Source organism: Aethalodelphis obliquidens, unplaced genomic scaffold, assembly GCF_003676395.1.
Source record: "Aethalodelphis obliquidens isolate GAN/ISIS:26980383/991018 unplaced genomic scaffold, ASM367639v1 scaffold61, whole genome shotgun sequence".
In the NCBI taxonomy this organism is placed as follows: Eukaryota; Metazoa; Chordata; class Mammalia; order Artiodactyla; family Delphinidae; genus Aethalodelphis; species Aethalodelphis obliquidens.
In genome coordinates this window covers 6423611-6567789 of record NW_020838005.1, presented here as the reverse complement: position 1 = coordinate 6567789, position 144179 = coordinate 6423611, and the positions used below count along the sequence as shown (strand labels likewise).

The 144179-nt window shown below is 44.5% G+C and overlaps 2 protein-coding genes across 7 annotated transcripts in view; both read left to right on the top strand.

Annotated features, from left to right (window-relative positions):
• The first annotated feature begins 38017 nt into the window (after positions 1 to 38017).
• Positions 38018 to 117943, top strand: PINX1 (PIN2 (TERF1) interacting telomerase inhibitor 1). Of its 2 annotated transcripts, none has more exons than XM_027088032.1 (7): positions 38018 to 38160; positions 42429 to 42538; positions 44108 to 44200; positions 45931 to 46009; positions 56701 to 56793; positions 60999 to 61075; positions 117082 to 117943. In XM_027088032.1, exons 1-7 carry the CDS (start codon positions 38142 to 38144, stop codon positions 117553 to 117555), a joined length of 945 nt encoding a protein of 314 aa, XP_026943833.1. In that variant the 5' UTR covers positions 38018 to 38141; the 3' UTR covers positions 117556 to 117943. The 2 variants fall into 2 exon arrangements, with proteins under 2 accessions (XP_026943833.1, XP_026943835.1); XM_027088034.1 differs by lacking the exon at positions 38018 to 38160 and adding an exon at positions 38355 to 38373 and having other exon boundaries at positions 117082 to 117777.
• Positions 117944 to 140892: 22949 nt separating this feature from the next.
• SOX7 (SRY-box transcription factor 7) overlaps positions 140893 to 144179 on the top strand; it is an 8799-nt gene continuing 5512 nt past the window's right edge. The window contains exons 1-3 of one of the 5 annotated variants that reach the window (XM_027088028.1): positions 140926 to 140997; positions 141778 to 142194; positions 142742 to 143476. In XM_027088028.1, coding sequence (XP_026943829.1) covers positions 141939 to 142194; positions 142742 to 143476 — 991 coding nt within the window. In that variant the 5' untranslated portion in view covers positions 140926 to 140997; positions 141778 to 141938. Of the gene's footprint in view, positions 140998 to 141777; positions 142195 to 142434; positions 143477 to 144179 lie in introns of those variants that run through there. The other 4 variants (XM_027088029.1, XM_027088031.1, XM_027088030.1 and 1 more) reach the window with 4 other exon arrangements.

Below are 144179 nucleotides of genomic sequence, written 5' to 3'. Positions count from 1 at the left end.
AGGACAGAATTAACAGAGTTTTCTCAATATGGGTCAGGAAAGATGTTCTCTGTCTTTCTACCCCAAAAAGGCTACTCTCCTTTTTTTCCCAAGTATTTGGGCAAGAAGGGAGAGCTATAAATCTTCCATCAGAGAATGCTCTTCTGAGAAGCAAACAAATGTTGGTTACCCTTCTCCCTTTGGGGGTCAGTGAGCGTGTCCTGTGACCAGCAGATGAGGTTCCATTGTTTCCGTCATACCTCCGGGCTCAGCGTCAGTTTACCATAGCCTCCATCTTCTCTCTCCAGACCCAGAAGACGGTTGCTTATGCTGTGCTGGAATAGCTGGGTGCTTTTTGGTCGGTTTGTGTCCTTGGAGAGTCTGGTACACTGTTGTTTGCTGGAAAGTCTTGGCTTCCAAAGACAAGGGTCTTCTCTAGAAAACAAATCAAAACATGTGACTGCCTTTTTTTCTTTGGTGGTGGCAGCAGGGTGGGGGAATTTGGAGTTCCTTAGCTGCCTCACATAAGATGAAACCTTTTTAAATTTCACATTTGTTTTTCCACGTGCGAAGTTCTTCCCTTCCAAAACACACTCAAGGAATCAAGTCTGGATTCTGAAATAATCTAAAATATAGCACATCTCAATTTATTTCTCCAGTGCTGTGCCCAAGGTTCACTCGTTTCTAAAAGAGCCAAAACCACCGACTGAGCTAAGCAGGTTGGAAATCTAGCCCCAAATCAAAGCTTCTGGAAGTGCCCGCAGTCCCCTATAGTTTTAGGAATGCTCTTTCAATACCACTAGGGCTGTCTCCCAGAATCCTCAGAAATCTTCGTGCCCCAGAAAGCCATCCTCAGAGTTCAGCGGGGCTTCCTCTGTGTCTTAGAACCAGAGTGAAACCACCTGTTACTCTGAAAAGTATGATATGATGCCAGTCTTCAGGGAAAGAAGAGAATTACTTTCTCTGCCTTTCAGAGGGAAGAGGGAACAAAGAGAAAGGGAAGGTTATTAGGTTTGAAACGTGGCTCTTCTGTGGCTGAGAAAAGATGTGGGACTCAGTGGTCCACAGTGGTCCCCTCTACCTTGGATGCGGGGTTGGGGGATCCCCGTGTGAGTTCCTTCAGGAACCCAAGGTAGTACAGGGGCTCTGGGTCCTTTCCTTCCGACCCAGGACCTGAGGAAAGGATGTCTTCAGCTTTGGCGCTGCCTGGCCCCAGAGCATCTTGTGCTCCGCGGCCGTCTCTCTGCCCTTGTCTAGCCTGTGCTCTCCTGACAGCTCCCAAAGCCCGGCGTTGATTCCAAAGGGCCTTCTTTCCACGAGGCCAGTCCTTACGCGCACACAGCTTCCGGGTGGGGCCGCTTGTCCAGACTCAGCCCCTTCAGCCTCTCCCGGGCCTGGATGCCTCCACCGATGCGTGCTTCCGCTAACTGCGCAGGACTCCGAGCTGTGGCCCCAGCCTCTCCGCGGGCCAGCCTGCCCGAGGTCAAGGACAGGCTCCCTCTCTTCCTTCAGTTAAATACATACGCCTTTAAAAGGCACGGCCCTGGGTCCCAGCAGAGACGCGCGAGCTGGAGGGTGGGAGAGAGGGGCTGATTATGTTACTTAAACGGCCCGGGACACTCTCCAATAACTTAGGAGGCCAACTTGGGCCTCCAAGTGAAAATACAAGTTTTCTCAGTCCCTGGGCTATCTAGGGCATCCTCTCATCAAAATAACAAAAAGCCTTTGTGGAAGTGATTGCTCACAGCTCGGTAGGGGCCCCTCCCACCTCACAGGGGACGCTGTCTTCCTCCTTACCGAGGGCTTCATTTTTATTTGTTTGGAATTATAGTGATTATGAAATGCTTGAGAGAGAGAGTGGACACATAAGCTGTGAGGTGATCTGAGATTTTGAGATTATGGTGAATTGTGCAGAAGTGAGGGTCCTGATTGAAGTCCATGATCATATAGCTGCATTGTAAGCTTCTTAATCCCATCGAGATACATAAATATGCCAATCTTGGGCATGTATACGTACATATATACACAGACACGTGTGTCTGTGTATATATATGCGCACACACACGCACACACACACATATTTGTATATGTCATTTTCTTAAAGGGCTTAAAAAGTTTCTCTAACAGAGTATTTTGATGTTAGGGCTCTTGCCGGACTTGAAATAGACCCAGCCTAGATGGGCTTTTCTTTCTCCCTGGCCGGGGCCATGAAGGCTCCCCTGGGCTGGGATGTGCCTGTTTCTGCTACACCTGGGACGGGTAGCAGGTCTCCAGAGCAACCCGGAGACTCCGGGCTGCAGCTCACTGAGGAGCTCCCCACTTTTGAGAATTCAGATCACACCTAGGAACTCTGATCGTTAGCACGGTGGTCCTCAGAGCGGAAGGAGAGGGAGGCACAGGTGGACAAGGAAGGTGGGAAGTTAATGCTTGGAGCCCAGGCAGCATTAGATGTCCTTCGGCCACCAGCATCTCCGGCCACTGAAACTCACGCCTGATGGGTGTGGTCGTGCAGTATGAGTATCTGCAGATGGCGTGAGGCTGCCTCGTGAAGCCCCCAGCGACTCGGGGAATGTGACCCCCTTCCTGGCGACTCTAACAGAGACATTTCAGAGCAATCGCCCTTAGGAGGCAGAACTGACTTCAGAACCGGGCCACATCCCTCCCCAATGCAGTGACAGTCACAAGTCTGGGGACAGACCTGGGAAGAAACAGGTGTACATGGAGTGGAAAAGTCATTCGAATTCCCTCCCTCTCAGGTGACAGGATGCACGTGACCCAAAGTGCCAGGGGATGTGGCGATGCTGGAAGGGTCCTTCCACAGAGGGGAAAAGAGCTTCGGGAGTTACCAGGAGGGAAAAGGTGCTGAACTTGTGCTTTGCGTCACAAGCCTCTCTTGACCTGCATCCTATTCTGAGGTTTCTCCTCTGACCGGAAGAGTGAGGGAAGCCAGGGGCGGAGCCATGTCCTAATGTTTGGGATCCAGACAAAAGCTGCCACCCAAAACACCTGTGTCAGGTGGGAGAAAAACCACAGGGTCTGAACAAGACCCCTGGAAACCTTTTCAAGCCCACTCCAGAGGAGCAGCTTTTGGGGTCCCCTCCCCTGACCTGTCACATGTGCACGTCTGTGCCTCCCAACCCCCGGTGGTGTGGCACGCTGCCAGCTGCTGCAGACCACCACGCCAGGAGCATGCGTGACACCTCCTCCCCCAGTTTTTTGTCCCTTTATCCCCAGCACCAGTCCCCAGTGTATAGTAGTTCCATTATCTTTTTCCCTGCATGGACTCTCGTGACAAGACGTGTTTCCAAGAAGGCTCTTTTCTATTGGTGTTACAGGGAGGGAGATGCGGAGGTGGGACCCAGGAATGTGGGAGTACCATCCTGGAGGGACGAATGTGGCTTTTTTCTTTTACTTAAAAAAAAAAATGTGCACATTCGAAGAAAATACATGAGCAGGAAAGGAAAGGGAGGGAGGGAGCAAAGGAAGGAGGGAGGGAAGAGAAGGAAGGAGGGAGGGAGGGAGAGAAGAGGAGAGAGGGCAAAGACAGAAAGAGAAATAGACTCTCATCAAGTCCCTGCCATCTCTCAGCATCTGCAGGTCGTCACTGTGGTTTGGCAGCTGCTGGAGCTTCTCAGCGTTCCGATTCCGTGTACGCCTGGCAGACAGGCCACAGAATCGTGGCTCTGGCCTTGCTGAGCTCACCCTGCAGGGATGCTTGGGCGCCTCTGGGCTCACCTGGTCACTGGCTCTCCCAACCCATCTGCCTGGTGAGGGGAGGCTGCCTGCAGGGTCAAAAGGCTGGGATCCAATCTCTCTTCCCCAGATAATGGTTAATTTTTAGGACGTTTCCTGACAGTTGCTTAGTTTTTCTGGGATACTTTTCTACCAATCATTCTTCCAATTTTAACCCCAATGAAGCTGATGACTTGCTAACTGACTCTTTATAGAGCAAAGCTATTTGAAATTCTCAGGTAATTCAAAGCTTTGAGTGCATAATATTTGTAATTTTCCCTAAAGGGCTAACACAATATTCTCTTCACTACTCTTGAGTGTGAGCTGGGTCTGAGAAACTGGTTTGGATGTGTATTTGAGGGTTTGAAGGAAGCAGAGTCATAAACACCGTTCATTTTGAGATTCCACCTATTGCTGCCCCCATCCCCCCACTGAACAAATGATCAGACACGCACCTATAAAAGGAACGTTCTAGAACTTGGCAATTCCAATCGGATGATAAGTGCCCTAGTCTCTCTTGTTTTGCCGAGGTGGGAGTTTGCTGCGGGAGCTTTAGTCATCCTTCTGAGACTCGCCCTTGCATCCCGCTGGGAATCTTTTCTTCCTCCCTTCTCCTGTATCTCATCTTCATCATCAGTTCCTCCGTTTCATGAAGCAGCTGGGTGACTAAATACAGCTTCCACCGCTCAGACCATGCCTTCCTTTACTCTTGAGTTTGCTGGTGTTAAAGATAACTTACAGTGAACTCTAGGCTGAAGGTTAAGCCTATCAGCTGAACCTCCCACATACAGCAGGTTTATGGCCACCTTGCTGTTGACAAAATTCTCAACCTAAGGGAATGTAAATGAGCCTATTTGTAGCCCCTTCTCTCCTGAGCAGCTCTATGTGGAAGTGCCTTAGCCAGAGGTGCGGGACGGCTAAGGAGGTACCCTTGCCCTTTATCACACCTGACCTGCACAGGTACTGCTTATGGGAAGCCTGTGTTACAGGCCAAGGAGAATCCTTATGTCTTTGGCTGATAACCTAGGCTGCCTAATTAATGGACCCCTTTGGATGGAAAAGGAAGCTCTTAAAACTTGATTTAATTTCATTGAACTGAGCACCTGTTGTATGCACAACACAGTCCTGGCCCATGGGTGATTCAGCAAGAGAGGAAAAACAGTGCCTGGAACTGTGGAAGGTGTAAAGGCTAAGAATGACATTCCACCTGTCTTAACGGGGCAGTGTAAAGACTCCCAGTAGGAAATCAGTGTGATCTTAGACCAACGATTTAGCCTCTCCAGTCATCAATTTCTTTGTTTCCAAAAAGTTCCTTTTGGCTCTAACACACTCTGGCCACTATGACTCAGCTGGAAACTCAAAGCACTCCACCAGAAGGCGGGCTGATAAATACATAGAGATGCAGAGCGAACGCTGAGCCCCTCCAGCCGAGGCAGCACTTGACTCTGAGAGTAAGAGGAGACCTCTGAGCTGGGCCCATCAGTATTTCCCTTCTCCAGAGCTACAGACCAACGGATCGCCTGGCCCTTGGTCTCGTTTAGGGACACATGTGGGTTTCCCTTCTCTCTGCCGTCTCTGCTGGCCGGCAGCGGCAGGAGAAGCTGGGGAGGCTGGGGGCGGGGCCAGTCCTCCCTGTCCTGGCAGCTCAGCACTGCACGTTCCTGTCCAGACTCTACCTGCTGTGGTTGCTGGGACTGTGGTCAGGACGCCAGTGACCTTGAGTCAATGGAGAGGCAGGGGCTTGGAGGGCAGCAGTGCATTTCTTGTCTAGAAGGAAGTTTGAGGAACCCCTGGAAGGAACAGATGGGCAGAGACCGTTCTCCTGAAGCCATGGGCAGACTGACTCCCAAACAGCCAAGTCTGTTACTGCAGGAGGCATGTGGGTGGAAAAGAGCTTGAAAGGAGACGTGGGGGCAGGGGCAGGTGGTGTGTCCAGGTGGCTTCTCTCTGTCCCAGGAAGGTGCTAGAAGAGGCCCTTTACAAACAGAGGTTTCTTCTGTCAAAAGCCTTTTGGTTGTCCCTTGTTGTCCATGCCCCCAAAGTAGGTTTGGATAAATAATTCAAATTGCTGGAAGGTGGTAGGAATAATTCATTTTTCCTCATACTGAAATGGGAGTATCAATTTCAGTATAGACAAGCATCAGAATTTGAACACCAACTTAGGCAAAACAACAACAAAAAACCAACCCCAATTCAAGAAACCAGAAGGAAAAGCAATAGTTCAATTTAAATACGCATGCCACTGAGACTGCTGTGTCAGACTCCCTCTGAGCAGGATCCTGTGTTGTCACATTGACTAGGGTTTGGGAAGAAGGGTCCCTGCAAGCCTTTTCTTTTTTCTTTTTTCTTTTTTCTTTTTTTTTTTTTTTTGCGGTACGCGAGCCTCTCACTGTTGTGGCTTCTCCTGTTGCGGAGCACAGGCTCCGGACGCGCAAACTCAGCGGTCATGGCTCACGGGCCCAGCCGCTCCGCGGCACGTGGGATCTTCCCGGACCGGGGCACGAACCCGTGTCCCCTGCATCGGCAGGCGGACTGTCAACCACTGCGCCACCAGGGAAGCCCCCTGCAAGCCTTTTGATCCTGGTCTCAGGCGCCCCCATCCTGTCACCGTGGGCTTAGACAGCAAATCCCGGGAGCCTTGCAGGTCACACCAGCATGCCCAGTCGGCTTTCCTTCTTCCAACCCAGACCAGGTGCGAGGGAAGGAAAGTGGCTGGTGAGGAAGGCTCTGCCCCCCTCACCCCACGTCCAGACCTTTCTGCAGCAACCCCGTGTGGAGTGTGGCCCTCGCCTGGAACGAGAAACATACGAAGGGCTATTTCAAGGCCGGCAAGTCACTAATAAAAATTAAGATGCCATTTACCATGCACTCTGCAGTCCGCCCCCTCTTCTTTTCTGGTTCGTCAGTGGCACACGTCATTCTCGGTGCTCCGAATGGCCAACGACTTCCCGTTTTCTTGGCCAGACTATAAGGATGGAGTAGTTCTAATGTTGATCTTAAGCCAACACTCATGGTTCTCAGCGATGTGGACAGGTGTCGACATCTCTCTGTCCTCATTAATCTAGAGCCGGTGCTATTTGTGGCTAACAGTGCCTACGGATGTAATTCCTTCATTTTCTCTCTTTTTCTTCCTAATGCATTATACCACCAAGGAATCATATTAGAAAGACAGATGTCTGTGGAGGACTTTCCTTAGCACAAGATTTTGGTTCTTATTCTCACTTTTTTAGGAGGTATTGGTTTCTAGTGTCTCAATAACCGCCCCCCACCCCAACCCCGGCTTCTTTTAAAAAATGGAAACGTTTTCCTTTTCTATTAGCCAAAAAAATTTCACTAAAAAGAACCACATCAGGCTCTTTCTTCCCTCTCTCCCTGGTGAGTTGAAATGGACAGGTGTACCTGAGTTGGGGTCATTTTTGAATCACTTGTCCCAGGGTTCTTCTAAAGATGAAAGATTTTTCTTTTCACCTACCACGGCGAGGTCAGGGCGGTGACGACAAACAATTTAACTTCTCGAAACCTTGTGGTGCCTTTTCTCGTGGTGCTTCTCTCATGTAACTCCAGACAAGGCAGCCACCTGCAGCAAACAGCAATGCCAGTGCTTTTCCTTGGTATCGTGTGCCCGTGCAGTAAAAGACTTAATGTATACATGTATAAATAGATATATAGAGATATCACTATAGTTATATAATTATATAATTGAGGTTCTGATGCAGCTTTGATGGGAGTTGATCATTCCTCTGCAAAAAAAAATCGACACTACTCAACTGGAACTCACAGCTCTGGGGAGAGAGTTTTGACTTCCGGGAAGGACACCAACAAATGAGATGGGTTACTCCTGTGATGAGTTTTCTTCTCCTTTCTTGTGAAAGTTGCTGTCTCCATAACATGGAATGTTTGCTAAGGGAGCAAAGAGCAGCTTCTTTTGAACTTCCTTTGGTGCTGATATTTTTAAAATTGTTTGTTTGTTTTGCTTCCTCATCAGTGGCCAAAAAGCTGCTTTTCCAAAATCTCAACTCACCAATCAGAGGTGACAGGGGACAGTCTGGGAATAAGAGGCTAGATGTTGGGGATCCCCGACTCTGTGACTTAATCCAGACGGTTTCCTCTGTGACCTGCATACGTCTCCCAGACTCAGTTCCTTCATCTAAAATAGACATCATATTTCCTTACCTCATGGGGAAGGGTAACTTCAAAGGATGCATCTGTGGCACTCAAACGTGAAAGCATTATTAATTTGGAGACGGCAACTTGACATGTTTTTAAGATTTTGTTTGTATGTTGCTAAGATTTTGATCCTGGGGTTTTGCTTTGTCCCCCTCCTGCTTCTCCATCTCCACCGCATTGTATGCCCTCCCTTTGGCAATACCTATGAAAATCGTGTAACTGATAGACCTCACCTAAAGGGGTGGGTAGTGCTAATTTCTCCCAAGGAAACAACGTTACTAACACTGTATAAGGTGCTAGAATCAAACCTCATTTTATAGACTTTGGTTCTTAGAGAAAAACAAAACATGCAGAATTCTTTCTGTGAAGCCTTACTATAGATTGTTATAGCCAATTGTTTATCCAAAAAGAGAGAGAGAATAGAAGATAAAGATAAGATGCAGTGATTCTGTATAAAATGTAACTAAAAGACCTTTGCTATTTCCTATATTGATGTAAACTATCATATATATGTGTGTGTGTGTGTATATATATATATATATATATATATATATATATACTTGAGGCAGATAGAAAGAATGAAAAAGTGTAACGTGTGTTCATCTTTATTCTAATTTTCAGTTGGTTCACAACTTTTAGGACATGAGCAAGAGAGGTTTATGGTAGGATGAGATAAGGGATGCCCAGTATGATATAGGAAATTACTCTTATTTCTGTTCTGTTCTATATGCTATTAGAAGGAGTTTGGCTGAATGAGAGGACAGGAAAATCAATTAAAACAGAGACGTGCTTTCTAAATGTTCTGAGCATCGACGTTAGACTTCGGTGTTGTTTCCTCCTTATTCTAAGGTTTCTGATAGCACTGTAAAACACGTCTGCCGCCTAAGGTGTTAACAAATAATGTTTACCTCAAGAAAGCTTAAAAAAAGAGGCAGTTGTCTCCCCCCATCTCTTAGAAAGCAGTGAACCCCTAGGCAAAATGTGAGGCCTTTCCACAGAAGTTCAATAAGAGAATAGAACCATTTCTGGTGCTTTCCTCAGTGCCCCCATTCTCACCCGCCCCTTCCTTTGCTAAAGAGAGAAATAACCCAAAAGATGAGTTTTGACAGGAAATGGGGTTAGGCTGTAGCAAAAGTGTATCGATGAATACAGACTTCGCCCGGAACAAGTGTTGTGGGGTCCTTTTAAGTACGGCTGTGTAATTCAGGTGTTTAGTGCTAGCATGTGTGTGTGTGTGTACTGTATATATGCTTCAATGGATGAAATGTTTGATGGACAGAGAAAAATACCATAAACAGACATGAACAGAAAAAAAAAATTATCAAATGCTATTTTATCAGACGACGCACTTGTTCACCTTGATGAGAAGCCACTGTTTCACAACTATGCAATCCCTCCCGCCTTCACCTCCACTCTCCACCTCCCACACAGATTTTCCTTTGTACCAGAACCACAGTATCCACCCCCTGGTTCAAGGTGAGCGTGCTACAGTGATTCTTTTCCTAAATTTAAGAGCTCCCGAGAAAAATTTTCCTTTTCTTTCATTTTCAATGATTCAATGTAACCCTGTTTGGTTCTATAAGTGAACTGATGTGTATTTTTATGTTTCGGTTACATGTTTACAAACTGGTTTCCATCCTCTTCTTGATTCAAAATAATTATTTTCTTTATAAAGTGTAACTTTTATAGGAAGTTTGGGGGATGTGTTGACTTAACGCAAGAAAAAAAATTTGGCTTAAGTGGAACAATGAGCGTGTGACCTCGGGTGTTGGGGGTGGGGCGGGGAAATTTTGTGGACCTGCAGCTAAATTAGCACCTACACCTTGGTCCTGAATAGAGACCCTGGCAGGGGAGCCGGCTACTCTGTGCAGGATTTGACCTGGGGGTTTTTATTTCCTTATGTGTGGTCCTCTATATGGAGTAACCTATCCCAGAGGGTGAACTCATATGTCCTACCCAGCTTTATGCCAGCCTCATCCTTCCCACCTACCATCCCTCCGCACTCTACCCAGTGCCAAAACCCAGTTCCCTGCCTTTGCGCTGCTTCCTGCTGATCCTTCTCCTCCCCTGGCAGCCACTGACTGGGGTTATTGCATCTGCTTTCAAAGTAAAAGATAGACATAAAGAAAGTCTCCAAGAACCTGACGTCTAAAGCACTGAGGAAGTCAGTCCTCAGTTGGCATGTCATTTGAGGGTATTTGCAACACACTCTTAGCTACAGAGAAGAGCGGGTCCAGGTTCATTTACAAACTACCCAGCTTGGCCAAGCCCATCTTCACGAGGTGTTAAAAAGGAGTCGCTGGGAAGAAGAGAGTTCCCGAGGTTAGACAAAGCACAACTTAGGCAGGGGCAGCCCTGCACACAGAAGTCAGGTCCTCTACTTCTCTGGTTGTCTGCACAAGTCTGAGTTTTGCACACGGTTTACAAATCTTGCACAAGGTGGCCGAGCCATCCGAGACAGTTTTCAAAAGATAAATTCAGACACTGCCTAACTGCTCCGGCACAACCTGCTTCCGCTCCACGGCTGGTGGGAGCTCGGATGGAGTTCCTCTGGAATGAAAAAGGTCGGTTCTTTGACAAGAGTGCATTTTCTCTGTCAGCCTCATTCCTTGCCTGCTCATCCGACACATATTCTTAGTGACTCAGGGGATCTTACTTAAGTGCTGTGCATTTGCTTTCTGTCCTGTTCCATAGGTCACACCTGCTAAGACCCATCCCAGGAAGTTATCACTCACTCTTTCTCGTCTCCTCCTGAAAAGGAGTTCTCTTACCCTTGGAGGTACCATTCGAGACACTTTTAGGTCTATCAGACACAGACCCAGCAGCCTCTACCAGAAGCCAGCTTGTCTTTACAGCTCAGAAAACATCAAGGGAATCAGCTCCAGGATACTAGGAGATTTCTCAACTCCTGTCCTTGCTTAAAAAGTGGCTGGGGGGGCTTCCCTGGTGGCGCAGTGGTTGGGAGTCCGCCTGCCGATGCAGGGGACACGGGTTCGTGCCCCGGTCCGGGAATATCCCACATGCCGCGGAGTGGCTGGGCCCGTGAGCCATGGTCACTGGGCCTGTGCATCCGGAGCCTGTGCTCCGCAACGAGAGAGGCCACAACAGTGAGAGGCCCGTGTACCGCAAAAAAAAAAACTGGCTGGGGGCTGGCGGGGCCCTGTCGACGTTGTGACCCCACTCTTCTCCTGCCTGCCCAACCGAGCTCAGTCCCTGGTACCAGCCTAGAGGACCCGGAGGCTCTGGGTCTTCCAAGAAGTTCAGAGTTCAGGGCCAACAACAAAGGTAAAGGGTGGAAGTGGTCTCCATCCCCACTCCTCAACCAGGGCCGAGTCAGAGCGTCCAGCACCTCTTTTGGAGCTGTGACAACCTGCCTCTTTGGGAAGGGACATGCCCACCTCTGGGGGCTGTGGCATCCTTGAGTTTCCGCCAGAAATCTAGACCCGGGGATTGTGCCTGTCTGGAGGTGGCAATTCACCTGCAGCACGAACAGAACGTTTGCCGAGGAGAGCCCTCCCCCTCAGAGGGGATGAATCCTGCTGTGGGGTGGGGGCTGAGCCTCTGTCAGGTGGGCTCTGGCCGTCGACTGGCACCTGAGACCCTGAGGGGCCCAGAGGTATAGAGTTCCAGATGCCACGACGCCAGAGAAGTCAGGCGCAGCCCAGAGCCCACCTGGCAGTGGAGGAGGAGTCCCGTCAGAGATGTTGTGTGTCCTTCTCTGGGGGAGGGGACAGTTGCTTTAGAGGAAAGGAGTATTTAGGACTCCTGGAGTCTCAGGAACATTGAGGGTGTCAGAGCAAGACCAGCGTGACCTGCACAGGTGACCTCAGCCCTTTGGGAGGTTGGGAGAAGTCAGATGCAGCTAACATTAACTGAGGCCAATGATGACGAAGGCTTTGTCCCAGTGCCTTCATACAATGATCTCACCTAAATCCTTCTGATACTCTGGCAAGGTGAGAAACCCCACCCATTTTACAAATGAGGAAACTGAGGCTTGGGGAGCTTCTGTGATTGCACAGGGTCCTGTGGTCATCCAGGGGTCCAGCTGGGGGTCAGACCTGGATCTTTGGTCCCACTGGTCTTCCAGGCTCCCCCTCGTGCCATTTCCCAACAGTTCACAAAGGCCAGGTAGCTCAGAGTGCCTGGTAGGTACAGCTTGGGGCTAGGGCTGTCTTGACATTTTTGTTTTCTTGCAGATGGCCATAGAAGCTGGAGAAGTGTGAGGTTTTAGGGGACTAAAAGCTTAGTGACGTTTTATGAAATAGGGTATCCCCATGGAAAAGGAAGCCTGTTTTCCATGTGAGTTCTTGGAGAGCTCCTCCTGCAAATGCTGTGAGATGTCTATTTTGGTGTCCTGAGAACTTTTGTGTCTCCTTCTTTAGGGTTTTGTAGTGGTGGGTTTTGTGCGTCTGATCTTGAAAGGTGAGGTGACTTCCGGACAAGTGGATTATTTCTCTAAGGATCCCGTAGAAGAGTTGAACAGTTGGAATTAGGACAGAATCAGAAATTTAAGCTTCATGGATAAATTTTGAGAAGGTTTTTAAAGATACTGGCTATGACATGACAGAGGGAAGGAGAATTCTAGACAGGAAACTCCCCATGCAAGGCTGGAGCAGGGAGCAGCCTGGGAACCTACATCGTCTTCCTGTGCCCACTTCCTGGGCCAGTCAGTTGCCTTCTGTGAGCCTCGGTTTCCTCATCTCTGAAACACGGGTGAGCTTGATGACCTCCGTGATGGGTCCCAACCAGAAAGGTAAGAAAATAGCGAGACAGGCAAATGCATTTGTGAACGTCTTGACAACTGAACTGATCCATTGGGATTTGGGATGATAGCTGTTGGGACCTACTGTAAGTTCTTAAGCCAGGGGATGAAATGACCAACATGAAACTACTCAGCTTAAGAAAGTGATTTTCACTGTCATGTGAACTGATTAAGGGAGAAAAACAAGATAAATGAGAGAGGAGGGGAACCCGGGAGAGGAAAGGGGCAGGAAAGGGCAGAATAGAGAGTTGGAGGAGGGGAGAGAAGAACCCTACGTGCTGTTTCCCCACAAACATAGGTCAGCCTCCTGCTTCATACGTTTGATTACAGTTATGTCAGCTTGATGCCAACTGGGTGTGCGCACACGTGCACACACACACACACAGACACACACACACACACACACGCTTAATCCTGCTATAGTCACAGCAGTTACCCACGAGAAAAATCCCTCAGTCCTTGGGCAGAGCTCGGGCTTCTTCAGAGCACAAAGGAGCAATGGAATCTCAGGGTTTGAAGGAGACTCAGACACCACCTAATTTTTGCTTGTCCGCACAGTCATAGACAAAATGATATCAATTTTTTTCTCAAGGCCTCCGAGGTAAAAACTCTTTGCCTTCGCTCCCTAGTGAATGCCTGTGGTCAGACAGTCCGCCCTTGTAATGACTCCAATGCTGTCTGTTGCTCACCAGACTGATTCCTTTTGCTTTGGGTCTCCGAGGGGACAGGGAATCTAGTCTCTGGATTACTGAGCCCTCGGCCTCCCCTTCCCAGGGAACTCCTGGAGGGCAAGACTGGGAATCAATTGAGAAGGATGGTCATAAGCTCACCTTGTCTTTGCCTCGTGAAATTATGTGAAATTCAGATAGATTGCACCACTCCCTCACAACCTACTGGCCCAGCCGTGCTGGAGACAGCGGTCCACTTTGCTGTGACTCAGTTTTCACACATCCTCAGACAGATTGTTTTTAGTTCCTCTCCCGCTGGGTCCTGCCACTGTATTATTCCTTCTCAGGATAATGTTTTATGTTCAAAATTCACATGTGACTCTTGCCTTGAGATGTACCTAGGAAGACAGGAGGAGGCTCCTGGGTATGGTCTGGGGGGAAAATGTAGGGTCTTCAAAGCTCTTACAACACCGTGGACACCTTCCCTTCTTCCCCAAACCGTTCTCTTGGTGCATTTTCTAAAAACGCAATCCAGCCTGGGTGATGCTCTCCACGTGCCAGGCACTGTGCCAGGCGCTGGGGAGGTAGAGGGGAAAGAGGGTCTCTTAGGGTATCCACAGTCCAGCAGGGGAGAAAGAAGACCCACAGGCAAACGGGACAGTGCAGTCAGCACTCTGATTCTGGAGAACAGGGCCTGGCCGGGCCTGGCGTGGGTTGACTTCAAGCTTCCCTGGTGTGCACTTGCTCGGGTACCAGGCTTCCCACCCCGTCCCCTCTCCCATCCTGCCATTCTCCCAAACTCACCAGGCATTCTTCTTGGACCCCTCTGTCTTCCCTCTTGCTCGAGCTGACCTGTTCCCAGCTATCTCCCGGTAGAGCAAATCCCAACCAAAGCAGGATCACATCCAGAGTCAAAATAACTATTGAATAGTCTGAGGAAGCTTGATTCAATTCCACTCTTAGGCCCATCGGTGTCTCTGAGCCTCACTTCCTCTGCACTTTCTCTAGGGTCTCTGGGGCATTTGAGTCACTGGCAACAAACTCAAGTTTCTCCTTGGCTTGCTGGTTGGAGCCCCTTAGATCTCCATCTGCACTTTTCTGAGCTGACCCTTCCTTGGCATTTCATGGTTCCGTCCTCCTATCGGTTGCCTCAATCAGCCAGGTGTCCTCTCCTGGTCCCTTTCCCTCACTCCATCCTCCTCCCATTCAAGACATCAGACAAGGACGGAGTTGGTTTTTTCATCAGCTACCACTGCCTGACAGTGCATTTTACAGTGAAAATGCATTTATAGTAAAAACTGAGGCTGAAGATGGCCTTCTTCGTGGCCTTTTAGGCTCTCCATCGGAAAGACTGTAAATGGAAATGACAAAGGGAAAGGGACAATCCCAGCAACCCAAACCAGTAGGTGCTTCTGACCTCACCCACTAGGAGAGCAGGTGATCCTAGGAAGGTAAAGTCATGCCAGAGACTTCAGGGCTAGATTGATGTCCAGCTGTTCCCAGGCACGTGTCAAGGGCCCTCAGAGGCTAGCGGTCCCTGGCACAGTGGCTGCAGAGGTGAGGATGCATCTACAGACCCTTACTGTCATCCCCCAAGCGCTGAGCTCCCAAGGCTGCCGCAACCCCACCCGCAGGGATACAAAGGAGAGCCCTGTGGGACAGGTTACTCCAATTACATAGGTGAAAATTATATATATATAAATTTATATATATATATATAAATATATAATTATATATATTTTCCTGGGCACAAAAGCAAAAACAAAAACTTTATTACACCAGGGCTTTTAATTGAACACGTCTGATTCCCTGACTTAAAAATATTTTTCTTTTCATCTTGAAGCAGGTGTTTTTTCAATGGGGCTTATTTTTGGGTTTGGGATCACTGGGCTTCTCGCCCTGTGAATCCGTGCTTGCTGCTGTGTTGAAAATGCGTACATTGGTGACTGCAGTATTAAGCCAGATTGGAACTCTTTAGTCTCCTCCATCTGTAAGTGTTATGTATCTACCTCATTATGAGTTTTTTGGTTTCCTGTGCTTTCGTGTTGTGTACGACGTCAGAGGTGAAATGTAGATAAAAATATATATATATAAAAATATATATTTTTTGCTTTGCAATAAAGTTCAAAGCTATAACACAGACTCTTCATGACATGTCATAGCCTTTTATTGTGCTCTATCCTCTTAGTTGTGAACTGTCCTGGGAGCCCTTTCGCCTATTCACTAGAGTCAATATTATTGTTTGTGATCTGATGAATTATTCTGATTATTTTAACGGTACTTTTTTGACACATTGAATAAGACACTAGGATTCTTGAACAACTCTTGGTTCCAAAGGTGCTTTATTTCTGTGGACTCATGTGATAAAATGGAAGGCAAGCGTCTCTGCAGACTTGAATCTTCCAGATAGAAGTATCGATCTCGATGCCGTTGGGTTTAGAACAAAAGGTTTGTGCGTAGGGGGAAAAAGGAAACATTGGTTTGGCTTAGACTTCTTGAAGCTTTCAATGTTGATTTATGTCCAACTTCGTTTTTTTCATTTCGATCTCTCGGCATGGAACATGGTACCCACTGACTCCCTAGCATCCTCACCTGAGTTGGCAGCTTTCAACTTCTTGACTTCGCCGTTTTCTCTCGGTCGATTTTATGTGTTGTGCTGTTTGGTGGTCAAGTGCCCTGTGCCCAGCCCTTACATATTCTCCAAACCTTGTGAAACCCTCTTCCATACCATGTGTTCAGAGGGATGGCGATCTGGAAACATCTGTAGTCTGCAAGCCAGCGATGCCATAAAGACCCAAGTTCTTCAGAAGAATCCTGACCAATTACAGGACAGGGCGAAGGGATCTTGAATAGAAATCGCAAGGTGGACCGTCTGCAATTGATTCCCTTTTTCTGTAATTTGAACAGAATGACTTTCCTTTAACTAAGCAACTTAGGTCGTGAGCCCTAGATACTCTGTATGGTTCAGTTACCCTTGTTTTTCTGCATCTTTTGCCAAAATCTGGAAGACATTTCTCAACTTCAACGGGATAAAGAAAGGTCTACACGTTAAAGATCCTTTAAAATGTTACTTGAGTGAACATGTGTTTTTATCCCCCAGCTCCAGAGAGCTAGGGAAGAGTTGTAATCGAAGCGGGGGAGAATCATTTCTACATGTGCAGTGTTTTCCCTTAAAGTACTTACAATGACTACAAAAAAGAAAAATGCTTACAATTCAATTTCATAGTATGTTCCATTTTCCTCCTGTTTTGTTTTCTTCTGAAGATCATAAAGAATTGCTTGTGTGTATTAAGAAGAGACATTTTCATTTGTATTTGGGGAGGTTTGCTTTTCTCCTTAACAATGCTGAACCGGCATTTAAACAACTCTGGCTAGGTTATACTTTGCCTGTTCTCAGCTGTTTCTCTCTTTTAATAGTATAATGGTCTGTGTATCAGTCGAAATGCAGATAAAATATGTACTGAAGTTGGAACACACTGGTGTTGACCTGAAGGGGGAAAAAATCTAATGATAAATATATATTTATCTATCTATCTATATCTATATGTAGGTGAGTGGAAATATATGATATATTCGCACACCCACACACAAAACACACACGTAGGCACAATGACAGTATACTTCCAAAGTTGGTTTTTGGTTCTGAGGAATTTGCCACCTCACTGAGCTTTCCAAGATTCCCAAATTTCTTTTGAAATAATTGTTTAAGAAAGGTTTTGCTTTGTGTTTTAGGTACTAGAAAGCACAATCCTAATTATTCCCTGTTCTTTTGGGGACATAACTATTGTAGATTCAGAGGAGCCCGTTTTTAGGTGAGTTTCTATGGGATCCTTTCTTGTACCACCACCTTCCAGCCCACCCAATGCCAGAAGAAAGTTACCTACAGAGCCATCCATACCGCCTTATCTTTGCTCTGTCTTTCCGCTCATCTCAGGTCCCCAGTTTTCCCACAGGGGAGGCCTTGTTTGCTGGAGACCCTTCTGAAGTTTGGATACTGGGCTGACTTCTCTCTCCATGTAGGTTCTGGGCATTTCCACACTTGGTGTCACCTTTCCTGGATGACCAGACCCGTTGTGCCTCCAGATCTCTACAGGACACAGCTAACTAGGAGGTTCCGGGGTGAACAGAAGGAACTTCTTGCTGCAGCTGGGGTAGGTGTGTTTGTAGTCCTGAGCACCAGGTTTCGTCTGTTTCTTACAGAGGAAGGATCCAAATGGACCAGACGCTATAGGTGAGGGCGTGACGCGACTTCTGATCCAGACCAGCCAGTTTTGTCCATGTAGTGTCCCACTGCTGGCTCCCAAGCCAAGCTCCCTTGGTGGAGAGGGGATTCCCAACATGACAGAGCGAGCCTGGGAACAGGGGAAAGGGCACTGAGCTTCACCTCATTGTGAAAAGGTATTTTCTTCTCTGCCCTTCGTTTTCTGTCCAGAGACCTTGTGTCTGCGTGGCGGGTTGGTCTTTGGTCTTGACGTCGTTGTCGGGTCGTTGTGGGAAGTTTCTGTACTGCCGTGAGGATGCTGTCCATTTTCTTTCATTGTGACTAGTCTGGGTGTTTCTCCATCCCTGTGAAGGGAGAGGGCGCTGTCCTGGGATGTGATGGTTCTAGATAGAGAAACTTGCAGCCCTGCTTACCGTTGTTCGTTGCTCCTGAACCTCCGGGGTAATCTCCAACTTGGAATCCACTTCTGACTCTTTGGCTGCTTTCTAGGTGGGCTGTTGTGAGACAAGGGCAGCTTCTGTGCCTGAGATACTTTGAAATTGCTTTGAAATTCGAGGTGGGAAGTGTATTTCAGTGGGATGTGGCAGATGATTTAAGGATTTCTCTTACCTTGAATTTGAAGTATGGTACAGCAGTGGTAGAGACTTGTTGACCTTGGACCACTGGGTCTGCCACACACTGACGCTCCTTGCGAGGACAAGGTGGTGGACGATGAGCTGATTTCATCGCACTGGAGCTTTCCTGCCAGACAGTATTCCCACTTCAAATTCAGTCAGTCACCTGGCTCTCAAATATTTCTTGAACACCTACTATGCCAAGTGCCGGGCTAGGGCAGAAGGGGCTCCAAAGAGAAAACAAACCTCAAAGAATTAAATATGAGAGGGAAGAAACGTGCATAAATAAGTATAATACAGTGAAGAACAGAGCCCTAAGAGAGTGCACGGTGCTAGGGGCACCTCAGATGGGAAGCAAGGTTTCCAAGTAGCGATATAAGAGGAGACTTTAAAAAGACTGGGATTTGAGTTGGGTTTTGGAGGCTCCGTAGGATGCCTGAAGATGGGTGAGTTGAGTTGACTGTGCCTACAGTCATGTGACGTCATTCATTCGAGACGTTGCCTGCCTTCTGATGAGAAAGCAAGACAATTTCCAGCAATGTCACCGTCTGTTCACATTCACCCAATCTCGTTGAAAGAATAGTCCTTCAAGCTGCAACCGGTTTCTCTGCAGTTGGTAATGTGATTCAGAGAATGGCTTTCCCTTGTCGCTAAACCCTCTCCCTCCTCGAAGGCTTCACGGAGCTCCCAGAGCCGGGCTTGTGGGTGCTCATGTGTGTTCACGTGCACATCTTGGCTCAAAGTTTAGTTCCCTGCAGCTTTGGTCTGTTTAAAACCCATTCCTCTGGTCCACCCAGTGCGGTGGAAGCCAGAGGAATGAGGCCTTCAAGTGGTGGTGATGTGCGTATCTCCGCAGGTGAGGGCGAATCAGGGGATTGGAGGGTGTCCGTTGACCATTCCAGGTTTGAATTAGGGCCAAAGGGGAGGAAGGCTTGAATGATGAATGGGATTTCTGAAAGCCCAAAGCTGCCCACGAGACACAGAAGAGCCCAGTCTCTGTTTCTTAATGAGGTTTCAGTTCAATCCTGCTCAGGCCAACCTTCCAGAATATTTGAGACCACTGCAGCCTCCCAGAGGGACTCAGGCCTGCAGACCTCAGCCAGCTCTGGATGCTCCCTGTAGCAGCTGGTCACTATGGGCACAGCATATCCTAAGGGGGTCTGAGTCTTTGGGATCTGGGGAAGGGCCCAGTTTCTTCTATAATTAATGCGGTGGTTCTGGGCCTTTCCAGATACCACGAAAATAGTATCGATGAAAAGGAGGCCAAGAAAAATTGGGGTTTGTCCGACCCTTTCCCCAGTGGCGCCCAGTTCCTTCAGCCTTACACACAGATTACCCCACAGTTTCTTCAGCTTAATTTCATGTTCTGAGAGTAAATAACAAAAGACATTCAGACACTGGATGAGAGATGCAAGGCACAAAGAAGCAGGGCAAGCGTGAGACCCTACCCACTGATGGGTCCCTTCCTGGAATTCATGTTTCCCATTCGGAGTGGCCTGGCCTTTGGTACAGACCTCAGATTCTCAGCATGTCTAAGTGGACATGCAGGGGTGGATGTTCTGAACATTAGACCCTGTTAATAGAATACATGGGCTTGGCCCTCTAATTGGAATCCCCTGATTTCCTTGGTCTGGTTCATTATAGTCATTCCCTCTTTAACCCCCATAAAATAAGCCTTTGCTGCCAATCCATGGCCTGGACTCTTTCCAGAATGAGAGGGATGATGACCCCCTGCATCCCTGAGGCTGACAGACTAAACGTATCCGCCTAGCATCCATCCAGAAAAGGTGGGCTGCTACTTTGCACAAGTTATTTTTAAAGAATCAGTTAATAGTGACCTTATTATCTGCGGGAACCTAATGTAGGGCTTTATTTTACAGAGGAGGAAAGAGACATAGGGGTTTGAATGATTTGCCCAACTTCCCTTGATTAATAAAAGACAAACCATGACGTGGGCTCAGGTGTCTTGATTGAAAAGGCGTGCACCCCTACTTAAACTGCTGGGGTCATCTTACCTTTCTTTCCTTCTTGCTGCCTAATGGAACTCTGAGGGTCCACCCTACAGCGAGACGTTTATCTAAGCCTGTAACAACCCAAATGGCTTGACTTGGGTATAAACAACTCCTACTGAAATGGGCAAAGAGTAAGGCCCCTGCTACTCTATCAGGGTACGAGGCCCCTGATACTCAAGGTATCAGCTTGAGTCGACATATGGGAAAGAAACCCTTTCCCTGATTTCCAGTGGTGCTCTGGAAAAAAAAAAAAGGGCCTAAACAACATATTTTTAAGTCAATCGGTGTTCCTCTGATTTCTCCCGAGGGCCTTTTTGATCAGGATCCACCCGTGTTGTAGAGAAGAAATCAGGGCATTGAGTGTCACCATTATCTTTCGGAGCCCAAGCTGCTAAAAAAAAATAAAACAAAACAAAACCAAAAATGCAGACAGCAAAGCTCTGCCTTCGACAAGAGCTCCTGCCTCCAGAAGGACTGCCCCACAGACCCGGGACAACCCTGGCTCTAACTCTGCTTCAGGAAGCTTGTGAAGACCTGGCTTGGCCTCACCCCAGCTGTCAAAGCTGCAGCAATCTGTCCTGATGTGAAGGAGAGCCCCTTCTTTGAGAACCAAGGGCCCAGGACTCTTGACTCACGGCCAGTCTGTTCATTCTCTTCATAATTTAGTCTCCTTATGTACTCACTCACCCTTCAACCAGAAAGTATCCCAGGCATTGGACTAGGCCCCGTCCTCAAGTAATTCAGTCTGGGCGGGGAACTAAAACCTGTACATCGAGGGCTGAAGGGTAAGCCTGAAAGTGATGAGTCCAGATACAGCTCTCTGAGCTCTAATGGGGAGGAGATGACATGGGTGTTGTCAGCTCTTTGCCTCCACCTGTCTTTCTGAAAGACTGCTGAGCCTTCCTCGTGGGTGGCACACTTTGGATTTAGGACCTTAACACAATGTGTCCCCTACTCTTCCTCTACTTTCCCTAAAAGTAACCCCCAGTGTGCACCAATATATTGGTTCCCTTGACCACCATTTTTAGCAGATACCTCTTGTAAGATCACCAGGAGACCTGCTCAAAAGCAATGCTCTCTTGGGGAAAATGGCTTGACCAGAAAGAAGAGACAGAGACAGGAGAGTAATGAGAAGATTCCCCTTTCCCGAAGATAGATTGCTCTAGAAAGAAGACAGGTTGCTTCATCTATAATCATGTTAGCCTTGACCTGGAGCTTTAAAAGGGATGCAGATGAGGAATTCAGGAAAGGATTCTGTCTTAGTTTGGGTTTCTATAATAAAATAACATAGACTGGGGGTGGGGGGTTGCTTAAACAACAAACGTTTATTTCTCACCGTTCAGGGGGCTGGAAAGTCCGAGATGAAGGTGTCGTAGGTCTGGTGTCCGGTGAGAGGTCTCTTCCTAGTTTGCAGATGGCTGCCTTCTTGCTGTGTCCTCACGTGTCAGAAAGAGAGAGCTCTGGTCTCTTCCTCCTCTTATAAGGGCACTAATCTCATCATGGAGGCTCTACCCTCATGACCTCATCTAAACCCAATGATCTCTCAAGGACTCCACCTCCAAATACCATCACATTAAGAATTAGGACTTCAACATTCAGTCCAGGAGACCTCTTTACTGCCTTGCCTCCGGGAGATGTGAAACTCAACATTCCTACCCCATTCTAGCTATTGTTCTTAGCCATCATTTCTTCATGTCCACGAACACATACCTCCATCCTGAGTTTATGGGCTTACAAGGTGTAGGTTCTGCAATATGCTATGAATGTGTACATGGGTTACAGAGAACAAGAGAGAAGGCTATTCCCTTAGGAAGAGCCACGAGAGAAACAAGGCGCAATCGCGTGACTGTATCAGTCAGCTAACCTTCTAAGGTTCCCTGTGAAATATGAAGCCCTGGGCTGGTCCCCACAAAACACTCACGATGCCCCTTTAGGCCAACGAAGAATTGTCATTAATTCCTCTTAAGAATGATCCTTTTGGATCAGAACTGTTTGGATCCTTTGGATCAGAACTGTTCTGTTCTCATGGTGAATGCTGAGGTATGTCTTGAGGTCAAGACATATAATGATAATGAGGTCTGCACTATCAAAAGAGTTTTTGAAGTCAAGACATATCACACTTATTGCATCCATCACTAACCAGGCACCCATCTCTAAAATATTACATATTAATCTCCAAGTAAGTTCATTTTAAAGCTACAGATTATTCAATAGGTGGTGGGTTTTTTTTTTTTTTTAAGTCCTCGATGTTTAACAGTGATGAGAAATAGTGGACTTTTAAAAGTTATTGTTAATTCCTTAATCTCCTAGTTCAGTTCAGCCAACTGGACCACTATAAGCCTATCAGTAGTTTATCCAGTTGCTCTAAGCATGGCTGGGTGAGAGCAGGGTAGAAGGACTTCTGTGGCAGAAACACAGATTGTTTAGGAAGATGTGCTGTTACATCACAGGGCCAAGGAGAGCTGTGCTCCGGCCCCATCTCCCCTCCAAGCAGGGTCCCGCTTCCCTGCAATCCATATGCAGAAGCAGGGCCACTGGAGTCACCACCAACCCACTGAATCAGCTCAAGGACAGTTTCTCTCCTGCCAAATGAAGACGACACTCCCTTAGGTCCCTTCCCAGCCTAAAATTCTGTTATCAATACACCCACTCACTCAACAAATGTCTGTGAAGCTCTTAATTGTCTCCAGACTGTGAACTAAAATACCCCAGGGGAAAAAAGGTAGCTTTTCCTTTTAAACTCATCCTCATGTTTATAAGAACCTAGGAGATCTTCCTTAAATGGAACGTAAACATCTCCGAAATCGATTCAACTATATTTCTCTTGCTTTAAAAGAAAAGATGAAGCCAACTTCTCACCGTCTTAATAAACATACTCAAAATATGTATCTTGAAGGTAAAAAACATTTTGTTTCCCTCAATCCCTCTTCTGTTGTGGTTGTCAAACAGTTTAAGTGTATTGGGCTAACGACCAGAGCATCTGCTCGTCACGAGAGGAGAATCAGCCGTATTGGAGGTGCAGAGATTACTGACCACCCCACTTCCCCCACCATTGTCCCCGGGATGATGGTACCTATGCTCTGCAACACCACTCCTGGAAATCTCTTTCAGCCAGGGCAGCTCCACAATTAATGGTAAATAGTCCCAGGAACCCAAAACAGGGCATCACAGCCCAGTTTTGTACATTTTCACCAGGCTTCACGTTTGCCTGGGGATAGCAGTAGGAACTCAGCACAGAGGGATCTTGGAGCATTTCTTTCGCCTTCAAGCCACACTACATATCATTTCATTCCCTAACTTCATCCTGTCCCTTCGCTCGTGTAAATACACCTGTGATCACAAATCCTCAAATGATATTTCAGTGGCCAACTGCCAGATTAGAAACACACCACTTGGAGAGAGCAGATCTAGCCGGGCAGAGCTTCTGGAATTTAGCTCAGGAAGAACGCAGGCGTTTGCTGAGGCCATTCGGGCAAAGCAGCTTGTACCTTTGAAAAGTCCTCCACTGGAGGGGAGACCCATGGTCAGCGGTCCCTGTAGACCGCAGCTGGCTTGGAGGTAACCAGCCCCTTAGTGGTACCCAGAGCTGTGAGCAGAGGGCTTGTTTGGAGTCCCACCACCTCTGTACGCCAGAGGACCAGGCTGTGGGCTGTATTTCGGAGCACAGAGAATGTTTCTAGAGCAACTGCGTTGCTAGAACAGGTCGGGTTGGGTAGTGAACTCTGGGTAGGCTGGGTAAGAAACGGGATCGGGGAGCCTAGGAAGGCGCAGGGTCTCTTATGGCCAAAGGGATAAGGATGCGTGAGCATCTTATGCTAAAAACGATGGACACACACACACAGGGTCTGCCTGATTCCACAACCCCTAGGGTCAGAACAAGCCAGGGAGGTGTGCTGGGGGAAGCCTCGTGCTTCAGCTGCGCATGGCGGTCCACTTCCCCGCTGGGGAGCAGAGCCAGAGCCGTGCGGAGGCACTGGGCCTGCAGGGTCTGGTGGAGCTCTCTTTTCTTGAGGAACGTAGCAAAATGTTTAGAGCAAGCCCAGATTTCCTCCAGTGACCAGATCACAACCAAACAGTTGAGTGCAGCACCTCACACTCTATTTCGAAGGTAGAGGACGGAGGAATGTGTGCTTCTTCTCTTTCTCGGGGATGTGGGTGTGAGTAAAGGGGTCGCTCACCTACGCAGGTCACTCGTGTGAGGCAGGTAGATTCCGCCACCCGCGCCACATCCCAGGGGGATGGGAGACTGGGCTGCCCACCCCTTATGCAGGACTGGCGGATCCCAGGCCCTGAGTGACAGCCTTGGCTGTCGAAAACTGTCCCTTTTAATTTCAACAAACCTGGGAAGAGTTTGCCCCACTGAGTTAGGAAGAATTCAGAGCGAGTTCTGCGTGGGTCTGGGCTCGAGGATGAGGCTCGAGACGGGCTGGGAGGAACGGGGGCTCTGCGTGGCCCCCGCAGGCTTCTGGCTTGATGTCCGTGCCCACGGCTGCCAACATCCGCCCGCTCCCCTTGGAACGGAGACAAGGGCTCTTTGAAGCTTTCCAGGGTGTCTTGCATCTCCTGACCCAGGCCGACTGTTGGTTCTAGAGTGGAAAAGCATGATTCCTCACTACCCTTCCTTCTTCTCCTCTCCCACAGCATGAACGTGAAGGCTGTCGCCTTGTCACGTCATTTAGCCAGCGGCCCTCTTTGGGCCACTTGCCCACCTCCCAAAGGCAGGCTCTGGGGCAACGGTGGCTCTTCCTCTGAGATATGATTTGCGGTTCTTGACTCCTTCCTCTGCATCCTTTCCAGAACTGGCTCTGAGAGTGGCCTTGACGAGGGCCGTCCTTTTGCCAGACGAAGGCTCCTCAGTCCCTGCCCCCCCCGGCCCCCCGGCCCTTCTCAGCAGTTCTGTTGTCCTTTCCTGGGGGGCGATTCTTGATGGTACAAGGCCGTGACCTCCATCACGGTTTCCTTTGACCCCGTGAGGTGGTGCTGCTTCCTTTCCCAGCAGCCTGGGATGGGGGGTGTGGAGCGGGACTGAAGCACAAAGCAGCATTGCCCGAGGAGGCTCATGCTGAAACAATTCTTTTTATTTTTAAGTACAATGGGAAAGCTCAGTGACGCGGGGAACTCCCTTCAGATGCTCTGCCCTTCAGCCCCAGATTTCCAGTCCTTTTCTTGTTGGAATTTTAATACCATCCGTTTCTTTTTCTTTTTTTCAACGGAGGAAGAAACTCACGCTAATGAGTTGCGCAAAGGACACCATCTTTCGTTACAATTCGAAGGGGTGAAAGCCCTGGTGAACTGTGTTTCTGTTGAGACATCCTTTTCTTGTGCTGGGTTGATTTCAGACTGGTGCATCCTCACTTATCAGGGACCTCTGATTCCAGCAGAGCAAAATCAGCTACTTACTCTAGTTACTGTAAGCAGACACATAACTTTTACTGTAATTTGAAAACACCTTGCACTGTAATGGTTTAAAAACAAACAGACACACGAAAAGCAAATCTTATCGAAACTGATTTTGTATTTTTGATTACATCTGAATTTTCACATTTTTGTATCTAACCGTGACCATGGTAGTACTTCCATAGCTTGTGTTCAAGGTCTTGTTTCTTTCCAGGTTGAATTCTTAGGATCGTGTTGACGCCAAATGTTTCAGGGGCAGGACTGGGGCCTGGCTAGCAGGCCTGTCAGTGGGTTGTGCGCTCCCTCCACCAGATCACCAGCTGGCACGGGGAGCTTGGGGACCCAGTGAGCCGACGTCGCATTCCACTGCGTGAATTCCCACAGACAGCTCATATCTCCAACTAATCTAAGGCCAACGGTTTTGGCCAAACCTTTGCCAAGGACTCTCGAAACTCAGCTGCCCCGACCCCTGCACTACCCAGCTTCTTGGGTAAGGGAGGACATTTTTAAAACAAAACTTGTGAAATTAATTTGTGATTATGGTTTTTTTTTTTTTTCTTCTCGCTGGAAACGTGCTGGGAACCAGACAGCATGATGTCAATCGCTCTTTCTGCTTTTCCAAACCAATACACCTGTTGTGCACTTTTGCTTCTTAGTGAAGAAAATTCTAGACACAGACCTAACTATGAACTCTCTTCCTCCTGTACTTCTGATTAGCAATTCTCCCTATGTATTCCTAACTTGTTGAAGTGTTTTCCTTCTTAGCATTGCTTCTCATATTTTTACTTTATTTTTTTTTTTACTGAACAGCAACAAACCCACCAAGGAACAAATAATCTCTTTCTCTTTTCCTCTCTTTCTCTCTCTGATGTGTAATGTTGTGTTGTCCAGATTCTGTATAAAAATATGTATATGATATATCTGATACCTGGCAGCCACTGGCTGTTACTTTAACCAATATAATTAACAACAAAAAAAAAATGCATATTGTTGGTGTTTGATTTTTTTACAAAAAAAAAAAAAACAACCTAGTTAAGATGTCTGTGTATTTTTGCATGGTTAAAATGTACTTAGTGCATTGAGAAATGTCGTGGAGGTACTCAGTGAAAAGGCCGGTTTACTTTTTTGATTCTAACGATGATTGGTTGTTGACCAGACTATTCCCTATGATGTCCGTCTTTAATTTAGCATAATTCTATTTACAACTTGTTTTATGACTCGAGATTCAGCATAGTGTATCTATCTATCTCTATTGTATTTACTGTTCCTTAAAACCAGGTGGTGGAAGTTCACGTCATTTGGCACAGATGTCTCCATTGCTGATTTCTGATGAGTTGTGTTCCCTTTCATTTGCTGTACAGTCCAGATCTGAAGCACCCCCAGCCCAACAGACAAAGGCTGTCATCTCTCCTTCCAGAGGTCTGTTCCTCTGAGCAGTACTGTGGTTTTCCCTCGCCATGGAACATCTATTTTTGTTTCCAAACCAAGTTATGTAAAGGAAGAGAAAAGGACAGGGAGTTAAGCAGAAATCTACAAATTATTTATATTTTATACATAAGAGAACATATATTATAGATGAATAGACAGGTAGACAGACTTTAAATGTGAATGAAGCAGAAAGGCAATGGAAGATATCAAAAGAGAGAGAGAGAGAGAGAGAGAGAGAATGAGAGAGGGAGAGAGAGGGGGGCCCTGGGTTCTCCTGCCAGGTGTGTCACTAGATCAGTATGAGAGCTGCAGAAAAACTGTTTGTCCTTGCTGTGCCTCAGTTTCCCCAGATGTAAGATGAGGAAGGGCAGTGTTTGGGGTGGGACGAGGGGAGGCAACTACAGTTGCCTGAAACTTCAGTGCACTTACAGCAAGAGTGGTCTTTACCTAAGAGATGTGACTGCCGTGTGTCTGGAGACCGTGCTGGTAGCATCCTCTCTCCTCCTCAGGACATCTAGGCCTGTTCAGGGGAAAGACGTGTCTTAAAAGGCACGAGCCACCCTGGTTTGGCACTACCCTGGCTTCTGAAGTCTTCTCTTCTGTGAGGTGGCTCCTGCCCAGCTTGGAAGGAGGTGGGATTGGTAGGCAATATCTCTGGTGAATGGAATTGACTTTCTGTCCCCTGGAATCCTATCTTTTCTCTAATCGAGTCAAAATCACAGGCTTGCTTTTCCCCGAGCACACAAGGAGATTGCTGCTCTATTTTTTCCCACCAAAAACTGAAGACTCTCCCTACCCTGCTAGGAAACAACATGCACAGTTGGTATTAGAAGCACCTGTATTTCCAGCATTTGTGGTTTTGCAGACGTTGGTCTTTTGGCAGAAAAATTCAACTGTCTCCAAATGGGCCTTTCCTTCCACCTCAGATCTAGAGACACAGCCAGTTCTCTGAGGTCTTCAGGCTTCTTGGCTTTGCAGTGAAATATCAGTCCTGACAGGCAACCAGGTGGAAACAAGCGCTTACTGCTCTTTTCACTCTTCTGAGTGGAGACCTCAGAGCTCAGTTGCTTGTCATGGGCACTTCATCCTGTTGGGACGTACGTGACTGTGAGCACCGAGCCCATTACTGACCATTGCCGGGGACATCTTTCAGGATATATTGACATTTTCATTAGGTTGAGTAGCACTTGCTACACTCCCTCAGAGTCAAGGATGACCGCATAGTGGCAAGATGAGGAAACTCCAGTCCAGAGAGAGGAAGTAATTTTCTCAAAGGAACACAGTTAGAAATTTACATCAGATCCCCAAGGCGATGCTCGTTTGTCCCTCTCCTGACTTATAAGCGGTAGCTCAGAGACCTTCTTTTAATTTGTGAAATTCAGATGATATTTCCCAAACCGTCATGTTTTATATAAGTTTCTGGGGAAGAAATGCATCTATTTTCTCAGTTACTGTGGGCAATGTGAACACACACATAGACACACGCCCTCTCCAAACCCAGCTCCCTGTAAACCAGGTTAAGAAGCTTAGGGTATTGAATAAAAAATGAGCTGATATCTTATTTAACCTATATTTTGAGGGACAAGGAAGAACAATGAGAGTAAGAAATAGCAGAGTTGAAATCTATAACTTACTAAGTCTCTTGCCAGAACAGATTTTTCTAGATAATCGGAGGGGTCTGTCCATCCACCCAGGCACCCCATCTCTCCTTCAGCCATTACAACTTTCCTGGACATCTTCCATGCCCAAGGCATGTCATCTCTCTATGAGAACATTCCACAGTTTCTTTTAGCTGTTTCGGGAAGCCCACACGTTTAAAATCCAGGCTCATGTTCATAATTCTTACTATAAATTCCTTCTGTTTTTTGGTTTTTTTTTTTTTCAATCTCACCTCTCTCTGCTAACTTTCATCTCAGCTGAGCCACCAGAACCCAAAGCGTGGTTTCCTTGTGCAGAATGATGGACCCGGAACTTTCCTGGGTGTTATTCTTCTAAAATTGGTGCAGGTCTTCTGACCTCACCTTCTCCCTGTTGGGAACATGGAACTGCCTGGCTTTTATGGCCTGATTTCCTTTGGGAATACACCCTTTGAGGTGTGTCCTCATAAGCTTACAAGGATGTATCTAGAACATTTTTAATTTTCAAACTAAAGTCTACAACTTGCTACCGAGGCCCCTTGGTTCCCTACCCGTGTCATCACTGTGAGAAGAGCCCCGTCTCCTGTCTCCCTTTCCCAAGCCTCCACTTCTTAAAAGTCTTTTTCTTATTAAATGGATGAATGTCTTTGATTCCAATTAGATTACAGTGCTCTTTCTCTAAAGAGATCGAGTAACCTGGGTTGAAGATTTTTAAAGGGATTTATTCCCTTCAATGGCTGCCATACCAGCCCTTTACACCTCTACCCCCCCCCACCCCCCCCACCCCCCCAACCCCCGTCGTAAGTGTGACACTCCCCTCCCCCTACCGGGCCCTCAGCCAGGCTCCAGAGAAAACTGCACACGGCCAGGAGCTCAGGAAGGACATTCAGTGCCCTTCCTGGTGGTGGTTCCCTTGAGAAGCAGCTACAGTGACTGCTTTGTCCCAGGAAACCTTAGGGGACAGTGTTTCCCTTTGAAATGCTGGGACCAAAGAGAGCCTTCACAGAAAGCGCCACTGGTGGCTTTATGGGAGAAGGGTACTTGCCATTATTATTATGTTCTTAGGGCTAATTGGCAGGATTTAAACCCAAAAAACAAAAAAAAACCCTGCTTCTCAGCGTGGTAAGAGCAGAGCTCAAGAACCTGACATTGATTTAAGTATGTCAATCCAGCCCATGTATCTTAATCCCTGCAGAAAGAACGCTGGGTTCTAGTACCGGTACTGCCTGAACTCCCCATGTGATTTTGGGTGCTTAACCACTGGGTTCTGTCTGGAAAATGAGGGATTAAGTTAGAGAGCGTCCAAGGGGCCTTGTTTTGTATTGTGGATAATTTCAAAACATATATTTAAACACAAATGAAAACAGAATTGTGCAGTGAATTCCCACAGAACTCCCCATGGGTTTCAACAATGATCAACTCCCGACCAGTCTTGTTTCATCTGTACCCTCACAGCTCGATGATCACATTGACTTTATTATAGATTTGTTATTATAATCCTGGGATTCCTGGAAGAAATGTTACCCATTTTGCTTAGGACCAAAATCATACGGCTTCCACAAGAGAAAAGTCAGGCAGGGCACTGGTTCCCAGACGGCATTTCTCGTTCTGCACATCGGGTCCCCATGAATGCCCCCTTTTGAGGGGGTGCTGAGTAATCAGATCACAGCTGCCACCGCGTCCAAGTCATTGCATCCTCGGGCCCAGGCATCTCACGGAGAGCTCTGGCGTTAGGCTGTAACCTAGTGCTACAGGAGAGAGGGGATATTGCCTTGTTTACTGACCTCACATTTGCTGGAGTGAGTAGCTGTATCTTTTAGCAACTGCCTGAGAGTCAGTTCTTCAATTCTAGGCCTCAGCAGTCAAATCACCCTGCGGTTTGCCAGCAGCCTGCCCAGAATGGAGGCAACTGTTAAGGTTCATCCTTCCCGTAGCATGTCAAGGTCTATTTCCTTCACTCCAGAACAAGGGCAAAGGAAAAGATTCTTCCGTCTGTTCTGTTCAGTCTTCTGTACGTTTCCCTGTGAGTGGATTCAGGTCAAAGGAGCTTCTTTCACTCCCCTGAGGACCCAGACATGAGCTCACAAACCTTCCCAGGACCTCACATTCCCATGGACTTCGTAGCCGTCATTCCATCTGATGTAGGGGGAACATTTCTGAACCCTGAAGGGCTAGTCCTGTTCTCCAGCTGAGCATAGGTCTCACTGGGGCATTCGAACATCAGGCCTTGCTTTCCAGGACGCACGGTGTTCAAGGCCACTGGGATGGGCCAGATGGTCTGCGGCCAAGGACTTGCCCTAACTCTGCGTGAACCTTGGTGCTTCCACTTTTCACTCAACAGCTGGGTGACCATAGCTTGCCCTCCTGAGAGGACCTCAGGAAAGAGAGTCTGGAGAAACGAAACTTGGGTCAAGTTGCCCAAAGCCAGGGATGAGCCTTCTTTTCCATGGAGCTTCCAAAGGGCAAGCCCTCCGCTACCGCGTACTATAGATTCAGAGCTTTGTGAGCTGAGACCTCCCGTGCTTGGGGCGGGAAGGTAGCCGAGGAGAAAGGGACTCTTTCTCACCTTTTGTTTGCCTTCAATCTGGCTGAATTTAGCTGCCCTTAACTTCTAGTTTGCTGAAGTCCTTATTGCCTTAACAGCCACCTAAGACGGGAACCAGAGGAGGAAGCCCCTTCCGTGGCATTCATTGAAGCCCCACACCCGTCCCCGTCTCCCCCATGCTGCTGTGCCTGAAAAGAGTCCCAGCCCTGTCCCCAAAGCGCTGGGTTAGCCTCTTGCTGAGACAGAAACGTTCCCAGGTTGAGGGCAAACCCAGAACTGCTCAGGTGGGGAGACCACCCTGCCCCACAGCAGCCACTGTTTCCATCCTGCCCACTTGCTTTGCTTCAGGTCTGGACTCATGCTCTCAGCGCCAACCCTTGCTCCAGAGACCCTCCACACCCCCATTCTCAGAGGCGTTCCTGAAGACCGTCCAGACTTTCTGTTCTCCTGTACATCCTGCCCACCTCCACCTCAGCATACTCCTTCAGCCTCTCCACCAAGCTCTTTAAAACGAAAGGCAGCTGCTGTCTTCCCGTGGACAATACTGAATGTATCTACTGTTAAGTGCAGACCATGTAGAGAAGTGGCCGGGTTCATCAAAAAGAGGGTTTTTGTAAAGCCTGTTTATTTTTTTAAGTCGGTTTTGAGCATTTCTATTTTATCACCCTTCACATGGTTTTGGGGAACCCAAATTGTATCAAGGTCTCATGCCAAAACAAGCCAAAAGTTGTTTTCTTTACCTTTTTCCTCCATGCACCATGATTTAAATGATTGTTTCAGTGTCATTTTAAATGTTTTCTTGTGACATGTACTGACGATAAAAGTCATCTTGACAAAAAAAAAAAAAAAGATTTATACATGAATCAGAAAGTATTTATTTCAATTTTGTACCTTTCCATTTTAATACATTATAATGTATTGACTCAACTGAGATATATAAACAGTTCATTTTAATAACATGTGTGTACGTGTGCCTTTTCCTTTGTTCATGGAGGGGGAGGGACAGATGAGTGTGGAGTGGAAAACTCTGGGTGCTTACTGGCAGCAGTGTAAGCTGAGGTGGCCTCTGACTGGACCAAAGGCTTCTCAGAAGCAGCTGGCAACCCCCAGGAGAGGAAGAGACCTTACAGGGGGCGGGGGGAGGTCAGTGGGTGGGCCCTTCAGGCCCTGGCCGCCTCCTGATACGCTGATACCACCCCCCCTCTCCAGGTAGGAAAAACCCCAGACCCCAGGCTACTGGCTCTTGGAGTCCGAATGCAGGCTGGCAATCAAAAGTTAGGATACGGGGCCATGTAGGGGACAAAAATCCTCCCTAAAATTGTGTTTACCTGCTTTGCTAAATGGTTTCATCAAAGGCAATGTAGAAGACCCTTTCCAGCTACATGGAGAACATGAGTCTAGAATGTCAGGGTCTTCCCTGTGCCGTATGGATTTGCCCTTGGGGGTCTGTGATTCTGGGCCCTCCTTTCTGTGTTACTCGTAAAGACAAGTTCGGCTGTCTTGGTCCCTAGCAGTGGAGTTGGGTGAGGGGCTAACTGGGTGAACCACTGTCAAGTTCCTACTTGCTGACCACACACACACACACACACACACACACACACACACACACACACACGACACTCTACTCCCAACACACCACCCATCAGCCCCAGGCCCCCGAGCAAGTGCTGCTGAGGCCGGTTAGACTCACTTCTTCTGTGCCCTGCCCCGTCCCTCAGCTTTTCCACCTCGCTTTCTTCCTTCCAGCTCCTTCTTTAGCTTCCTGTGTGGTCTGGGCCTGGTCTGATCGCCTCTGTCCCCAGATTTCAGTCCATGCATTTGACTTGTGGTCCCATGAAGACCTTGAGTGCCACAGGAAGGGAGCGCTCAACCCAGGACTGGGAGTGCCTTGCACACGATATCACTATACAACGAAAATAGTGACCACACCAAATGCTGGAGAGGCTGCAGAGAAACCAGATCACTCATACACCGTGGATGGGAAAGTGAAATGGGGCAGCAGCTCTGGAAAACATTCTGTCAGTTTCTGGGAATTCCCCGGTGTCCAGTGGTTAGGACTCAGAACTTTCATGGCCGGGGCCCCGGGTTCAATCCCTGATCGGGGAGCTAAGATTCTGCAAGCCACGTGGCTGCGTGGCCAAAAAAAAAAAAGTTTTGTCAGTTTCTTACAAATTTAAACATGAATTACCCGATGACTCAGCAATTGCACTCTTGCGCATTTATTGCAAAGCAATGGGTATTTATGTTCACACACGGGAATGTTTACAATAATAGTTCAGAACTGGAAACAGCCCTGATATCCTACAACAGGTGGATGATGAAACAGTGATACATCCATACCTGGGAATGCTGCTCAGCAATAAAGAAGGTACAGACTGTTACACATGCGACAACTTGGATGAATCTACAGAGACCGAGACCATAGATGGCTGGCCTGCCTGCAAATACTGCAGATGTCACTTTAATCAGAAGAGAGTTGCAAAGCCATATGACTGACGTCTTCGCATTTGAAGCTTCCCTCTCAGATATCTAGACATTTCCACAGAGTTGTGTCACAGGCCAATGCCAGGCAGGGCTGCCCGAATGGAGCCAGACAGGTGGTCGTGGTGTCTGAGCACCTGGGGCAGGAGAGGTCCTCAAGAAATCAGGGACCAGAAAACCAAAGAAAGTCGAGCCAGGATCAAGAAGTGGGAGCCTGGAGGTCAAAGATCCCCCAAAGGGAGAAATTCAGAAGTAGGAGCTGGAAAGCCACAGAGAATCAAGGTTGAGGGGAGTCTGAAGTAACATGGACTCGTGGCAGAGCCCACAGGTCCGCAGGGTCCGCTGCTGTACCGCTGGGCATCATTCCCAACGCTTCCCTCTTCGTCTGTCTCTGCCTCAGGAACATGCTAAAAGTGTCCAGTGGTTTCCAAAATGTTGACAGATTACTGTCACCTGTGCCCGTGACAGGTTTCTAGTGTGTCTTGGATTGAGTGGATAAGATGGGATTAAATTTCCAGGCAAGATATTTATGTCTGTTCCACCAGACAACACTTCTATAGGGAGCATGCATATTAATACATAGGATATATATATATGTAAACTATTGTGATATAATAAAGAAGTAACGTGTTATTATGATTTAAAAGTTCTGATGATATACAAATATGTATTGCAGAAAATGAAAAGTCTTCCATAATTCCTTTCCCCACTCCCCTGAAAATGCCAGTATTAAGAGTTTGGAATATAGTCTCCCCCAGTTTTTCCATGCATATGCTAACTGTATATGTAGACTATTATATATACTTTTTATTTTTTAAAGTGGAATTTTAAAAAATGGGGCTCCTACAGCTTTGTGAATGGTATTATTTACTTAATGGTATCTCTCATAACAAAGTTTTTTAAAAGAGATCAAATGTGAATGAACTCTGTGTAAGTAAAAGATGACCCTAAAACACTTATAGAGATTTCCCTAAAGTAAGATGGTGGCCTTGGTGTGCAGTTAAAAAACAAAACTGTGTGCACTCAAATACAGACAGAGCCATTTCTCGAGTTCCTTCTCCATGCCAGACACTGTCCTCCAGTACTTCAGAACTTCGTTTAAGACATTCATTAAATCACTTCATTTAATCAGCACCACAACTCTTTGAGGCAGGTACCAGCATTATCCTTATCAGCTAGATGTGGAAAATGATGCACAGGACATTTAGGGAGCTGCCCAAGGTCAACAACTGGTACTCGGTAGGAGATGAGAGAGGACCATGAAGAATAAGGATGGGGCAGATTCGACCCAAGACCTGCCCGTAATTCTCAGGGTAAACAGCCATGGCTGCCTACAGTGTTATAGTGCTGTAGCCCACAAGGTGTCCTCATGTGTTTTCTACCTAATCCTCCCAGCAACCCCATGGGATAGCAGATGAGGAATCAGAGAGCAGACATAACTTGCAGGTGTCAGAGCCAGATCTGAACTCTGTAACTTTGGAGCCCATTCTGTTAATTACTGCACCAAGGAAAATCATGGTGGGGGGGACAGACCACGTGGACATAGCTCCCTGGGCTGTGCACTGCTTACCCAGAGAGCAGCAGAAGCCGGAAGGAAGATGCCAGAGGGGTCAGGGAGAGCCACAGTGAGGCTCGGGGAACCTCCTAGGGGATCCCAGGGTGTCCATCATCACTGCCACAGTGCAGTCCCTGCCTGATATGATGCTTTCCCACCCTCAGGACAGGGGTCCTCGGCCAGCAGCTCAGGTCTGGAAACCCTCTCACGTGGTGACCAAGTCAGCCCATCCTCCTTCATCATCCAACTCCAACCCTGTGTCTACGCATTCCCTTTGCAGGCATCTCCCTGCCCCCATCCCCCATCCCCCTCCCCACTACCACCTACAGTCCTAAAACTATCTCAAGACAAGGAGACTGAAGTGTCACCACCTTGCTCCAAAACTAGAGAAGGCTAACCTGAGACAATAAAGAAAACGATCATAAGGCAGTCAGGAAATCAGATTTTTTTCCCTTTGATGTCATTAGGTGATTTGATCTCTGGACACGATGTTCCATTGTTGAGCTTTACAGATTTTGTGGAGGCTAAAGCTTGAAGTCATAACATTTTTGTTTCCTTCGGTACGCGGGCCTCTCACTGTTGTGGCCTCTCCCGTTGCGGAGCACAGGCTCCGGACGCGCAGGCTCAGCAGCCATGGCGGGCCCAGCCGCTCTGCGGCATGTGGGATCTTCCCGGACTGGGGCACGAACCCGTGTCCCCTGCATCGGCAGGTGGACTCTCAACCACTGCGCCACCAGGGAAGCCCTGAAGTCATAACATTTTGATAGGGAGGATCAACAGAGGAGGAATTGCAGGCCAGAACTGCTGCCGGGGAGCCGGGAGGTGTTCCTGGACTAGGGTCAAGAGAGAGTCTTCCCTGCACAAAGCAGTTGGCTAGGGTTTGTCTTCCTATTTGAGCTTTGACAACAGACAAAGACTGCAAGAGAGGACAAGATAAACTACTCGGGAGGCCTGGAGGATGAGAGTCCTGAGTTGGCATTCACTGGCTTGTCGACTTAAGAGAAACAGTATCAGCGACACATTCCCCTACTCAGAGGCATAAGCAACAGAAATGGGGTGGAGTTTAAAGCGGATCGCAGGGGGAACAACCTGGCAAAACCAGACACCCCCCGCCCCCTCCCCCAGGATGGGCAAATAAATCTCAGCAAGACATCAAGCATCCATTTCTAGGGTACTGGATCTCAGGGTGGGTAGGTGCTTCTCAACTTGTGTTCCTTGTGGGGCCTGAGGAAGATTCGGTGAGGACCGCAGGAGAAATCCTCCAGGGAGAGATGAGCCTTCCACTCTCTGGGTAACAGCAACCGGATTGGATTAAAGTAATTCTCTGAAAGTCTTTTAGATTTGGAAATAATCTGAGATCATCGTTTTTTTCATAGATTGAAACAGTGATATCAAAAGAGGTGAAATGACTTGCCCAAGGACTCACCCCAAGCCGGTAGCAGAATTTAGGCTCTGTCATGTTCTCTGACTGCTCCCCTCCCCTCCCCCACCCCACCCCAGCCCTGCATTGTGTCACACTGGTGCCTCTTTAGGAATGAGCTAAATTCAACTGGCAAGATTCAGCTTTATTTCTTTTATAGATAAACTGTTAGTGATATATCTGGAATAGAATATAAAGATGTAATGCAACACATTAAGTATTCCTTTCTGTGACTGTACAGAATGTGTAGCTAGCTTTTACAATTCTACGCATGTGAACGGTGTGGGGATGGGAGGGATGGACGTGAGACTTACCAGAGCTATAGAAAAGAAGGAGGGCTTTCCCAGTGGCCCAGTGGTTAAGAATCCGCCTGCCAATGTAGGGGACACGGGTTCGAGCCCTGGTCCGGGAAGATCCCACGTGCCGCGGAGCAACTAAGCCCGTGCGCCACAACTACTGTGCCTGTGCTCTAGAGCCTGCAAGCCACAACTACTGAAGTCCATGTGCCTAGAGCCCGTGCTCCGCAACAGGAGAAGCCACCGCAATGAGACGCCCGCGCACCGCAACGAAGAGCAGACCCCGCTCGCCGCAACTAGAGAAAGCCGGCCTGCAGCAACGAAGACCCAACGCAGCCAAAAGTAAACAAATTTAGTAAAAAAAAAAAAAAAAAAAAAAAGAAGGAGTAATCATCGGTCCCTGATATTGGTCTTTACTTGCCTGAAGGCAGGGGAATAGCATAGATGACTTACCTAAATACCTTCTTGGTTCAGTTCTTTGAAATATTTTGAAAGCGTTTATCACCATCACTTTATAAAGTGTTCTTCATAAAGCACTCTTCTTGAACAGGAAAAAAGAAAAGAGTATATTTTAACCCTGAGTTCACGCATACCTTTGGTTGTTTAATGGCCTGCTACACAAAGTAAGCCCATCATCTTCCACGTCCTTGGAAGCTTGTTAGAAATGCAGAATCTCTGGCCCCATCCCAGACCTGCTGAACCAGAAACTGCATTTTTAACAAGATCCCCAGGTGATTCACCCAAACATTAAAGTTTGAGAAGTCCTGCTCTATGCGGGTCTGCCATGAGACTGAAGAATAAGATGGAATATCTTACACTGAATCACCTTATTTTTAAAAGTGCAATATCTACTCCCAGCTGACAATTTAAAAATATCAAGATTCTGTAATAAAAAAAACCTCCAAACTTAATAACAGCTCTTTTTAGTGGATGATCCTTATAGATATTTCATAGACACACGGAATGCTGGAGTTGGAACAAACCTTGGAAACCGCTGGTCTACCCAGCATCCACCCAAATGCAGTCCCAGGCTTCCCGCGCCCCGCCCACTCGCCGCCGCGCGGTCCGGGAGCGAGTCGCGCCTCACTGACGTCAGCAGCGCGCGCCGTCGCCGCTGCAATTTGCCGGGCTTGCGAGGCTCGTGGTTCTAGCTTCTCCGCGAGACCGCCGAGCGGTATCCACCGTCGCTCAGGTCCCGAGGCCCGCGGTGTCACAGGGTCGGCGACATGTCGATGCTGGCTGAGCGTGAGTGTTGGGCTCGGAGGCCCGACCGGGCGCGAGGGTGAAGGTTCCGGGTGACGCGGCGGCCGGACCGAGTGGCGGTGGGCACCGGTCTCCGGCGCACGGTGGGCCGGGGGATGCGGGGGGCCGGAGTCCCGGACGCCCTGCTCGGCTTGCCCTGGCTGCCGCGGAGATTTCCCAGCCCAGCCGTCCCCGAAAGTTAGCTGCGGTCTGCTGGTGAGAGACTGCGAGTGCCCACTTGGGACGCTTGTTCTCACGTTCAGACCTGAGCACGCGAGTGGTGGGTTCGAATGGGGGTCCGGACACCGGTTGTGGGAACCCGGACTGGCTCTTTCACTTCTCCGGGCCTCAGCTTCCTCTGGTTAAAAAGAGGCGGTTGGGCCAGCAGAATCTCTTCAGGCAGTGAAATCCCGTTCTTGAAAGTGTATTGAATCAAGAAAAAGAAAAGCAAAGGGGTTAGAAGCATCAAACACAAGAAGTTAGCGTTTTTTAGGGGAGGCGGGGCTAATGAGTGATTATAAGTAAGACAGTGGCGGTTTTGACTTTAGTAGTTGGAATTACTAACACTCTACTATGGAAGGAATGTTGGCCTCAACGCCCCACCCTGCCACAGTTTGCCTTTGACATTTCCCATCACTTTGTGAAGTTCGTTAATTCCCTCCCTTTGGAGAGGCTGTTTAACTTCTGAACGATACCTGTAGCTAAGGCTGCCGGCCACCAGATGGCAGTCGTGCCTTGGTCCTGAAAAGCCGGCCGGTATCTTTGAAAGTGTCTGGTGAGCGAGGAGCAGAAACAACTGCTAAATTTTAACAGACCCAACAGACGCTACACAGGGATTCCATGAAATAAATGCTGTCGGCATCCTCTAAGGGGGTGGAGGAATGGGAACACAAAACGGAGTGGGTAAGGCACCATTCACATTTTACAGGGGCAGAAATTGAGGTTCAGAGGAAAATAATTCACCCCAAGGTCATTGAGGTAGAAAGTGACAAAATTGATCTAGTTATCGCTATATCTTTACGTTCTTGTCACCAGGGTCAGCAGATTTCTATTGTTTTTTAAACAGGGACTTAAAGAAAGGAGTGTGTTTTAGAGTGTGACCCTGTGGGCTCTATTTCTTCGTCTGTGTAACCAGTGTGGCTAAGATTTCTTGTGGTTTTAATATTCTTTGATGTATGCTTAGTTCAGCGTGCACTTGGGAACATTAGCCCTGGCTCTGCTATTCATTTCTGTTTCTTTCCCTGATCAGTTTCTCTGGGGCTATTAAAAACTTCTTTGATTATGTTCATTACTAGGTTGGCTTAAGTCAATGAGATGGTGAACGTGAAAATAGTTCAAAGTATGAAATGATATACAGATGTGAAGTGCCATCTGTGGACATCAGCAACTCAAGCTGCATAATTTCATGAGAATATTTTCCGTTCTCTTCCCACCATGACCCCAAAATTTCAAATCTTTGACATTAATAGTATATAATATTTTGTGTTTTTTTTAAACAATTTACTAAATTAATGTCAGTGGCATCCCTTATGATTAGATATTTGGGACTGGTGTTCTTATTTTAGAAATGAGAAAATAGAAGCATAGAAAAGTCCCAGTCTGCCATTTCACTACCTAGCAGTTATTTCCTCTGATAGTTTATAAAATTGGGATAATTCTGTAGGTACAGTTTTATAACCTACTTTTTTCCCCTAATTAATCTTAGTGAACATTTTCACTTCAGTAAGTATGCTAATTTCCTTTGTTTTCTCTTGCCATATGGACTATATTTTGTTTTCTTTCATCTTCTCCACAGTCACTTATCCCATTTTTAAAATCTAGTAGTTTGCTTTGTTTCTCAAAAACATTTTTTTATCCTGCATTTCTCTAGTTATCAAATATTATTTTATTGGTTCTCCCCTATGTAAGGTAAGAAATCTCGCTTATATAAACGTAAGAGAAGAATTTCATTTATCACTGTCACTTTTCAGTCCTTATTTAATTCAGAGTCTTAGACCCATATTTTATCAAGATACTACTTTTTTTCATAGACTCTTTTCAAGACCAGTTTTTGACACTTGCAGTTATTACATTTTCTAATCAAATGACAACACGATAGTTAATGGATTTCATTGCATTAAGATTTTATGCTGCAGTTTCTGTAACCTTGAATATGTCTTGAATAATATTTTAATAAGAATATATGAATGATATATTTTTTGAGGTCTTGAATATCTGAAAGTGTCTTGGGGCAAAGAAAAAAAAAATTCTGTCCCTGGCTCTTGGAACTCAGCACATTTTTCAGAGTAAGCTGAATCCTGGCATAAACCTTGTGGTATTAGGCCTGGCAGCTGTTGTGTGCAGGGCTGTTTATTGGGGTTACCCTGGAAGTATCCTATTAGATCTCCATGTAGGAGGAGTCCCTGCTAGAGGATGGTTACCCCCGCCCCCCGCCGTCATCCCAAGGAGTGATTGTGCAGATTCAGGGCACTCTACCCTGAGCGGAGTAGCTGCCCTACTCCGCTGGGTGAGGCTACCTGCCATTTCCCTGGGGAAGAGGAGCTGACCTCGCTGCCTCTCCAGTCTTGTGCCAGCATTAGAGTCTGCTGTATAGACGTTTGTGACATAAACTGTATGCCGTCTTTGTTGCAGAGCGTGGGTGCAGTCATTCTCAAAAATGTCTCCTTCATACAAGCCCCAGTCGGAGACCCTTGGCAGACACTACAGTAGAGACATGAACTCTGACACACACCAGGAAGCAGCCTTACAGAGAGAGAGCCTTGGTTAACAAGGCCCATCTTGTATGCTGTTCATTAGCTGAGTATTTACTAGATAAGTGGTAACGTAGTCACATGTAGCATTTTGGGGTCACCTTTTTTCTGCAAAGCACTCTAAATTGGAGCCCAGCTCATTTTTCTTTGTGAGTAGTCTTTTTCTGCCTGCATGCTTAGTAAAGGTTTACTTATTTTTGCTAGGGTGTGGATAGTTACAGGTCTCTATTGATTTTACATGCAGTACACTGAGCCTCTCTGACTGGAGGCTGTTATTTTTATACTCGTTAGGAGACTGCCACGGCGTGAGCAGCTGTTGACAGTGAGATACTCTGCTTCCATTGGTGCAGTAGGTGAATGATGATGACACCTGACCTCCAAATTCCCCGCTTGGCCAGAGTTTACTTTTGGGTTTCATATGCTTGTTTAATAAACTTTTGGAGTTCTTTCTCTCTGCCATAATTGTCCTTAAAACTATAGCGATAAACTTGAGTTTCTAATGGTCAGTTATTTATATATATTAAAAAAAAACTTGTAGGGACTCAAAGCAGTTCCTCAATTCAGTTATCTTCCTTCCTCTTTTTTTTATCTTTCCCCTTTTCTTGTCTCCTTTCTTCAGCCTCCCCTCCTTTTTCCTTTCTCAGTCATTCATACATTCATTCATGTTTTTCCTGAATGCTTGCTGTGGGCAAAGTGTTTTTCACTTCTTGCAGTGAAGCATAGGAAAGAATAAGACATGAATGTGAGCCTTAAGGAGATTATGGCATAATAGCAAACATAAGAGATGGATAGAAACAGCCATAATACAGAAGAATGTTAATTAAATGACAAAAAAAAGCAGCAGGTAATTTACTGTGTGAGTTCAGAAAAGGGGTCATATGGCTTTAGGGCGTTTCTGTGAGAAGGGATGATTAGTATCTGTAGGTTGCACGGAGGGTGACTCTCGTATGCTGTGAATTAAAAATAAAAGCTTTGGAGTTGGTAGGACCTTGGTTTGTATAGACTCTGTTTTTTGCTTGGGGGCATTAGGAACATTCTTTCTGTAGGCCTCAGATTTTCTCATCTGAAAAGTGCAGATCTCTCCTCATTGGGTTACTGTGAAAATTGAACCTGAGAATGTATGGATAGCATTTGGCACTTAACGTATGTCTGTGATGACTGCTGCTGGTGATAGTGACACTGGTGTCACAGGTGCCTTAGGTTGCTGCCAGTTGCTGAATTGGAAGGCCCAGCTGATGGTACCTCATGTGTTTCGATTTGTCACATTTGGGGGAATATTTTTATTTTAATCTTATAAGGTCAGTTTGTATGTTCAGAATATACAGTTATTGGGGAAACCAGGATAAATGATCCAAGCTGATACTCTCCATTGGATGCCAAATCTGCATCTGTATCTAATAAAACATAATGTTTGTTGTATTTATGCAAGTATCGTGTGTATGCATTAGGTATGTGTGTACTTGTGAGGTATTCTCCAGGTTTGAAAGATAAGTTGCTAATGAGATAATTTGTCATTTACAGGTCGGCGGAAGCAGAAGTGGGCTGTGGATCCAAGAAACACTGCGTGGAGTAATGATGACTCCAAGTTTGGCCAGAGGATGCTAGAGAAGATGGGGTGGTCTAAAGGAAAGGTATCTTGGGGAAGAGCAAAGAAATTGGAGCCAGGCAGAGAGATTTCAGATCAGGAGAATACATCTTCCTTAGGAGACTGGGAGAAATTTATTTTGGATCAATAAGTGATTTTGGAGAAATAATTAAATTATAATGACCTTGTGATGATAGAGTTAGAACTGAACATAAACGTCAGCTGTCTTTGTCTATTGTTTAACCTGCTGTGATTTTCATAAATGGTGCCTTTTAATTAGTTGCGTTTGGAATCATACTTAACCATCAGAGTTTTATGTTACTTAGAGTAAGATTTTATTCACCCTTAAAGCTAGACTACGCATTTTCTCCTTTTTCTCACATTCCCTTTATTCCTGACTCACGTAGGACTTCTGCTGATATCTCTGCACTTAAACGGTTCTTGTCAAGGTCTTTAAAGATCTTGCTAAATCCAATGGATCCTTTTTTGTTCTCACATTACTTTATCCCTTAGCAGCACTGGACATAATTGACTTGAAATACCACTGTCTTGGCTTCCACAATACTGCCCTCTCTCCCGGTTTTTCGTTCTCCGTTACCAGCCACTGCTAAATTTTTGTTGCTGGCTCTTCCTCCTCTAGACTTTTGAGCTTTGGAATTCCTTGGGGTTCAGCCCTAGTCCCTTCTCTGTCCTCATCTCAAGTAGATCATTTTTATTATAAAACTCTTGATTCCCCCCCGCCCCCCACAAATCTTTTTCTTCCCAAGTTTTCCCCATTTTTGCAAATAGCACCCTATCACCTTACTCAAACCAGAAACCTGGGAGTCGTGCTTGATTCCTTGACCTCTCTCACTTCCCGAATCCCCAGCCATTATTCCTCTCTATCCGGGGCCCCATCCTGGACCAACCACCGCCATTGCTTGCCCTGATCAACGCAGCAGCCTCTCAGCTGCCTCCCTGACTCCCTTCTTTTCCTCCTCTGGGCCATTTGCCATACAGCAGCCTTAATGAGCTTTTAAAATACAGAAATTAGATCATGTCATTCCTTTGCTTAAAAGTTTGGTGGTTTCCCATTGTTTTAAAAAATAATATCCAAATTCTCCCCATAGCTTCCAAGGTCCTTAAGGTCTGGCCCCTTTATATCACCTTATTTTCTCCATCCACTGTGCTGGAGCCACTTGGGTGCCATTTAGTACACCAGGCGCTCTGGGACTCTTTACAAATGAGGGTTAACGATGCGGGGGACTTGGGGTCCCCTTCCTCAGTGTTGTTTTGTAAAATTATTTAATGGAAAGCACCATAGACTTTAATGCCTCTGATGGGCTTCTGTTAGTTTGGCAGTAGCACTCTGCTTTTGAGCATCAGAGAAAGGATGTTCTCCTTAGTGTTTCCATGGTCCTTGAAGTGGGTCACAGGTTGCAGGCTTGGCATTCATTATTGTAAGTGCATCCTTGATATTACAGAATCTTGTAAGAATCCATTAGACTGTGTCCTCTTTGAGAACAAGGATAATGCCTCCTAGATGTTTAGTGATTAATCAAACAGTTGATGAAGGAAGAGAGGTATTTTTATACCTGATAAAAATGCTAACTCTCTTTGTGTTTAATCTCCACAGGGTTTAGGGGCTCAGGAGCAAGGAGCCACAGATCATATTAAAGTTCAAGTTAAAAATAACCACCTGGGACTAGGAGCTACGATCAATAATGAAGTGAGCAACAGCGTCTGCTGGGGGTTTTCCTTGCATAATTGATATTTTTGTCAGTGTAAAAAATTTAATCCAGTCAAATTGATTGATCAGTTTTAAGCTGTTCAAGCGTGTATCATACATGTTTTCGATAACTGAGGAGCCCATAACTAAGCTGCTGGGCATCTGTAACGTGTCATCGTTTTGCCTCATGGCCCTATGGGATTCTTTACTTGCTTATGCATAAGAGATCCAAAGTAGCTTTATTGCTGAACTTTGCAAAAAGTGTTCTTTTTAAAGAAATATTCATTTCAGGACAGAGAGGAATTTTCATCTTTACCTGCGTTGTAATATTAGCTTATATTGTTAAAATTGGTGGCATTTCATTTTGGAAATACTGAAAGAAAGTGTCTGTCCCGTTGTCTGACTGTTGGTGTATAGCACTTGAATTTATTCACATTTCCCCTTAAAACACTGACACTTTGAAAATATGACCCTGTAATTAAAAGTTCATGGCTTACCCTGCCTTTCATTTTCAGTATCATTGCTCACTGTAGAAAGGATCTAAACTGAAAGCTTTGTTCTTACATTTCTGCAGCCAACAGAATCTGGTAGGAAATCTGGGGAATTACTTTAGGTAAACTGGGTTACATTGCTTAGTTCAATAGCTCAGAGTAGTGGACTGGAGCAGCTAAAATTGTTTGGGCTAACAGCTAAAATCTTCAACCACTAAAGGAAGAGTTTAACATATACATGTTGTCAAATCATCATGTTGTACACCTAAAACTAATATAACGTTATATGTCAACTATATCTCAATACACTTGAAAAAAGGGGCAGGGGAATGTTCTATTTCTGAGGACAAAATCCAAGACCAGTACTTCAAAATGTTTGGAATGTCACACACTTACTAGATGGAATGTTTAGCAATATTGTCTATTTTCATCAATTAATAAACACACCTTGGACAATTTAAAAAAAAAGAGTTTATGTAAGGTTGATTTTGAAGGTAATTTTGAAGAGGTGGATATACAGATACACTTAACTTTTTAGGAGAAGCATTGCCCGGTAAACCTATTCAATATACCTTAACCTTAAGCATTCTTTAAAAAGTACGCATGAGGCAAGTTCCCGAATTGAAACCCTGCTCCCCACAGGTTGATATTGTTTTGGAGATGTTCATTCTCTTTTAAAGCTAGGTCGTCTTTGTTACGATGAGCTTATTAACTGAGCCCCTTATAAATGGGTGCTGATTGATTCAGGGAAGCTGGAGTCCTTCTTCCTCCCGTCCCCACTGCTGTTTTCTGAAATTGGGCTGGATGCAAGCAAGCAGAATTGGGCAAGATATTTTCAGCTCAAATGAGCAAAGAAGAGAGCCCTCAAGTCTGTCACTGCTTTTTTCCTTTGACCTACATAATTTTCCCATAGTGAGGAAAAAGATATTTTATTTTGCTTTATTTTAACATTTAGCACACAGGTTGCCTGTTGTTTCTTTGACTATAAGTTGACTTGATAAGTCACCTACATTTGAAGTCAGGGCTTAAGCTTCCAAGCTCCTCATTTTTAATAATGATATAGATAAATTACATTTCAAATTATACTATTTCTTTTTCATTCAAATTTATAAAATAATATTTTGGTGAAACATTTAAAAATTCACATTAACTACCAGATTTCCCTGATTCCAATATATATCTTATCGCAGCTTAGGTAGACTACAGGCTTGTCTCTGATTGAGTTTTTGGCATTTTCAGGACAGCTGGATTGCTCATCAGGATGATTTTAACCAGCTTCTGGCCGAACTGAACACTTGCCATGGGCAGGAAACAGCAGGTAAGGAAACTTTGCTTTTTATCCATTGGCTTGTAGAAGACGTAATCTTGATCTAAGATACTTTTATCAACTCTTTTTTACTGTAAGCATCCTATATCTGAAAGTTAATCGATTGTAGCTCTCACAAATAGTCATTTCTGTTTATGTTTTAGGGGTATTCTCATTGAATTAACCTTAGTCATAAGCAAACACTTTTTTCCCCATTACGAGTTTGAGAATGATAAGGTAAAGCTTTTATTCAGTTTACATTTCTCTGTTGCCTTTCCCTTATCCCAGCCTGACGATGTCCGGGGTCCCGCAGTTCCGGCCTTGGCCCTCTCTCATCTTTCCTTGGCCCTGGCTCTCTTCTTACGCCCTCCAGTCTCACGGGGCGATGTGTGGTGACCGCTGCCACACTTCCCTCTACTCCTTCACCCTCTCTCCTGAACGCCCTGCTCAGTGTCTGCATTCAGGGTGTCGTCGACTCCTGGCACCTAGCAGGTCCAGACTCCAGTTCTGTACCTCCCCCACCTGCACCCTGCAAACTGTTTGACACCCGTAGCCCACAGCCTGTTTTCTCCACCATCTTCCCCATTTCAGTTGATGTCAACTTCATCCTTCCAGCTGTTCCAGCCAAAGAACTTTTTCCACTAGGAAATTTTGTTGGTTCTACCTTTACAATATATTCAGACCTTGACTGCTCCATGTCACCTGCACGGTAAGCAGCATGGTCTGAGCAGCTGCTATCTCTTGTCTGGATTATTGCAGGAGCCTCTGAAGCCGGTCTTCTCAGCCATGGCACTGCTGATGTTTTGGGCTAGATAATTCTTTGCTGTGAGGCATGTCGTGCGCATTTTAGAATGATTGGCAGCATCCCTGACCTCTACCCGCAAGGTGCCACTAGCACCCCCTCCCCCTAGTTGTCGCCACCGAAAATATCTCCAGATAGTGCCAAGTGTCCCCTGGGCAGAATGCCCTGACAGGGAGCTGCTGCTCTGAATTGATCTTTCTCCGTCCACGCGCAGACTCCTCCAGCGTGTCTCAGCCCAACAGCCAGAGTGATTCTTTTAAAATGTAAGTCCGTTTGTGCTGCTCAGGATAAAAGCCGAAGCCCCTGCAGCGGACTCGCAGCCTTACACAATATGGACCCTCTCCCTTTCTGACTGTCTCCTACCCTCCCCCTTCTTACCAGTTCCATCCTGACCACACCGACTCCTGTACTGGTTTTTGAATACACCAAGCGTGCTCCTGCCTTGGGGTTTCGCACTGGCTCCTCCCTCTCTCTAGAACACTCTTCCCCCAGATAGCTTCTGTGCACCTTCTCAACAAGGTCCATACTCAGTTGCCAACTTAAAACTGCATCCTGTTCCTTAGTTCCGTTTTTGGAAGTCAATTGAAAATTGGTAAGAAATAGCAGCATGAGAATATTATTGAGAAACATGTAGTAAGGAAAATGAGAAGAACCAGCTAAGAGTGCGGGGTCAGGGGACAGGGCAGGGAGTCGCTGCACTTTTTGTTAACAGCTTTGTTGAGGTGTAATTCACATGCCTACCATTCACCCATTTACAGTGTGCAATTCAGCAGCTTTTAGTATATTCAGAGTTGTCACCAGAACCAATTATGAAACATTTCATCACCCCCCAAAGAAACTCTGTACCCAGTAGTATTCATTCCCCACTTCCCCCAGCCACCCTAGGCAACCATTGATTTACTTTCTGACTCTAAAGATTTGCCTATTCTGAAATCAAAACTGCAATGAGGTATCACCTCACACCGGTCAGAATGGCCATCATCAGAAACTCTACAAACAGTAAATGCTAGAGAGGGTGTGGAGAAAAGGCAACCCTCTTGCACTGTTGGTGGGAATGTAAATGGATACAGCCACTATGGAGAAGAGTATGGAGGTTCCTTAACAAACTAAAAATAGAACTACCATATGACCCAGCAATCCCACTACTGGGTATATATCTGAGAAAACCATAATTCAAAAAGAGTCATGTACCACAATGTTCATTGCAGCTCTATTTACAATAGCCAGGACATGGAAGCAACCTAAGTGTCCATCGACTGGTGAATGGATAAAGAAGCTGTGGTACTTATATACAATGGAATATTACTCAGCCATAAAAGGAACGAAATTGAGTTATTTGTAGTGAGGTGGATGGACCTAGAGTCTCATACAGAGTGAAGTAAGTCAGAAAGAGAAAAACAAATACCGTATGCTAACACACGTATATGGAATCTAAAAAAAAAAAAGTTTCTGAAGAAACTAGGGGCAGGACAGGAATAAAGACGCAGATGTAGAGAATGGACTTGACACGGGGAGGGGGAAGGGGAAGCTGGGACGAAGTGAGAGAGTGGCATGGACATATATACACTACCAAATGTAAAATAGATAGCTGGTGGGAAGCAGCCACATAGCACAGGGAGATCAGCTCGGTGCTTAGTGACCACCTAGAGGGGTGGGATAGGGAGACGCAAAAGGGAGGGGATATGGGGATATATGTATACGTATAGCTGATTCACTTTGTTATAAAGCAGAAAGTAACACACCATTGTAAAGCAATTATACCCCAATAAAGATGTTAAAAAAAAAAGATTTGCCTATTCTGGACATTTCATATAAATGGAATCTTGCAACATGGGTCTTTTGTGACTGGTTTCTTTCACTTAGCGTAATATTTTCAAGGTTCATCCTTGTTATAGCATGTATCAGTACTTCACTCCTTTTTATTGCCACATAATAGTCCACTGTATGGATATTCTACAGTTTGTCTGTTCATCAGTTGAAGGACATTGGGTTGTTGTCACTTTTTGTCTATCTTGAATAATGCAGCTTTGAACATTAACTTACAAGTTTTTGTGTGGACATATATTTTAATTTCTCTTGGGTTTATACTTAGAATGGAATTGCTGGGTGATACCAGCAGTGTATGAGGGTTTTAATTTTTCTGCATCTCAGCCAATACTTTCTATTATCTGTCTTTTTGATTATGGCCATGCTAGTTGGTGGGAGTGGTGTATCTAATTGTGGTTTTGATTGGCATTTCTATAATGGCTAATGATGCTCAACATCTTTTCACATGATTATTGACCATTTGTGTGTCTTCTTTGAAGAAGTATCTATTCAGATTTTTTGTGCATTTTTAAACTGTGCTATGTGTCTTTATGGTTGATGTGTAAGGATTTTTAATATATACCAGGTACAAGTCTTTTATCAGACATATGATTTGCAAATATTTTCTCCAGTTCTGTGGGTTGTCTTTTCACTTTCTTGAGGGCATTATTTGAAGACTAAGGATACAGAAATAGATAAAAAGACTCATCCCCCCTCTGAAGAAACTTCAAATCTAGTGTGAGAGAAAGAAATGAAGTAAATACCAAAATAACTAAATCTCCCAATTTTATTCAGTTCCTGAATAGTTGAGAGAGAGTAGCAAAGATAGGAGGGATTTATTTGAAAATTTATCCAAATCTCTTTGTTTCCTAAGCTTTTTCTTTCCCGTCAGGTATTCATAAGTTTGCATTATTGATGACTTTAGGTGGCTTCTAACACACAGGTTTGGATACTGAATGTGCTGTTGGGTTTAATAAAGTAGACACAGCTGAAGAAAGTGTAGACCATAGATTAGAAGGTAGTATCCGTAATGCAGGTGTGAAAGGCGAAAAGATGGAAATATGGACTAGAAGTTTAGATGGAGGATAAAGTGAGAAAATCTAATATCTAATAAAAGTTCAGCAGCACAAGAAGAGAGAGAATGGAACAGAGGCAAAATTTGAGGAGATAGGGGCTTCCCTGGTGGCGCAGTGGTTGAGAATCTGCCTGCCAATGCAGGGGACACAGGTTCAATCCCTGGTCTGGGGAGATCCCACATGCCGCGGAGCAACTAAGCCCGTGTGCCACAACTACTGAGCCTGCGTACTGCAATTACTGAAGCCCGTGGGCCTAGAGCCCGTGCTCCACAACAAGAGAAGCCACCACAGTAAGGAGCTGCTCACCGCAACTAAGTGTAGCCCCCGCTCACTGCAACTAGAGAAAGCCCATGTGCAGCAGTGAAGACCCAACACAGCCAAAAATAAATAACTAAAATAAAGTTTAAAAAAAAAGAGTTCTGACTGAATGGTACTTTGAAAAAAAAATTTAAGGAGATAAGGGCTGAAGACTGTCTAGAACTGGTGATAAAGCAAATCCACAGATTAAGAAAATTGAGAGAATCCATGCAGATTACATTAAAAGTCTCTACTCGCAAATGTAATAACAGATGTGACAACATAGCATCATGGCAGAACAGCATACACACACAAAAGAGTGAGAAGATTCTTAATGCAGCCAGAGACAATATACTTATTATCTTCAAAGAAGCAACAGTTATATATGAAAGCAGAGTTCTTAACAATGGGAGCCAAAGACATTGGAGTAATATATTGAGGGAAATATAACTGGCAACCTAGACTTTTACATTCAGCAAATATATCTTTCAAGAATAAATTTTCAGACAAAAAGTTTACCATCAGTAGGCCATAAATAAAGGCAATTTCCAAGGATGCACATCCTTCAGTCAGAAGGAAAGAATACTTAAAACACTATCTGTAGTATCCCCAAACTGGCCATAACCCAGATGTCCGCCAACAATAGAACAGAAAAGTAGACTGCCACATTTGTAAATACAAAGAAATGAAGAATAAAGTACAGTTACATGTGAGAGTATAGGGCAGGGTTTGGCAGACTTTCCACAAAGGGCCAGATAGCGATATTCTGCAGACCGAAGCGTCTCTGTCACAACTGCTTGGCTGTTGGAGTATGAAAGCAGCAAGAGATGATGTATAAACAAATGGATGTGGCCATGTTCCCATAGAACTTTATTTACAAAAGTAGGTGGTGGGCCGGATTTGGTCCACAGGCTGTAGTTTGCTTCTGGTGTCGAAGACTCTCATTAACTCAATGTTGACTGAAAGAAGTGGGACACGTAACATGCAGTGTGATTCCACTTACATAGAACTTCAAATGGAATGCAGAAATATGATAGTTAGGTACTAGACTTGGGTGGTAAAGTTATTTTGTTACTTTGTTAAAACAAAGTTATTTTGTTATAACTTTTGTTATAAAGTTACTCGTAGTAGAAATGAGTACTCTACTGTGAAGTCACAACAGTGATTACCTTTGGGGAGGGGGAGGGGTTGGGATTGAGCAGGGGCTCATGGGGAACTCCTGGGCTGTTATTCTTGTTCTGTTTCTTGACCCAGTTGGTAGTTACACAGGTATGTGAGTACATTGTGCTTCAGGCACTTTCTATGGCTATTACCCCCTCTCCCCCCAGAATGGTTAAAAGCAGAACGAAAAGTAAGGGGCGGGTGGTTATCCCCAAAATCATGGTAATGGTTACTGTTAGGACAATGGTTCTCAACTGGGGATGATTTTGCCTCTCATGGGATATTTCACAATATCTGTGGACATTTTTGGTGATCACAACTGGGGGGATGTTACTGACATTGATCGGGAGAGGCCGGAGATGCAGCACAGCTGTGTCTCTCCTCCTTGCCCTGAACAAATTATTCAGCCCAAAATGCAGTAGCTCCGAGGCTGAGAACCCCTGTTACAGAAGGAAGAGGCACAGGGGTGCAGGATGCTTCTAGATGCAGGTAGTGTTCTGTTTCTAACCCTAGAGGTGGTAACGAGGGGTTTGCTTTATAACTAATTGTACAGACTTCAAGTACTCCTACGTGTGGTGATGTTTGTGGTGATAAAAGATTCCTGAGAATTGCATGGGCCCTTTTCTGGAGGTAAAACATGGCAAGTGTAATTTATGTCATGTTAAGCCTGTAATGAAGGTTAACTGAAGAGTACGGCTGCAACAATTTGAGTATCAGGAATCAATGTCTACCTTAATGAAAATCTGGTGTTGTATAATGGCCATCACTTTTCGTAAACAGGTTCAATGACATGATTAAGGTGTCAGACTTGAGGTGGCCTTTACTGTGACCATCGTCATGGAGGCAGAAGCTCTTGAGTTTGGGTTCTTTTACCTAGAGGCATTCACAGGTTCATTTTTTTTTAAATAAATTTATTTTATTTTTATTTATTTATTATTTTTGGCTGCATTGGGTCTTCGTTGCTGCACACGGGCTTTCTCTAGTTGCGGCGAGTGGGGTCTCTTTGTTGTGGTGCGCGGGCTTCTCAATGTGGTGGCTTCGCTTGTTGCGGAGCATGGGTTCTAAGCGCGTGGGCTTCAGTAGATGCAGCACGTGAGCTCAGTAGTTGTGGCTCACGGGCTCTAGAGCACAGGCTCAGTAGTTGTGGCACACGGGCTTAGTTGCTCTGTGGCATGTGGGATCTTCCCGGAGCAGGGCTCGAACCCGTGTCCCCTGCATTGGCAGGCGGATTCTTAACCACCGCGCCACCAGGGAAGCCCCACACGTTCATTCTTGAACAGGGAAAATTCTCACCTTGTTTGGTATCATAACTTTCTCCTTTGATGTACTGAGTTAGAGAATACTTTGTAACTTTTCAAGTGATAGGGTTGCCCAGAAATTATCACACCAGGATTCCATAGAGGAAGGAGCTATGAGATTCATTTTTGGAGCTGTGGAAAAGAGAAAGCAGATTTTTGAGCAGTTTGCTTTTGAGATTTGACAGTGATAGCTGGAAAGTTACTTTTTTCCAATTTGATGGTATCTTGATTACTGTTTGCTAACTGAGAAATGCCATTGTAATAGGCATGAAAACCCTGGTTCGGGACAGGTCCCTTTGTGCTGATTGCCCAGGCTGAGCACAATCACTGCAGCTGGGCCTTCCTGATGGATTCCCGCAAGGGCAGTCAGGGAAGTGTTGAAAGTGACTCGGGGAAGCCTGTGTTATTTGTCAGGAAGGTGGCGAGGGCATAACAGACTCCAGGTGGTGGTGCCTGTCCGTGTGCAACCCCATCCACTGGTTCACCTGTGCAGGCTGAGTCTTTTTCTGCGTGAGCCATAGAAGTGTAGTAAATCATTAACTGAGTTACTGATCTATAGGTTAACTTCCACCTCAAGACCACTAGAGGGTGCTGCACCCCTGCGGTAGGGACAGGGCTGTTAGCTCTGCCTCCGTCTCATTCAGTACCGTCCAGCCTTTAGAATAGTCCTTTAACAGATAAAGCTGGCCCGGAAATGGATCAGGAGAGCTGAGATTATTTTTCTGCCAAGTCATCTTTGGTAAATACAGTATCTTCATCCAAATGAATTTTTGGTTTTATTACTTGAATTAAAGCTGACAAGCAGATGACACGATAACCTAGTCACATATTTTTCTGGTATAATAATATTTTTAGCTCCTTAAGATTGCTTACCGAATCAACACAGTTTGCCTTTCAACTAAACAGAAATTCTATACTATTCTCTTCGTAGAATCTTGCAAAGATTCTAGAAATAACCCTTATTCCTTTGTGGGACACAAAAATCTCTATATTCTTTAAAATTTCATTTTTAAAAATTATCCTGTCTCAATTAGTTACTCCCAGACTCAATCCAGCTTTTTGATAGACTTATCTCATGGTTTAAGAAGTGCTTTTTACTTCTGTCAGGTATCTTGTCCCTTGTGGTTTTAAATATTTTGGAAATAAACGGGGATGCTGATAACCTGTCATCCACAGAGGTGTGGTTTAGGACAGGCATCTTCAAATTGTTTTGCTCCCAGGGCTCCTGAGGGAATTTCGAAGAACAGTATACCCTATCTCACAGTTTTAGATCGACATCTATAATGTTTTTAATCACAGCTTTAAATAGTTACAAAGAATATAATACCTGCCTACTGGGAAAATTAGCATTTTAAAATAAAAGCATTCCGTCAGTCCCAGATGTATCCAGTGGATGTTAAATCCCAGAGCAACTTGATATCCATGGTCATCTCTTTAGAAATAGAAAAGTAAGTCCTTTAATATTCAGAGATATTATGTTTCCTAGTATCTTTTCCTCTGAAATATTTCCTTTGTATATATCCCATAATATGTTAATATATTTTTTTTGCTTGAACTTTGAAAAATTCATTACCCTGTCATGTTTCTCCACTACAAAACAAATACATATAAATTTTGGGTTTATTTCTCATAGCCCCAAGGCCTAAGGGTAAATACTTTTACTTTGGATTAGGTTGTCTTTATTAATTAGTAGATTGTAATGCACAAAACCAGGAAATAATAAATTTTGATAAATAATTATTAGAACAGTAAAACCTTTTTGGAAGTGCTGGGTTTGCGGCTTTGAATAAAGGACGCCTCCATGACACCAGTACTGTGGCTTGTTCCTTATTGATCCTGGTGAGAGGAGAGCTGTGCTCCCCTTGTGTAAAGTGGGAGGAGGATGCAGGGGAGAAGCAAAGAAGGAGGACCAGATTGATGCATCCACACAGAACAGAGCAGCTTTAGGAAAGCGTGTGTGTGGACAGCCAGGTAGAAACTGCTCCCCTAGGACGTGTCCGGGCTCGGGTTTGCTCTGGAAAGGCTGTGTGCTCGGAAGGTGGCGAAGCTCCCAGGAGGTTCTCAACGTCCCCAGAAGTGTGAGCGCAGCTCCGCTGGCACACAGTGTGGAGGTTAAGGATGTGTGCTCTCATGTAGATCTTCCTGGGTTCCAGTTCCATCATAGCCACCGCCTTGATGGACCTTATTTTAGCCCTCTTGCTTCAGTGCCCTGTGAAGTCGGTTTATTAGTCCTAGCAGCTACCTTCCAGGGCGGTTGCCGAGATGGAATGCAGGATGGCACAGAAAGCTTACAGCCCAGCACCTGGGTAAAAGCCACTTCAAGCTGGTACTGTGCTTGGTAGTTTGTGTTTGGAACATCAAAATTGAGACTGTTGGGCTTCCCTGGTGGCGCAGTGGTTGAGAGTCCGCCTGCCGATGCAGGGGACACGGGTTCGTGCCCCGATCCGGGAAGATCCCACGTGCCGTGGAGCGGCTGGGCCCGTGAGCCATGGCCGCTGAGCCTGCGCGTCCGGAGCCTGTGCTCCGCAACGGGAGAGGCTGCGGCAGTGAGAGGCCCGCGTACCGCTAAAAAAAAAAAAAAAAAAAATTGAGACTGTTATGTGCTATGTAAAGTGTTTGGCCACAGAAAAGAGCAGAAAGTTTCCTGGTGGGATGTTTTTGAAAAAGTCCCAAGCTGATCTTGGGAAGTGACCGCGGAGGAGAATGTTTCAGGTTGTTGATGTGATTAAGCTGTGCTAGGCATTGTCTGAAAGCTTGAAACATCTACCTTAACATTGTTCAGAGCCTTGCTATGTAATTTACACTTTGCTTTTGAAATGACTAATTTCCTGGGAGGGATTACCCTTAGCTAATGTGTTTAACGGACATGTGCTTGTTTTGCTTCACTACTAAGGTGAAAATTTCCTTTTTTCTCCTTTCTCTAACCTCGTATTTATATTTCCTTATGACATAACCATAGGAAAATTCAGTCTCTTTTCTACCTATGATGTGCTCTTTCTGCTACCTAAACTTGACAAATAGATAAAGATGAGGGAACACAGGCAGCTACTGAGATTCCTGTCACTGACTCTCACCCCGGATCTACGTGCTCTGATATTTCAGGCAAAGGACTAAGACTGCTTTCTGGCTCACGTTTTCCTGTTTTGTCAAAGGAGTAACCACATGAGTTTATTCCTCAATGATTTGTTTTTGTTGTTGCTTTTGTCCTGAAAGGCGAGCCTCCAGTGAAATCTGGTGTTTGAGGCGGTGGCTCAGTGCCAGCTCTGCGCCTTCACGCTCTACCTAATTAGCATCTCTGATCTGTTTTTGATTATCATTAATCTATCTTACCTTTATTCACTTTTTAAAAGAACTTTTTATTTGGAAACAATTATAGACTTACAGGAAATTGCAAAAATAGTAGTAGAAAGCGTCCTGAATACCATTCACCCAGTTTCCCCCAACGGTGACATCTAAGGTAGCCGTAGCATAACATCAAAACTAGGAAATTGACACTCATGTTGACTATTAACTAGAACGCAGACCTTATTCAGTTTTCACTATTTTTTTTTTAGCCTTCATTCGTGTGTGTGTAGTTCTGTACAATTTTATCACATGTATAGATTCATGTAGCCACCACCACAATCAAGATACAGAATTGCTTCATCACCACAAAAGAGCTGCCTCATAATGCCTTTTTGTGTTTACACCCACCTTGTACCCCTCCAACCTCCAAACTCCACTTTCATCTTTGTCCCTAGAAACCTTTCATCTGTTCTCCATCTCTGTAGTTTCGTCATTTCAAGCATGTTATAGTCTCAGTGGATCATATAGTATGTAGAGTGACCTCTTCATTTAAGCATAATGCCCTTGAAGGCCATCTAGGTTGTTGCACAGTATCAACAGCTCCTTCCTCTTTATTGCGGAGTCGTGTTCCCGTATAAGGGAGTACCAGAATTTGCTCAGCCATTCACCCATTGAAGGAATTTTGGGTTAATTCCAGTATTTTACTATCACAGAGAAAGCTGTCATGAACATTCATGTGGAGGTTTTTTGTGTGAACAGAAGTTTTCATTTCTCTTCTTCCAGGATGTTATAAACATATGGAGAATAGCCCTGCCGGATCCATGGTACACAGTTTAAGAATATTTCTGATCATTTTTAGAGTTCAGTAATAAATAATGGGTCTCATAGGATTTTATTTAAATAAGACTGTGTCACTGTAAGAGAATGAGAATGGAATGCAGAGAGTTTAATGTAATGCTTTTCATGCTTTTTTAAAAGACTCCTCAGACAACAAGGAAAAGAAATCTTTCAGCCTTGAAGAGAAGTCCAAAATCTCCAAAAACCGTGTTCATTATGTGAAATTCACAAAAGGTAAAATGAAGCATTTCTTTCCTTGTTTGAAATCTCTGTGTTCACACTGGATTTCTTAAAGCATTTTTAGCTCTTCACTAGCATCACTTGTTTTACTTACAAAATGGGGAAGGAGGGCCGCGCTGACTGGATTGATCTGAAGCAGCGCTGACGTTTCAGCTCTTGCTGTGAGTCACCGGAGGTCTTGTTAGGATGCAGATGCAGACTCATTCGTTCTGAGGTGGGCCCCAGGTTCGGCTTTAGACTATGTACGAGTCCTTTGGTAAAAAGCTGAGTGTGGAAGCTAACTTGCTGTTTAGAAGAGAAAAGGGACTTTATGTGGCTAGATCAGAAAATTTTAATTTATCGCTCAACATTTTTATTTACATTTTCCTGTTTTTCAGAGCTTAATGTTGGTGTTGAACAGCTCCTAAAATGTGCCAATTTAGAGAATTATGCGCCATGTTGAGATCTCCAGTATGAGAAATCTCACTCCCGAGTTGACTCTTCTGTTATTCCACACCGTTTCTGTGTTTCATGCAGTGTTAACTTAGGTGTTCCATGGTCACTGCAAAAATAGTGTTAGAAAGCATGTCTTCCTTCATCACCACCTCCCCACTCCCCAGTGCTGTACCTACACGGTCAGTCGTGGGTGCAGGTGTCCTATTTAACCACTAGGTGGCAGTCTTGTATTGGAAAGAAACCATTTAACTTGAACTCATCAACTCCCCAGATGTTTTCCCATGGAACAGTGTTGTGTACTAAGTGTACTTTTCAGGCACAAAACGTTATTTATTACATTAATATACTTAAAGTGTAAGTATGATAACTATGTTATCTAGTCACCATTTGATGGTTCGTCTATGGGAGAGTGGCTGTATGTTTCTACCTCTGTATGCCAGGAAAAGCACGGGTCTTTGCTTTAGTCTCGTTGGCATGATTGGGAATTCCCTGACATCTAGAACCCTGCTGAATAGCAATGGGCACTGGAATTCTCACTACTCTAAACTGTTAATGGTGGCTCTCATTTGGAGCCAGGACCCCAAAAGGTAGACTGGGTTTGGTTTGAGGGAGGGCTCATGGCAGAGCTGAAGGGAGGAGAGAGCCGATTGGGTTCGGGGACACGTGCAGGGAGAGACTGGGGTTCCCCTTCCCTGTCCCGGCAGGTATGGCTTGTCTGGCTCGTCGTGTTAGCCTCTCTTCTTTCAGTCAGGGTAGAAGCTTCTTTGTCGTTCTCCCGTATGGCTTCTGAGCAGGGTTCCTCTCCACCCCTGACCTGCTGCAGGACAGAAAGCAATCCTTGTTGGCCCCTCTGTCCTTGTCGGGAGAGGCTAAATGGTCACTTAATACCCATCCCCTTAGGGGAAAAAAAAATAGTTACAGCAGGAGGGGTGCTGAGCACAAATGAAATTAAAAGTGCGCTGTGACTTTTGGGTAGTACAGCAGTCTTTGAAGCTCTGACTTTTGAGAATAGAATCTTCTCATTTTCCTTTTGTACCTGACTACATGCATGATTTCATCTGAAGCATTTGCCGAAGCTGGGATAAAACTCTTTAATCTAATGGATGCCGGGAGTATCTCCTTTCTGTTTCTAGTTAAGCCACCCCCTTGCCCCTTTACTCTGAGTAGAAGAACTCAGTTTTTTGAGTCTTGGATATAATACAGTGCTATAATACAGTTTTCGCCTTAGCACTTGTTGGGCTCTATGTGACTTTTGTCCTTAAACTAAGAGGTTCCAAATTTCCATGATTATCAAGTTCTTACGTTTATTTTTTATCGTTTTATTTGCTTCCCATATGGACTTCTTGGTGTTGTAAGGGTGTCTGGCTGCGGTCATGTTCCTCTCTTCCCATTTGCTGCGCTGATAGACAGGAACACCTGATAATCCTCATGATTAGAAAAACAGCTAAAATGATCCTAAATAAACTGCTGTTCTCTGAAAGGATCAGATCATCCCTTATGGACTTTGTTACATCAGCTTGGCTACTAGAACCTTTTTTCCTCGGTTCTTGAAATGATATGGACGGTTGAAGACTGGTAGATAGATTAACCAAATCCAGGCAGGTAACACATGCTTCCTATTCTGGTCAGTTTTTTGACTGTCATTTTCTCTGAGACAAGTTTATCAACAGTATTTGCTATGATTTGACCGTCATTCAGAACTGAGGCCAATAACTTTCAAACTCATTTTTAATATGTATATTTTATTCAAAACTGGCCATAATTTTATAACATTTGTAAACTATTCAGCCAGGACCATTAACTAATAACTATTTCAACATCACTTCCATCTTCACAGTTTTATCTACCTTTAAGTTCCTTTCCATTGGTCTCTGTTAATTCTTCTCTGTGTTTTGTTTTCCAGATCAAATCCAGAGCAAGGCCTGTAACAATCCTGGTTTCTACATTTACTTAAGTGAACTTTGCTAAAGGGTAGACATTTCTACCCTTTAGAACCCATCACCAAAACTTTAGAAACACTTGCGCCTTCATTGGTACATTCTTTACTAGCTTGACAGCTTTCCCTTCATCACTGCGTGTTCATGTTTTGACATCCTGTTTTAGAATTGTCATCTTGCATGTACCCTCCCTTCCTTAACCCCTGCAGCATTCCTTTTGGTTCAGTTGCTGTAAAAGAGATTGTCATTTGCGTTTCCTTTAGGGTATCTGTTCCATTTCAGGAGCTAGCTTAGGGATGGGTGGCTGCCACGTATTTTGAACTCAGTACAACTCCTTTTTCTGAACTAGAAACTGCCACCCGAATGTGCTCTGCCGTGCAGAATGGGTTCTGCTGAGGGCAAAGCTTGGAATAGATCTCAGACCTCATGAACGTTGTCCACTTCTCCCCACCAGTTTTATTCCCTACTTTTCTGGTTCATTTTCTGAGTTCCCATCTGGGATAGGCTTCATTTTGCTCTTGAGTAGCTTTCCTTTGGGGTCTTCTGTCTGGGTTCTACGTAATAGCCAGGTAGAACCAGGAAGCTTCATTTATTTCCAGCTCAGGAAGAGAGGCGAGAGCAGCACAGAGCCACGCACGAGCCTGTCCTGGCAGGAACAGGTTGCACTGACTGGACCCATGAGTCTGGTACTGCAGCCTAGGAAACTGGTTTTGGCGCCTGGTTTTGCATTAAATCGAAGGGTGTTTGTTTTTTTAATTTCATGGAGTCACTAAGCAATATCATATTTGAATGCCCCAGTGATAGTCAGTGAACTAGAACCCTTCTGGGTCATGACGGTACTTTGCCAAGTCAGTTTGCTGCAGGAAACCAAGAAGATAAGTGGGTCTGTGACAGTGGAGCTCAGGCTTCCAACGCAGAACAAAGACTCTGGTGTCTAACCCAGAGCCTCACTCCCCCGGAGCCTCAAGACTTTATATGTAGTAGTTACATTTTAGAATACATTTACCGTGAAGTTGACAAATGGGACTAGATTTGGTCCACTGCTCACAGGGTGTTATTGGTAGAAGTGGAAATTCCGTAGAAGTGAGTTCTAAATTAGTTGGTTTGTGGGTTTGAAATTAAGTTAAAGAGTTTAGGGTTTTTAATAAGAATCAAGGATCCTTTGGACACTGTTTTTGCCAGAAGCCATTTAATTTCCGACTCTTATTATGTATCCCTTTATTTAAAAAAGATATAGCTATTACAGTAAAAAAAATTTAAAGAGAAAAATCTGAAACCCTTTCACCCTAATGCAATGAATTTTATTTGCATTTATTAAAAAAATTCATTCATTCAATTAATTATTGAGCTTCTATGTGTCAAATGCAGTATGTTCTCATTCCTGTGCTCATTTGGGGTTTTGGAGCTACGTTTCTTAGCAGCGTTTTTTTTATCCTGCATTTCATAATCCTAAGTAAGTAGCTCATGTCTCCTTGAAGTAAACAGGATCTGTTTTCTAAGTGGGGAGCCCAGAGGCCCAGAAATCATACCTTGAAGGCATACCAGTAGTAGAGCTGCTGTAGAATTGAGCTTTCCTCTCCATCTCCATGCTCAGGGCTGTTTCTAACATTAAGAGAAAGTCAAGGGTTCTGGTTCACTTATTTGATTTTTAAGTGATTTTTAAATTTATTTAATTGCAGTAATCTGAAGGGGAAACAGAAGGTCAGTAGTTTACAAAATTGTTTATTTCTTTTCCAAAACCCATCTTGCTTTCAGGAGTTTCATGGTTTATATTTGTATTCCTTATTTTAGAAAGAATATATTACTGAAGGTGTCATGTTTTTCTAGGGAAGGATCTCTCATCTCGGAGCCAAACAGATCTTGACTGCATTTTTGGGAAAAGACAGAATAAGAAGACCCCCGAGGTATTAAGCCACATACGATTGATTTTTCAGCTGTGTATAGAACTATGTATATTTATTACTCATAGCACTTTCCAGGCAAAGTTACCAAAAAAACCTTCTAGAGGCTTCATACAAAGGCTGAATGGTATCCTCTGAATAGTAATACTTGATAGATGATATGTATTATAAGGAGCTTTAAAAAGAATGTGTGTTCTCTGGGCTTTTTTCCCTCCTGGTGTGAGGACTAGACTAACCTCCGGGAAGAACGCCTGTTGCTGATGGATTCAAAGGGGCCAGCGTCTCCCGGCTGCACGAGGGAGGGAGGCGCTCGCTGCAGGCAGCCATTTTGCTCGCTTTGCTCAGAGCGCGTAGCTCTCTCTGGAGCATGGCTGTGGGGGAGACCGTCAGACTCACGCTCAGTCCTGGGCTCTTCCACCTGAAAGGCATTTTGAGACAGTGTTGGATCGGCATGGAGAATCTGGAAGGGATTTAGATGTGGTATTTCCTCCATTGTACAATATTGTTTGTTTCAAAACTAGAAGAATCGAGTGACTAAACTGCACCCTGAATGGGGTGCATCCGTAATTCATGATCCTAACTATTAAACTGGGCTCTGTAATACAGCACAGAGTTCTTTGTGCCATTTCCAACTGGAAGAGACAGCCCTGAATGTCGTTTGCATATCAAAATAGTAGGATTCTTAGAATATGCATTTCTGGAGATAATGGGAGAAAAATATTTAAAATTGATCTTATTGATATCTATGAAAATCTGAAATATACGGTTGCTCTCACTAGCTATGGTAACTATCACTCAGCTAATCTGATGTGTCATACTCACGTTCCTTTATTGGTTCCTAGTCAAGGTCCTGATGACTACAGAGCAAAAAAGACGTGTTTCATTTATTTCTGACATTTCTCCAGACTGTCAGAAAATTTTCCAGGATGGTAGCTATTTGTTACTTAATATAATTTTCAAAGACTTCAGAATTACCAGTTATTGGAAATTTTGTTTGGTGACTTCCTTTGTAGGTTAGGACCAAACTCCTAGTCTTTCAGCACTTTTCTGCCCCCGCATGTGTAGTCATGAGGACAGAGGAGGGAGGCCTGGGCCCTGGGGCCTGCTGAGCGGCACTTCCTGCAGCTCTGCTGAGTTACGTCTGGGTAGGTGGATCATTAGGGAGGGAGCGTCCCGAGTTCAGGCTGCACTGGATGCTTCATTCACAGGAGGCTGTTGAAAAGAGCCGGGGTCATCAGACAACCCAGCTTCTGGTCACACCTCTGCTCCGCCTCTCCCTGGTTCCTGTGGGATGTGGATTAGGCTCTCTGCCTGGTTCACCAAGGACTTCCGCCCCTGGCTTATCTCAGTTTTCCCCTCCTTCCAGTGTCCTCAGTACCCTCAGGGATGCTCTCTGAGCCTCTGCTCTGCCCTAACAACCCCGCCTGGCCACACCCTGCGCCTTGACCTCAGTGCCTCGCCCCTCCCTGGGTCCCCGGGGACTGTCTTTCTGTCCCAGCTCTCCCAGTCGTGCATTCCCACTGCACCGGCTTTTCTGAATCTTTGCCTTGGATTACTTGATTCTCCCTGCTGCCAGCCTTCATTGCCCCCAGCCTGCGTCCTCTCTCTCCAGCATCCTCTTTGAAATTGTACAGTTGAACAGATCGGGGAAGGAAACATTACTTATGGGCTTCTGGTAGAATTTTAAAAGAATTTATGTGGTAAGCACAGGAAAGCTTTTTGTTATAGGAGATGAGAGGTTTCTCATCCTCTGATCGCCATCTATTTGAGGGCTTACTGGTGTGGGATGCCATAAGGTTTTTCAGCACTGTGCGGTACTTGACTTTTTGGCGGTATAGTCATTTATGATCTGGTTAAAGCGAGCCGTTCCCCTGTATTTGAGGAGTTCCAGAAACAGTTCCCTAGTACTAGCCCAGGGAAAATCTATTTTGGTACACTTGGTGTGGAGAAGACCAACCTTGATATAATTCTGTGTTTTGTGCAAGAATGATATCCAGGCACATCTTAATCTCTCATTCTGCTGATGCAGTTAAGGTCCTGCTTGGTGGAGAGGCTGTGTTCTATCAAGGTGCAGCTCCTGCTCTAGAGCTGTGCTTCTCCACCACAGTTGCCCAAGAATGGGCTGAGGAGCTTTAAAAAAACTGCTCTTGTCAGGGTCCCACCCCAGATCAATGAAATCCAAAGTCTGGGTTAGGGTTTGGGCATCAGCACGTAAGAAAAAGAGAGAGCCCTTTTGTGTTTTTTTTTTTTAATTAAAAGAAAAGATATCCTACCCAGGTGATTCAGGTGTTTATTCTGCCGTGTAATGAGGAGTAAGGCTTGAGAACCACTAGTAGAGGCCCTGACGGGTAACTCTGCAGGTGGAGCCTTGGCTGTAGTGTCAGGACTATTGCCTAGAGCAGGGCTTCTCAATCCTCATGTGTACACAAATCCTCTGGGACTTTTGTTAAGCTGTGGGTTCTGTTTCACAAGGGCTGGGTGGGACCTGAATTCTGCATTTCTGAGGAGCTCCCGGGCGATGCCGCTGCCGCTGGTGGCACTGCCGCATGTGCCGCAGGGAGCGCATGGGGCCTCTGCAGTGTTTTGTTTTGTTTTTAACATCTCTATTGGAGTATAATTGCCTTACAGTGGTGTGTTAGTTTCTGCTGTATAACGAAGTGAGTCAGCTATACGTATACATATATCCCCATATCTTCTCCCTCTTGCGTCTCCCTCCCTCCCACCCTCCCTATCCCACCCCTCTAGGTGGTCACAAAGCACGGAGCTGATCTCCCTGTGTGATGCAGCTGCTTCCCACTAGCTATCTATTTTACGTTTGGTAGTGTATATATGTCCATGCCACTCTCTCGCTTCGTCCCAGCTTACCCTTCCCCCTCCCCATATCCTCAAGTCCATTCTCTAGTAGGTCTGTGTCTTTATTCCCGTCCTGCCCCTAGGTTCTTCGTGACCTTCTTTTTTTTAGATTCCATATATATGTGTTAGCATACAGTATTTGTTTTTTCTTTCTGACTTCACTCTGTATGATAGACTCTAGGTCCATCCACCTCACTACAAATAACTCAGTTTCGTTTCTTTTATCTCTGCAGTATTTTACATTTGACACACACCTGCATGTGTATATGTACTTAAATCTAATCACGTTTTTTAGGCACCAAACACCTGTCTGTAAAGTGGTCACTTTTAAATTTGTCTTTTACACACATATGGATTTTCATATATTGAGTTCGCTTTTATTGAGGCATACCTGTACCTTCGTTGTTGCTAAGTAAACCGTTGCTAAGAAACCTTACCATGTTAATTACAACAGCCCTTCTAGCTGAGGGCTGGAGTCCTTTGATCAGATCTGTTTGAAAACACCACCTCTTTTGGCTCCAGTGTTCAGCTGGAAGGAATATTGCTTTGTTTTACTCCCTTGACCCCCATAGCAACATTGGCCTCAAGTCAATCTTTGGCATTACCGAGGCCAAGGCGCTGCTGGAGGTCAGATTCTGGAGTCTCAGAAACCGTGGTGGTATGAAATGTTAAAGCGGTAGTACCTCTCTGGGTGCATTGGATAAGGTGCTGATGCTGATCCTGTCTTTGCATCTAGGTGTAAAGAACCTTGGGCGTTGTCCACATCAGGCTTGGGGAGCATCGTGCCTCTCACATGAAGCCCAACCCGCTGATTTCTACACCCCCTGGCTGTTAGGATAATAGAAATTACAGCTTTATTAAGCATTTGTGTGCCAGACGCTGTGCTAGACACTATTTAATCCTCATAACTATCTTATGAAGTAGGCATCATTATCGACCTTCTTGCAGAGAGGCTCAGAAAGGTTTGTTACCAAGCTCCGAAGTGGCACAGATGGGATTGAAATCCAGGTCCCTCTGACTCCAAAGCCAGTGCCTTTTCCCCTATACCACACTACTACCAATGTTAATTAACTTTCGTTGTGTTAAAAAAAAAAAATCTGCATTTTAATGATCTAGTTATGATGTAGAAATTTTATTTGAGATTTTGCCAGAGACATAAATAGTTAATATTTTAACAGAACTTTGTGGAAAAATGATTCTCATTTTGCTGAAAATAATAGTTTAAGTTCAAAACATCACTACCTTGCCTTCAATCAGAGTTGAACTGTTAGGGGTTTGGAAGCATATTACCAAATGCCTGGGCCAGCTTTGGGAACATTTTACTTTGTCATTGGAGCTGTAGGCAGGCTGAATTAAGAACAAGCTAGCTTGAGTTCCTGGAGCATAGGTACCATGTTACTTGTGTATTTTCTGGTCTCTCAAATGAACTGAATGATCTAAATACACATACACATACACACACATATATCCCCAAAATATTAGCAGCCCTTAATTAATACGTCGTGAAGTTTTTTTGCTTTTTGTTTTTTTGAAACTTTTAATTTTGAAATAATTATAGATTCACAGGAAGTTGCAAAGATAGTACAGAGGGGTTACCTCTTATTAACTATCATACAAGATGAAAACTAGGAAACTGATGTTGGTGCGATCTGTGTGTAGTTCTGTGCCACGTCATCACGTTTGTGGATCCTGTAACCACTGTCGAATTCAGATGCAGAACTGTTCCCTCACCACGAACGTCTCCCTCATGCTGGCCCCATTTATAGTCACACTCCCTCCACCACAGTTCCTCCCCCCAGCAATCACTGTTGCTAATTGAATTGTCTGATCTGAAATAGAGTATCATGTATATGGCTCATTGGATCTCTCACGGTCTGATGCTGAGTCTGCTCATATCAGTAGTGATCAATACCCAGGTTTTTAAGGGCTGATTGTAGTTTCAGTGACCTGCCTCCTGCACTCTTCCATGCTAGATTTTATGTCTTCTGTCTTATGGGTCTTTCGAGAACGCCTTGTAGAATCAGATCATTTGATGTCTCTAAAGCCCAAGGTTATCGGTTAAGTCATTTACTTTAGTAATTCTGGAAGTATATCAAACCGTAAAGTGATATATAAATATAGGGTGTATCATAATGTGACAGGTTTGCCATCTGTAACGTGTCAGCATGGGAGAGCTCCTTGGGCAGTGTCTTGGGGTACACATTATGGGGAGGTTGGTGAACTCTTAAATTGCATAAAGAATTTGTGTGTGGGTCTGTCTGCATGTGTGTTTGGATATATAAAGTCCAGTGCTTTCATTTGATTTTCACAGGAGTCCTTGAACCCTAAAGAAACTTTAAATCCAGGACTATGCATAAAAACAAAACAAAACAAACTCTTCCCAATCCAAAAAAGAAATCACTTAAAATGAAAATTTTCTTTGTGAGGGTAGTACAAGTTGCTTATAATATGTAGAAATAAAAAGAGATTCACATCAAAACAAAACAACCACCCAAGCTAAACTCAAGATGTCCAGGACACGTTTATGAAGTTTAAATTAGGCCTTCTATTCTGTCTCTGACCTTTATACATTTAATGAAGAAATCGATCCACTGTATTTTTTTTTTTTTTTTTGCGGTACGCGGGCCTCCCACTGCCACAGCCCCTCCCGTTGCGGAGCACAGGCTCCAGACGCACAGGCCCAGCAGCCATGGCTCACAGGCCCAGCCGCTCCGCGACATGTGGGATCCTCCCGGACCAGGGCACGAACCTGTGACCCCTGCATCGGCAGGCGGACTCCCAACCACTGCGCCACCAGGGAAGCCTGATCCACTGTATTTTTACATGTGGACTTTCTCATCTGTCACATACACTGGACAATGACCTACTTAAAGAGAGAGGACTTATGCTGTGCTTGTTCCTGGGTCCCCAGTGTGTGATCTGTTCAGTGCTTGGCACACGGTAGGGATTCAGTAAATTGAAATTTCATTGTACTTCTGTTTTTAAAAAAATAGACTTGTTACCCATCTTAAAAATTATGGCTTGTATAGCTTTATGGTTGATATTTGGAGTATTTTTTTCTTTTTGAAATGTTTTGATCAGTAAATAACTCCCTCTTCTCTGAGAACAGGAAAATTCCATCAACTAATTTCAATCCAATGCCAAGCGTAATCCACTAGTGTCCTTAGTAGATTTTTGAGGAAGGATTATTGAATGAATGTCTGCTTATGCCATTTTATGTTTTTAAAAATCAATCCTGTTTGCCAGAAATTGGTTTTCCAACATTGCATTTCACTCTGGAATAGTTTTTCACAGGCTTGACTGTTTTTCATTGCGGTAGAAGTTAAAGCCTTCCTGTCTCTTCAGGGACTACACTCTGACTATATTCATGGGAAGACGGTAACTCTGGATTGGAGTATGCCTAAACTGGAGATGTATGCACTTCCTACGGAGACAAGGAAGTGATTGAATATGTTGAATTGAAATTACTAGGGCCCCATGAGACCTGCAGCGGGTACTTGTGCTGGCCAGTGCCTGCTGGGAGTTAGAGGCAGAAGTGTGTGTGTGTGTGTGTGTCTTTTCTCACTTGGTTGCAAGTTGAAGTTGGAGATACTGAAAAACAAATTCTGTTAGTTCCTATCTTGTTGAACTTCCTGATACTCCTTTTTTTTTTCCCTTCTCTCATTTTTTCCCTCCCCCACCTTCCCAGTTTCCTTCCTCTATCCAGCTTGTTTCCTGATTCAGCCTTATCACTAGAGAAAATACTCCTAAACCATAGCGAGGACTGAGAGTGTGTTACCAGCATTTCTACTTTGTTTCTCTAAACAACACGCTTCTGGCATAGGCTTTGGGCCAAATAATTGTTAATTTCTTCACCTTTATAACCTGATTGAATTAGAAACCATGTATTTCTTATGTTCTCTCAGGATACCCAGCTAATGATCACTTGCCGTGCATTCCTCTGATAGCTTTCGCTTTTTGAACCAAAGCATGACTTCATTGTGGTTTGTGTCCCTTTCTCATTAATCATCACCAATCCCCTTTCCCATATCTTGCTCACTGTCAAATCTGAAAACTAACTTCCAAGCAGACTCTTCTCTTTTGGGTGGTTGAATTCATGGGGTATTTTAGGTCAGTCTTTCTTCTAGTTCTATAGACTACCCTAAATAACTCAGAGGGGAAGATCACTGGGAAAAGAAGTCTCTCTCTCTCTCTCTTTTTTTTTTTTTTTTGCACTACGTGGGCCTCTCACTGTTGTGGCCTCTCCCATTGCAGAGCATAGGCTCAGCGAGCCGGCTCCGCGGCATGTGGGATCTTCCCGGACCCGGGCACGAACCCATGTCCCCTGCATCGGCAGGCAGACTCTCAACCACTGCGCCACCAGGGAAGCCCTCTCTCTCTTTTTTTTTAATTTTTTACTTGAAACACCTTTGAAATGAAGGCTGTTTCTCACTGGTTCTGAATTTTCATGTTCGTAACCCGTATTTGTGAACTGGGTTGAGTTTTGTAAATGGCTTACCAGATGTGGGCTCTTACATTTGAATGTCCCCACTTCCTGCAAACCTCTGTCACTCTGCCTCCTGCCTCACCCAGATCTGCATCACCATTCAAAAGGTGAGCAGCCTTCTAGCCTAGTGCTTGCTTAAGGTAATCTTATGAAGAAGAACCTTTTAGTCAGAGGTAAATTTAAACTAAGCCCACAAACAAGCTAAATAATACATTTATATATAATACTATATAAATAATACTAATAAATACATTATTTTTAATAATGTAACTGTTATAATAACATAATGTATTTATTAATACTAATAAATAACACTATATAAGTAATACATTTATATAGTTTGTTTTTTGCCAGCAATGATGATGTCAGTAATTCTTGTCAGCATGTGTATTTTTTTTTTTTGGGGCTGCGCCACATGACATGCAGGATCTTAGTTCCCGGACCAGGGATCGAACCCATGCCCCCTGCAGTGGGAGCACGGAGTCTTAACCACTGGGAAGTCCCAAGTGTTTTGACCATTGATAACAGAATCAAGATTCAAAATAATCTCTCTAAGCTGGGACATTTGGCCAAAACTAAATAGATGAAATTTTGTGAAGTTATGTAAAGTCTCATTTAATCCTTGGAAAGAACTAATCTGGTAGCAGTTGAATGAGAATTACCTTAGAGCCTGGGACGGGTAACCTGACCACAAGTTTAACCTAAGCCAAAATATGCAGTGTGGCAACTGTCCTGAATGCAGGCTTGGGCTGCTGCTTTAGAAGCAGCTGAAAGCAGCAGGTGTTTGGGGTGTTTTCTGCACTGGTGACTGTATTTGAACTGTTCTGTTCAGGCCTGGGTCCCATATTTTATAAGAATGTGTTCAGAGCATGGCATTAGGGACAGAGGTATCTGGAAAGCATGGTATACACAGGAACAATTAGATGAGCAGTTAGGAAATTCTGCCTGGACTACAGAGAGATCCTGACTTCGAACTTTTGAATGGTTTCAGGGGTCCTCTAGGAAAGGAACAGATTTGTTTGGTAAACTTCAGAGGAGGAACTAGTACTGATGGATGAAATTCACAGAAAGATTTCTACTCAGAGAAGGGAGGCAGCATGGGCCGGCAGAGCTGGCCAGCTGGATAGGATGTACCTCGTGGTTAATTTCCTGGAGGGATTCCTGTAATAGGTGAGAGTCTGAACTACGTGCACGTGAGCTCTTCCAAGTCTAAGGTTCTCTGATTCTGGAGGAAGGAGAACACATGAAATACTCACATTTGAAAAGGTACTTGACTTGAAGTTTTACATTTTCCTAGACTACAAAGGAAAGAACATTACCTGATTCCTCTCCCTTATTCTCACGTACTTGGGCAGTTTTGACTTTATCTACTTATGGTCTTTATCCAGGAGATGAATGTGAAAAGTGTTTGATGTGTTCAAATACGAAATTAACTAATAGTGAGGTAAAATAGCAAGTTGTCCTAGAGATTCAAGACTTAAAAGAGTTACTAGAAATGGTGAGTGTCAAGGTGAAGGTATCCTGTCGAGACAGTTGTTGTGGGTATCCCCATTTTATCTGTCAACTTCATGTTCTTGTTTATAAAATGAGAGTGTTGAATTATATGTTCTTGTAGTAGATTCTGTTTTCCAAAGGCGGCCTCAGTGATGCCTCACATTCCACATACTCTTCTAGATTGACCCCTGCTGGTTTCTCATCAGGAGATGGAGCCCGGTCCCCTCTGCTTCCATGTGGGCAGGCTTGTGACTTGCGTGTAGCGGTGGGGATTTGTGCGACCTTTGAGGCTTCGTCAGCTAAAATTCTTGCTCTCGAAGCCTTCAGCCTTCATGTAAGCAGCCCAGCTGCCATGAGCCCCCAGATTGTCAGAAAGCCCAGAGCCCAAAGTAGCCTGCATGGAGAGGCCGTGACGTGGAGAGTGATGCGGGTACCCAAGTCTACACAAAGAGCAAGAAGTGCCTGGCCAGCCCCCTGCTATGCCAGCTCTAATCCCTTTTTGACAGTAGCCACGTTAGAGACCCCGGGCAGACCCAGCCAGCCAGGCCTTTCCTCGAATTGCTGGCCCAAAGAAATAGTGTGCTAATGAAATGGTTTTTCTTGTTTTAAGCTGTTCCTTTGGCGGGGGCGGGGGGCGGGTGGGGGTTATCTAGATAACTGAAATGGCTCTTCTAGGACCCGTCATTCTATGGTTCTGTGATTATCCATTGATGGTGAGCCTGGTAGAATTATCTTAACCAAGAGACGGAGGAAATGATGTCATCTAATGAAATGTTCTCTTTCTCTGGTTTCTTCTAAAGGGAGGCTCATTAAGTGGAATATAGTATTGAGAATAGACACTTCAGAGTTTCATAAACCTATATTTGAGCCCATGAGTAGTTTGAAGACTGTGTGATTTGGGGTAAGCTATTTAACCTCTCTGAGTCTCAGCTTCTTCCTTCGTAAAATGGGGATGATAACATATCTAGCAAAGATGAAATAACAAGCCATGTAAAGCTCTTAGCAAAGTCCTTAGCATATAGTAAGTGCCCAATGCATCTGAGTTGCTGCTGCTAAGAGCACTGTCATCACTGGAATTAACACACACAAAGTTATGATGGTGAGTAATAACTTCCACTGAACGCTTAGAAATGTGAACATTTTAATCCAGTGTACATAGTCACATGCCGACTGACATTTACTATAAATGTACCGACTAAACCCACTCATTGCCAATGAGTCCTTCCTTAAATTTCTCTAGCAGAGAGGCTTTTGTTGTCATTTTGCCATTACAGCCATTAGAGAGGACTTCTTAGCACATCAATTCTGTTTCAATTAACATTTAAGATAGGTAATGACTAAGGTGGTAATCTTCCTTCTAATATGATGTCCTGTACAATTTGGGGGAGAGGTATAGGCATTTGTTTAGAGTGTAAAGAACTCATTGCTTTTAAAAAATGAAAGAAAACTGAAATGGAAGCTTTTTATTGTCATCGTTTATTGAGTATCCATGGAGATGATGGGAGTGGAGTTAACAAAACGTTCAAAATGGATTTCGTGCCGTCGCTAGTCCCAGAAGGTTTATGGTGTTTTAGTACCTTTGGAGTCTGTTTGTTTATATAAGGATAATGGATCCCAAGGACAGAAAGACCCTTAGGATCATCTAGTTTATGCCCCTGTACCCAGCAGGACTGTTTCTGTCATCATCCTGCAAATCGGTCTGTTTGCATTAGCAGTAGAAAGGGAAAACATTTTTAATGTGAATTTCAGAGATTAAGTGAGATAGAAAAAATGTTCCCGTTTAAAGAGGGTGTGGACAGTACAGATTATCTAGAGAGGTCCTAGAAAATTTCACTTTTGCAGACATTTACCAGTAGAATCAAATGCCTAACAGAATTGAGGGACAGTCTGTTTAAGAGGTATCAGGACGCCATTATCCTATCCTTTCTTTTCACTGAAATCCATCTAAGCAACATAAACATCCTTGGAGATATGAAAGCTAAGACAAAATAGTAAATAGTTTACCAAGGATATTAAGTTTTGAACCAACATGATTCTTTGTACCTAGTATGACCTTTACTTACTGAGACACAAAAGGTATTCTCCTACAGGTTATGTATAGTTCTGTTTTCTTCTCTTCCACAGAAAGTATAGTTTCTTGGTACTTATTAATGGAAAAGCAGGAAAAACTTCAAAGTTATAAACATTTAACCATTCTGTAATTATTTATTGAGTACCTAGTGTGTCCCAGTCATTACTCTAATTGCTGAAGCTACAGGACAATAGGACTCGGCTCCTTCGCAGAATTCATGGTCCTCTGCTAGAGGAGATGGCCATATAAACACCTTGACCATGATGTAAAAAGTTACCTGTGAGAATCTAATACATAGAATCTTTTCTACAGAGTATTTTTCCCAGAGCAGCTTGAGTGATCTTTTGAAAATGGGATTGAGATCATGTCACTACTTTGTTCAGAACCCTCCCAAGTTTCCCTGTCACACTCAGAGTAAAAGTCCAGTCCTTACAGTGGCCTGAAGTCCCGCGTGACCACACCCACGCCTGGCGGCTCTCACACGCGCTCTCACAGTTGCTGCCATGCTCACCTCTGGTTCTCCCTGCCTGCTCTGCTCTTGTCACTCTGGCTTCCTTGCTGTTCCTCCAGTGGTTCAGGAGTGTTCCTGCCTTAAGTTTCAGTACTTGGCGGCTCCTCTGCATGGAATGTTTGCCCCCTACCTACTTCACGTTTTTGTGCAAATGTCACCTCACTTGGCGTTCCTTGATTTACCCTGTTTATAGCTGGAAACACAAACAATAACAACAAAAAACCCTGACACTCCTGTACCATCTCCTTTGCTTTATTTTTCTCCATAGCAGGAATCCGAGATTCACAGAATAGTAACAGTGATGGCGGAGGTGGTAAATCCTCTTCAGGACAAATGAGACGCGTTTGTGATCTCATCTGACACAGACTGCTAGTTTGTAATCAAGTGCTCTTTGCACAGCAGAGACTGGCTGCTTAGACCCGTCTTGTTGAGTGTGCTCAGCAGTGTACTAAGCATGGTTAAGATGTGCTTCCTGTCTCCTGGATATGTGAATACTCACATCTGTCCTCTGTAGGAACTCATATTCCGCTGATATTTGAACGTCTACTTCTCCGTGCTTTGGTGCCTGTCAGGGGCGTGGAGAAGGGTAAGAAGCTTAGAGAACTTGGAGCACAGTGGGCAGCTGCCTGACTGCGGTGAGGTCGGTGTATAAATAGTGCCTTCAATCAGGTTCCTCGCTAGCCTCGTCTAATTCAGAGTGCAGGTGAAATCGTTCCAAGTGAGGAAGAAGCATTGCAGAGCTAAGTTTTCTATTGAGCACAGCTTTTGATAAAAGCAAGAAGAGCTAGATATTGACTTTTTGGTGCCTGTTCTATCAGTGGTCTGTTAATCAACAGAGAATAAATTATTGCTCTTCAGAAACAGGAAAGGATCCCCCTTGGCTTGAACGGGTTTCCACCTTTCTTTTCTTTGTTTTTTTCTCTTTATTGGTAGAGGATCTTTCCTCCAGCCATTTGCTCCTTGGGGGTTTTGTTAAGGACTGAAGGGAAACTGAAGTGAGCTCTTTTGATTTATCTTCTATCCTTTCCTTTTGGTCACTCCACAGGGTAAAATAGCCGAGTTGGCTTTAATGTGTCGCCATTAGAGACCAAACATTAGCTGGAATAAACCATCATGCCTCACAATGAAAAATGTCCCCTGATTGGCTAATTAATCAGTCAAAGGGGAATGACATGGCTCTTGGCTTGAGGGACTCTGCTGGAGAGAAACAGGCTGTTGATAAATGGTTTTCCAACAAATTCATATATCAAGGAAACTTAGTCATTTTTTAACTATAGTTTGTGTGACTGCAATTTTTTCCAACTTTCCCTTTTCTGCTGCTCTTGCTGTTTAGGCTGCGTTTTTTGTTGTTGTTGATAGAAAAATATAGGATTTTAGGTATGAGAAAATAAATGCCTTCTCCTTACTCATGTCTGTTAGTCTGATAGGTTTTGATTGTCTAGGTTTATCAGTAGGTGAAAGAAAATCAGATAGCTTTTTCCAAAATTATGGATTGTAAATTTTCCTGGCTTACTTCAAAGTTAAGGTCTTCAGATTTTAGTCCACACTGTCTAAATTTGAATCCCGGTTCCATCAGTTGCTAGCAGTGAGACACTGGGCAGATTACGTAACCTCTCTGTGCTTTAATTTCCTCATCTTTAAAACGGAGATAATAATAGTTTCACCTAATAGAATTGTGAAAATTAAGTGATGTCATCTATAAAGCATTTGGAACAGTTCCAGCACAGCGTGATTACTCATTAAATATTCATTGTTATTTTTTAATCAAAGTAATGTATGTACATAGATTTAAAAAATTAAGCTGCCCTAAACATCACGAAAAGCAGCATTCATCTTTTGTACCCCTTGCCTCCTTACCTCCTAAGCCTGCTTCCTACAGCACCTTCATTTCTTACATGGTATCTTGTGTGGTATCTATAGGGCAATTATCTTATGGTATTTATCTTCATATTTAAAGCACATATCTTGCATTGACTTTCTTGATGTGTTAGTCTAACCTGGACTTTTATTTTGGTAGGTTAGGATTTAGGCCTTTTACCATTCAAAATACTGATGTATTATACTTATTAGTTACTTTAGTGTTTGGTGTTTATATTTTTATGACTATGTAAATATTGTTCACTGCTAAGCCAAGTAGTGTACCATAACTATATTCCCTTTTACAATTTTGTGTTGTTTTCTGGTGGGGAACGAAAGGCGTAACCGTGTAATTTCCCCCGTGCCCTCTACTAGCCACGTCATATAAAACTTTCTGCAGTGTCACACGTGTCTGATAATCTGTCAGCTCAGTCTTTTCCCCAGAAGTCCGCCCTCCTCGGACCCTTTCTGCCCGCTCACTCTGGACTGCTTGTTGGGTTTGCTCTGCGCTGTCATCCTAGACATTCCCCTCCACTTTGCTCCTGTTACCTCCTCTGTCCTGCATCCTGTGTCTGTCTCCTCACTCACCTTCCAGCAGCTTTCTGGGAAGGCATGCAGTTCTGAAGATCTCTGTCATAATGCCATGGCAGATTGTGTGGGGATACAATTCTGGACTAAAAATCATTTTCTTTCAGAATTTTGAAGGCATTGCTCTAGTGTCTTCTGATATCCGTTGGTGCTGTTCTTATTTCTATCCATGACATATATCTGTTTTCTGTTTTCTCTTATTTCCATCCATGACATATATCTGTTTTCTCACGGTTCTTATTTCCATCCATGACATATATCTGTTTCCATATATATGATATATGGATCTCATATATCCAGAGAAAACAGGATCTTCTTATCCTGGGATTTATAAAATCTTGTGGAAATGTGAGTTGTTGGATATTTTTATTCACCAGACACACTTGATAGGCCTCCCAATGTGAAGTTTCATGTTCTATCAGTTCTAGAAAGTTACCTTTTATTGATTCTTTGAGCGTGAAGCACGTAAGAGCGTGAAGCATCTTTTTCATCATTGTGCATCTTATTTACCCTGCATAGTTGAATAGTGGACTTGAGTATGATATTTGATTTCTTTCTTTCCTTTTACCTTCATATCCCTTGAGACCATCACCAGCTCCTGCTGATTTTGTATGTGTAACATACCTACCGCATTCATCCTGCTTTTCCATGTTTACCGATGTCCTGATCGTTATTACCCCTGAATTTCTCTCGGAACTGGTCTCCCTGACCCCAATTTTTCCTTTTTTCAGCGTGTCCTATTATCATCAGTTTCCTCAGAATCTCTCTCTTGTAGTGTTACTGTCCTGCTCAGTCATCGCCAACATCACACACACACACACACACACACACACACACACGCCCTTAAACACCCGCACCCCAGACCCTCCACCTCGTCGCCCTGCTCTGTCTTCCCAGTGCTAACGCCTGTTGCCCCACGCTGCAGATCTCCCCCAGGACGGTTCCAGCCAGCCCCAGGCAGCCTTTGTCCTACATCTTTGTTTCCCCACATCACTGCCTCTTCTTCCATTGCCCTCGCCTGGTCCACTCTGCCTGTCCGAGTCCTTCCAGTGCAGTTCAAGTCCTGCTTCCCACCACTGAGGAAGGAAGAGGAGGCACACATAGTTGTTCTGCTGAGCAGCCACTGGAATTAAAGTCCTGGCTCGTTGACAGCTTCAGCAGATTTTTACTAAATGCCTCTGTGCCAGGCACTGTTCTTGGCTCTAGGGATGCAGCAGTAACGAAGCAGACGGGAGTCCCTGCCCTCGGGGGGCCTGCGTCATAGTTATACCTTCATGAAGGGGTTCCTCTCCGCAGCCTCTTGCTTCACCCACCTCTGCATCCGTCTGAATTTGCTCTCCATGTGTGCTGCCTCAGTGTGCTACCTCTTCATTACGCTTCTAATAGTGTCTGTCTGACTTTTCTACCTTAGATGGCGGCCGTGACTTGTGTCCATTCACAGGCCCTGGCCCAGTGTCTTTAATAGTTGCTCACTAAGAAACTAGGTAACTGTGAGTTAGACAGATTGAACTTTTTTAATACTCACGGGAATCCAAATGTATTGTTTTAATTGCAGGTTAATTTTCCTGCTTCTTAATTGAAAAGTACATATAAGCATTGTTAAGTTTCTGGTTACTGCTTTAAAATTACATTAGCAAAGAACAAAGGAATGATGTAATGATGTGGCAGAACCTCGTTAACTGTTGATAGGAATATTGAGAGTTCACCAATTTTTGTATAGATCTGAAAGTCTTCATAATACAAAATTTGTTGAGGAACCTACTAATTATAATATTCTTTAACATTTATTTAGCTCTGCTCAAAGAATGGTTCAGTTATTTCATGTGGTGCATTCACAGTGTCATGGTCATTCTTCAAGTGCAAAGTTGTTAGTTCCCAGTTTTTGTCATAATGTGTCCTAGTTTGCTCCTCCCTTAAATCCTTTCAATAAGTCTTCTTGTCATCTATGTTAATATTAATAGAAATCAAGGATGGAAGCTGGAGGTGAGAGGGAATAAAGGTGGATGAAAGATGCCTGCCACAAGAGAATAGATATTTTGATTCTTTTGCAGAATGTAATTCCCCTGTTCTGTGAGCACTTCCTCCCCCCCATACCTAGAGGTCTGCTATGTTCCTTACTTATGGTTCATCTTCTTGATTGTGTGGGACAGAGTTGAGGCGTGGAAACAGTAGAGTTCTTGGTTCCTCCTGGGCCCACTGTCCTCTGTCTACTCGTGCCTGCTTGGGAAATCTAGATCTGGGAGTAGCAAGCAGGAAGGAAGATTTAGGAATGTAGGGTAACTCATAGGTTTTTGTCATCATTTGGGACAGAATGTCCCAGTTTCTGTCATCATTTGGCAAAGGGACTGCAGTCCCAGAATGGGAACAAGTTCAAAAAATGGTGGTTTTATCATTGGACTTAGGAATGGAATGCAAAGCTCTTCCAAGCCTGGAATATCCAAATTAGATTGGTGTTCCACGAGTGAAAGTTGTTTTCATAGTGAAGTTTACCTTTGTACGTGGAGCAAGAAGTTCTGAGGGAATTGTCTTTGGTGCGTGAGGAACACACTGCGTAAAGTCTCAGAGGTTTGTTTCAGCAGTCCAGGTGACCCAGGCATTGTCCACTCCCTGAGCTTATTCCTGAAGTTGTTCCGTGTGCTCCTGGGGAGGGAGTTCCTTGGACTGTATGTGATGGGATTTCTGACTTGTATGTCCTTTACTTCCCTTTCACGCTGGAGGGACAGTGCCATAAGTTGGCTACATTTCAGTGGCTCCCTTGCATGATACGATGTTTTCTTTACCACTTTCAGTCTGTGACCAGCAGAGTCTCTCATGGGGCAATGATGAAATCCATGGTCAGTGATAGAAATGCTTTTGTCTGGCTAGTAGTTAGGATTCTTGAGACACTGATCACAAGCTCAAAGCATCCAGGATTGGGTTGGAATCATAACAGTTGTTCTATTTATTAGAAGGGGGCTTGGCACAGTTCAGTGAGTATTGATTGTTTTAAAAGCCGGAAGTCTTAGGTGCAAGTCCCAGTTCTGTCATTTAACTCTCAGTGCGACTTTGAGCAAGTTGTAGGGTTTTAGAACTGAAAGGGACCGTCTAGGTCCTCCCTTGACTTGAGGTCCATAGAGGTTGAGTGCAGCCACAGGCGGGGTGAAAGGGTTCCATTCTTCACTTCTGGTCGAGGGACCACCCTGCTATCTGGCCACTTACCTGCTCTGTGCTTCTGCTTCCTCACCTGGACAGTATGGATGAAAGAGTGTGCGTGTGAATGCATTTTGGAGACTCATTAAGACGTAAAGCAAACGCAAAGAGTGTCATTATCTTTGAAATGGTAGGAAGTAAGTACAGGCAAATAACCTGGATCGTATTTATTTTCTCCTACTTTAGTATATGAGAAATTGAGTTTGAGGTGCAGCTTTGTTAAGTCTTCAGTGGAAATCCATCCCGTTTCTTTATTTATCCCCACCTTCTCTCTCTGCAGGATGAGGCAGGATTAATCTGTGATATTAGGAAGAATTCACCTAAGTTTTTATATGTTCTAGCATTCTATTTTTAGTAGCAGTGTACACATGAAACGTATTTGTCTCTGTCTTGCTGAGCTCGTGATAATAAAATGTAGAGCTGAAAAGACCTATGACAAGGATCCAGCAAGGTGGCGACTACCTAAACTTAGGGTCTGCTGTGCAGAAAGGAGAGTTGGGTGGGTTTATTGTCCCTGCTAAGCGAGCGCCTCAGTAAGTGCTGTGACTGGAGGCCGTGGGGAGGCGAGGCGAGAGAGTGGTGTAACCTTAGGCATTTGTACTTTCTTCTCAACCAGCTCAATGTAGATAAACTCCATTCTATTGTTTTAGTTAACCGTGACTGAGAGAAACCCAGTTTCCTCATAACAGCACTTGCAGTAAAAGAACCACAAAATAATTATCGTTGACATTGTGTAGAACCCTGTGGTGGCATCCAAATGCATCAAGGTAGTTTAGCAACAGGGTCACCCTTAAACCGGCTGCTTCGTTCACACATTTGCCGTGTCAAAGCAGTCATGGAACCTCAAGGCTCACCCAATAACAGACTCTTCCTAGGTAATGTCCCTGTGCCCAAGGTCTCACTTTGTGGGTGACCAGTGTAGATAGAAAAATGTAATTTAAACTAAGAAGAACAGAAGTCTTAAAGAACAGAAGTAACGAATGGTAAACGGTGTAGGAGAGTGGGCAGAGTGCGGGCCTGCTGCAGACCTGGTCTCAGTCTTGACTCGGCCCTGTGAGTTCTACCACCTTAGACAGGAATTTTACTAGCTTTCCAGGAGTCAGGTAGTGACAGATAGCCCAGCAACCTTTTCCTAGACCCTAGTTTGGAGCAAGTTCCCTGTTCAGCTTTTTGGAGGTCACCCTAACTTGGAAAAAAACCTGTTTTTCCCGATAAAATTTCTAAGATCCATGTTCAAGTCCGTAGGCCTTAAACATTGTACTCTGACTCCCTGTCAGCTGAGTTCTTATCCCATGGACCCTGGCTGCTTGCTCGGATGCCAGGCCCCTTCACTCAGACGCATGCAGACACGCATGTTTTGTCCAGTGCGCCCAAACTGAGAGTGGCAGTGGGTGATACTAGACAGCTGTGGGCTTGTTGCCCACTTGGCTTTGGCCCAAGTATCTGTGCTGTTCCCTGCATACTTCCTCTAGGTTAGGCCACTTACCTGTGCATTTCAGACTCTATCAAGGACGGACTTTCATAAGCCAGGCAGATGCAGTGGGAATGAACTGGAATCTTTTATGGCAGCTACAGAACACAGAGTAAGGTGAATAGCAGAGCCAGACTGGAGAAAAATGAAAAAGAGCAGACAGGTCCGTTCGTCTCCCCAGCAACTGTCAGGCCTCTGGGCCCTGAAGGGGACTGTTCATCCTGTAATGTAAAAGCAACAACAACGAAGTGCTTCAGGCGTGAACACACATTTTGAAGTCTTGTCAGTTTTACTGAAACTGTCTTACATTGATAACATATTCAAGTATAGTTAATAGTATAAAACATAAGTGCAGGTCTGTCAGACATGTAACTGGGCCTACCATTTTCTGTTGTTTTTTTCTTCTGTCCAAATAGAATAGATTACGACTGCACTGAAATTAAAAAGTGGACAAAAGTAGAAAACCTTTCTCTAAATATTGAAGTTTATTCAAATACATTTTAAATATCATGCTGCACTTAATCATTTTTCTAAGAAAATAGGAAGAGCCCTCATCTCTTATTTTCTGTAGTAGTGTGTTCAGGTGTGAGCTCTCACTTTCCTGCAATTCATATGACGGAAGGAGCAAGTTTTCTCACAAAGAGAGAGCAGAAAGTGATGTGCTGGCAAAACATGTACCTCAGGCATCATAGATAATCCCTAACCAATTAACAGGCAAGGAGAGGGGAGGGATTCTCCCCATTAGGGCAAGCCTTTTTTCTGACCACTGGTACTGAAGATTTGGGGGATGATTGTTGTTCTAATGTCAAATAATTGCTTCTTGTGCACAATTTGGGAAAACCGAGTATTTTCTGAAAAGCTGACACTAGGAGGCGCTACTAAGCAGTGATTTAGTCAGTGCTTCCCATCCTCAATTCCAGGTCTTAACAGGCAGAAGAGTCACCTGGTGAGCTTGTTAAAAATGCATATTGTAAATTGGCTGGCCTCTAGAAATAATTATTTTTTAACAGGCCCCTAGATAACTGCAGTTTCAGAAACACTGGCTAGGTCATTAGACTTGAAAGAATTTACCTTTCTGAAATTAGGGTGGTCTTCCCCCTTTGAGAGAGTTGCAAAAGCAATTGATGAGGCTGTGGAAGGATTTCAGTTTCCAGCAGCTTGCTGCCAAAGGAATTTTCCTAAGTACGCACCAGTATACAGCTTTTGAATCTCCTGGTTGACTTCATAGTCAGGAGTCCTAGCTGTAAGCTTGAGTGATACCAAGAAGTTGTATTTTTTCTCCTTTTTAGTAATTTCCGTTTTATGTTTTCTTTTATGTATATATTAGTTGAAAGTATACCTTCATATTGACTTTTCCTTTTTTAACCATGTGCTAGTTAAAAACTGGTAAAAATAGTATGTAGCCACAATACCTCGTTCACCAGTTATGTTTAGGGCAAATGGATGTGGAGGGTATGGAAGTCAACTTTCAGTAACTCCTTGGGGCTGACCATCGTACTTCTCTCAGTATTTGAGCCGCACACATATGCACATACTTTAGTGGGCATTAAAACCTTTACCCAGATCACATGTGCTCTGGGAGAAGTTAAGTTTTCCAAAAATTTGGCTGACCAATTTATTCAAAAAAAGCCTACCTACCTTTGTCTTATAGTCATCTCAGAAGCACATCCATTGCTAGGGTAAATCCAGAGTGGACTCTGTCTCACCATCTATTCTTCATTTTTAGTATAGCTTTTACTCATGAGAAATCAAGGCAACTACTTCATATTTTCTCAGCTTAAAAATACTTGCTTTGGGTTCTGAATCAGGATGGCAAGTAGGAAGATCCTGAGCTCACCTCCTCCCGTGGACAGACCAATACTACAACTACATATAGAACAACTATCTCTGAGAACGACCTGAAGACTAGCAGAGCAGATTTCCTGCAACTAAGGATATAAAGAAAAGGCCACATTGAGATGGGTAGGAGGGACAGAGATGTGGTCTAGTTAGAATCCACCCGCCTGGCTTATGGGTGTGATGACCCGTAAGCTGAAGGGATATCACAACCGTGCAGGTCCCCCGTGAGGAGCAACTGGTCCGAGCCCCACATAGGGCTCCCCAGCCTGGGGAACCTGAAGTTGGGAAGACGAACCCCCATAACATGGCTTTGAAAATCAATGGGTCTAATGTCCAGGAGAGCTGGAGGACTGTAGGAAACCGAGACTCAGCTCTTACAGGGCTCATGTATGATTCACTCACTCTGAATCCCAGCACAGAGGCAATAGATTGAAAAGCGCCTGGCTCATTGAAAAGTGCTCATACAAGAGGGAGATTCATTGATAATTTTAGGGCTCTGCTGGGGGGACAGGGATCTGGTTGAATTTCCTCCAGGGACAGAAGTGCTAGTGCCTTTTTTTTGTTTTTTTTTTTAATTCTTCTTCCACCCATCGGGGCTAGCACTGATGGGTGCCATTTCTGTCACTATCCATCAACCTAGCTAACACAGTATGCTCCACCCCAGCATTCCCTTGAATGCTGCCTGCCCCACCCCAGCCAGCCCCTCCAAAGCAGTTCCCACCCTGCCTCACTTGGCAGGTCACCTCGGCTAGCGCTGGCACCCCTCCAAAGCAGCTCCCACTTTGCAGGGCCAGCCTTGCACACCAGTACACCCACAGCAGTCCGCAGCCAGGCTTCGCAGACAGCCAGGCTGGAGGCCAGCCCCACCAATCGGTATGCCCATAGCAGTCGTGGCCCAACTGTAGCAGGAAGATTGCAGCCCACGTGGGATATACCCCTGGAGCACCTAGCTTTAGTGACCAGGATGATTGCGCCACTGGGCCCCACAGGACACCTACACAAAGCCACTCTTTCAAGACCAGGAGACATGGCTGATATACCTAATACATAGAAACAGCACAGACAGGTAAAATGAGGAGACTAAACGAAACAACAGGGCAAAACCCCACAAAAAGAACAAAACGCAACAGAGATACAAAATTTACCAGATAGAGTTTACGGTAATCGTCATAAAGATGCACTCTGAACTCAGGAGAAGAATGGATGAACTCAGTGAGAACTGCAACAAGGAGATAAAAAATATAAAAAAGAACCAATTGGACCTGAAGACTATAATAACTGAAATGAAAAACACACTGGCAGGAATCAACAGCAGATTAGAGGATGCAGACGAATGGATCAGCAATCTGGAAGACAGGGTAATAGAAGTCACCTAATAGGAACAGCAAAAAGAAAAGAGAATTTAAAAAACTGAGGATAGTTTAAGGGAACCCTGGGACAACATCAAGCATACTAGCATTTGCTCTATAGGAGTCCCAGAAAGAGAAGAGAGAGAGGAAGGGACAGAAAACCTGTATGAAGAGATAATGGTTGAAAACTTTCCTAACCTGGCTAAGGAAATAGACATCCAAGTCCAGGAAGCACAGAGTTCCCAAAATTAGGTGAGCTCAAAGAGACCCACTGTCAGACACATTGTAATTAAAATGTCAAAAGTTAATGACAAAGAGAGACTCTTAAAAGCAGCAAGAGAAAAACAACTAGATACATACAAGGGAACCCATATAAGACTGTCATCTGGTTTTACAGCCAAAACTTGACAGGCCAGAAGGGACTGGCATGATGTATTCAAAGTGCTGAAGGAAAAATACTTGCAACCAAGAATACTCTACCCAGCAAGGGTATCATTCAGAATTGAAGGGGAGATAATAAAGCTTCCCAGACAAGCAAAAGCTGAACTTTAACTCCTTTAGTTCATCACCAATAAACTGGTCTTGCAAGAAATGTTAGAAGGATTTCTTTAAATGAAAAAGAAAAAGTCATAACTAGAAACAAGAAAATTGTGAAAGAAAAAAATCTCACTAGTAAAGGCAAACATATAGTAAAGGTAGCAGATCAACCACCTATAAGGCTAGTATGAAGGTTAAAAGACAGCAAAATCATCTATATCTAAAGTAAATGGTTAAGTTTTACACAAAATAAAAAGATGTAAAATATGACATGAAAAACATAAAATGTGGGGCAAGGGGAGTAAAAATATAGTGCTTTTAGAATGTGCTCAAAATTAAGCAACCAGCAACTTAAAATAGACTGCTGTATACATAGGTTGTTATATATGAACATCATGGTAACCCCAAATCAAAAACCTGTAACACATACACAAAAAAATAAAGAGAAAGGAATACAAACATAACACTAAAAATAGTCGTCAAAGCACAAGGAAAGAAGAGAAGAAAGGAATAAAAACTCCAAAAACAGAAAACAATGAACAAAATAGCAATGACTACATACCTATCCATAACTACTTTAAATGTAAATGCACTAAATGCTCCAATCAAAAGACATAGAGTGGCTGAATGGGTAAAACAAACAAACAAAAAAAACCACCAGGACCCATATATATGCTGCCTACAACAGACTCACTTTAGATCTAAAGACACACACAGGCTGAAAGTGAGGGGATGGAAAAAAGATACACCATGCAAATGGAATATGTCACACAAAATAGATTTTAAAACAAAGACTGTAATGAGAGACAAAAGCATTACATAATGATAAAAGGATCAATCCAACCAGAGGATATAACACTTTTAAATATATGCACACACCCAACATAGGAGCAGTTAAATACATAAAGCAGATACTTACAGACATAAAGGGAGAAATTGACAATAACACAATAATAGTACGGATTTTAAACACTCTACTTACATCAGTGGATAGATCATCCAGACAGAAAATTAATGGAACACTGGCCTTAAACAAAACATTAGACCAGATGGACTTAATACATATATAATAATATATATACATACATATATATGTATGTGTGTGTGTGTGTATATATATATGTGTGTGTGTGTGTGTGTGTGTATATATATATATATATATGAGAGGGAGAGAGAGAGAGAGAACATTCCATCTGAAAGCAGCAGAATACACATTCTTTTCAAGTGTATATGGAATATTCTCCAGAATAGATCACATGTTAGGTCACAAAACAAATCTCAGTTAATATAAGAAGATTAAAATAATATCAGGTATCTTTTTCAACCACAATGATATGAAACTAGAAACCAATTACAGGGGAAAAAGAAAACTGGAAAAAACACAAACACATGTAGTCTAAACAGCATGCTTCTGAACAACCAATGAGTCAATGAAGACATTAAAGAGCAGATTAAAAAAATACCTTGAGACAAATAAAAATGGAAACACAACATTCCAAAATCTATGGGGTGCAGCAAAAGCAGTCCTAAGTGGGACGTTTCAAGTGATACAGGCGTACCTGAGGGAAGAAGAAAAATCTCAAACCACCTAACCTTGCACCTAAAGGAACTAGAAATAGAAAAACAAACAAAGCCCAAAGTTAGTAGAAGGAAGGAAATAATAAAGATCAGAGTGGACATAAATGAAATAGAGACTTAAAAAACAATAGAGGGCTTCCCTGGTGGTGCAGTGGTTGAGAATCCGCCTGCCATTGCAGGGGACATGGGTTCGAGCCCTGGTCAGGGAAGATCCCACATGCCCAGAGAAACTAAGCCTGTGCGCCACAACTACTGAGCCTGTGCTGTAGAGCGTGTGAGCCACAACTACTGAGCCCATGTGCTGCAACTACTGAAGCCTGCGCACCTAGAGCCCATGCTCCGCAGCAAGAGAAGCCACTGCAATGAGAAGCCTGCGCACTGCAACCAAGAGTAGCCCCCACTCTCCACAACTAGAGAAAGCCCGCATGCAGCAACAAAGACCCTACACAGCCAAAAATAAATAAATAAAATAAATAAAATTTTAAAGACCAATAGAAAAGATCAATGAAACTAAAAAATTGAATCCGTAATCAAAAGACTCCCAACAGACAAAAGTCTAGGACCAGACAGCTTCACAGATGAATTCTACCAAACATTTAAAGAAGAGTTAATACCTATTCTGCCCAAAAAATTGAAGAGGAAGAAATGCTTCCAGACTCACTCTATGAGGCCAGCATTACCCTGATATCAACAGATAAAGACATTACAAAAAAACATAATGATGAACATAGATGCAAAAATCCTCAACAAAATATTAGCAAACCAAATTCAATAGTACATTAAAGAATCCATACACCACAATCAAGTGAGATTTATCCCACGGATGCAAGGATGATTCAGTATCTTCAAATCAATCAATGTGATACACCACATTAATGCAATGAAGGATAAAAGCATATGATCATCTCACTGATGCAGAAAAATTATTTGATAAAATTCAACATCCTTTATGATACAACTTCAACAAAGTAGGTATAGAGGGAACATACCTCAACATAAAAAAGGCCATGTGTGACATACCCACAGCTAACGTAATACTCAGTGGTGAAAAGCTAAAAACTTTTCCTATAAGATCAGGAATAAGACAAGGATACCCATTATCACCACTTCTATTCAACATAGTACTAGAAGTCCTAGCCACAGCAGTTAGGCAAGAAAAAGGAATAAAAGGCATCCAGATTGGAAAGGAAGAAGTAAAACTGTCACTATTGCAGATGACATGATACTATATGTAGAACACCCTAATGACTCCACCAAAAGCTATTAGAAGTAATAAATAAATTCAGTAAAGTTGCGAGATACAAAATCAATATACAGAAACCTGTTGCATTTCTTTTTTAAAAAATTATTTATTTATTTATTTTTGGCTGCGTTCGGTCTTCATTGCTGCACGTGGGCTTTCTCTAGCTCTGGTGAGTGGGGGCTACTCTTCGTTGAGGTGCGCCGGCTTCTCATTGTCGTGGCTTCTCTTGTTGCGGAGCATGGGCTCTAGGTACGTGGGCTTCAGTAGTTGTGGTGCCCTGGCTTAGTTGCTCCGCGGCATGTGGGAATCTTCCCAGACTAGGGCTTGAACCCATGTCCCCTGCCTTGACAGGCATATTCTTAACCACTGTGCCACCAGGGAAGCCCACCTGTTGCATTTCTGTACACTAACAATGAACTATGAGGAAGAGAAATTAAGAAAACAGTCCTATTTATAATTGCATCGATAAGAATAAAATACCTAGGAATAAATTTAACCAAGGCGGTGAAAGATCTATAGTCTGAAAACTATAAAACACTGATGAAAGAAACTGAAGACAATACAAATAAATGGAAAGATATCCTGTGCTCGTGGATTGGAACAATTAATATTGTTAGAGTGTTCATACCACCCAAAGCAATCTATAGATTGAATGCAATCCCTAGCAAAATACTAATGGTATTTTTCACAGAACTGTAACTAGTAATCCTAAAATTTCTGTGTAACTACAAAAGACCCCAAATGGATAAAACAATCTTAGGAAAGAAGAACAAAGCTGGAGGTATCATTCTCCCTGATTTCAGCTGTACTACAAAACTATATTACTAGAGTAATCAAAACCAGTATGGTACTGGCACAAACATAGACATGTAGATCAATGGAACAGAGTAGAGAACCCAGAAACAAACCCATGTTTATATGGTCAATTAATATATGACAAAGGAGCCAAGATTATACAGTGAGGAAAAGACAGTCTCTTCAGTAAACAGTGTTGGGAAAATTGGTCAGCTATATGCAAAAGAATCACACTGGACTACTTTCTCACACCAGAAACAAAAATAAACTCAAAATGGATTAAAGACCTAAATGTAAGACCTAAAATCATAAAGCTTCTGGAAGAAAACATAGGCAGTATGCTCTTTGGCATCAGTCTTAGCAACCCTTTTGGGGTATGTCTCCTCAGGCAAGGGAAATACAAGCAGAAATAAACTATATCAAACTAAAAAGCCTTTGCACAGTGAAGGAAACTATCAACAAAGCAAAAAGGCTGCCTGTTGAATTGGAGAAGATATTTGCAAATGATTTATCCAGTAAGGGGTCAATATCCCAAATATACAAAGAACTCATACAACTTAACATAAACAAGCAAACAAACAAATAAACAACCCACTTAAAAAATGGGCAGTGGACCTGAATACACATTTTTCCAAAGAAGACCTACTGAAGGCCAACAGGCACATGAAAAGATGCTCAACATCACTAATCGTCAGGGAAGCGCAAATCAAAACCACACTGAGATGTCACCCCACACCTGTCAAATGGCTGTTATCAAAAAGACAACAAATAAGAAGTGTTTGTGAGGATGTAGAGAAAAGGGAACCCTCGTGCACTGTTGGTGGGAACGTAAATTGGTGCAGCCACTGTGGAGAACAGTATGAAGATTCCTCAAAAAATTGAAAATAGAGGTACCATACAATCCAGCACTTCCACTCCTGAGTGTTTATCTGAAGAAACCAAAAACACTAATTTGAAAAGATACATTCACCCCTGTGTTCACTGCAGCATTATTCACAATAGCCAAGATATGGAAGCAACCTAAGTGTCCATCAGTGATAGATGAGTGGATAAAGATGTGGTATCTATTCACTTTGGAATACTACTCAGCCATAAAAAAGACTGAAATCTTGCCATTTGCAACAACATTGAGGGTATTATGCTAAGTGGAATAAATCAGACACAGATAAATACTGCACGATTTCACTTATATGTGAAATCTAAAACATGAAAAATAAATGAACCAAAAAACAAACAGACTCATAGATACAGAGAACAAACTGGTGGTTACTAGAGAGGAGAGTTGTTGGGGGATTGGGCAAAGTAGGTGAGGGAGAGTAAGTTATAGAACCGCCAGTTATAGAATAAGTCACAGCCTAAGGAATATGGTCAATAATATTGTAATAACTTTGTTTAGTGACAGGTTGTTCCTAGACTTATCGTAATGATCAATTTGTAATGTGTATAAATGTGGAATCACTGTGTGGTACACCTGAAAGTAATACAATATTGAATGTCTGCTACACTTCAATAAAAAATTGTTTTTATTTCTGACTAAGTAAAGTAGCGGTTGTTTTGGGTTAATCCATCATTTAGAACTAAACATTGTAGGAAGACTGAGATTTTTCCAACACGTGTTAATGAAGATTTCTTCTCTCCATCAGAAACTGAAAGGACGTTAGTTGCTGTTGTACCATTTTGTAATTACCAAATGTTTAAAGAAATTTATTAATTTCTTTATGACCGGAAGTATGCTATTAGTTTTCTTTTTCCTCAGTTTAACTAGAAATTGCCAAAAGATGGCTTTGGAGCTTTTTGTCATGATGATGAAGCGCTAGGAATACAAGTGAATTTCAGACGTCTCTGGTCCCAGCCATCTGTGCTTAGATTTTTTTTTTCTACATCTCTGATTCAGAGGTTCTTTTTTTATTTTGAATAAAATAATTGTGTATTAATACTCCCAGACTGCAATAATGTACATGACTCAGACTTTGTTTGTCTTTAGAAGGTTTTTGTTGTTGTTGTTGACTTTGGATAACAACTATATTGCCTCCTGTAACCATGTGTTCAAAACTTTCACTGAGAACAGTAGAACCACTGTTGACCAGTTCAAGCTCTCCCTGGCAGGTTTGAGCTAAATGCAGAAGGTCCATGCTGTTAAACTGGAGCCTTTTTATTAGACAGGGAGTCGTTCAACAACAACAATAATAACAATGCCATATTTCTTATGGGGCTTTTGGTTTAGAGAGTACCGTCTCGACATTGTTTCATTCTACATCATTAGATACCAACCCTGAGAGGTAGGCAAGGCAGGTGTTAAATATGAGGAAGAGGGCTTCCCTGGGGGCACAGTGGTTGAGAGTCCGCCTGCCGATGCAGGGGACATGGGTTCGTGCCCCGGTCCAGGAGGATCCCACATGCCGCGGAGCGGCTGGGCCCGTGAGCCATGGCCGCTGAGCCTGCGCGTCCGGAGCCTGTGCTCCGCAGGGGGAGAAGCCACAACAGTGAGAGGCCCGCGTATCGCAAAAAAAAAAAAAAAAAATGAGGAAGATTCAGAGGTTCAGTGACCTGGTTGAGGATTCAAACCAGTGTGAGGACCTGTGCTGTAAAGCAGGTGTCTTGATTTCAACTCAGCAGCAGCCTTGCTGCAGTTCTGCCGTCCTGTGCTATAGATTGACGTAGGGGAGCTGTGCTGAAGTCAGGGGATACAGAGACTGGATCAGCTTTAGTTCAAGCCTTGATACTGTTTCTTCTCATTGGTTCTTACTGTCAGCATTGCTGTAGGGCAGGGTTTCCCAAAAGGTATTCCCTACAGCACTAGATGGTGTTAATAGATGTTGAGGGGGGAAGGGAGGGCTGGGGGTTGATGATTGTCATGTCATATGTTTGAATACATTTGGGAAACACCTGATGAAACATATAATTATAAAGCAAGTTTTTTTTTTGCTATTTTTTTTTTTACTGCACCCTTCTTAGAGTTTTTTATGTGGTAATGGACATGGTGTATCTTCAAAGCTTCTCTGACTTATTTGACTGTGGACGCCTCTTTTTGAAAAAACCACCTATTTATGCCTCTTAAAACAAGCTGAGGAACACTGCTCTAGTAGGCAGAGTAACAGATTTTTATCATCTATCTGAAGTTAACAAGTTAGTTTTCTAGGTCTTCCTATGTCCTAAACATTTTATGTTTTAAAGAAAATGTATTACCAGAATAAAACTAAACGAATAGAACAGCAGCGTCCAAGCCATGCCTCACCAGCTGGGTCTTCAGTATAACAGAGAACTATTGTCATTTCTTTTCCCATTCTGTTCTCTGGAATGTGATTTGATGGGCAAGTGAATATTAAGATGGAGGCTAGAATATAAGGTAGAAAAGTTCTGACTCATCAGATTCTTACAGATTATCTCCACTCTGGTTGAAATTAACCAAATCAAAATTCCTGTCAGCTCCACTTGGCCCAGCGGACACCAGTGTCCCTCACCTGGCTAGGGTCTTTGACTTCAGATGGGCGCCCTCCTCCTCAGGCTGCCCTCTACCTGGATTTTGCGCATAGTTTCGTAGAAGCCTTTCTTACCAGAGCAAACAAGCTGCTTCATGCATTCAGTGGTTATTGGATGTGCTTTTCTCACCATTATTACCTGCAGCCCTAGACACCTTCCATCTCATTCTTACTTGAGCCCACTGTTTCTCCAAATCTCTGAGCTCTTTCACCACTTGGCATCCAAATTCTTCAGCAAGTTCTCTTCATGAAATACCTTTACCTTTCTTCTGTGGGGATAATAGTTTTGCTTAAACCATGCCAGGCAATTGAAGGAGTCACTTCATTTTATTCACCCTTACAAATTCTGTGTTCAGGGACTTCCCTGGTAGCGCAGTGGTTAAGAATCTGCCTGCCAACGCAGGGGACACGGGTTTGAGCTGTGCTCCGGGAAGATCCCACATGCCGCGGAGCAACTAAGCCACAACTTAGTTGCGCCACAACTACTGAGCCTGCGCTGTAGAGCCCACGAGCCACAACTACTGAGCCTTCATGCCTAGAGCCCGTGCTCCACAACAAGAGAAGCCACTGCAGTGAGAAGCCCGCACACCACGACGAAGAGTAGCCCCTGCTCGCCTCAACTAGAGAAAGCCCGAGTGCAGCAACGAAGACCCAATGCAGCCAAAAATTAATTAATTAAAAAAAAAGCTGTCACAAGCATTAAAAAAAGAAAATTATGTGTTCAGTTGAAAGGGAAGGACGCTACGATAGCATGAAAAGGATTCAAATGATTTTTGTGGGTAGGGGCCTTTTGGTGGTTTTTTGGTGACTATCATAATATTTCGAATTCCCTATCGTAGATTTAAATTTTTTAAAATGTGAGATCACTTTAACTTTACCTATGTAGGTAATATAGTATTCTTTGAGAGTCTTGGATTTTTTTTTATAAGTAGTGACTATAAAGTATGTCATGAAGTTACAAGGTAAAGACTTTCTTTTACTTAAGGTGACATTGATTGTTGAACATTTTTGTTGGCACCTTTAGAAAGGACCCTTTCTGCCTCATTGATTATAGCAGCTAAGAAAGACTGCATGGGAGTGAGCCAAGTCCTTCGTCTGTAACCAGGTCAGGGGAATTCTATGACTTACTTGGCTGACGTGGAGGCTTGATAACCCTTAGCCATGTAGGTCTGGTGATTTTTCTTTCTTTGATACTAGCACTTTACCCAGTCCAAGTGATTTTTGCTGTTGTTGTTGTTGAGTGAATTAATCTTAGAATTTTTCACTGTTAAAATCAAGAAACTTCTGAATTTTCTGATTCTCTAAATGAATACCCACTTTCTAAGTGGGCATAACGTTGACCCTCTTTAAATATTTGGAAAGGTGTGATGTGTTTATTTCTGACTTCCACCTCCTTTATCACTGTTTCTCTTCTTCAGTAATGTTAAATTTCGCATTCTGACATGGACAAGGAAGTTTGCCCTGAATAAATACAGTAAATAAATGGTCTTTCTCTTCCTGGCAAGAATTCAGAGCACTTTGTTTTTGATGTCACACACACACAAAAATGCCATCTTAAAAATATTGGTGCACTTGGATTTTAGTTTTAAATTCTACAAGTCTAATTTGAATGCATATATTATTTTCCCACTCATTTAAAAGTGATAAGAGGCAAAAGGTTTGATGCTTTTTACTTTGCAATATTGTTTCAGCCTTAAGCAAATGTATAACAAAGCTACTTCTTGTGAGAAAACAAAAGTTCCTTTTCTTCTTGGTTAAAGGAGGTGTTTGTGTGAATGTTTACAGAATCTATATATTTTTAAATATATTTGTAATTGCAAATTTTAATTGGTGATAAATTACCAATCAGTGAGCATTGGTAACTTTAGTTCTTATGAGTCCATTCCTAGAAATACCCCCTCATTGCCCTTCCATAGCATTCTCATTTTTGAAGAGAAAAATCAATGAAGAGAGGTATTATATTACTTGACAAACAACTGCTAGGCAACGAGCAAATGCATTTTTTAACAGTTTACATTTGTTCAGATTCCTAAATCTTTGAATGTAGTTTTCTTATAAAAAAGCTATGCGGGCAGCGTAGCTTCCCACACACCCATTTGAATTATTTTGCTCCTTGCTTGAATGTGTTAATAGATATCTGTTAATAGATATCCATTACAATAATGTTTGTTTTAAGTTTATCTTAAGTTAAATCTCCACAGGTAATAAGGAGTATACTAAAATGGTCTTAAGTGTTACCATGATTTGTTATAACAACGTTCATTAACTATATTCATGTTGCTGCTTTGACAGAGATCCCTGAGGCTAAATGACTTGTAAACTCTCGCTACTTTTATTTTTGAAAATAGACTCCTTTTTGTTTGGTTATTGAGACTAATGAGCTTTCGTTATAAAAATTAAAACAGGTGCCTACGTTCCACTGGACCCGTGTGTTCTTCTTTTAGCATTAGCCCATTAGAAGCTTTTGAGTGGGAAAATAGCGCAAGACATTTGAACAAACCGGGCTCAGGAGCATAACTCTTGGCTCAGAAAACTCTTGTGTCATAAATAATAATTTGGTTTGAAACTTTTTGTAGACCAGCTAATAGAGGATTATATAGACAATATGCTCATTAAAATAGTTTAGGGAATGCAGACACTAGTAGATACATATTTGAGGGCAGGAACTACTCAAGCTTACGCTTCTAGAAGCTCCTGAAGGCAGATCTCTATCCCTAGCAAAGTCCTAGCACATAGTAGGCACTCAGCGGATGTTACAAGGGTTGGAAGACTGAGTGCACTGAGAGCCACAGCCAGGGGAGCATGATTTGGGAAGAAGACAGTGTGGAACGGAGCTGGGAGTCCGAGTGGAGAGTCAGCATCCACGTGGGTGTGGGAGATGCCTACCTGGGGAAGAGGTTGAGTTGTAATGTATAATTACAACTGTAAGTAATACATGTTATGATATAAGTAATATCACAGGTTATAACTATATCATATGTATGTGTGATGTGTATACACACATGCACACACAACATAGAATGCCGTTTGTTGCTAATCAGAGTCATGTACACTATAGGCCATATATCTCACATTAAAGCAATCCTATCCTGTCCCTTAATTCAGCGGTCCCCAACCTTTTTGGCACCAGGGACTGGTTTCGTGGAAGACAATTTTTCCATTGGTGGGGGGCGTGGTTCAGGCAGTAATGAGAGCAATGGGGAGCGGCAGATGAAGCCTCGCTCGCTCGCCCACTGCTCACCTCCTGCTGTGCGGCCCGGACCGGTACCAGTCCGCAGCCCTGGGGTTGGGGGCCCCTGCCTTAATTAGTGCCTTTTTCTACTACATTCACCTGTTGATAAACTGTTAGTCTGAAGATCTTAAAATTATCATCAAACCTGCAAGAGTCCCTTTTCTGCATATGGTGTGCCATTTGCAAATCTCATAAATTCAATCACTAAGATTATTTTACTGTGAATATGCTTTACTTCCTTCATTAATCATGAACAGTTCTTGAGTGTGTGCTGTGTGCCAGGCGCTCTTCAATGCAGTGGGCTGGAAGACAAGGCTTCCCAGACAACCCTTTGCAGACACGTGCCGGGAACTTAGACCATAGTGTCTGCATGCATTTGGAAGCAACTGAGGGATTTGAGGCATAGAAGGGGCATGATTATTTTTGCAATTTAGAAAGATCCTTTGGCTGCAGGAAATATGGAAGTAAGAATGAAGGCGGGAGGAGGAGGCAATAGGCAATTCAGTGAAGAGGCTGTTGTTCCAGAGAGGCATGGAAAGCCTGAGCCAAGGTTGTGGCAGAGAGCTGGAGCGAGAGGAACAGATTTGAGTGACACCAGGGGCTGGGGTGGATGCCCCAGGGCTCAGGGTCTGACTCGGCTTAGGCAGCTGCATGAGTGGATGGTAGTGTGGCTCCCTGGGCTGAGGAATGCCGAGGGAGGAGCAGTTCCGTGTGTGCTGATCAACTCAGCAGTGAAGTACCAGCTTGCAAAATGTGCATGTCGTCCTGGGCCTTCCCTGCAGTCACACTTTTTAACTTTGTTCCCACTCGCTGTATATTCACTTGCCTCTCATTTCATTGCTGTTTCTATTAATTGGTCTTTTCCACGCTTCACCTGATGCTGTGCGGTCCTCTTTTTGTGGACCTATCCACGTCTGCCAAAGCCATTCTTCCCTGGAGCCGTGTCTTCCTGATAAGCCTCCTTCGTTGTAATTTGGCTACTTTCTCCTGTCACTTCATGTGATTGAAGGCTTTTTTCCTTGGGTCTCATTAGAATCCCCGTAGACAGGAGCTGGTGGGTTTGGCGGGGAGGAAGCTTGAAGAGGCATAGGGACCATCTGGAGATGAAAGGGATGAAGCAAGGAGCTGGGCGAGTGGCAGAGGGAACTCAGAAAATGCCTCCTGGGACTGGTTCAGAGTCAAGGGCCACACCTGCCACTTGGCACGACAGCAGTCTGCCCTAAGTGCAATTATCCTGGAGGAAAGAGCACTCTGCCCTAAGCTTGTGGGGGTTTTTCTGTTTGTGTGTGTATATAAATTTCAGGTGACTTTTTTATTATAAAAGCAGTAAATATTCGCTGTAGAAAAACTATTGCCTATAGGTATGCATTAAGAAGAAGAAAAAAGCCATGATCCAAACACCCAGCGGTAACCATAATTAAACCTTGGGGTGTGGAGGACCGTGCGTGTGCTAGAGATGGTGTCCACCCCTTCCTGGCCGTCTCAAAAGCAGGATCACCGTGTACATGCTGTGGTGCACCTTTTTAAAAAGTCGCACGTTTTGTCCCTTCAGGAGCTTGCGTTTTTAGCTCTGCCGGGGAGCCTGAGGCACGTGCTGCTTATGGGCCCCAAGCTCCCTGGCTGTGCTCTGAAGGTGCCTCGCTGGACCGCTGCTCTCTTGACAGCGGAGGGAGCTCATCCGGCCTGCCTCCTCACCTTGCTGGCCCTCTGTTCTTCTCTTTGCCTAGCATCCCCTCAGTCCTGCTTGTCAGCTATGGAGAAGATAGGCTTTTTCACTCCCCCAGCATGTTTTGATGGCCTAAAAGTTGCCTGGTAATGGAGGGAAAGAAGGAGCTGGCTGGAAGGGGTGAGGCTGGCAGGAAGCCGTCCTGGGCTGGGCCCCTTTAACGAGCCCACGAGCAGTTTCCATTCCCCGCCTCCACCTTCATCCTGTGCTCTTCTCTACCCCTCATCCTGCTTTTCCCAGTCTCTTCAGTTCCCTGGTATTACATAATATTCCTGTTAGGCTCAGTTCCTGTTTTGCTAGCAAGAGGAATTGTGACTCTTTCAGGGAAAAACCCTGTTCTAACATTAGCAGTGGCTCTTGGTGGCCAATCCATGATCTCATATGGGAAACACACCGCTTTGCTGGCTTCTGTGTTCCCGTCCGAGTCAGTGCACAGATGGGATTACCTTTCTGCCTCGGTTGGCTTCCCCTCTGCCTTGTCCCTTCTGTGGGAGCCCGAGGTGGTATCTCTTAGGATAATGGAACTGCCAGCTTCAGTCCAGCCAGTTAGTGATCACTTTCACTCACGAGTAGGTGCCTTGGGTTACTCACTACCCTCCGGAGACAGTTCTAATATACTGGCAGACAAGACGTACATTCACTTCTTAAAACATTTTATTATGGAAAACTTAAAATGTAGGGAAAGTAGAGAGAATAGTAAGGGTCCCCACCTATCTGTTCCCAGCTCAACAATGATCAGTTCAAGGGCCAATATTATGTCAGCTGTACTCCACCCACTTTCTCTCCAATTATTGAAGCAATTCCTAGACATCATATCACTCTATCTTGTTATCTGATTTTAGCATTTCATTATACATCCCTAAAAGGTAAGGACTCTTAAACACACCATCCCAGTGCCATTATCATACCTGAAGAATGAACCACAATTCCTGAATGTCATCAAATCCAGTCAGTGTTCAAGTTTTCCCAGTTGCCTCTTAATTTTTTAGTTTGTGTGTGTGTGTTTGAATCAGGATCCTAAGAAGATTTGTATATTGCAATTAATTGATAATGTCTTTTAGACTCTTTTAACCTATAAGTTCCAATTACTCCTCTCTTTTTTCCTTGCAGTTTATTGTTGAAGAAACCTTGAATTTCTTGTCTTACAGGATTTTCCATACTCTGGATTTTGTTGATTTCATCTTCATACATCCTTTAATACATTTAATACATTCACTTTTTAAACCCTACAATGAATCCTTTTATAACATAAATTATCATCCCTGCTGAGACCCCTCTTTTTTTAAAAATTTATCTATTTATTTATTCATTCATTTATTTATTTTATTTTTGGCTGTGTTGGGTCTTCGTTGCTGCGCACGGGCTTTCTCTAGTGGGGCTACTCTTCGTTGCAGTGGCTTCTCTTGTTGTGGAGCACGAGCTCTAGGCGTGCAGGCTTCAGTAGTTGTGGCTCGCGGGCTCTAGAGCGCAGGCTCAGTAGTTATGGCGCAGGGGCTTAGTTCCTCTGCGGCATGTGGGATCTTCCCGGACCAGGGCTCGAACCCGTGTCTCCTGCATTGGCAGGCGGATTCTTAACCACTGCACCACAAGGGAAGCCCTGAGACCCCTCTTTTATCATTTAGGAGCCCCTTGCCTGGCTTTTACCAGGTAAATGGTTCCTGCCTTCATGTAACTCACAATGGACTCACAAAGACAGTAGTTAATATTGTAAGCTCTTCCAAAGTATTAATGTCCAGTAACAAATATTATAAAGCATAATGTCAAATATAGGCATCCCTGTTATAACACAATATATGTGTTCTTGAAAAATGTTACATTTTGCAAAATGCCATGTTAAGAATGATAGAGCTTGTGGGGAAAATCGGGTAAGAGGTAAACTGCTAAAACCTATGCAGTTTTGTAACCAAGACGACACACGTTGCCTGCCTCGCCACACCACCTCTTTCTCTCTCTGACACACACACACACACACGCACACGCACACGCACACGCACACGCACACACACACACACAGTTGCCTCATGAGATAATTCACTCAGACCAGGAAGACTAGCTCGGGGGATCTTTAAAATGCTCAAAAACAGTAGAATGAACACATTGGTTTATAGGTGGTGAGTTACTAAGGACGGAAGTGGAGCTCTGAGCTGTGGGGACGCCATTAAGGTTGGTTCCCTGGGAAGCAGACCTTCAAATGGACATTAATTAGCATGAAGGAAATGTATTGGGAGGTGCTTCTGGAGTCTTAGCTGGGAGGGGTGCCCGGGGGGAGGAATCAGGATCGGGCACGTGGAGAAGTTGGGCTGCCATGACGTAGTCACAAGTCCTCTGCTGACTCCACAGGGACCTCTTCAGAATCGCCCCAAATCTTTGCAGGATGCTGGGCCTTCACGGCCCTGCAGTGACCACTAGTCACTAGGGCCAGGCCCCTGCCCGCTGGGAATGGGAGTGTGACCTTACGCCAGGTGGCTGCTCCCAGAGAGGACTGACCCAGGAGCAAACGCTTCAGTCCTGAAGGGCGGGTCTGGGGATACAGCACAGCAGTTGCTGCCAGAGCTAGTTTTAGTTTTCTGAAAATAGAGCCGAAAGGGTCCTGCCTGAGCAACAGCCAAACTGAGAGGTTTGGGGTTTTCTTCCTTTCCTTCGGGGAGTATGTTTCTACACACACTGCCCTGGCTCCCCTGGCCTAGGAAAAATCACACAACTTCCATGTTTTACTACGACTCTTCCCCTGTTTACCTGTGGCAGATGAACCGCTTGGTGTTACAGAAAGAGATGCTGTCACGCTACAAACTATGCGAAAGAAGAGTAAAGGAATAATATCAGGGCCTCTTCACTTTTTCATTGACCTCAGAAAGTGTCGCCATTCACAGACGTGGCCTTGGCAGTTAATTGTCAGGCTTAGTGGCCCTGAGAAATTCACCTAAAATGTAAGGCTCTTGCCATGGTTGCACATGATAAATTGTACCTAACTTAGGCATCCTCTCCCACCAGATGTCACATCACAGACTTACAATGGTTAGTTACTACAGAACATCAGAGGAACTGAGAAAGTAGTCATTTCTCTGGCCATCAAAACACTGCTGACTAATTCCTTTCAGTGACTCTTCAAATACATTGACAAGGCAACAAGTGATGAAGGATAGTTCTGAAGCATGACAGGGCATTTTGGATTAATGAAAATGTGAAAAAATGACTAGGATCATGAACTCCAAATAGTTTTCTAACAAGTGCTTAGACTCATTTTATGTCTAACTTCAGTAACCTAGATTCAGTGAGGTTTCTGTTTCTATAGACAGGGAAGCTATTTTACCTAAGTATAATCTGAACATTTCAGGTCCTGTGGAATCTGTGCACCTTCAGAGATAAAATGGATGGCCTAATCTTGCTGCTGACCGTGTCCTAGTTCTGACATGTTAGCCATACAAAATCCCTTCATCTCCTAGCAATAGACTCAGCCCAGAAATTTTAGGCAACCAATCCTACCATCTTCAATTTGATTTCCCTGGCAACAAATTGGAACACTTGTCTAGCTAAGGAGGAAAGAGCTATTCACAGTACATTGCTTGTTCCTCTTAGGATGCATTACTCCATCCTCACATGGCAAGTGTGTACCCACATATATAGAGAGATGTAGATAGACATATACCACAGCATGCACTCATAAATTGGGTACTTAAAAAATGATCTTCCAACACTGGTTTGTTCAGTGTTGTGAAAAGTATTTGCATTTAAGATTTTCTTTCATTTCTTATTTATGTGTGGGGTTTAAGAACCTTTGTTCCATAGGTAAAAAACAGCTTCAACCCCAGCTTATTGTTTAAACTGTTCCAGTGGGATTGCTTTGATAAGAACTAATTATAATTAGTACAGCAAATATTTATAAATGAGCATTCCTAAATTTCTTGAAGCCACCTGAAAGCATTTCTTTTAAGAAATTTAACTAAGTATTTATCTTAGCCTTAGGAGTTCTTTGTAATTTAGACTATTTTGTAATTAAGTCATCTGGATAATTGATCACTGAAACACTATTGGATAGAGCTTAAGAATCTTGTCTTTTGTAGACTTTGGTTGTAAAGTAAAGTATTAAGGAGGATTCTGATTTGTTTATTTGCTAGGCCATAGAGATAATGTGAGAAGCTTAAACCCAGCCCTAAATTAGTAAGATTTCACTAGTAGCTCTAGGTGTAGTTTAGTATAGTTCTCAATGTTTATCAGTCATTAAATTGTAATCCTAAGTAATTCCACTGGATTCACATTATAACAGCCAAAAATTTCTATTTAAAACTCAATCTTTAACCTAAAGCTTTACAGGAATTTTCCAGGTAATTTTTTTCCTCCATAAGATGTAAATGATAAATAAGTTCTCTGTGTTTATTGGGAGTCAGCATGCTGGTAGGTCTTTCTGTTAGTCAGGGTTCTGTTACTTCTTATCTGAAGCCCCGTGAGCCACGAGCAGGAAGTTCACTGGGAGTTTTATTTCTTTGAACAGCGCTCAGCCTCTGCAAACAGCACAAGGCCAAAGTGTTTGGGTTTTGTTTTGTCATCTGGTGTCCTTTGACAAGTTTATCTTTTCTGCATCAGAAGGTGTCGTTTTTAAGCATCGTAGTAGCAGTAGTGACAGCCAGCCTGCAGTCACTTGTGTCCCCTGACCTTTGTCCAGGACTCCTTTTATAATTCTCATTCCAACTCTTAAAATCATATGGAGGATCTCAGTCTTACTTGACTGGTTTTGAAGCATTTTCTGGGCCTGAACTTTAAATAGCTTTTTTTAAAATATATATATATAAATTTATTTTAATTTTGGCTGCTTTGGGTCTTCTTTGCTGCGCGCGGGCTTTCTCTAGTGGCGGCGAGCGGGGGCTACTCTTCGTTGCGGTGCGCGGGCTTTTCATTGCGGTGGTTTCTCTTGTTGAGGAGAGCGGGCTCTAGGTGTGTGGGCTTCAGTAGTTGCAGCACATGGGCTCAGTAGTTGTGGCTCACGGGCTCTAGAGCACAGGCTCAGTATTTGTGGCCCATGGGCTTAGTTGCTCCGCGGCATGTGGGATCTTCCCAGACCAGGGATCGAACCTGTGTCCCCTACGTTGGCAGGCGGATTCTTAACCACTGTGCCACCAGGGAAGTCCCTTACGTAGCTTTTAACAAGTACTTAAATTTATTTTATGTCTTGATTTTAGTGACCTAGATTTAGTGGGATTTCTATTTCTCAAACAGAAAAGCTGACCTGGGGAAGGTACTTTACCTAAGAACAATCTGAACAGTCATGTCAGTGCCCTTTCTAAAAGGAAGGTAGCTTTTATAGGAAATTGTTGAGGAGACTTTGGAAATCAGTGCAGTTAATTTATTCCTGTGTATCACTGGAACCTGTAAATAGAGTATCAGCTTTAGATATTCATCTAATTCTTATTACAAAGTTGTTAAAGTTTCATATTGGAAATTGTTTACCTGCTTACTTTGTGATCCTAAGAAAAGCTTTTTTAAAAATGTATGATGTACTTTTTAAACAGTGACGTTCTTCATTTAGTTAAAGCAATTATTTAATTTGAGATTATCACCCTCATGCCCATCCCATCCCTTCCTCCCTGTTAAGATGATAATTACATTTTTAGGGAGTCAAAAGCATAGCATTTGTAGTATTCTGTTTTTTAATGGACCCCAATTACTAGATCCTGTAGTTTAGGCTGTAGAACAGGCTATATAACTATATAACAGGCTATATATAAAGAGGCTCGAGGCTTGGTCACGACTCCCTGTAGTGTCATCTATCATTATTTCATCATTCTTCTTCTGAGTAATGTTATTTTAATTGCTTTCTTCGTTTCTAGTTCCCCTGATCCAGACCCTTCCAATTCCTTTTTCTTCTTAACTCAGATGTTTCTCCTTGCCATCCAAGAGCATTGTTGAATGACAAATGATTAAACGAATAAGACACAACCCATTTTCACAGTCTAGTTGGGAAGTCAGAGATGTGCAGAATCAACTGGAGCAAAGGCCTTGAGTGCTGTGCAAGGGGTCTGGGGACATACGTGATGTAGTGATGAATTCAGCTTGCAGAGATTAAAGCAGGTAACGTATGTGTGTCGTCTTAAAGGAGTAGCAGTTGCCAGGTTGAAAGGCCTTGCAAGGAGAAAAGAAAACCATACCCACAAAGACAGATCCTTGAAAAAGCAAAGGGCCTTTGGGGAGCAGCAAGCACATTTATAGGGCTAGACTGTAAAGGTGGGTAGAGACGGGCAAGCACCCCATACACTTATACACTTCTCCCCCCTGTGTTACTATAAATAAATCCCAGAAATCATAACATTTCACCCACGAACACTTCAGTACTTCAGAACATATCTCTAAAATGTACTTCAGGACATATCCCTAAAAGATAAAGGACTTTTTAAAAATGTATAACTCCAAGACAATTATTATACTCTGTAAAACTTGGTAAAAATTGCATACTATCATCAGTAAGTGTTCAGAGTTTCAATTTTCATAAATGTCATCAATTTTAGTTTTCTTTACAGTTTCTTTGTTTGAGTCAGGCTCTAAGTAAGGTTCACATATAATGATTGGTTGATGTATCTCTAAGTTTCTTTCAATCTGTAGATTCCCTCTCCATATCTCTTTCTTTTCCTCTCATTTTTAGAATGAAATTTAGAATAGAGATTTTCACATATCTACTATTTGATTACCTAGGGGTAATAAATAAGTAATATTTTGTTTATTTCCTCTATTTACCAGTTTTCAAATGGAAGAGCTTCTTTAGCGTTCCCTGAAAGGGACCAGTGAGTTTTCCTTTTCTGTATCACTCATGGATTGAAATATATTTATGTTCCAATGTGTTGCATCTGTCATGTTTATTTTTTATTTTTTTGCGGTACGCAGGCCTCTCACTGTTGTGGCCTCTCCCGTTGCGGAGCACAGGCTCCGGACATGCAGCCTCAGCTGCCATGGCTCACGGGCCCAGCGGCTCCATGGCATGTGGGATCTTCCTGGACCGGGGCACGAACCCATGTCCCCTGCATCGGCAGGCGGCCTCTCAACCACTGCGCCACCAGGGAAGCCCTGTCATCTTTATTTTTTATGATGAAATTTTCCATCTGCCCAGTGAGAACCTCTTCAAGTTGGTTCCTAAATTCTTTTGACGTGACCCTAAATGGTATTTGATCACTCCTTCTACCTGGTATAAGATTTTTCAGACCCACCTTGTACATTTGCTGCCCCAGGTTTGGAGTCATCCATTTCTCCCCGGTTCCTTTTAGTGGTAAATGATATTTAGAGGCCAAATCTAGGCAGTAGGGTTGCTCAGTGCTACTAGGTTGGTCTTTGTTCCTGGGCCTTAGAACACTGAAAGAACTGTAATCTTTTTTAATGATAAAGTATATTATGAGTCTATATTCATATTGCTTATTCAAATTCAGGACCACAAGACTTAACCTCATTAATCTTTTATCTTTATTTATCCACAGTAAGATTCTTGGAATCTATCAATTCTAGAAATAAAAAGCATTAAAATATCACGTTACTCATTTGCTTATTTCCCATTGTATGTACTGTAGTCACAGAATAACATCTATAATTTGATTATAAAAAAAAAGTACATTGAGGGGTTTTTAAAAAAAGCGTTTTTTTGCCAATTCTTCTTGTCCTTAGGGTATATCCCATTAGGTTATGTACAGTCAAATTACAGTGTTTTAAAGTCATTTGGAATTTTCTTCTGTGAAAGGATTCAAGCAACTGGTTGCAAAGTCAGGTTCATTTTTTTTTTTTAAGAAATTGCCTTCTTAAATTTTAATTGTGTTATATGTCCATTGATTCCTGATTATGTTCTCCATTTTTATTCTCTTGATTATTTTGTAAATTATTCACTGCTGTAATTTGAACTTTGCACAGACTTTTACAGGGAACCCGATTTCCAGATCTTTCTTCTTTACTTGGTTATCCCACTGGTCAGACCGTGCAGCTCTTACTGCTTGCACGTAATCCCAAGGAGAAAATATGGTTATATTGTAGGCAGTCTTTAACCTTGATACCTACATACTTGGCATGATTTAGGACATATTATTTCTCTGCCACCGTCTATTCCAAGGTGGAAGAGTGATTTTTCTGACTAAGCCTGGGAACAGATATTCCCATTTCAATAATGGGATAGCTAAGGAAGAGCTAGCCTTTTCTCCCAAAGTCACCTAGCAGACTGGTTGTTCATAACGGAATGCTTACCTGGTCCTCTTTTCACCTCCCTACCGGGTATCTGCCATTTTTGGTAAAAGCTCACCCCCTTAGACAGGCCAAGGTAGATCAAAGATTTAGGAGAACTACTCATTTTATCCAGATCATGGCAGTGTCTGTGTGAGCAGACCGTCTCAAAGTAGGTTCAGCATAACTATGCTAATTCCATGGGGTGGCCGGGGATGTTATACCCCAAAGGGTTCCAAAGTGAAATAAGTCTTGGAAATTCTGAAATTTAACAACTACCGATCTCTCAGATGATGGTGTGCATTATGAACTGAAGGGAGGAATAGCACAGGTTTGTTTCTCAGGCTCACTTAACTATGAATCCATCCCAGTTTGTCATCAGGCGACATGTTGTGCTGGAAAATAAGCCTCCTTCTAGATTTCCCATTACAGGACATAGGCAGGACAGAGGAACATGTTAACCCATGTCACAGGGATCCACTCAGCAGAATTCAGATTCTGAGAGAATTCTGGGGGACACACGGCTTGGTTCCATCAGCAAGAACTTGAAAAAACAAAAAAGACAGGGGGTGGGAACCTATAGTCTGAAAGAGACAGGAGACATATCAACCAATCACAATATATGAACCTTATTAGGAAACAGATTCAAATGAATTACAATAAGAAATAACTTAAAAGTCAATAAAGTCAATGTGAACACAGACTAGATACTTAGTGATGTTAAGGGATTTTTGTTAAATTTTTTATGTGATAATATAGTTGTGGATTTTTCTTAGAGCTGTTATCTTTTAGAGATACATACTGAAATACTTATAAAGTATATGATACTTTTGATTTGCTTTGAACTAATACGAGTAGAGATGGTTATAATGGTGATGGTTGTTGTGATAAATTTTGAAGCTGGGTAATGGGTACGTTGTGTTCATTATACTAGTTTATCTGCTTTTCCTTATATTTGAAAATTTACATGATAAAAACATTTTAAAAAGAAGACTGCCAGGACTTCCTTGGTGGTCCTGTGGTTAAGAATCCACCTTCCAATGCAGGGGACGTGGGTTCGATCCCTGGTCGGGGAACTAAAATCCTGCGCACCACAACCTGCATGCCACAACAAAGATCCCACAGCTGCAACTAAGACCCAACAGAGCCAAATAAATAAAATTAAATACATTACTTAAAAAAAAGAAGAAGACTGCCAAATCTGTATCACTTTCACATGAGTTCCTTAGAAATCACCGAGGCCATAACTGATTTAAATTACCTTGCTCAGTGTAGCCCAGTTTAGCTGCTCCAGCAGCCTTGTTCCCCAAAGAGGTCATCAGTGACATCCTCCTATGTTTGGAAGAGTATCTCAAAGCCTTGCTTGTTTCTTTGCGATACGGAAATGGAGTGGTGAGTGGCCCCAGAAAACACTGGTTGTCTGAATGGAGGCACGTGTGCCTGTAGGAAGCATTCTCTCTGCAGCCTCTGGTTTATAGGCCCCTGGCTGGAACATCGACAAGCAGATCGGACTTGTGCTACGTGCCCGGGAGCCAGTAGCACAAAGCAGTTAGGGGCAGGGCTCAAAGCAAGGAAGGTGGTGGTGCATTCCAACCAGAAAGGAAGTTCTTGTAAAAACTTCTGTCCCAGTTGCTGCAGTTTTAGCAAAATGAGATGTAAAATTTGTGGTTTTTTTAAAAGACAGTTTTATTTGAGCCAAACCATTTTAAGGTGTGTTAAAAACCTCACCTCTTTTCTTCATTCTACATCCCTTCCTACCTCCCTCCCTCCAATCCCCAAGCTGCTCACCACCCAGCCCCCCTTAGGCTAGTTTGTTGCCAGTCATGGTGCTGTCCACTCTGGAAAGTAGCAGGAAGAGCTGATAAGGTGCTGAGGACAGAAATCTCTGGTCTTATCTCTGTCTAGCACACGGTGCCGAGAGTGCATCCTTTTCCTGTCCTCAGACAAGAGACATAAACCGACCATCTCCTGGAAGCACGGACTTCAAACAGGACTTGGGGGCCTGCCTCTACTTTCTGTAAGGCCAGAAAGGAGAAAGTGGGTCATTGCTTTTTTTGGAGGTTGTTTTAGTAGCAGTAAAAATGTATGTTGTCTTCTAGACCAACAAACATAACTTCATAATAAGACATGAATTAAAAGAGCAGAAGAAAAGAAAAAGAAGCAAGGGCTGAGGGCAAGGGCTACCAAAACAACCAGAGCTGTAAGTCACTGGGCTGTTTTGTTTGGTTAGACTTTCTGTAGGTTTGCCCGAAAGGATTAGATTTGGCTTTTTGTTTGTTGACAGATCAAGCAAATGGTTTTAAGAGCTTTTGTGATAAGAAAACATTGATACCTAGATGGCCCAGTGTTGGAGGAGAAGAGTGAAATATTGGTTCATTTTTCCTTCTGCCCCTCTGTTATGGCAGGAAAGCAGAAATAACATTCTCTCCCAGATTTTCATCCTGCGATGTAATGAAAATAAGATGAAGAGGAACCTTCCTTTGGGTTTTAGCGCAGCTGGTGGCTGGTGAGGTGATACTTTGCTTCTTATGCTGTAGTCTGGAGTGACCGTGGTAGGGACACCGGTGACATGGGTGTAGGCGTTACCATCTCCCTCTGGGTCCTCCTTGGAGCCTCACCAGGTAGACCCAGAAGAGTCAGTCAACCTCAGCTTCATCCTCAGTCATCTGGATCCTCATAAAGATCCAGTTTGCAGCATAAAACTACAGTACAGAAGAGACCAGGCTTGGTGCTTTGTTACCACTTTTGGAAGACGTTGGTCACTGGCCAGTGCTCACAAACAGCCAATTGTTGGAATTCCAAAAGTTAATGACACCTTAAGAATTGTGCTTATTATATAATAGTAAAGGTCCAATTTTATTCTTGCAAGTTTCTTAGTCTCCTGTTACTGAGTGCTGTGAAATTATCTAGGCTACAGTGAATGTTAGAGTTATAATGGACCTTAACAACATAGCTGTTGCTTTTCAAACTGTATTCCGTAAAGCCCCGAGAGTTCGTCAAAGATGCCTCGGGGGCCTTACAAAGGGAGAGGAGGGTCAGGACATGAGCTTTGGGTTCCCCCAACGCCACCTCAACCACTGTTCCCCTGGTATGTTATACATTGGCCTTCTGTTTAAGATTTCGTCTGGAGAAAGACACACACTGCTAAAACCATGTTTGAAAAAAGTCACTGAGTAAGCCCTCCTTCCTTGTTTTGCAAACGATTTGCTTTGAGGCCCAGAAAGTACAGTGACTTGTCCAAGATCACACATTCTCTCAGATGTGAGTCAGATTTCTTGACACCCAGGTTATGGCTGCTTCTACTACACTGAACTTAGCACCTTCCTTACTTTCCTTTGAGTATTTTATACCAGTGCCACTCAAAGTATCGTCCACAGGCCAGCCCGTGACAGGACAGAAATTGAGAGTAAGCATTTAGAAACTTTTATAGTAGTGTGATTAATTTTTAGAAATTGGAACTTGTGTTTTATATGTCTTTTTGAAATTTTGTTTTCTAATTTTTTTTTTTTTAACAAAAATCTTGGCCCACAATAGATAGGAGATTTTAAAAAGAAAAATAATTGGCCCTTCACCCCTGGTAGTTTGGGAAGCACTGTGATGCAGGGCATTGAATCTCCACAGAGGTTGAGCCAGTTATGGGCTGCAAACAAGAGGCAGGTCTTGCTTTAAGGAACTTTTTTGGATTTTGAGCAGGTAAGGAGGCAATATTACTTGTTCTTTTTCCTTAATATGTTTCTTGCTTATAAAATAAAATTATAGCTTGCATGAAACTAAGAGATGATATATTTAAATATATATGATAGTAATATATGAGAATTATCTATTTAATAGCAGTAATAATTTTAATTTTTATGAACTCTTTGGAATTGTAATCTCAGTTTAATTGGTTAGAGGTTTTGTTGAATGGAGTTGTATTGTAGTTGGTTTTCTTGTTTAGTTTCTGTCTATTCTAAAAAATAAATTCTCCTGTTGCATTTTGTTTTTAATTTTATTGTGGCAAGAACACTTAGATGAGATCTACCCAGACCTTTTTATAATTTTTTTTTTTTAACTGTGTGTCTCCCACAGATGGGAGCTCCTGTCTGGGCCCCGGCCCTGGTCAAGTAAACAGTAGCTGCTGGAGCTGCTCAGTGGTTGTTTATGAAGGACTGGATGGCCACGGCTTTGGACCTCAGCCTCCTCAAGATCTTATTTTTTTTGTATAATTTACTTTTATTCCACGACTCAGTGATTTCAGGATTTTATCTAATTATTCTTACTAGCTTAAATATCCTTTAAACATAGAATTATTTTGCCCTACCAAATTTACTCCTAGAAGTATTTTTTAAATATTTGTTACTTTAGTTTCTGGTCAATTAAAAAGAGGTCTATATAACGATAAATCCCATATAGTATACAGGAGCTGAGGGAGAGGACTTTAGTAATAACTTCATTCACCTGAATTAATTTACCCTTCTCTTCTTATTCCAAATAACTATTCATACTCTACTCCTTGTTTCAGAATAGTACGTTCTCTAAAATCTTCAAAAGATGCTATGTTTTCTATAATAAGGAGCCTAAATTTGAGTTGTTAATGATTCCTAAGCGATTTTCAAGTCAGTGGAGTAAAGGTGGAAGAGACGGGCCCTTTCGTCAGCCTCTGCTTCTGCTTTTGGAGGCTCAGGCATTAGGCTTCAACTACTTACAAAAGCTTTTTGTCCTGTCTCCAGAGAGCAGGGAACAGAACCAGTTGACCTAGAATCATAAACGATAGCCAGTTTGGATTATTTTTAGGCTTCAATCAAAGAAATTGGTACCTGTGTCACATTGATCATTTCTAGCTTTGGAGGAGCCTCGTTTATCTTGTAACGGCCAATGTGTTGTGAAATGTTGTCACATGGATCACTGCAACTTTCCAGGCCTTAAGACTGTTGAGGGAGGCAGGAAACCTGCTCCTTTTTTCTTTTCCCTCCCTCTCTTTCCCCAGAGGCTGTATGACTCTTGTCAGTAGCTCTGATGTCAGTTACTTGAGAGAGGTTGTTGCCATAGAGAACCATCCCTTTAAAACATGTTTATGTTGGCTTTTCGTAATGAGTGGTAATTTGAGCAGCTGATGAGGCAAGTGGAAAAAAAAATGAACAGCTTTGTTAGCACTGGCCTTCCTACGAGGCATTTGGCATTATTTGTAGTTCTTTGCTGTTGTTCAGGGAAAAGCAAGATATTCTGTCCCTTCCAGTCCCCCGTTATCTTCTCTGAGCTGTCCAGTTCATTTATCTGAGTCTGTAAATTCCAGGCAGGGTTCTAATGCCTAACGTTAGAGAGGTATCTGCCTGCTTACAGTGGGTTGGGAGTTCTCTTTGATGTCAGATCACTTCGTAAGCAAACTTCGTCCTTGTCTGCCAGAAATCAAACGGCAGATGGCAGCCCTCTCTACCCCTCACTAGCATAATTCAGTAAGTTAACAAGAGACTGAGATTGAGAACTTCATCAAAACCCAGAGCCCTCCAACCAACTCCGTGTGTGTGTGTGTGTGTGTATATACTTCACATGCATCTAACATTTCCAAAAAGCAGACTATATTTCATAATAAATTTTATTCATTCAGCAAATATTTACATAGCATCTGTTATGTTTACTTATATACTAGAGAGAAAACAAATTTTTCTTACTGATGAAATTCAAAACTTTATTTATGGACACTGATATTTGAAATTCACATAGTTTTCATGTCATGAAATAGTCTTCCTTTGATTCTCTTTGATTCTCTCCCCCTCCCTCCCCCCATTTAAAATGTAAAAACCGGCAGCAGCCGGATTTGGCCCTCGGGGCATGTGCCAGCCAGAGAGCCCTCCTGGAACCCCTGCACAGGTCCTGGGTTCCTAGAACCTGTTTGCATGAGCATACACACACTGTACACATGTACACACTCACATAAAGTTAAGAGTTGCTGTGTAGTTCTAGTTCTGTTGTTGTATTTTTTTATTTTTAACCCCTCTTCACATCAAAACTTCCCGTCAGTCAGTGGGGTCTTGTATTTGTTTTTAACTCTTGTGATGCTTGCTGATCCTGCAACTGATTGTGTTTCCAGGCAGATTCCATGAGGCCGGTTATTTCTGAGACTTTCTGTGTTTATCCTAACTCCACATGTGAGTGAGTGAATGATATCTTGAAAAAAACACCAGATTTTACCCCTGAGTAAACTTCTTGTGAGTGCAAACATAGCTCATTGTCAGTGAAACAGTGTTTTCAATCATGTGGAAACCAAAAAGGTACCATAGAAAGCAAGAGGAGAAATGCTGACATAGTCGCACAGTCTCTGCTTTATGACCAACATGTTGATTGCTCCTTGCTTAACCTCTGGAGGCAAACCATTCTGATGACTCGCAGGAATGCGCAGCTTCCCAGGTTGTGTGATGAGCTCAAGATAACATGTAGGCTGCACCTTAACAACCTGCTGCCGGGGGGGTGGGGGGGGGGGGGGGGGGGGGGGCTTCTCGTGGAACTTGATCCACCTGTTTGTCTTCTCAGAGTGATCTCCTGACTTTGCCTTGGATGTACTCTAGAACTCACTTGCTTTCCAGCCTCTTCTCTTGATGGCGAGAACAGTCACAACCCACGCATGTCACCTTATTGCTGATGTTCAGCCCGCCCCACATCATGCATGTGATAGTTCCGTAAAACACAGCACCCCATTTTCCCGATTTACCTAATCTTCCAGAAGGTGACATGATGACATGTGGAATAATAGACCAGAAGAGACATGTATGGATCGTTTGACTGAGCTGTTCATCGCTCAGGGCCACAGGGAGTGATGGGCTGATCACACTAAAAGGCACTGGGATGCACCTGCAGAAGTTAGCGGAGCGAATTGCACTGGGAGGCAAGGTGGCATCTGCTTAGAAGGGTGTGGTTTCATCTGGGTGGGAAGACTGTCCACTGCAAAATGCTGGTGCTCTCTTTGCTTGCCACCCTTCCAAGCCCCTTCTAGTCTTGAGCCCCGCCTGGCACGCAGAGGAACCTGTGCTGACAAATACAAAGCTTCCGGTTCAGTGGGGGGGTGGGAGTGCTTCCCAGCCTGGATCTGCCTGGGGCTGGTGTCTTTTGTGCTTTCCTGGAGCGCTCACCATGTGTTTGTTCTTCATTAGAGGCTGTGCTGAACCCAAATGAAATAGGCATGATTTCTGCCCTCAAGGAACTTAAAAATTCCTTGGGAAGATGCTTAGAAAGCAAATTATACAAAACCAGAAAGTACAAGTAACCAATTGCTAGTCACAGTAGTAACCAAGGGAGGTTGTTCACAGGGGACCAGCTTCTTGAAGGAGGCAGCTTTGCACTTGACCTTTAACGGAGTGACGCACACAACTGTGTATGAAGAATCTGGAAGAGCGTCGCGGGGAGCATCACAGGCGACCGCGGCAGTGCCTTCGGCTCCCTCTGTTGGCGAAGGGTTTTGTGCTCACATGTCCTGGCACCCCCTCACCTCAGCACTGCCCCCATCTTGACGGGCTTCATACCTGAAATGGCTTCATACCTGAATTCATCACTGTCCTAAGTGGATGGGCGCAATTTCTGCCTCCCAGGAGACATCAAGACATAACTTGTGTTTGTCAGAGCTGTCCTGCCGGAAAGTTTAGAGAAGACGCAAGTGTTCTTTCAAACTACTCACTTGCCAAGCTTTCTTAACTCTTCACAGACTAATGCAGCACAAGCTGATGACACAGGCTGGGGTGGAAGTGTGCATTTGTTCATCACAGGCAGTAGTTCTCAGAGCTAATGACCCTGTTGCTAAGTCCATTACCCTTGAGCTCTGGCTGTCTGCTTTTTCTTTCAATGAGCAAGTTCATTGAAGGATTGCTGTTGCAGCCTGTGTCGCAACGTGGAAATCAAAAGGCTTCAATCATCTTGTCGCTTAAGATCGGCAGTGACATATGAGAAAGGCTGGTGAGCTAAAGCGTTGTGCCTTTGAAAGCTCATCCTGGACTGTGTGCTTATCATAACTGATAAGACTTTATGCTTGTGGTGCATCTGCCCCAAACACCTCTCTGAATTCTCTATCCAAACTGCTGTGATCCCTGCCCCAAAAGTTACTAACAACATTTTTCTGAGAATAATAAAGAGAATCCTCTGTATTTGGGCAATTCACTGTTAATCCATCTCAGTAGACATGTTTGAATGACACCGAGGACTGGGAACCCAGAAGAGCTTGAGCAGACAGCTCACTGAGCTGCAAAGCCTCTAGGCAGAGCACCTAAAAGAAGCGAAGAACAAGCTCATGACATTCTGTAGCCATTTGAGAAAAGGCGACATGCATCTTTCAGGCACCTGAGATGATTATGGTATATGATAGCTAATTTCTTAAGTGTCTCTCTCTGCAAGGTCTTGTGTCCTTTGCATCCAACTCTTCCCGCCCCCCGCCCCTACCCCATTTGTAATTCAGAATGGCCAGAGATAGGTTGAGGCCTTAAGATTCTCCAGCTCTAATTATAAAACTCTTGGGCTTCCCTGGTGGCGCAGTGGTTGAGAGTCCGCCTGCCGATGCAGGGGACACGGGTTCGTGCCCCGGTCTGGGAAGATCCCACATGCCGCGGAGCGGCTGGGCCCGTGAGCCATGGCCACTGAGGCTGCGCGTCCGGAGCCTGTGCTCCGCAGCGGGAGAGGCCACAGCAGTGAGAGGCCCGCATACCGCAAACAAACAAACAAAAAAACAACAACTCTTAAGCCTGGTTTCAGGCTATTTTTTTATTTATATGAATTGCAAACTAGATAATAGAGTTTTTTTCTATTTAGAAAGTAGTATCTATTTCTTGTGGCCTTTTTTCCGACCTGAAGTTTTAGCATCAGTTAACTTCTGCCTCATAAAGTTGAGCATGGACCAATTGATATATACTTCAGTGTTGGGATGATTTCTGAAGAGAGAAACAGTGACAAGTGGGTCTGTGTGATGCAGGCCGGAAGTTGGGATGCTGGCGTGGAGGGCGTGGAGGGAGGATGGGCTCTGTGCCTGGCAGCCTTGGGCCAAATCCTACTTCTGCCAGTTCCCACCGTCAGGCCTTCTGAATATTAAGTGCTTTGAGGTTCGGTTTCTACCCCTGTCAAGGTGAGGTGACATACGATAATAAGTGATTGCCACACTGAAGGCATTCAAGAAATGATAGCCGCTTTCTTCAGTGCACCGGGCTGCGGGCACTCTGGGTCAAGTCTCCACACATGATGGCGGGAGTAGTCCCGCCGGGCTCTTCTGGCTTTAAGCCACTGAGGTTCTGTGAGCTGGGGAGCAGTCCTCCTGGGTTCTGACCCTCAGAGTGTTTATTGGTTGGGGTAGAAATTAAGGCCCTTGCTGTCACTTGGGAAAATCCATCGTCAAATGTTTTTTTAAACACAGGCTGTACACTCATAGGTTCTGAAAGAAATGAGAACACTGCGGGGTTTTCTGAGACAGACAAGATTAACCCATGAAACAGTGTTTTAGAACAACACAGACTATTTCATTTTATATTTTTAAAATGGTAGCTTTTAAAATATATGGAAAATAATTCAAGATTCTCAATGTAGCTTTGGATCTTTCTTTTTAATTAACAAAAAGGGAGGTAGAGTAGTGGATATATTACAAATTTAGGGAGAGATCTTTTAAACTGTTTTGTTGATTCCCTTACCGTTTCCCCTCATTGACCGAACTGTGTCTTTGGAAAGCTTCTTCGTCTTAGGTGCACTGCATGGCCTCGGATATGCACAGCTGCAGGCGACATGTCCCTTCCCCAGCTGAGTGAGGAGACCAGTGAACTGACGGGACATCAAGGCCAACAGAAAGGCTGGAGGTTCTACAGAGAGACCCCTACCTAGCTCCTACTATAGAGACTCTATCCCTCACTGTCCCCAGGGGAAAGCCTGACTGTCCTTGCGTATGCCGTGACTGGACAGCTATTTTATCTCTTGGCATTCAAGCAGGACTTAAGGAATCTTAGATTGTAGAGGCATGAAGCTGAGGGAGAGATTGCCAGGTCATTCGTTCCAGAAACCCATCACATTTCCGCTTCCATCCGGATAGCTTCATTGGTATTTTCCCGACTCTCTGCCTCTTGAGAACACAAATTTTTAGGGTATGTAAAGGATCAGTGGAGACTTTCAAGCCAAGGTATCTAAAAAGAGAACCTTCAAAACCTTAAGTACAAAATGGGAATTTATTATCATTTTTAAAGTTCCAGCTTCTTACTACCTTTCTTAGAAATATTAGGATGATTTCCAGGACTTAGGTTTAAAATAGATTCATATTCCAGTTAGTAGTCACCCCAGTTTGTTGCTTTTATTGATTTTAGCTTCTAATATATAGTGTCAGTTCTTTTAAATGAATGCTTACAAATTATTCATTGCAAAATAGTATTTGGCCCTTTCTGTTCTCCTAAGTAGTATTACTAGATCTGCTCTCCAGCTGTGTGCTCTCTTACAGGTGGTGTAAAATATTCTCTGGGGATGGACTTGTAGGTGCATTGCTGTCACTCCTGCATCTTGGCCTGACAGGTGGGGTGATAGTGGTCTATGAGCTGAGCTCATCTGCTACCTGCTTATAGAGCCTCACTATCCCTCCTCTGCTGTCTGGTGTCACAGAGGAATGGCCAGCCCAAATGTCATTTCATAGTTCAGTAAGTTTTAGACTTTCAGGTCTAATTTAACCTACTTATTTGACTTGATTAGTAACTGAGATCCAGAGAGGTTATGGGATTTATCTAAGGCTCTCCATTAGTTAATAGCAGGAATTGGAATTTTAAAAGAAAAGGTTTCCTAAATCCCTAAGCTTAAATCAAATGTTCGGTAAGATCATTAGTTAACCATACCTCCCTTGCTAGTATTTTGTATGGAACAGGAAGTTTTCAAGTTATTTGTAAATTTATTTTACTAGATTTTAGAACACTGTTAGCAAATTGGGATCCTCAAAGTTTATGAAGCAGTGAAAGTCACATTTGGTATTACAGATTTTTTATTTTTTGGTGGGGGGGTTGCATTATGCGTTTAGTGGAAATGTGGGAAGAAGCGAGTTTGTTGCTATTTCAGAGTACTAAAAAGTTGCCGGTGCTTTTCTCAGTACTTGTTTACTTTGAAGAAGAGACCAGATATGAAAAGTATTCATTTTCTTAAAAAGGTGTACATTGTTCACATTCATGCATTCATGGCTGAGAATATAGAAACAGGGATTGTAATCACTGTAGTAAAACTGGGTTTATGATTTATAAAGTCATGAAATATGAGACCTGGGCTTTGCTTCTACAGCAGTCAGGTCTGCAACCTATTCCTCCTTTGTTGCCATGGTTTTCAAAACAGGTACATTCCTGGAGTGTGGGAGGCTGCCCACCACTCTCCCCTGCAAGTCATTGTTTCGCCTCCACTTCCCTTGGGTGCTGGCATCTCTCTGGCTTGTCTCCACGCCCCACTGAGCTTGGTGTGCAGTGGCCCATGATTATTAAAATCCTTATCACCAGAGGACTTGATTACGAGCAGAGTTATTTTCTAGGATTAGAAAGACCCGCAGAGTTCAACAAGTGACTCAAAAATGATCTTGTATTTTCTAGTAATTAAAAGTGTGATTAATACCAGTACTTAGTTCCTGTGATTTAACTGTTAAAAGCAGGAATTCAGAAGGTAATAAACAGGTGAACAAGGTAAGGAGCCATAGGATATGACTCGAATTTGAGTTCCTAGGACACAGATACACTCCAGAGGAGGTGGCCCACGTAAGACAAACTCCTCTCATACTGTGAAGCTAAGTGAGACCTATTTTATGTAAACAGGCCTGCTTCATGGAGACTTGCCGTGTGTGGCTGTGTGCCGTTACTAAACGGAAGGCAAGACCTTTCTCGTCCATCAGGCGGGGATTGGCTGGGATCAGGAGAGCCTTGAGAAGATTTTTCATCCTGCTGTGCAAAATTTCAGCTCTTTTTCAACATTTGAGGAACAAAAAGACAAAGTGACCTTGTGTTTTTGGCTCCTGTGGCAGCTATTTTAAAATTTTTCTCAAAATTACCTCGTGGGATTCCAGCCCAAACTGAATATTGATAGATAACATTTAAAAAGCTCATTTGGTTTATTCCACATGTTCTGCATTTTACCTTTTGAAATTTAAGAAACTGACTACGTGATTTTGTGGTTTTAGCCCTGAGTAAAATAAGGTTTGTGCTGATTAGATAAGCTGTGATGTTGTTGGTAAGGTACCCTTTGGGGAGAGCTTGCTGGGTCAGCGGCCATTCAGAGCCCAATTGCCCACTGATATAATACCGATTCAGCCATAATTTCAGACGGGACGCTACTTTGATCCCACTGAGCCGGGTTTTGAGTGCTGCTGTAACAAGAAAATACCTGGTCCAGTTATATGTGTGGTTGTAATAAAGTTAGCTGCACAAGCAGAGCTTTGCCCGCCCAGTTCAGAATAATTTGCAGACTCCTAATTTGGAAACTGATTTATTCAGAAAACTGTTTTCCCACCTCATGAAAGGGTCGGACCACCCAGCTCGTCCTGTGTGAATAAGTGAATGTGAAGGGAGAAGCCAGGTAATTATGAAAACCTAAGTTTAGTGTATTTGTTTAAGGGCTTGATTATTTTAAAAGACTGTGGGCAGAATTATTCCAGACACTGACCTTACCTAAAGCACAGTCCTTATATGCTTCCATTTGAAGGTGCTTCCTTTTTCACGCACACCTTTTCATCTCCCTACTGCCAGCCAGCCACAACCTATATGGTGTGATAGCAGCATTTGATTTTTTATCCCAGCCTATTAAGTTAGCATTTTTGTTTTCCTCTTCTCAAGCCTTCTCAAGCCTTCCAACTGAGTGTATTTATGTAAAATTAAAATGTAAACCACACTTAATCCTGGCGGTTATGAGTGAGTAATTCCTCCATTTAGAAGCAGACGGACACAGCCATGGGTGTCTAGTTCACGGCAATGTAGGGGGGGGGCGCGTCTCATGTCTCCACCCCCAGCTGAGGGCAGAGGGCACCCCAGCTCTCCTGTTCCTTCCGGGAGGAAGGGGGCACACGGGCCCTTCCAGCCTCGGTGCCTCCTCTCTCGAGCGGCCAGAGGGCCACGCTCTGGACACACCAGGGTCGAGGCTGGCACGTGGCTCCTGGTTTAGCAGGGGCTCCCATATACGCGTGGCGTCTGAGCTTGTGGGTCAGGGCGCAAAGGCCTGTGTATCCACAGCGAGACCAAGTAGGTGTCTGACGACACCCCAGAGCTCCGGGTTTTTAGGGTCCTTGTTTCTGATGGAGACTCTGGGAACTTCGTTGCCATTTATAAGGTTGTTGCCAAGGGGCCATTCTGTCAGAATGGCGTCCAGGTGACTCACCATCTACCTTGTGAAGTTAGCCTCCGACTCCCCGGCCTCCCACCCCGTACGGCCCTCAGCTGGTGCGCATGGCCACTGCATTCCGCACCGTGCGGCTCAGCTCTACCCGACGGCCGGCAAGGGGTCCAGGGGGAGCCCGGCCCCCCAGCCACGCGGGCTCCGGGCGGTGGTGAGTGACTAGCTGATGCGTAACCGGTGTTACTCTTCTCCCCACCTCAGGGCCAGCCCAGTCCCGACGCTGCAGAGGGGACTGACGTCTCCCCCATGACCACCAGTGCCTTCACCATCCGCGAGTACTTTGCCAGGCGCATGGCGGAGCGCAAGAGTAAGGCGCAGGGCACGGCCGTGGGGCCAGAGGCTTCAGAGACCCCAGTGGAAAGGAAAGCAGGGAAGAAAAGAAAGAAAGAGGGGAAAGATAAAAGTGTGGAGAATTGCACCCACCCCAAGGCCAAGAAGAAGAGAGACCAAGTTGAGTGGCAGCTGGGAGACCCACGCTGGGACGAGAATTCTGGTGCTGCTTCTGAGGGTGAAGAAGGTTGCGTGGCGCCACTCGATGACCGGGACCCTCCCTCGAGGCCCAGAAACAGGAAAGAAAAGAAAAGGGGACAGAAGCAAGCTGAGACAGCAGAGGACGGTACGCTGGATGAAACACCAGTGAAAAAGAAGAGGAAAAAGAAGAAAGGTTCCAAATAAATTCTCTGGAGCCAGGGCCTCCCAGCTTCTCAGCTGTCAGGGCGCTGCTGGGGCAAACTCCCTGGCCCGATGGCAGAGCCGGTTCACTCCGCGAGCCGCGCACAGCCTCGGACACGCCCGGCCCTGCTGCATCTCGCCCTCACGCTTTCCCAAATCGGATTCCCAGAACTTCTTAGTGTCCCAAATCATGGCTCTCAGAAACAAATACATTTCTTTCTTAGACTCTGAGTCCACCGTATTTATTCCCCTTCATGTGAGTACATCGTTATGTGCACGTGCTTGTGTGTGTAGGTCTCTCACAGTCTGTATTTGCTCTTGATTTCTTTCAGTAACAGTGAACTGTGCTTCCTGCTGAAGGACTCGGTCTAATTAAAGGATTAAGAGGCAATAGTTGGCATTCAGATAGCTCTTTTTGTTCTATAGCCAACCGTATGTTTCTGCCAAGTTGCTTTTATATCATTACATTCCCAAATCAGAGAGTTGTTTTGGTCTGGTTTGGTTTGGTTCTGATGGGGAATTTGTTTTAATGCCGTCTTTTCCACTAAGCAGTGGCAGCCGTGTATTTTGAGGAGTTTGAGCTGACGGTGGGGGCAGTTTAACTTCCCAGCGCTCTCACAGGAGCCCTCTTGCGGTTCCTCAGCGAGAGTCGGTGGTCAGGTACATTTCCATTAGGTGTCCTCAAGGACAGGTGCCCTAGAGTGGACTCCTCCTTAACGGTGACCGTCAGGGGATCCTCAGGAAGTTGAAAGAAAAACTGAGACTCTAAGCTTATGAAATTACTTTCATCTAGACTGGGACTGCCTTGTGAAAGCTCCTAAAAGTATAAATATCACATAAAGAGCAAAAGACACCTTCAGTCCTGCTCACACCGGATGGTGTCACCTCCTGGGTTTATACGGCCTCTGCCATCCCGTGGCGTGTCTCCCCGTGTGCAGCGTAAACCCTCCCCACGCGGGTTTCCCCGGAAAACTGCAGACACCTTCACACCCTCTTTGGGACACAGAATGCAAAAGAAAGCACGTGTTTAAGATTTAGAGGTCCAGCACTGTGGTTTCCTCTCTTCTGCTGTCTTTGTTCTCTTGACCTCTCCCTCCTTTTCTTTTTCATCCTTTCCCCCTTTTACTCCGTCTTCCTTGCTCCTCGCCCCCAAATTTTCAGTTCCCAGTTTTCTCTTACCCCTTGCTGGCTGCCTGCTCCGGTCCTGCAGACCTTTCGGGAACTCTGAGGATGTGGTACAAGGGCGGGTCGTGTGCTGCCTTCCACCTGATTTATAGATGCTCCTGGGTAACAGTAGCGAAAACTCACTACCACCTGATGAGCTTTTGCCCTGGATTTTAACCCTCGGGGTCACACATTAGAAATGAAACATGGCCCCAAGTTTCTTAAAACTGAGAAAATATATGAAGAATGTTTGATTTTAGTCTCCTAAGAATTCCGAATGGTGCTAGTTGTTTAAAAGGATACACACGCACACACCCCACAGAGAAAATTCGTATGAATTCAGAGCCTGAGTTGTAGTGTCTGAGTTTATTGTGGCCCTCAGAGTTTAGAATCCCAGGCAATGTCCAGTCTAATAAAGCACCAAAGATTTTTAAAGTCACTTTTCTTCACAGAGGGCACATGCCCAAGTTATCTGTGCTTGTCCTATCTTGTATATGAAACTAGAGTTCCAAAAGAACTAGAGTTCCAGAAGGGAGTGGGTATGTATGAAACCTAAAGAGAATTATCTTTATTTATATAGAGATATAGATATAGATATATGGATATATATTAGACTGGGGTAGGGTTTTTTGCCTTTTCATTTACTTTTAACTTCATTTGCCAATAAAAATGAGAGCCAGGAGGATATGCTGAATTGTATGCAGGGGAAGGAAACAAATGGGCATTTAGGGAGCAGGGAGCTGCATCTCAGCCAGGTGGGGTGAAGTGGGCGGTGGGAAGACCAGAGGAGGGAGGTGCTCAGGGGTGCTCTCAGAGTTGGGAACCCAAGGCAGTCGCATCGCGAGACTGTTGCAGTGCGGCTCTCGTGGAGAGCACCTGTAGACCGTGGCAATTATTATTTTAAAGCGTCACAGAAAGAACTGAATGATTTTAATAATCGAGTGGGTAGCCTGAGAAAAAGGTACACGCTCAGCAAAGAGCAGACATCGTGACCATTTGCTTTGAATAACACAGAATATTTTCTCTAGAAATGCTCAGCTTTCATTTTTCCCAAGTGTCTCCTTTTCAGGCCACTTAGTTTTCTGAATCAAAGTGGAATTTAGAACAATGAAATGTACGCTCTCTGGACACTTGGATTTCATAGGCATGATATTTTAAAAATTGTTAACATATGAGCCCTATTTTTTGCCTTAATTTATTTCACTCGGTGAAAATGTATTAATTCTGTAGTCATCAGTGCTTTTCTTGGCATCCTTCAGTTTTAAGAGGGAAAGTAGGTTCCCGGGAAAAGATTTGTCCCATGAAGAGGTGCTTAAATGTTGTCTTGTAGTGCCCTTCTTTTGTTTTCTGTTAATTGTAATAGAAAATAATTATCACTCTATGCTGTTTTATGTGCCGGGCCCTGTTCCGAGCACTTTAAATAAATCAACTTGTTTAGTCTTCAGACAACCCAGTAAGATAACCGTTATTGTTTATCCCCTTTTACAGATAAACTCTGCTTTATAAAAGGACCTCTTTTGATTTTTATCACTAGGTTTATGCTGCTCCCAGGGAACCAGCAATGCTCTAGTCTCCTCTCTGCCCTGGCCGCACGCCCGCACTGCTTTATTTAGTCCTCACCCTTGTGACGTCACCTGTCTTTAGCAAGATTTTCTGTGGCTGTTGCTCTTCACATGCCATTGTTACATTTAAATGAGAATATATTTGAAAGCAGCTGGCAAACTGTGAAGAGTCTTGCAGTTAACTTGAGTTAGTATTGTTGATACGAACTGTTGAAAATGCTTTCTAACACCGCATGTTAGAAATTCTTGATGAGTTTTCCTTTCCAGTGTGGCCAAGAGGTTGGTGGGAAATTGTTTAAGTAACTCAGCTTCATAAGGCCTGTTTGCCAGTCTACGAAACAAAGACAGAATTTCTTCCAATTTGTAGAAAATACTGATCCTTCTGAAAGGTGAAAGCAAAACGAGCATTTGTTCTATACCACAGTGCCTATCCCTGCTTCTCTCCTCACCTGCTGGCTGACCCTGGCAGGAGCAAGCCGGGACCTGTTTTTTGTTTTGTTTTGTTTTGTTTTTTAGGAACAGCATCAAAGAAATGTTTCAGCACCGTCTCCCCGAGCGATCTCAGCCTCTGGACCAGCAAGCAGCGCCGTACTTAGATTTGAGTAAGAACTTCCCCACTGTCACCCTGTTTGTCTTTCGGGTTCTGCAGCCACTGCAGTTCAGAGCCTGTTGCGCTGGCTTGTGAGGCTGGGGAGGTCAGATCGCTGCTCTGATATCTGATTTTATAGTGCTCAGTTATTAGTGAGCAAATTAGTATGTCCTAATAAAGAGGATGACTAGACTCCTTGTATGAAAGTATGCTCTCCAGTTAGGAGACACTGAATACACTCAGATGACATGCACAGAGCCCATAGGGACAGGGCCGGGGATGCCGAGAGAGGCGCATGCAGGGAAGGGTAGCTGGGACAGGGGCGCGTTCCGGTTGCTGGGGCCCTGAGGCTGCCTGCAGGGCGTGGGCTAAAGCACGCATGCCCACCGCGTGCTTTCCTCCCACCTGTGCTGAGTTTATTTATATAAGCATTAGCAGTCAACTTTTAAGGAAAACTACAGTGAATCATTTGACCAAAGGAAGAATTTGGTAATGAGTTACATCTCAAATTTTCTGTTGGTATTTCCTATATTGCGTTTCCTTAGAGCAAAGTACATGGTTGCTGAAAGACATTTATTCTAAAAACATTTACTGAGCTGCAACTTCAGGCGGAGCCCAGGCCAATTCAGGACGGGGAAACAAATCCACTATAGGGTCTACCCACCCTCAAGACCTATCAACTCGTGCCATTGAGAATGGGCCGCTGTGCCCTGGGACGCTCTCTGTGGGACATACCTGGGACCTGGCTGCGTCTACAAGGGCTAGATGGTGTTGCATCTCCTTCAGCTTTTGTGCGGGTGTTAATCAAGTTGGGTGGTAAGCTGTGAGACATTCTGTGCTCACTCATTTGACTTGAACCTGAGGAATGACTTTCTACTAAAATCTCCCTATTAACAGGATTTCTAAGTGTGTGATACATAAGCAGAGTTAATGTGCACATTCCTCCATGTAGACTAAACTAAAAATGTGTTTTGTGTAAGTGGGGAGTGTGAAAAAGATAGACCCCAGCTTCTCTCTCTCATCCTCCCCTCCCCCCTCATCCCTCCTGCTACCAGCACATCGGCTGAGGGAACCAGGTGTGGAAGTTCTAGGAGGGGTGGCCTTCAGGTAGCCTCACATCACCTAGCAACCAGGACACCCTTTGAACATAGATGGAACAAACAGCTATTGACACACATTTGTTAAGGAAATGGAAAATGGCTGAAGGCAAACCCCAACTCCAGCCTTCAGAACTTGGGGAAATGAGGGTGTGAGAACTCCAGGGGCGATGTCCAGCACCTTAGCTGGTGGAAGCATCCCCTTCTCCCTCGTCCTCGTGGCTTCCCCCTGCAAGGGGCTTCATTCCAGGCTGTCTCCGTCTTCCGCCTTCTCCTAGACTCCCTAGAACTCCCTTCCTGAGTGTCCTTTCGTGAATACCCCTCGGCCCTTCCTCCTACTACTGTCAACTAAGCATGAGAAGGAGGCAGGAGGTCTTTGAAGGTTTCGGCCTCACTCTGTTCTCTCTCTCCGTTCCCTGTACATATGTATTCATGGCTGACATTTCTGCTCATTTCTGGACGAGTCTTAGCGCTGTGTCTCTGTCCCTCACCAGTCAGACTCAAGCCAGGTGATGTTTTCATCCGGCATCTCCAGCCAGCCAGCCAGCCCGAGGGCCCCTCAAATTCAGTGGGTCTGGAAGGAATTCTGGTTCACCCTTCCCAGGCCACCTTCCGTACCCTGTTACTGCTGTGTGTACCCCGTGCTCTCAACCCTCTGACTTTAGCATCTGTGGTTGTTTGTAATAATTCAACCTGATTAAGTGACCATCGTCAGTGTCCTAGGTGAGTCATCGCCCCACGGGGCTCACAGCTTAGCGCTCCCTCCCTCCTGCCCCCTCAGCCGGGCTCGTGGCCTGGCTCTCCTTTCCATTCTTCCAGTTCACTCTGTAATACACCCTCCCGGACCCTTGCTCCCACTGCCTCGAGGGTCCCCCACCCTGGCCTGCAGTCTCTTGTTATTGCCCATGACTGGCTCTTCTCTGTCCCCGCCCCCTCTCTCCTGCTGGCCTGTCTTCTTCACCTACTGGCCTGTCTTCTTCACCTACTGGCCTTCAAGGCCTGCCTTCGATGCCATCAACAGCTTCTCCAGCCTTTTCTCATCAGCCCCCAGAAGCAATCTCTCTTTCTTGCGAATTTTCATAGCGCTTTCTGACTCAGAGTCTACCCTGTAATAGAACTTTGGGATGTATCATTTTCCCCATGCAGGTCGAGGGCCTCTGGAGGTGGAGTTACTCTTTGTATCCCTAGAGCACCCAGGACAATGCCTTGCACACAGCAGGTGCAGGAGGACCCTTAAATGAAGGAGCAAATGAACCGAAGGCCTGAAGTGTATCCCAAGACCAAGATGACTAACCAGGGCTGCGCGGCTGTGGCCCCGGCCCCGCTTGGAGATCCTTCTGATTCTCAGCACGAGAACCCGAGAACCCGTATGTGTGGGACCTCCTCGCCCAGCCTGAGGGCTCAATCGTGAATTCCTCCCCACTCCGCCTGTAGGCCTTCCGTGTGACTGTCACCCTGCCACTGGGAGCTCGGATGACCCCCTCCCAGGGCCCCATTTTCAAGACTCCCTTCCTCAAGTGACGGCGGTAGGATTAAATGGAAAAAGGACCCAGCGAAACACCTGACAGAAAGCCCTCAATGCATTTCCTCTCCTCCTTCAAGCACAAGAGGAGAAATGAGAGTAAGTGCTGCCTATACAAAGCGGAGACCCCGGATGCGGGAAGGCGCTGGCGTCCCCGCCCTCCCAGTGCCCCTGTCACCGGGGCTCCCGAACCACTTCTGTGCTCGTGCTCGAGGCCGACCAGCTCCAGGGTGCAGCACAGGAAGGCGTGGCCAGGTCGTCCTGAAGGCACCAGAGTCCCAGGAGGGCTTAGGGCTCCCCACTGGGAGGAGAGCTGCGAGCTGGGCCCTGGGGCAGGTCAGGTGTGGTCACATTGACTCAGACTTCTCAGGTGACAGGCTCTGGGACCCTGCCCTCCCTGGGTCTCCTTGGTGGCCCAAGTCAAGCAAGTTGTTGCAATTTGGCCTGGAGGGATTACAAAATCCTGCCGTGATGGGGCGAGGCGCTGCCAATCTGAGATAAACTATGTTAGCTGCGCCGGCAGAGGGGGGACAAAGGGGGGACAAACGTACTCAGGCTTCCAAACCGGAGGGTCCCTCCAAACATTCATCCCTGAGACCAGTGATCCTGCTCGCCTCAGCCTCAGCCTGTAAAGGCTGCAGTATTACATTCCTTGCTTTGTAGATGAAGAAATAGGCTCAAGAGTTTCTAAGTACCCGGACCAAGGTCACCAGTTCATAGAGCAGCGGATGGAACAGTGTCTCCCCAGCCCTAACCCTTTTTTGATCCTGGAAAGGTTATGGATACTACGTTTGATTTTTGTTTGAATAGTTGAATTTATTCTGCTCAAGGTGTGCTTTAGTCCATTTGGGGACGGAAGGTGCCTCCCTAGGCCCTGCAGGGTGATTCACCAGTAAGGGGAGAGTTGTACTTACTCTGAGGCAGAGTATTGTCACAGGTGCCCACTTCGTCTTCCCACAGACCTGAAGCAGCAGGGGCTAGGAATGCAGATATGACGAAGACACGGCCCCAGCCCTCAGGAAGCTCATCGTGCAGTGAACTGTGTCACGAAGGTTGGAAAAACTAAGCCGTATGATTCATTTGGATAGTCACAATCTTATGTATCCAAACGCAGAAGGAAGTTGTCAAAAGATTTTGCAGGCCGAGGAATGCTCATTTGCTGTGCACGGGCAGCAGGACCCCTGTGAATGAAGGCATGAGTGTGGCAATTCAAAGTCAAAGGAGCTGCTTAGTGCCAGAGGACTTTATCAGAGAGGTGATATCCTTGAAGTCCCTTTGCTGGGATTTTGTGTTTTGAATTTTGCTTCATGGATCATGGAGTTTTGGAACCGGAAGGAACTTTAGAAATTTCACTAGGAAGATGCAAGTCAGAGCAGTGATGTGGTGCAGAACCACCCCAGGCAGAAGGGAAGGCACTGGATGACTTCCTGGGTCCTCTGCCAGTCCCTGGGCCAGGGCCATCTCCTGCCTGGCTCCTGAGAGGACACTCCACCCGACTCCACTGGTCATGACACTTTGTGAGTCTTGACTCTCAGGGGTCCCAGTCACCTCTTTCCTTACCCTCGTGTTTGACCAGGATGGTAGAAAGAGTTTATCATAAATGGCTGAGAATGGCTGATACGTGTACCTCATTATCAGTTATTAATGACATCCTTCATTAAGCTGGATGCTTTGTGATTATTTTAACATTTATTTTCAGAACAACCTACAGATAATTATGATTACCCTGATTCTGGGTATGGAAAAAATGAGTTTCTGCTTGATTGACGTTTTTGCAAGGTCCGACAGCTAGTCAGCACCCAGACCAGCACTGGGGCCCACATCTGCCCGACTAGAAAGCCCCCGCCGTCTCCTCTGCGTTACAGAGCCTCCTAGCTCTCCCTGAGCATCGCCATGTGAACATGTTTGGGAAGGAGGAGCACGACATATTCATGATTCCAGATTTAGCTCAGCAGCCGCCTGCGTCCCTGACCACTCTCGGTCCGGGCTACACGTCCCTCTCCTGTGCTCGTTTGGAGGCTTTTCCTAAACTTATCACAGGATAAGTTTTGTCCCTCTGTATCCCCAACACCTAATCCCGTGCCTATCCCCTAACACGTGTTTAAGAAATATTTTTTAATAAATAAATAATGGAATCAATGAGTAAATGAAAATTGTTTCCTCTTATTCCGCATTTCTGTGTATCTTGGGGTAGTGGGCACCTGTAGCCCAAAGAAATCTGTGCCTAGCACTCAATTTTGTACTTTTAAAGTCAGACTGATTCCAATGTAATTTACAAACAGTAAATTCACCAATTTTAAGTGCGCCATTTGATGAGCTTTGAGAAGTGGATACAGTGTGTCATCATCACAACTATTGTGATTAGAACATTTCCATCAACCAGTAAGTTTCCTTGTGCTCTTTTGCAGTCAGTTCCCTCCCCCCCGTGCCCTGGCCCCCTGACAACCACTGATCTGCCTTCTATCATTGTAGCTTTATTTTTTCTAGAATTCCATGTAAGTGGAATCATTTCAACTTAGCATAATGCTCTTGAGATTCAACAGTGTTATTGTATTTGTCAGTGGTTCATTTTTATTACTAGATAAATTACATTTTGTGGAGAGACCACCGTTCATCTACCTATCACATGAACATTTGGGTTTTTTGCAGTCATGTACTCTTGTACGTAAAACTGCTGTGAACCTTTCAAGTACAAATTCTTATTTGGATATATACTTTCATTTCTTGTAGAGAAATACCTAGGAGTGGAATGGCCAGGGCATATGATCGTAGGTTGCTTAACTTAGAAACTGCCGAGCAGTTTTCCAAAGGCTGCCACGTTACATCCTCACTAGCTGTTCATGAGGCTTCCGTGTGTCCCACATCCTCACGAACACTTAGTATTCTCATATCTTTTAAATTTTAGTCATTCTAATGGATGTATAAGATTATCTCATTGTGGTTTTAATTTGCACAGTCCCCTGATAACTAATAATGTTGAGCATCTTTTCAGGTGCTTATTGGCATTCTTATACCTTCTTTTGTAAAGTGTCCAAATTCTTCGCCTACCCCTTCATTGCATTTTGCTCAATATTGAGTTGTAAAATGATTGTCTACGTAGAAAACCTCTAGGAATCTTCCCCCCAAATCTCCTTGAACTGATAAGTGAGTTTAACAAGCTCACAGGGTACAAGGGCAACACACAATTATCTTTTTTATACTTTAATGAACTATTGGAAATAGAAATTAAAAACACAATAGTATGTTCAGTCACTCAGAAGAATTAAATACTGGGGACGTCAGCAAGGTGGCAGACTAGGAAGATCCAGGCCCTAGTTCTCCCACAAAAACATCAAATAAACAACTATATGCTAACCGAAATAACATTTCGAAGCTCTGGAAAGCAGCGGAGATCTGCAGAAACCGCGTGAGCACTCAGTCAAGAAGCAGCTTCACTCAGGATGGTGGAAGATTTTGTGATGCCTTTACTTGCCCTCGTTCCACCCCCCACCGTGCAGTCAAGAGGAAGTGGCCCGATCTTCATGTCTGTCCCTTGGACCAGAAAGAGTCGAGTGGAAATTGTTAACATTCTAGCCTATCTGTGAGCTGCCCAAGGGACTGGTATCTTTCTTCCTGACTCAGAACTCAGGGAATAGCAGCAAAGTTTGGATCTTAGTCTGGAAGCCATGGAAGGAACTGGTGGGCACCTTGGCATGTGAAACTGCAGGGGAACCACAGGTCCACAGGTGCCTGGGGGCAAAAGATTGTGGGCAGAGGAATACACAGAACATCTAAGACCCTGAGAAAAAGCTGGAGTGAGACTCTTTGGGAAATAAATACATTTATTATTTTTTAATTAAATTTTATTTTTTTATACAGCAGGTTCTTATTAGTTATTTTATACATATTAGTGTGTATATGTAAATCCCAATCTCCCAATTCATCCCCCCACCACCCCACCCCCTGCCGCTTTCCCCCCTTGGTGTCCATACGTTTGTTCTCTACATCTGTGTCTCTATTTCTGCCCTGCAAACAGGTTCATCTGTACCATTTTTCTAGATTCCACATATGTGTGTTAATATACGGTATTTGTTTTTGTCTTTCTGACTTACTTCACTCTGTCTGACAGTCTCTAGGTCCACCCACATCTCTACAAATGACCCAATTTCGTTCCCTTTCAAGGCTGAGTAATATTCCACTGTATATATGTACCACATCTTCTTTATCCACTCATCTGTTGATAGGCATCTAGGTTGCTTCCATGACCTGGCTATTGTAAGTAATGCTGCAATGAACATTGGGGTGCATGTGTCCTTTTGAATTATGGCTTTCTCAGGGTATATGCCCTGCAGTGGGATTGCTGGGTCATATGGTAGTTCTATTTTTAGTTTTTTAAGGAACCTCCATACTGTTCTCCATAGTGGCTATATCAGTTTACATTCCCACCAACAGTGCAGGAGGGTTCCCTTTTCTCCACACCCTCTCCAGCATTTGTTGTTTGTAGATTTTCTGATGATGCCCACCCTAACTGGTGTGAGGTGATATCTCATTGTAGTTTTGATCTGCATTTCTCTAATGATTAGTGATGTTGAGCATCCTTTCATGTGTTTGTTGGCAGTCTGTATATCTTCTTTGGAGAAATGTCTATTTAGGTCTTCTGCCCATTTTTGGATTGGGTTGTTTGTTTTTTTTAACATTGAGCTGCATGAGCTGCTTGTATATTTTGGAGATTACTCCTTTGTCAGTTGCTTCATTTGCAAATATTTTCTCCCATTCTGAGGGTTGTCTTTTCGTCTTGTTTATAGTTTCCTTTGCTGTGCAAAAGCTTTTAAGTTTCATTAGGTCTGGGAAATAAATACATTTAGAAGCAGCCAGGGGAAGGGGATGGGCGGGGGCAGGGGTGGTTGAGAGCATATACACACAGGCCCAGACAGGATATATTCCCAGAAAAGACCTTAGAAGCTCTTAAGCCTTCACCTTGTGCTGATCTCCAGGCTCAGGGACCTGCTAATTAGTAAACGTCTCCCATGCCAGTCTGCAAAGACTGGTAGAGTGGCTGTTTTTTCAAATGCCTGGTTTTCAATAAAAGATCACAAGGCATGCAAAGAAATAGGGAAACATGGCCCATTCAAAGGGACAAAATAAATCTCCAGAAACAATCTCTGAAGAAACACACACAGTGGACGTGAAAGACAAAAAGCTATAAGCATACAGACAAGTACGTTACAACAACTATCTTACATATGCTCAAAGAACTAAAGGAAATTAGGAAAACTACATGTGAACAAGGCAACGATATAAAAATGAGCAAAACAGAAAATTCCAGGATGAAAAATACAATAATGAAATTTTCACAAGAGGGATTCAACAGCACATTCAAATAGGCAAAAGAGGGCTTCCCTGGTGGCGCAGTGATTAAGAATCCGCCTGCCAATGCAGGGGACATGGGTTTGAGCCCTGGTCCAGGAAGATCCCACATGCCATGGAGCAACTAAGCCCATGCGCCACAACTACTGAGCCTGAGCTCTAGAGCCTGCGAGCCACAACTACTGAACCCACATGCCACAACTACTGAGGCCCACGCACCGAGAGCCCATGCTCCACAACAAGAGAAGCCACCACAATGAGAAGCCTGATCACCTCAACGAAGAGTAGCCCCCGCTTGCCACAACTAGAGAAAGCCCACACGCAGCAATGAAGACCCAGCACAGCCAAAAATAAATAAATAAAATAAATAATTTTTTTTAATTAAAAAAAACCAAATAGGCGGAAGAAAATCAGTGAACTTGAAGGCTGGACATTTGAAATTATCAAGTCTGAGAAGAAAAAAAGAAAAAAAAGGAAGAAAAATGAGCAGAGCCTAAGAGACTCGTGGGACAGAACAAGCAGACCAGTATAAGAATTATGGGAGTTCCAGAAGGAGAAGAAAGAAAAGGGGCACAGAGAATATTTGAAGAAATAATTGCTGAAAACATGTCAAATTTAGGGAAATATACAGATATAAATTCAATAAGCTTAACAAACTCCAAGTGGGATAAACCCAAGAGACTCACACCAAGACACATTATCATCAAAGTGTTGAAAGCCAAAGGTAGAGAATCTTGAAAGCCGCGAGAGAAAAATGACATCACATTGATCATCACAAATGATCCCCAATAAGACTATCAGTAGATTTCCCAGCAGAAAACCTGCAGGCCAGAAAGCAATAAGATGACGTATTTTAAATGCTGGGGGAAAAAACCTTCAAGTTGCAATACAAGGACACTAGAGAATATGTCTATACTCTCATATGAAAATAAATGGTTTTCTAGTAAAGGTAAATACTTAGACAAATAGAAAAAAAGTATAGTAATTTTGGTTTGTAACTCCAATTTTTGTTTTCTACAGTCTTTTAAGACAAATTAATTAATATAAATCTATGTTAATGGATATTCAATATATAATGATGTAAGTTGTGACATCAGTAACACAGAGTGAGGGGAGTGGAGCTGTAAAGGAATAGAGGTTTTGTATGTGGTTGAAATTAAGTTGGTATCAATTTAAGGTAGATTGTCATGACTTTAGGATGGTGTATCTAATTCCCATGATAACCACAAAGAAAACATCTATAGAATATACAAAAAAAAATGAGAAGAGAATAAAAATGTGTCACTACAAAAAGTCAGCTGAACAGAAAGGAAAGCAGTAATGGAGGAAATGGACAAAAAAGCTATAAGCATACAGAAAATAAATGGCAAAAGTGTTCTTATATCAGTAACTAGTTGAAAAGTAAATGGGTTAAACTTCTCAATCAAAAGACATAGAATGGGAGAATGGACCAAAAAAAAAAAAATAGTATCCAACTATAAGAGACACTAGATTTTTTAGATATAAGGATCATAGGTTGAAAGTGAAAAGATGGAAATGTATACTAGAAAGAAACTGTTTCAACATACTAAAGGCCACATATGAAAAGCCCATAGCCAACATGATACTCAGTGGAGAAAGACTGAAAGCTTTTCCTCCAATATCAGGAACAATTCAGTGATGCCCACTCTCACCATTTCTATTCAACATAAGACTGGAAGTTATAGCCAGAGAATTTTAGAAAAAAAAATTAATAAAAGCTATCCAAATTCCAAAGGAAGAAGTAAAACTACCTCTGTTCACAGATGATATTATCTTATATACAGAAAACCATAAGATTACACACATACCAAAAAAAAAAAACTGTTAGAACTAATAAATTCAGCAAAGTTGAAAAATCAACACACAAAAATCAGTTGCATTTCTATACACTAACAATGAACAATCCAAAGAGGAAATTGAGGAAAATTCTCATTTAAAATAGCATCAAAAAGTATAAAATAGGAATAAACTTAACCCAGCAGGCTAAAACTTGTACACTGAAAACTACAAAGTATTGCTGAAAGAAATTAAAAAAGACAAATATCTGGAAAGACAGCCTATGTTTATGAATTGGAAGACTCAATATTGTTAAGATGTTAATAACTACCCCAAACGATCTACAGATTCAATGAAATCTTGGTCATAATCGCAATGAGAGATTTTTGCAGAAATAGAAAAATACATCCTAAAATTCATATGGAACCTTAAGGACTTCAAATAGTCAAAACAATCCTGAAAAGAACAAATTTGAAAGTCTCACATTTCCTGATTTCAAAACTTGCTACCAAGTTCTGGTAACCAAAATTGTGTGGTATTGGCATAAAGACAGGCATATAAACCAATGGAAGAAATATAGAGCCTGGAAATAAGCCTTCAGGTATATGGGCAAATGATTTTCAACAAGGGTGCCAAGACCATTAAATGGGGAAAGGACAGTCTTTTCAACAAATGGTGTTGGAAAAACTGGATGTCCACATGCAAAACAATAAAGTTGGACCATTGCCTTATACCATATACAAAAATAACAAAAGGGATCAAAGACCTAAACGTAGTGACTAAAACTATAAAACTCTCAGAAGGAAACACAGGGGCAAAATTGGATTTGACACTGGATTTGACAATGATTTCTTGGATTGACGTCATAAGCACAGGCAACAAAGGAGAAAATAGATTAAGTTGCACTTCATCAAAATTAAAAATTTTCGTGTGGCAAGGAACATTATAAACAGAGTGAAATGCAACCCACAGAACGGGAGAAAGTATTTGCAAATCATATAGCTAATAAAAGATTGATATCCAGAATATATAAAGAATTACAACTCAATAGCCAAACACATCTCTATTAACAAATGCTCAAAGGACTTGAATAGACATTTCTCCAAGGAAGATATACAAATGGCCAATAAGCACAGGAAAAGATGCTCCACGTCACTAGTCATTAGGGAAATTCAAATTATATGCAAGATACCATTTCACACCTACTAGGATGGCTGTTATAAAAAAGAAAGGAAAAACAACAGTAGCAACAACCATAAAGTTACAAGTGTTGCAAGGATATGCAGCAATCAGACTGTTCATTCCAGTCTCTCCTCCTTTGGATAATTTCTGAAGAGAAGCCCCGTGTAACTTGTATTCTTGCTGCTCTACTGGTAGGACAATTTTTCCTCTGGCTTCTATCAGGATTTTTTCTTTGTCTGATTTTCTGCAGTTTGAATATTATGTGCCTAGGTGTAGTTCTTTTGGCGTTTTCCTATCTGGTGTTCTCTGAATTTCCTGAAAATGTGGTTTGGGGATTATTATTATTGCTTTAAATATTTCTTCCGTTCTTTCCTGTCTTCTCCTTCTGGTACACGGGAACATGCATAATTTCCGTTACATATATGCTACACCTTTTGTAGTTGTCCCACCATTCTTGAATACACTGTTTCAAATCTTTTGTCCTTTTTCTCTTTGCTTTTTCAGTTTGAGACGTTTCTATTGACATATCCTCAGACTCACTGACTCTTTGCTGTGTGCAGTCTACCAATGAACCCGTAAAGGCATTCAATTCTGTGACAGTGCTTTTGATTTTGAGCATCTTTTTTATACTTTCTTAGGATTCCCATCTCTCTGTTTACATTACCCATCTGTTCTTGCATGTTGTCTAGTTTTTCCACTAGAGCCCTTAGCATATTAATCATAGATTTTTTTTTTTTTTTTTTTGGCCTCGCCACGTGGCTTGCAGGGACATTCGTTCCCCAGCCAGGGATCCAACCCATGCCCCCCTGCAGTGGAAGTGCAGAAGTCCTAACCACTGGACCGCCAGGGGAGTCCCAAACATAGTTATTTTAAATCCCCAATCTGATAATGTCAGCATCCCTGTCATATCTGAATTTGGTTCTGATGCTTGCTCTTTCTTTTCAAACTGTGTTTTTGCCCTTTAGTATAATATAATAAGACTGCCCCCCACGAGACACAGACACTTCAGACAGCAGTTGCAAGCCCAGGTTATCACCTGTGCTTCTGACCAACAAATTACAGATCAGAGTTTCCAACAACCCTCTCCTTGAGTTTGATTAAATTGCTAGAGTGTTCACAGAACTCAGGGAAACTCTTACTTACGTTTACCAGGTTATTAAAGCATATGATAAAGGATGCATATGAATAGCCAGATGAAGAGATACATAGGTGAGGTCTGGGAGGGTCCCCAGCGCAGGAACTTTTGTCCCCATGAAGCTGGAGTGCATCCCCCTCCTGGTGTGGATGTGCTCACCCACATGAACACTGTGCTTTGAGGATTTTATGGAGGCTTCCTCATGTAGGCATGAACAATTAATAACTCTATTTTCAGCCCTTTTCCCTTCTCTAAAGGATGGAGGGTGGGGCTGAAAATTCCAAGCTTCTAATTGTGGTTTAGTCTTTCTGGTGACCACCCCATCCCGATGCCCACCCAGAGTCACCTCAATAGAACAAAAGATGCCCCTAGTGCTCTTATCACTTAGGAATTTACAAGGGCTCGAGGAACTCTGTGCCAGGAACCAGAGGCAGAGACCAATATATATTTTCTATTATCTCACATCCTGTGGCCTAATTCTCTGATGGATCTAAGAAGAGTTGTTGATTTTCAGTTTGTTCATCTCTTTGCTTGTTGTTCGAATGTGACTGATAACTTCTAAACCCCTTCCATGACAAACTGGAAACCAGCATTCCCATTCTTTTACTTTGAGTTTATCTGTGTCTTTGTGTTTAAAGTGGATTTCTTATAGTCACCATATAGTTGAGTCTTGCTTTTGTATCCAATCTGACAATCTCTGCCTTTTAAATGGAGTATTTAGACCATGCTTAATGTGATCATTGCTTATGTGATCATTGCTTAATGTGATCATTGACATGGTTGGGTTTTAATCTAACATCTTACTCTTTGTTTTCTATTTGTCCCATCTGTTTTTTGTTTCTTTTTTCCTCTTTTCCTGTCTTGTATAAATTGGATTAATTGATTTTTTATGATACAGTACTATCTACATTAATAGTCTATTAATTCATTTTTTAAAAATTGGGTGCTCCAGGGTTTACAATATTTATCTTTAATTGATCAAAGTCTACCATTAGATAATGTAATACCACTTCACATATGGAACAAGAACCTTACAAGTATATTTTCATTTCCCTCCTCATGGTCTTTGTGCTATTTTATCGTAACATTTTACTTCTACATATGTTATAAATTCCATAATATATTGTTTTTATTTCTTTTTTTTTGGCTTGAAACAATTATCTTTCAAAGAGGTTTTTAAAAATAGAGAAAAAAAAAAGTCTTTTCTACTTACCCGTGTGTTACCATTTCTTTATGTGGATCCAAATTTCCATTTGGTTTCACTTTCCTTTGTGATAGGACTTCCTTCAGCATTTTTCATAGTGCTAGTCTACTGATAATGACCTCACTAAGCTTCTGCATGTCTGAAAAGTTTTTATTTTACCTTCATTTTAAAAGATACTCTGGCTGGGTACAGAATTCTAGGTTCAGAGTTTTAAATTTTTTCTTCCAGTGTTTTTAAAAATGTTATTCTGGATTGCCTGGTTTCAAGCACAAAGTCTACTGTAATTCTTATCTTTGTTCCTCTGTATGTAATGTGTCCATTTTCCTCTGGTTGATTTTTAGATTTTCAGAAATTTGATTATCTTGTGCCTTTATGTGGTTTTCTTATGTTTTGTCTGGTTAGAGATGGTTGAGATTTTTGAATCAGTGGGTTTATAGTTTCCATTAACTTTGGGAAATTTTCAGCCATTATAGGTTCAGATGTATATTCTGATCCCTCCATTTCTTCTGGAAGTTCAATTACTTTTATGACAGGCCACTCAATACTGTCTCACAGTTGTTGCTTCTCTATTTTCTGTTTTTTTTCTCTCTGCTTTTCATTGTGAATATTTGTCTCGTGTTCACTAACATTTTCTTCTGTAATGTCTAGTCTGATGTTAATCTTAGCTAGTGTATTTTACATTCCAAATATTGTACATTTCAACTTTAAAATTTTGATTTTGGTCTTTTTAAGATCTTTTCATCCTTCCCCCATCATGTTCTTGTTTTTCTCTACCTTCTTGAACATATGGAGTGTATTTAAAACAGCTCTTTTAACATCCTTATCTGCTAGTTCCATTATCATTTCTGGTTCTATTTCTATTGACCGTTTTTTTCATCCTGGTTACGCATTGTATTTTTCTGTGATTTTTTTTCCCCCAAAAGCCAATACTCTTCTGAGGACAATACCCGATGCACCATGTATTAGGACATTTTTCCACCCTGGCTGGTAGTAATAGAAACTCCTTCTTTGAAAGAAACTCTTTCAAAAACTTTTTTTCCAGTGTTTTTTCCACAGTCTTGGTATTTTTTTTTCACACATGTGCATATGAGTACTCAGCCCAAGATTCAAGGAGACCCTTCTGCAAATACCTGAGGCTCTCCCTCTCTGCAGGCCCCTCTTCTTTGCTTTGTCCTCCCTGAATTCAGAACACTGTCTCCTCAACACAGCAAGACCACTAGTCTCTGTTTCAGTTTCTCTTCCCTGTGCTGTGACCTGGAAACTTTGTCCAGACAGGGAGCAGGGGAGCTTACTGGGTTCACCTCGTTTGTTTCTCGTTTCCAGGATTATTGTTCTACATCGTGTACAATGTCTGAAAACTTTTGTTTCATATATTTTATCTAGTTCTGTGTTGGTTTAAGGTAGGAAGAGAAATCAGATCCCTGTTTCTCCATCATGGGCAGAAGTGGAAGTTTCTATAATTGAAAAGGTGACTTTCTTAAGTGCTATTGTTCGTTTGGATCCAGGCTCATTTCATTCAAGCCCTACATCTTGTGGAGAATTAAGCGATGAATGGGTGTCCTTGAGAGAGCCTTGGAATGAGTACTGTTTTGCCACTCACTAGCTGTCGTTTCATTTCTGTGGGCCTTAGTTCCTCATCTACAAAACTAGGGTAAGAATGAAATTACTATTACCCTATTTCTACTACTTCCTTTGGGGGAGCTTTGAAAAACCTTTTGAAGGAAGGGCATTGTGTAATGTATGTGGGAGGAAGGCGTGAAGAAGAAGGTGACACGCTTCTTTGCCTTGACGTTGGCCTTGGGGAGGGAAGGAGTATTGTGATGAGTTACTTAGTTTCTTATCAGTTTTAAACCTCTGATCTTCTCACCACCACCCTCTCACACATACACACACATCATGGTAGTGTGAAGACATGGCCACAATTCCTTGATACTCCCCATATTGAGAATTGGGGATCTATGTTCTTTCCCCTTCAATCTGGCCAGGCTTCTGACTGCTTTGACCAATAGAGTATTGGTGACGACAGAGTAGAGGTGATGCCATGTGATCTCTGAGCCTAAGTCATAAAATACCATGAAGCTTTTGCTTTGTTTGTGGAACACTCATTCTTGGAGCTGAGCTGACAGGTAAGAAATAAACCTCCTGTAAGGCCGCCATGCTAAGAGGAAGACAAAATAATATGGAAAAGCCATGGATAGACACTCCGGCTAATAGTCCCAGCTTAGCCCAGCCTTTGAGTCATCCTAGCCTTGGTGTCAGACATATGGGTGAAGAAGCTTCCAGATGGTTCCAGCTTCTGGCCATTCGAGTTACTCTGAGCCATTCGTGTCTTTCCAGCTGACACCTCAGACATCATGAAGCAGACACCCTTGCTGTACACTGTCAAATTCCTGCCAAATTCCTATGTTCAGAGTCACTGAACATAGTAACAGTGGTTGCTTGCACTGCTGCGTTTGGGGTGGTCTGTCACACAGCCATAGGTAACTAGAGCACATCTCTTCCCTGATCCCTGTCAGATACCAGCAGAAATGCAGGGTGAATGGTTCAAGGACCAATTTAAACAGGTAGTCTAAGTGATGTTGAATGAGGGGCGTGTTTCCCAGTGAAGGCTTCATAAAGGGACATCTAACACTGCTGAGACATCCCAACTTTCTGAATATAAATCCAGGAGCTCTTGAATGGGGTCCCCCCATGAGCTGCTGTGGGCAACTCCCTTTGACACTCGTGGGGAGTGAGGCTATTGAAGTCAGCCCTCGTGTTGCCCAACTAGCCAGCCCACTGTGTGCTGTCCCCTTGTGTCCTCCCTCACTCCCTCCCTTCTCTTTTCCCTCCATCTTTCCTCTTTTATTGAGTGCCCATTACATGCCACACATTATTTTAGGTTCCGGGGTGTGAAAGCTGAGTGTATGTTAACCATGTCTCTTATTGTCTGTGTGCTGATGCTTTGACACCTGGGGCCCTGCTGACTCTGGAGGGGCCGCCCCTCCCAGGGCCAGCTACTTCCCAGAGCAGTAAACACCTTGCTGGCTAGTGCACTTCTCAGGTATAAACCCCCACCCTAAACACCTCCTTTAAGGAGCGCTTGCACTCTGGGCCACTATCCTCCAGTCCTAATCACCCCAAGGCCAGTTACCAGACAACCAGGAACAGCCCCTGTACCCCAGAGACCACCCACATTATTCAGCCTTGCCAGTCCTAAGCCCGATTTGCCTCCCTCCCTCGTTCCTTCCTGAGGAACCCGTAATAAAGTCTCTTGCCCAGTCTCCCCGCCCCCAGTGCTTCCCCACGTGGCCCCCATGGTGTCGTGTGCCCTGCTTTCAATGGCAATTGACTCCTTGTCTGTTGGCCTTGCCATGCCTCACATTTTCTCTTCATATACTACATTTTAAGACACAATGACACCCAGTCCCTGCCTAAAGGAACTTAAAAGTTAGTGGTAGTGGGAGCCTTAGCCCGGTAGGGCTGGCAGCATTCTGTTCCGTGCTGTGCGCGCTGCTTACGCAGGTGTGGTCACCTGTGGAATCTCCGCCACCACGCACGCCTGCGCACTCCTCTGTGGGCACACTGTACTTCAATGAACATCTGATTAAAAAAACAAAACGTAAGATAGTGGTAGCTTGAAATCTGCCCATTAAAGCAGTCTCATAAGCCAAACAGGTATCCTTGGTTTCTCACAGCAGAATTGTTGGCCGATGACAGAGTGATCCGCGATGAGATCGCTATCAGTCCTGCCTCACGTCACTCATTATCCTGACGTGTGTGCACCTCGGCTCAGAAAAGACTTACTTTCCATTTTGTATTATTTACAGGTGGTTTCTAGTCAATTTCTCTTCTTCCTCTTAGGCATCTGGAAAGAAGAGGCAATAGGATTAAAGAGATGGAGCATACGTCCTTAAACCAACTCTTAGTTTTTCTTGTCATCTGTTGGTTTTTCCATTTAAATTTGTCAGAATTTAACTTCTGACCAATTAAGTAAAGATCGTTTCAGTGCAGTAATCCTGCACATGTGCTCCCTTACAGAAGGAAATCTGATCATTGTTCAGAGTGGAGCGGGAGAAAATTAATGTAGCAAAGGTTTGTTCTTGGCTTGGAACTCTCCTGGCCCTCAGGGCTAGGAGGAAGCAAACACAAATCCCAGGATGAGCAGAGCTTACGTCGGTGCTGTCCTCGGTGTACACACAGCAGAGGCAAGCCCGTCATTGGTTCACTGGGCCTCCGAGGCTCTCTACCCTGTGCACTGGCTAAGAGACTTGCTCAGATGTGCTCAGCCAGTAGTGGCAGATGGGACTGGACTTATGTCTTCTGGCTCTAAGTCAGGATCCATCCACCGTTCGCTGGGAGACATGACTGATCAGAGACGAGCACACACATGTAGAGGGGGCATTCTATGGTAACCAGAAAGTCTGATCTGGGGAACTTGGGTTTCTCTACCCCAGTGTTTTGTTACTATAAAGTCCCTCTTACAAAAGAGTTTTGATGTTGCCAGGGGGTCTACACTACCCATGCTCAGAAGCAATGTCATCTGAAAATCCTATTCCTTTCCCCCTAGTCCCCTGTAGAAGAGCTGTTAAACCTAGGACACTGTGAAACTCTGTCCAGGTGTCCTTGTGTCCACTCAGGTAGGCCCTCAGATATATCTTAAATCTCTGAATTATTCTGAATCTGAGACCTTGACGAATTTCTCCTAAATGACTATGAAGAGATTTCTGTTGCTTGAAAGAGAGGAACTCCGCTTCTTGGAGGGAAGCCAGGCGCGGGGCCGGGTGGGGTGCATGGAGGGGAGAAGGGAGGGCAGTCAGCAGGCCTGGATGAGGTCTCCTGGCTCTCCAGCATGCACCTTACCCGTGGCCAACAGGGTTTACCCATTTGCTTTTCACCTTACCTTGAACTTCCAGTGCCCTTTGGATGAGGAAAGGTGCAGTGGGACTTGAGCGATGGGTCTGGAAGGGCACACAAGCAGGGGGAGACGCAGCAGCTGGTTAGAAGCCCTTCTCTCTGGCGTGGGGCTCTGCTTTGAGCTGGAAGCTGACCTGGGGTAGCCCCGGAATGGGGAAGCAGAGACCTGAGGACGAGAGATGCGTATTCAGGTCTCTGCTGTGCCACCTGCCTCATCTGGGAACTGGCTTACTACTACAGCCTGGGCCGCCCAATCCACAGAGGGTTGTACAGAGGCAAGGATGAGCTGGGAATGACCTTTGCAAAGACTGTCAGTCTAGTACAGATAAATCAGTGTGAGCAAAGGTGATCGCAGTGATGGTGATTTCAGCCACCAGCCAGATGTGAGGGACAAAAAGCACCAGCAGACCATGTGCACAAAACCGTTGCAGAGAGGAGGGCTGGGAGCCACGGCACCTCCAGCCTGGCACAGCTGCCAGCACTTGGTCTTGCGCAGGGCTCCAGTGCCAGGGGCCAGGGCTGGAATCGGTTCGAGGCAGGAATGTGTGCCCTACTCCCTTCTTTCTCCTTCCCCTAGAATCACCGAAACTCTTCAGTTTGGAATAGAATAAGGAAAGCTCCTCACAGGGAAAGTTTTGTGGGCTCGACCCTATTAATTTTATATTTAGAATTCCATCCATTCATTACTTTACTATATTTCACAGTTATTTAAGTGTACGAGGTTCTTTCACAAACACCACATCAGTAATCCTGTATTATCCCCATTTTACTGGTGAAGAAACCGAGGCTGAGATCAACTGAATGAATGATCATCACACTGCTAGAAACTTGAAGCAACCGGTTTCTGACTTCAAGTCCTGTGTTCCTGTAAACCCTGTTCAGTGAACTACAGACCTAAATGAAGGTGGGAGGGAGGGGAGAGATGGGGGAAGGGAGGAGAGAGGGGGGAGATTAGAAAGGGAACGGGGGAGGGAGGGAAGGAGGGGAGCAGAGAAGTACAGAAGGAGGAAAGGGAAAAAGCAAAGGAAAGAAAAAAGTCGTTTGAGAAAGAGCAGCGTTCACACAATACACACCACAAGAGTAAGATTCAGTCTGTGGGCAGGCAGGCCCACTGTGCCCCCGAATCGTCACACGAGGACCCGCCGCTCTACCCCCATCCCATCCCGCTGCGGGTCCAAGCACCGCAGCCCCATACGTTTCGACCCTTCTCGGCACGGTTGCTCTCTAATTCACCGCGCAGAGTCTCCATTGATGAGCCTCTGCCAGCAACTGGCCGCGGTCCAGGGCCCAGCGCTGGCCAGGCAGGTGTTGGGGATGCCTCGGAGGACGCCAGCACTGACCCTCTCGCTCAGGCCTCCGAGCCCCGGGCTTTGGGGACACTTGAGGTCTATGCGGAGCTCGGCGGACTGAAGGTCGCAGTGACCCAGCATCCCTGAGCGCCGCCCGCACCAGGGCGCGCTTGCATAAAGTTGCCCAGGTGAATCAGTGCAAGTGAGTGAAGAAATAAAGGAATGGAGCGAGAGAGAGAGCCCGGTCCCCTTGTGCACACAGCTCACGTGCTCGGGGCGAAGCCCGTGCTGGCGATGTGGAGTTTAACACCCAGGTCCTACACAACCCAGGCTCGCGCGCGCTCTCCGGACGAAATGCAAGACATTATTATTGGAGACAACAATCACAACATGTATTCTCTTTGTCCCCGCCCCCGCTGTTTTCTCCATCTTTGCTGTCGGACGCTGGAATCCAACTGGACCGCTCTGCGCTCCCCGGCGCCCGCGCAGCTTCCTAACCTGGCGCCTGGGGGCGGCCCCACAGCGCGCACGCTCTGTTCTGGAACCGCTCACGGAGGGCGCCAGGGGCTGCGAGCCGGGAAGGGGACGCCCACGGCCGGGAAGGGGGCGCTGTCCCCAGAGGCCTCTGACCCTGCGGAGCATCGTCCCGCCCTGGAGCGACGGTGAGGTTAGAAAGGGTAGCAGTCGGTTCCTTCCAGGGGCCCTGGGCTGCCGCGCAAATACCCCTGCGGGGATCCCTTCTCTCCCCCAACAACGAGCTGCACCCCCGGCCGGGCGCGGCCCTAGTTCCCCGCGGTTCCCGGAGCATTCTGGTCTGGGGATTTTTCTTAAGGAATTTTTGGCAGAGGGGTTCAACACGGGAAACGGCCTAGGCTTCCCAAAGTAGGGAAGTCAGCCTAGACCGCGGACACATTCTCTCCGCAAATCACCCCCTTCCCGCCGGATCCCCGGTGCCAGCCAGCCCCGCCCGCTCCACCTCGGGTTCCAAGATGCTTTCCCGGCTCCCGACACCCACTTTCCAGCCAGCGCTGCGCCGCGCCCCGCGCCCCTCGCTGGTCACCCTCGGCCCGCGAGAGCGGCGGGTGGAGGGCCCAGGCCTAGGGTGCTGCTTCTAGGTCCTGGCTGTAAGGGAGAGGGAAACTACTCAGTCTGTTCTCTGTGAAGTCCGGGGCTCTGGAGGTTGAAAGTGGGACTTAAAAACGGAGAAGTTGCACTTCTCCACCCACTTGCCCGGTCTTAGCCGTGGGGCCCGGTCCGGGAGGGCATGTTGCACACGAGGCATGTGTGAACTCAGTCATTGAAAGGGGGGCCCTGAAATCCAGGGTTAGAAGTTACGGGATGCACGTGAACAGTTATATTAACATCAACCATCATGTGTGTGTAGAGTTTGAGCTTTCACACACAGCCCTGTGAGGTCAGTGTTATCATCCTCTTCCTTCTAGGATTGGGAGAGGAGGTCTGAGTCATGCACGGAGTAACCCACCACTGAAGACAGGTCCTGACTGCAGATCCCTCGGTCCTCTCCCAGTGCCGCCTCCTTTCAGGGTTGCCTCTGCGGAGCCCTGCACGGGGTGGAGGGGGGCCGCTCAGTAAATATTTGTGGATGGGATTCCAGGATCTCGTCAAGCCTTATGACTGCCCTGTTTTATACAGTAGGATGTGTCTAAGCCGTATCTTCGCACTCATTTATTCATTCACTTATTCTACATTTCCTGAGTGCCTCCTGGGTGCCTGCACTGAAGTGAGCGCCAGGGGAAGAGCCCTACTCACACGGAGCAGCGGGACGCAGAGCTGTCCTCTGAGCAGGGGGTTCGCGTCCGCGAGGGATGGCCCTGAGCTACCAGTCCGCAGCCCTTGGAGTTGAGCGCAGGCCCAGAGCCCGCAGCCCCGTCTACTCTGGGGTGTCAGGGGGAGGGAACTCGGGAGCCCCCGGGTCGTGCCAAAGCCTAGAGCACGCGGGAGGGGAGGGCCAGGATGACTCTGCTCGGAGGAGAAGAGAGAAAATACGAGAAGGGAATTCCGCGAGGGAAGGGCTAGAGGTGAGGGAGCGGGAAGCCGGGACACCGGAGACCAGGGTGGGATGGGGGTAGAGGTGTGAGAAGAGAGAAATCAGACCACACGGCAGGGTGAATAAGGGAGAACTGAGGACGCCGACGTGCTCTCCGAGAGCCAGGGAGCCGCGGGCCGTCGAGGGGGCCCTCGGGTGGGCATCGCGGCGAACCCGACGCGGGATCCAGCCCTTGCCAGCCTCTCTGGCCACCCAAGTTGGCTGGGGGCGAGGTTGTCGCTCCTTAGGTCATTTTAGAAAAGCAGTAGGTGTGTTCTGTCACAGGCCGGGATTCACGGTCAAAGTCACTCGTGCCCGGCCACCCCCAGCGAAACCTGTTTGGCTTCTATTCTCCGCAGGATTCCACACTCGGGAGAAGCTGGCGGAGCCTGGCCCAGGGAGGCCGCGGCCAGTCGGGACAGGGGGCTGGAGTCCGGCTCCCGCACGCGGGCCCGGTGACTGCGGGCGGCGCCCGCCTCCCGGCCAGCGGCACCTGAGAGGGGAGCGGGCGGGCAGAGCGGCGGTCCCGGGGCGGCGGGGCGCGGATCTCCGGGAGGGACCTGGGAGGCGGAGGGGCGGGCCGGGGGCGGGCGCGGGGGAAGTGGCCCGCCCTCCCGCCTCCCCTCCCTGCAGGTCGGAGCCGGGACGCGGCGGCCCGGGACGCAGGGAGGGGGCCCGCGTCGAGAATGAGGGAGTGGCCGCGCCGCCTTCAAGAGTCATTGGAGGACGCGGCCGCCCGAAGCTGATAAATAAGGGGCCGGGCCGCGGCTGCCGGCCAAGCTGGACGCCCCGACCGGTGCGAGGGCCAGGTCAGCGCCGGCCCGTCGACGCGAAGCGAGGCGACCCCCGCGCGGCCATGGCGGCGCTGCTGGGAGCTTACCCGTGGCCCGAGGGGCTCGAGTGCCCGGCCCTGGAAGCCGAGCTGTCGGACGGGCTATCGCCGCCGGCCGCCCCCCGCCCGCCGGGGGACAAGGGCTCGGAGAGCCGTATCCGGCGGCCCATGAACGCCTTCATGGTGTGGGCCAAGGACGAGAGGAAACGTCTGGCGGTGCAGAACCCGGACCTGCACAACGCGGAGCTCAGCAAGATGCTGGGTGAGTGAGCGGGCGGGGCGCGGCCCGAGGTCGGCGGGCGGGTGGCTGGCGGCTGGAGGCCGGGCGGGGTGGGCCAGACCCGGCGTGGGGCGCGCGCCGTGCCCGCGAGGTTGGGCATCGGGGCGAGCGTGGGTGTGCGCTCGGGGACGGGGATTCCGAGCAGGGGTGCCCGGACAAGGCCCAAAGAGAACCCGCTCGGCCCTCGGGGTGGCCGGAGAGGCCCCCTCGCGGGGACGGGAGCCGAGTTAGGGGCCCCGCGCGCACAGACGGGCCGGGTCGGAAACGCCGCGGCTGGGTGCACCGGGCGTTCGCCAGGCATACCAGAGCGGGAGACCCCCTCATTCCCTGAACTCCACCGCGGGCGCAATCGCAGAGGGTGGTCGTAACTCTCATTGACGAATATTCGTGAAGAGAGACCTTGCGGGAACGCATTCCTGCTTTACCTTAATTATTAAACCGACAGCAACGTGGACTTGATTCGAGCCTCTGTTTCTCAGTCTCAGGAGTGTAGAAAATTTGATTCGGATGCTTAGCGCGGCCAGTGCGGGTCTGTCCTGGAGCCCGGCCGCTTTTCGCGGGCTGCTGTGCGGTCCGAGCCCCAGCGACGGGACTGGGGACAGGGACAAGCCAGGCCCAGGAGCCTAGAGAAAAGATGTTCTCCGGGGTCTCTTCTCTCTCCCTTGACAGAAGCTGAGCATTTATC

Coding starts and splice junctions, on each gene's coding strand:
- PINX1 (XM_027088032.1), top strand. Junction 56,794..60,998: donor TTATGTGAAATTCACAAAAG/GTAAAATGAAGC, acceptor ATGTTTTTCTAG/GGAAGGATCTCTCATCTCGG. Junction 61,076..117,081: donor AGAATAAGAAGACCCCCGAG/GTATTAAGCCAC, acceptor TCCCCACCTCAG/GGCCAGCCCAGTCCCGACGC.